Source organism: Silurus aristotelis (genome assembly GCF_946808225.1).
Source record: "Silurus aristotelis genome assembly, chromosome: 11".
Lineage (NCBI taxonomy): Eukaryota > Metazoa > Chordata > Actinopteri > Siluriformes > Siluridae > Silurus > Silurus aristotelis.
This window is the reverse complement of record NC_139584.1, coordinates 9,677,094-9,821,272: the sequence shown is the minus strand read 5'-3', so window position 1 is coordinate 9,821,272 and position 144,179 is coordinate 9,677,094. Positions and strand designations below refer to the sequence as shown.

Sequence of the window (144,179 nt, the reverse complement as noted above, 5' to 3'; positions counted from 1 at the left end):
AAACTGTGTTAATAAAAAATGACAAGCAATTTTGAATAATGATATGTATCAGAATATTCACAGGAGATTTCCACACTGCTTCCTTATGTTCCAGTAAAAGCACATTCAGCTTTGCTCTGCATTGTCACACATATCAGAAACATTTTTACTCAAAGTATAATTGTTAAACAAACATAAAAACTATACTATAAAATATTCTAAAGATGTTTATATATATATTTTCTGTATTTAATCAGACAAATAAAATGTTAAATATTAGACAACTCCTAAAAATATGTATGATTAAACATATTCTGTGATTACATGGCTTTGATGTTAATCAGCATTAATAAAATATTTAAATATAAATGTAATTAAATATTGGCAGTGTTTTTGCACATCACCAACCTTCTTTCCAAGCTCAAAACAGTGTGAGGGGAAAAAAATATATTTTTAGCTTGATTTTTCTGTATCTTTATTCAGAAAGGAATATACTGCCATCTTTCTAAAAAATCTAGGTATTACATTAATAAAACTAGAAATTCAGTTATAAATGTAATCTTCAACTGTTTTAGAATGCTTGAAAAACTTTCTTTGAATTATATGGTTGCATTTATCAAGACAAAATTTAATTCATTTGGTCTTTATGAGGTCTTCGCATATCAGGTCTTAGCAGAAAATATATCTACTTAACTCAGTTATCTACTTAACTCAATTGATTCCAAAATGTTGGTCTGTGCTTATTACTTCTATCAGGTAATTAATCAACGGTAGTTTCAGTCTCACTTGAGGTGTGAATTGTGGGCAGGGCTTACTCACTTTTATTGAAGGTGTAACCAGCTTCTGTTTGTTCATGAAGCGATTTTTGTGTATTTCATGTCATTGTTTGTCAAAAAAATATGAAGGCAAACAAAAAATCAAAGCACACTTTCTGGCTGTGTGTTCATCCCTGCCCCCACTATATCTCGGCTTGCCTGGAAACGGAGCACAATAAGTCGGTTCCCGAGGTAGACGACTGTGAGCACTTAGCTCACATGTCAACACACTAGAAAAGAGTATGGACTGAACAGACTACACCAATATATGTACCGTTATATATGCTGACAAATTAACCTCAAGAGAAACCTGGGAACAAGGAAGACAGACTTTGCCTGCTTTTAACAGGTGTTATTGGCCAGTGCATTGAACAGGTAAAAATATACATGGTGGAGGAGTTCAGATACTTGGGGGTCAACAGTGCAAAGTAATGGAGAGTGTGTTAGAGAAGTGTGCAGGCAGGGGGGAGTGGGTGGAGAAGAGTGGCAAGAGTGATTTGTGACAAGAGTGGCAAGAGTGATTTGTGATAGAAGTGTATCTGCAAGAGTGAAAGGGAAACTTTATAGGACTGTGGTGAGACCTGCGATGTTGTATGGTTTAGAGACAGTGGCATTGAGTAAAAGACAGGAGGTGGAGCTGGAGGTAGCAGAGCTGAAGATGCTGAGATTTTCATTGGGAGTGACGAGGATGGACAGGATTAGAAATTAGTTTATTTAGCGCATGTAAGACGTCTTGGAGACAAGGTGAGGGAGGCGCGATTGAGATGGTTTGAACATGTGCTGGAGTATATCGGTAGAAGAATGCTGAGGATGGAGCCGCCAGGAAGGAAGAAAAGATGAAAGCCAAGGAGGAGGTTTATGGATGTGGTAAGGGGAGACATGCAGGTAGTTGGTTTGAAAGAGGCAGATGTAGAGGACATAGTAGTGTGGAGACGGAGGATCTGCTGTGGTGACCACTAATGGGATCAGATGAAAGAAGAAGAAGACTACAGGAGTGTTGTAGTCATCAGTGGAGAATCAGTGATGTTAACACTACAAGAAGTACTACAGGAACAACCAATACAACTGTGTTCTGACTGACACATTTTACTTTTTGTTTGTTGGGACAAGTTTCTCTGAAAATGGTCATCTATTGTTTAAGGTTGCAATAAATATGTGGTCATTATATGTTGTGATCAGTCTACTGTGTCTTCTATTAACATAAATGTAATAATACAAGTAATAATAATTAGAATTTTATAACAAAACCTGTGGTTGCTTGCTTATACAGAAATAATATTCTTAATTCTTTGCAAGCAAATTAATGTACTGCCATCATTCTTTGAAACTCATAGTAAAAAACACTGTAAACACAGCAATGTTACAATTCTCCCTTCACTTATTTTTCACAGGTATTTTAATATAATAATGTGAACTTGTGGCCTTTAACTACTATCACACACACTTTTAACAATCTGTAGAGCAGACAACAGCAAGATATGTGCAATGTTACATAGGCTGGCAACTTGACCCTAACAGAAACTCCGGTACAAGAAGACAGTCCTGGCCTGCCTTAAACTGATGTCCCTAATACATTGAATACCGAAAGACTCTTTCATTAGACACTTTGCCAGATTGTCTGTAGGCACCCCTGCACCATGATTAGAAAGTTAAAACTTAGGTTGCATGTTTTTCAACATGCACATGACATGTTAATTACAAGATAAATCTGATAAGAAGTGAACCCCTAGGAGTTTAAAAGTCTTTATGTATATCATTGCATGTGGCTTAAACATTATTTTGCTAATATGTCTATATCACCTTGTATGTCAAGAATCTCGGACTTCCGGTTTTGACGATGTGAGAGAGAGCAGCGGGGACGTTCCCACGCAGTAAAGCATACTCCTATTTCTCGCAATTACACCGCTCCTATTCAAGAATCGATTACTTCTTTATAGATAAATCTCTCTTTCCTTCTGTTAAACAAATCGATTATTTACCTATTGTGGAATCAGATCATGCTCCTGTGCAATTAGATCTCATTTGCAATCTGAGGTACAATGAACAGCCTCTGTGGAGACTGAATACATCAATTGTTATCAGACCCTGAATTCTGTACATTCGTAACTACGGCTATAGATAACTTCTTACTGCATAACAGATCAGAATCTATATCAGCATCTACTTTGTGGGAAACACTTAAAGTAGTCATAAGGGGAGAAATAATCTCATATACTTCTACCCTAAACAAAAATTGGACAATTTAATTAACTCTATTAGAAGACTGGATTGCCTCTATTCTGTGTCCCCTTCACCAGAACTTTATAAGGAAAGGTTGAGCCTTCATGTTCATTATAACCTGCTCTTAACAAATAAAACTGAATGGTGCTTATTACGTGCTAGTATATATATGAACATGGGAAAAAGGCAGGTCGACTTTTAGCCTACCAATTAAAATCTAAAGCTGCCTCTCAAATTATACCTCAAATTCAAAACGGTGATGATTTATTTGTTAATCCCATTGAAATTAATACAACCTTTAGGAACTACTTTTTAGATTTATATGCTTCTGAAAGCCCTACATTAAACTCTGGAATGCTGGAATTTTTGGACAGTATAGATCTACCCACTCTTGAATCAGTGCAGAAAACCTATTTGGAGGAAAAAGTACAAATGGAGGAAATTCTAAATGCTATTACATCAATGCAGAACAAAAAAAAACCCTGGCCCAGATGGCTAATCAATAGATTTTTACTAAAAATTTGCAACTAAATTAGCCCCTATTCTCCTTGATATGTTTGATGACTCTTTTGTAAGGGGAAGCTTGCCGAAAACTTTGAACGAGGCAAACATAATTCTATTGTTAAAACCTTGGCAAAGATCCCCTAAAATGTAATTCTTACAGGCCAATATCATTCCTTAACGCTGATACTAAGATCTTTGCCTTACGTTTAGATACAGTAATAGGGAATTTAATTTCAAGTGACCAAACGGGTTTTGTCAGAGGTCGCCATTCTTTTAGTAATATTTGGAGACTGCTGGGGGTAATCAACTCATCTAAACTTGCTCAGGACCCTGTACCTCAGGTTGTTATTTCGCTAGATGCCGAAAAGCGTTTGACAGGGTTGAGTGGAAGTATTTATTCTCTGTGCTGGAAAGATTCGGCTTTGGAACATATTTTTTCTCACTGGTTACATGTATAATTGTATAATTACAAATGGGGTACATTCAAAGTATTTTCCTCTATCAAGGGGTACAAGACAAGGGTGCCCTCTTAGCCCTTTACTTTTTACATTAGCCATCGAACCCCTATCCATTGTGTTAAGATGCTCAAAACATTTTGCCAGCATTAGCAGTAGAAACATAGAACATAAGGTGTCTTTGTATGCTGATGATATGTTGTTGTACCTTTCGGACCCAATTGTAGGTATTCCACAAGTAGTTAAGATTTTGAATCTATTTGGAGAATTCTCAGGTTTATAGATCAAATTTCTCAAAAAGTATTTGTTTTCCCGTAAACAGTAGGGGCCTCCAAATTTCAGGGAATGATATACCGTTTCAGTTGTCTGTATCAGGTTTTAAATACTTAGGGATAATTATCTCACAGGGTTTTCCTAATCTTTACAAAGAAAACTTTGCTTCTTTAATTGACAAGTTAAAACTTGATCTCAAACAATGGAACCTGCTGTTTCAATCCCTTGCAGGAAGAATTAATTGTGTAAAAATAAACGTCTTACCGAGGCTCATACTTGTTTCAATGTGTCTTTTTACTCAAATCCTTTTTTCAGAACTTAGCCTAATCTCGTCATTTATATAGGGTGGAAAACACCTAGGATTCGGAAGGAATTTCTCCAAAGACAAAAAAATTCAAGGGGGATTAGCACTACCTAATTTCAGATACTATTATTGGGCTGCAAATATTTCAAAATTACTCTATTGGCTTCAGAACCCCAATGATGTGTGGTACATTTCAGAAGCGTGTTCTTGTACCTCTTCATCCCTCCCTGCTTTAGCTTTATCCAAAATGCCCCTTTGTATTTCATCATACACGCAATGCCCAGTTGTAGCAAATACCCTCAGGATCTGGTTTTAATTCAGACAGTGTTTTGGTTTTAGAGACTTCTACATAGCCGGCCCTATATGCAAGAACCACCTATTCCTTCTGGGTCAACTGGACTCAGTTTTCAGTTAGTGGCAACAGTCGGGTCTTGTCAGATTTAGTGATTTTTTTTATATATAATGTTTTTGCCTCATTCTCAACTCTCTCTTCAAAATACGGTCTGCCAGGATCACACTTGTTTAGATATTTTCAAGTTCGTCATCTAATCCAAAGCCACTGTCCCACATATCCCTCGGTTCCTTCTTGTGCAGGAATGGATGCGGTTTTAAATATTTCAATACACTTGAAGGGAGTAATTTCTTATGTTTATAACACTTTAATGTCAATAAAAAATATAGATTTGAACAAAATCCATGCGGAATGGACAAGAGATTTAGGAGTGGACATATCTCAGGAAACTTGAAAAAATGCATTATTCAGGGTGAATGGGACGACCTCCTACACTCGTTTAGGCTTGATTCAGTTCAAGGTCCTCCATAGACTCTACTACAGCAATGTTAAGCTGTCCAAGATTTACACCAATGTAAATGACGCGTGTTAGCGTTGTTGCTCTGCATAATGTTCATTTTAATATACAGTATGTCAAAATATTATACATTTTTGTTGAATCATTTCCTTGTAAAAAAATAAAGTTCATAAACAAATCCATATTCGTTTGTGCTTCCTGTATAAGTGAAACTAACTTAAGCACAATCTCTGGTACTTTCCAAAAAGTGAGGGACTTTATAGAGTTCATATAAACAGCCTCCACTGGCCAAAACTACTATCTTGAATTGTGGATACTCTGCCAGGTAAGTGTTTCTAAATTCACCTTTTTGTTATATTTCACATAAACATGAACAAAAATTTTGTTGCAGTTTGCAGGCTAATGTTCCAGGGCTGAGATTTTACACCAAATTATATATTTTGCTTTACGAATGGGCTAGTCAAAAAAAAAAAAAGAAAAAAGCATCTCGTGCTCTGCTGCATTTCCCATTCTGCTTGGTCTGATGCTGTAATTTTCAGCAAAAGGGGCAGCCAGACACAGTTTCAGATCAATGTTTGTAGGAATCTCATTTTTCATGATATCTTAATTCATTCATATATATATCTTAATTTCAAATATAAACTCATGTGGCATGTGTCTTTTAACCCATTACATTTCTGGATTGCTCCAGGATTTATTTCATGTATTTATATATGAAGAAATAAAAATTTCAATTCAGGAAAAAAACTATTTTCATGGTACTTCATCATCTATAACTTTTTATAACTAATTGACTTTTTGATCAATATCAACTTTAAATAATGAACAGTAAATGGACTTTTTTTAAAAAGATGTTTAAATTTTGTATGCAGCCCACTTCTATCAGGAACTGTTAACATTTAAATTTAGGAAGGGCATTTTTAGCTGTGAGTCCCAAAGTCTGTGGCAAACAGGTTTTAAATAATATATAAATATATAAACATTTTTAATTACATTAATAAAATTAAGGAAACAATTAAATTGGCACAAATTATATCTATTAAATAAAATTAAATAAATAGAAATTTTTTATTTTTTTTTAAACTGTTTCTCTCTTGTTTCTCTATCTATCTATCTATCTATCTATCTATCTATCTATCTATCTATCTATCTATCTATCTATCTATCTATCTATCTATCTATCTATCTATCGTGTGTGTGTGTGTGTGTGTATATATAGTCAAGTCAAATCAGGACTTTTAATTTTACAGGTATAAAAATAGATGCTTATTTAATGTTGCAGGCCAGTCCGGAGACCATAAATCAAGATGGCAGATAACAGTGTTCATGCGTGCATGGAACAGCGTGTGGTGATAAATTTTGTGGTGAACGAAGGCATAAAACCTGCAGATATCTACAGAAGACTTAATGCACAGTACGGTTATGAGACGCTCAGCCAAAGTAAGATATCTGAATGGTGCAGAAGTTTCAAAGGTGGCTGTACTTCTGTCAGTGATGATCCCAATCATGGTGGTTCCCAGCCTACAGCAGTCATTCCTGTCAACAATAAACGCATTGAAAGCCCGTTTCTGAATAATCAACGAGTTCCTTGGAGGTCAGTATTTCTGCACTGATGGTTCAAGGATCCTGACAAATCTTCCTATGCTAAATATTTCCAAGCATTAGTTAAATGCTTGGATAAGTGTATAGATATAGCAGGGGAATATGTCGAAATGCAGTTTCCACTCCTTGAATGTTCATGTTTTATTTTATAAACTTAAAAGTCCCGATTTTACTTGAACACCCCTTGTGTGTGTGTGTGTGTGTGTGTGTGTGTGTGTGTGTGTGTGTGTGTGTGTGTGTGTGTGTGTGTGTGTGTGTGTTTATTTATATAGGAAACCTGAAAACCAGAAGAAAGATCAAACAAACATTAAACCATTTCCACACACAGTAACCCAAGCTCAGGATGAAACCAAGAACCCTGAACGTGTGGTGCAGCCATTCCGTGCTCCTGGCATCTATAACAAGTACAATAGTCTTGTAATCATGTTTATGTATATGCCACATCACTATGTATATGTTTACTTGTATGTTTCTGCGACAGCACTGTTAATTTCAGAGTTTTACTTCAATAGGGATAATGCTGTGCAGAAGCTCTGACAGTGGTGCAGTTGCAAGCCAAATCACAAGTTTATTTAATCGCATATAGGAGTTTATAGGCACTTACAGTATAATCTGAGGCTTATAATTATTCCTAAGTGTATAATTATTGTGAATAATTTGCAAGGAGTTTTTTTTTTTATTTACAGAAAGAGTTTTGAGTTTCAGTGCTTTGTATCTATTAAATAATAAAGTATAAAGGCTTTAATAATTTTCCTTTTAATATAATTAATGTTTTTAATGTTTTATTGTTATTAATTATGCCCATCTGCATGTTTTGGACAGTAAAAAGAATCCAGTGGAACAGGAGAATGTTTGTTCAAGCATGAAAAAATCACCATGTACAGAACCCAAAGATCTAAATTAAACTGGGAAAATCGGAATTACCAAACAACCAGGTAAACATACCTTAAACATATTTAAAAACAGACTAAAACCTTTTTTTTCCCAGCATATATGAGGGCACAGCTTCAACAAAAAACAAACCTTTGGCTTGTTAACTAAATAGTGGAATTCAGAAATGAAAACAATAATAAATATGATAATGATAATAAAATGTTCAAATTATTTGTAAATGTCAGTTATAACACAGCATTATTGACTTCTCAAATCTAAAAGTTCAATAGACACATTTTAATGTATTTATTGTAAAACATTATAGATTCATTATAGATTGAATTTAAACACAGAGTAGTTTAAGAGGTTTGAACATTCTTAAACAAAAAAAGATAATTTACAACATCTTGACTTAAGCATAAAAGATTTTGCAACATATATATTTACTATGTTAATGTAAGCAAATGTGCAATATTTGTAAAAGTGGTCTAATTTTCTTATTTTTTTCACCATCAGCTAGTTTTTGGATAAGTTAAGGCATGCTGTTATATACAGTTATATATAATTTGTAATTTATATATATATATATATATATATATATATATATATATATATATATATATATATATATATATATATATATATATATATATAGAAATAGCTGCTTTGCATGGACTGGCATTGCAGACATGCCATATACACTATATTGCCAAAAGTATTGGGTCACCTGACCTTTCCTGCTATATGTGTTTCTTTTCCAAACTGTTACCACAAAGCTGGAGGCACTCAATTGTACAGGATGTCTATAATAAAATTCTGCATTCACCTGAAGTTAAACCTGTTCCAGCACGGCCCCTGTGCACAAATTGAGCTCCTTGAAGATATGGTTTACATGATTTGGAGAGAAAGATCTTGTGTGCCCTGCTATAGAGCTTTGATCTCATCCCTACTGAACACCTTTGGGATGAATGCACCCCAGGCCTCCTCACCTACATCACTACCTGCCTTTTGTAACACCCTTGTGGCTGATGAACAAATATCCATAAGCACACTGCAAAATCTAGTGAAACAGCTCCCCAGAAGAGTGGAGAGAATTATAAGACAAATTTGGACTAAATGTGGAATGCAATGCTCTAAAATCACATACCATACTTATGACCAGGTGACCCAATACTTTTGGCAAAACAATTTTTTACTTTAAACCTTTTTTTTCAGTTTTAAATTTTTTTTTTTTTTTTTTTTATTTATCAGATAACCACCAAAGCACAATGAGCAACAATATGGAAGACAAAATAAAAAATGATAACAACTACACTAAAATACGTACTGGCAATCCTTCACTTTACCAACTGAATCTGAAGGACACAGGAAAAGATGATCTTTGTAAAAAGGACTTTGGAAATACTTATTTACCTTGTTCAAACAAAACAATAATGCTCCTGGGTGCTACTGGCTCTGGAAAAAGCATTCTAATTAACGGCATGATCAACTATATAATGGGAGTAGAGTGGATTGATACATGCAGATTTAAACTGATAGATGAGCAAACCAATAAAACACAAGCTGAGAGCCAGACTTCAGAGGTCACAGCATATCAGATTCATCATCAAAACGGCTTCCAGGTTCCTTATTCAGTCACAATCATAGACACACCAGGGTTTCGAGACACAAGGGGAATTGCACAAGACAAGGAGATCACTGAGAAAATCAGAAAGTTTTTCTCTGATAAAGATGGTGTTGTTGCTCTTGATGCTGTTTGTTTTGTTGTACAGTCAGCATTAGCTCGACTAACCCAAACCCAGAAATACATATTTGAAGCTATTCTTTCAATCTTTGGAAAGGACATTGCAAACAATATCACCATTATGATCACCTTTGTTGATGGCCAGAAACCTCCTGTACTAGAGGCCATTGAAGCTGCTGATATACCGTGTGTAAAGAAGGAAGATGGAACATTGCTTCATTTCAAATTTAACAATTCTGCACTTTTTGCTCAGACTAAAGTGGTAGATGATGAAGACAATTTTGATTTAATGTTCTGGAAAATGGGAAAAGGAAGCATGAAACATTTTTTTAATCACCTGGAGACAATGGAGACCAAAAGTCTTCATCTCACAAAAGAAGTTCTTTCCGAACGCAAACAGCTGGAGACAGTTGTAGACGGAGTGCAGCCACTCATCCAAATGGGTCTGTCAAAACTTGAGGAAATAAGAATGACTTCATCAGCACTCGAACAAAACCAGAATGTCATAAAAGAAAATGAAAATTTTGAATATATGGTTGAAGTAGAAAAGAGTAAGAAGATTGACCTTAAAAAGGGAAAGTTTGTGACAAATTGCCATGGCTGCAACTTCACCTGCCATTATCCATGTGGCATTCCAAAAGATAGCGATAAATACTTTTGTTCAGCAATGAAAGATGGCAAATGTACAGTGTGTCCTGGTCACTGCATCTGGAATGTGCATCACAACATGCCATACAGATTTGAAACAGAAAATATAAGAGAGAAAAGGACATACGCAAATCTGAAAAAGCAATATGAAGAGGCTTTGGGTAAAAATATGACAATAGAGAAAATCATTCAGCAGCTGGAGGATGAATATAATGATGTTCAAGAACAAGTCATGCAGTTAAATGATAAACTTGCCAAAAGCCTGTCACGTCTGAAGGAAATTGCTCTTCGCCCAGATCCCTTGTCCACACCAGATTACATTGAATTACTGATTGAGTCTGAGAAGCTGACGGCCAAAGAAGGCTACTTAAAGCGCATTGCTGAGTTGGAAGAGATAAAAAAACGCGCTCTGATTGTGCAGAAAGTGGAGAAAGGCATACCACTTGCTGAACATGAGATGAAATACAGTGTAAAGAAAAACATTACACAGAGATTAATTGGAATGTTTAATGATATGACAAAGTGGTGTAGCATTGTAAAAAGTAGTAGAAAGTAGAAAATGTTTCCACTGTAGAACTAGACCTCTGTGGTACCAGAGTGAGCTACAACATAAATCAATGACATATTTCAAAGAAAGGTTTTTTTTTTTTTTTTCTTAAATGATGTTTAAACTCAGTCTATACATCAGGAGATTAGATTAGAATATTTTCTTCATTTCAGTCACATTACTTTTCATGGATTTTTTTTTTTTAGTATGTAGTATGCTAAATATAGTGTGTTGTACAGTATAGTGTGCAATATATGCAACAGGTTCTAGTGTAAGTATAATATCTTTGCTGTGATGTTCAATAAACTGTAACATTAATCAATACATTTATTCATCTTCATTTTACTTTTCAATTTATTTGTAAATATTACATATTAAATTATCAGAGGTGGGAAGTAATGAAGTACAAATACTTTGTTACTGTACTTAAGTAGATTTTTCTGGTATCAGTACATAATTCACTATTTATTTTTCGGACAACTTTTTAGTTTCACTCATTAAATTATGTACACATATCTACTTTCTACTTCTTACATTTTCTAAACAGGCCCATTACTTTAATTTCAATCTATTTGGTGAAATGTCAATATTTTTTTCTTCTCACTGTGCACCATTTCCAGCCCATCAACCTATTTCCTGTTATTGTGTGGCTTTTTCGATCTACCACCGGTGTTTCTTTTTTTCATTTCCTGGCTCTCACACACCACAGACGTAGGCTGGTTTACGAAGTTAAAAATGAGCAAAGCAGAAGGCAACATGACTGAGAACAGAGACATTCCTGATCATCATCATTCTTTTCTCTGATTGTGTTCTATATGGTGTATGTTTAGCCTGCATACATTCATTAGGTAACAAAATTTAAAATTTGTTTTGTATTAATATATTAATATTAATATATTGATGTGCTGTCACAATAACATGTCAGTACAGTCTTTACACAAATTCACTTTAAAGGCACAAATTTTATAAACGCAAGATTAATGTTCCTGTTTGACCATTTTTATTTAAAATATAACTAAATAAATATAAAAGAGGCGAAATTAAACCCTTCAAAACAATACATTTTATTCACGACCTCCTTTCTTTACTTAGATATTAAAAAATAAATAAACTTCACTTAAAATATTTTTTTAACCAGTAAAGATTTGTTTTACTTCTGCACCAAGTTTTAAACAACAAAATCCGCCATAATGCACACAATAAACCCTCTGGGGCTGACAAAGAGAGCAAAGGTTCCATTTGGTGTCCTGATAATTTACGTAATTTAAAACACCATAATTACTTTAAAACCTTTACAAGATTTTATTAAAAAATTTTTACTTTAACTCGACTAAAAATGTATAGTCAGAACTTCAACTTTTACCAGCCTTTTAAAACATGAGTATCTGTACTTCTACTTAAGTGAAGGATGTGTGTACTTTTGACATCTCTGATAATAAAACTGGATTCTCTAAAGACAAGTTTCACAATAGTTTGAAAGATTTGTGAGCAGTGTTGTGCTAGTTACAAAAAATTGTAACTAGTTACAGTTACTCGTTACTTCATTCAAAAAGTAACTTGTTGATTATTTACACCAAAAAGTAATGCGTTACTGTTAAAAGTAACTTTTTAGTTACTTTTTTAAAGAACGTTTTTCAATGTTTCCAATAATGCTCTTTTATGCGTTGTTCTATACAAACACAAATCTGACTTAAACACAAAGTAATTTTTAAACTATTTTATTTAAGTCAGACCAGCACAAACTGAATATATCACAGAGATTTCTGAAATAAATAACAAAACAAGCTGAATAATATATTCAGAATCAAAAATTAGAGTGGCTACTGCATCATAAAAGCTGTTGTGTTGAGCTCTTAAAAATGTTCCTTTCACAGCTTAAGTATGAAAACTATCAACTGTCTAGCTTTGTCGAGGCATGGAGTTTCTGGAGGTGTTGCTATCGCAGTAGATACGACCTTTGAACCAGAATGACACAGCTTACATTTGACTAAAAAGTTTTTGTCTTTATACTCAACTAAAGCGGGGAAGTGGTGGCTCCAGCGGTTAAGGCGCTGGGTTACCGATCGGAAGGTCAGGGGTTCAAGCCCCGGTATCGCCAAGCTGCCACTCTTGGGCCCTTGAGCAAGGCCTTTAACTCTCTATGCTCCAGGGGACCCTTACGAGAAAAATAAATCAAGGACCGTGACGTCGGAGCGACGTGGGGCCGCCTTCCCGTGGGCTCACCACCTGCAGGAGGGACCGTAAGGGACCGGTGCTGAGAGAATTGGGCAGCAGTCGAAGGCGGGGGCCTTGACAGCCCGATCCCTGGACACGGAGAAGTGTCTGGGGAATCTGCTTGCCTCGACTCACTATTACTGCCGCACAGACCTAAAAAAAACGGAGACACGCCCACAGTGTGTCTTCTTCGTGTTTTGCAGTGGTTCTTTATACATAAGACTAGCTGCATGTATTTTAGCTAACAAACTAACAAATAACTCTACAGTAACATAAGCCACTGCAATAATAACTTAATTACATGATTATATGAGACACCAATGTGTAGCTGATAGAGAACACATACTTCTTCTTCGTCTTCGTCTTCTTCTTCTTCTTCTTTCGGCTTCTACTATTAGGGGTCGCCACAGCGGATCATCCGTCTCCATACCCCCCCGTCCTCTACATCTGCCTCTCTCAAACCAACTACCCGCATGTCTTCCCTCACCACATCCATAAACCTCCTCCTTGGTCTTCCTCTTTTCCTCCTTCCTGGTGGCTCCATCCTCAGCATTCTCCTAATGATATACCCCATGTCCCTCCTCTGCACATGTCCAAACTATCTCAATCTCACCTCCCTCACCTTGTCTCCAACACGTCCTACATGCGCTGTCCCTCTAATAAACTCGTTTCTAATCCTGTCCATCCTCGTTACTCCCAATGAAAACCTCAACATCTTTAGCTCTGCTACATCCAGCTCCACCTCCTGTCTTTTACTTTGACTTTCATTCCTCTTCTTTCCAGCACGTACCTCCACCTCTCCAGGCTCTTCTCAACCTGCTCCCTACTCTCACCACAAATCACAATATTATCCGCAAACATCATAGTCCATAGAGACTCCTGTCTGACCTTGTCCGTCAACCTGTCCATCACAACTGCAAACAGGAAAGGGCTCAGTTGCTGTCACACTGTCCTCATACATGTCCTGCACCACCCTCACATTCTTCTCTGACACACCTGACTTCCTCATACAATACCACAACTCCTCTCTCTGCACCCTGTCGTACACTTTCTCTAAATCCACAAACACACATTGCAACTCTTTCTGACCTTCTCTATACTGCTCCATCAACATTCTCAAAGCAGGAGACCTGACTATTGGACACAAATTTCTGCAAAGAGCCAGAACCGTTAAAGGATCTGCAAAAACACCTAGCAAGCAATGCTTACTACTTGTTTCTGACAACATTTCTCTTGTATCCTTTGCATGTCTGGGCTATAGGTTAGGGTGGATAGATAAAAGCCTTTTCTCACAGAATTTTGCCAAAACACACATAAATTCGCCCCAAACAATGCAGCAGAATTGATATGGGCTGAACAGACTATGGTATAGGATTTTGGGCATAATACAGATGCTCCTCACCTTACAAATGAGTTATGAATTTGTTCATAAGTTGTTACTGTGTTTGTTATTGATTACACATATCTCCTAATGATGTAAGAGCTATACATATTTGATACGTACCAAGGCCGTAGTGGAAACTACACAAACCTGATGGAAGCGAAGTACTGTACTATTGTGGCCATGCATGTGGAATTTGGCTGCTAATTTTGGGAAATTGTCCAAATTTGAGGAAGGTTGTGCTAAGATAAAAGTATGTACCAGCATATTGTTTGCTTCTGCTGCTGACATTTCGGAAAAAACTCCATGTGACAAAAATTTTGGAAGTTATTTACAGATTTTGCTTTGTCGCATTTTTGATAATGCATAGTAAAAAAGGAATTTTAGAAATGTCAGTAAATTCATTAAAGAGAAAAATCACATAGTATCAGTAAAAACAAATGTTTACTAATTAAAATGTATTTTTTAGTGGAGTTTATTTAATTATTTTATCTGAGTAAAGAAAGGACGTTGTGAATAAACGTGCTACGCTGAAGGTTTTAATTTCGCCTCTTTAATATTTTTTACATATACAGTGGGGCAAAAAGTATTTAGTCAGCCACCAGTTGTGCAAGTTCTCCCATTTAAAAAGATGAGAAAGGCCTGTACTTTTCATCATAGGTACACTTCAACTTTCTTTCGGCTTCTCCTATTAGGGGTCGCCACAGCAGATCATCCGCAGGTTTGATTTGGCACATGTTTTTATGCTGGATGCCCTTCCTAACGCAACCCTCCCCATTTATCCGGGCTTGGAACTGGCACTAAGGCTTGTGCAACCCTAATGGCTGGGGTTGGTTCCCTGATCGGGGATCGAACCCGGGCCGCAGCGGTGAGAGCGCCGCATTCTAACCACTAGACTACCAGGGACCCTCATAGGTACACTTCAACTATGAGAGACAAAATGAGAAAAAATAATCACAAAAATCACATTGTCGTTTTTTGTAAAGAATTTATTTGCAAATTGCGTTCACAAAGCGTTACAAACTATATATATTATATAACAAACTATATAACTATATAACAAACTGTAGCCTAGTATATACAATACTGGAAAAGTTCGGACACATTATTATTTACATTTTTTTTTAAAGATGCCTCTTATAGTCATCAAGCCAGCATTTGAATCATCATCAGCAATTTGATCATATTTGTTTAGAAAATACAGAACAAAACAGTACTATTGTGAGATATTATTATTACAATGTTTTTCTGTTTTAATATATGTTAAAATATTATTTATTTCTGTTATGCAAAGCTACATTTTATGAAGCTATTCCACCAGTCTTCAGTATCACATAATCTTTCAGGAATCATTCTAATATGCTGATTTCTCATCAATTTTAAAACAGTTGTGCTGCTTAATATTTTTAGAACCTTTGATACCTGTGATTTAGGATTCTTTGATTAATACTATTATATACTATTGTGCTAAATACAGTACTTTATTCTGTATAACAACAGAAAACTGGCTAGCAGAAGGTCGAAGAAAGAGCATCAGAGCTTGAGTTAGCTACTTTCGTAAATTTCAATGAAATAGTGCCAGCTAACATTTAGCATATCTGATAAACTGGCTGGCTAGCAACTGTATAAACACATTTTGCTATTTGCTAGTTTAAATTTAATACCAAAGATAAAATATATTTCCCAAGTGATGTCAAAACTTATTTGAAATAATTTTGTCCCTGTGGTAGTTGCACCATCATGTGGGGTATGGTCTTTTTAGACAGTTTTTTTTAATTATATCCACATAAATGTCTGCTCAGTCAGTGTATTTGTTTTTACAGTGGTATAATTGTGTTGCACAATAGCTAACAAATGGCACAAGGAAGGACATTTTTTTGACGTGCAGGAATCAAGAAATGATCTGTGTTATTCCAAAAGGAATGCACAGTGCATGTAGGGTGTCTGGCCTCAATAACCATGCAGTAAGTGTGCTGTGTGCATGTGATTGATGAATGTGCAGAATAGAAATTCTACTGAAATTGCATTAACTATGGTTGTTTTAAACAACATTATCATGCAAGAATTATTTTAAACTTCATTTAATTTCTGTTACAGTGGTGTGAAAAAGTGTTTGCTGATTGTTTATTTTTTTGGCATGTTTGTCACACTTTAATATTTCATTAACATAAATGTAATAATACAATTAATAATAATTAAAATTTTAAAAGTCTAAACTGTGGTTGCTTGCTTATACAGAAATAATATTCCAAATTTTTTGCAAGCAAATTAATGTACTGCCATTATTCTTTTAAACTCATAGTAAAATATAATATTTTTGCCTTTTGTTTTGTTTTTCAATGTAAATGTACAAATTTACTATCAATTTCTGTAAATGCAATCATGGAACATCTGCTTTAAATAGGTAAACACCACAAACAAGGTCTTGTAGTCAAGATCAACACAGCATTGTTACCATTCTCCCTTCATTTATTTATCACAGGTATTTAATAATGTGAACTTGTGGTCTTTCACTACTATCACACATTTTTAACAATCTGTAGAGCAGACAACAGCAAGATGTGTCCCTTGTTACAGAGGCTGGCAACTTGACCCTAACAGAAACACCGGTACAAGGAAGATAGTCTTGGCCTGCCTTAAACTGATGTCCCTAATACATGCATTGAATACCTAAAGACTTTATTAGACACTTTGCCAGATTGTCTGTAGGCACCCCTGTACCATGATTATAAAGTTAAAACGTAGGTTGCATGTTTTTCAACATGCACATAATATGTTGATTCCAAAATAAATCTGATAAGAAGTGAACCCCTAGGAGTTTAAAAGTCTTTATGTTATCATTGCATGTGGCATGTTAACATTATTTTGCTAATATTTCTATATCATATAGTATGTCAAGAATCTCTGATGAAAATATAAGTGTAAAGGCATTAATCAGCTAAAAAAAACTAGCCCCTCACCGCACACATATTTACTGCTGTTTGTGGTGAGGCATTAAAAGAGAACATGAGCGGTAGTCATTATCTGCTGCTGGAGCAGGCATGTGAATGGTGCTGTAGGTTGCTAAAGAATCTCTTCTAGCTGGATAAACTTCACACCTCCAACACCTCATAATACACATAGGAAAGGTCCTCCTTGATAAAAAAGAGTGACATCAAAATGGCATTTATTTGCAGTACTGTACCAACAATATAAGGTCCCCTGGTGGTCTAGTGGTTAAGATGCAGCGCTCCCACTGCTGCGACCCGGGTTCGATTCCCGGTCAGGGAACCATCCCCAGCCACTCTTAGTGTCGGTCCCAAGCCCGGATTGGGGAGGGTTGCGTTAGGAAGGGCATCCAGCGTAAAACATGTGCCAAATCAAACGTGCGGATGATCCGCTGTGGCGACCCCTAACGGGAGAAGCCGAAAAGAAAGTTAAGTTTACTGTACCAACAATATGTGAAAAAATAATGTGAGAGATATTTGCACTGAACACTGTTTCAGTGCTTGTGCAAATATGAGCAAATGTGTTACATAGATCATAGGGCATCACACATGACTTCACATACTCATTCATACGTAGCTAAACCTAGGGCCCCACACAATTTTCAATCGTAAACATCTTTCTTGTTTGCTTTTACAATGTTTTATTTAAAATTGCTTTGTGCAATGTAAAACAACTTCCTGATGTTTCTTTACTAAAGAGCATTGACCCTATTCAGCTTAACAGATTCTTGTTCCTTTTATAAAGGTTCAGGACTTGACAGACCTGTTTGGGTGGTGAATATAGAATTTGGTTTTCTGGAGCAGGTGGTTTTAAAGCTGAATATCAGGTAAAGTAAAAAACTATGATAGGAATATGTTAAAAAAAAAAAACAAACAAACAATACTTTAAGCACAAAATAACAAAACCTTTTTAATTACAAGTGATGTGTGTACTGATTTTTTTTCTGTAGAGAATAAGAAGAACACAGCAGATCTTCATGCCCAGCACCCCTCCACAAACAGCAAGAAGCAACTGTTCTATTAGAAACATAATTATTGAAATATTAAATAGCTATATGAAAAAAATAATTTAAATAAAACATTAAATTAAACAATTAAATAATCAGAAGGTCATTTGAAATATTGAATATTGCAGCACAGAACTGTAAAACAATTGTTTACCATGTGGGTTTAAATCATGTTGAGTTTGAGGTGTGGATGATGTGTTTTCATTTGACGTTGAATTATCTAAAAGAAAACATACCCACATTGCAAAGGTTTTTACAAGAAATTCATGCATATTTCATTTTTCTGAGACAATGACCTAAATAAAACTAGAATAAAACAGCTAGCGGATGTCTTTATCGACATCTTCAACATCTCCCTGAGCAGCGGTGTTGTTCCTACGTGCCTCAAGATGGCGACCATCGTTCCCGTACTAAAGACTGTCTACTGTCTCCTGCCTCAATGAAGTGATGAAGTGCTTCGAGAGGCTCATCATGAAGCACATCAAGATACAGCTTCCACCCTCATTGGACCCCATGCAGTTTGCACGACTGTGTAGCAATGCACAGCTCGAATCACATCTTCAATTTCGCTGATAACACGACCGTGGTGGATCTCATCAGCAAGAATGATGAGTCAGCATACAGAGAGGAGGTGCAAAACAGCCTGGAGTGTAGCCAGCAACCTGTCTCTGAGCGTTGATAAAACGAAAGAGATGTTTGTTGCACCGAGCGACCATTTTCCACTGATCATCAATGGATCCTCTGTGGAGATCATCAAGAGCACCAAATTCCTTGGTGTTCATCTGATAGAGAACTTCACTTGGTCACTTAACACCAGCTCCATCACCAAGAAAACCCAGCAGCATCTCTACTTCCTGAGAAGGCTGAGGAAAGCCCATCTCCCTCCCCCCATCCTGACCACGTTCTACAAAGGGACCATTGAGAGCATACTGAGCAGCTGCACTGGAACTGCGCTGTCTCTGATCACAAGACCCTACAGAGGATAGTGAGGACAGCTGAGAAGATCATCGGAATCTCTCTCCCCTCTATCATGAACATTTACACGACACGCTGCATCCGCAAAGCCAACAGCATTGTGGACGACCCCACACACCCCTCACACACACTCTTCACCCTCTTGCCATCAGGGAAGCAATTCCGAAGCATTCGGGCCGTCCCATCCAGGCTGTGAAACAGTTTCTTGCCTCAAGCCATCAGGAACTAAAACTAATATACAGCAGGTTTACTGGTGGAGCTATTTTGTGTTTTGTGTATTTTTCTTGTGTTGTCTTGCACTGACTTGTGTTGTCTTTGCACTCTCTGGCTTGCACTGTTTGCACCAGGTTGCACACGATGCACTTTATGTGGCGAGGACACTTACTAGTCCTTAGCTTTGTGTTTCCTGTTATGTAGCTTTATGTTGTCTATGTAGCACCAGGGTTCTGTACTGCATCAGCTATATATGGTTGAAATGACAATAAAAACTTGACTTCTTGAAATAGTAGGTAAAATAACCAAATCTGTATAGTAATCTGACTTGATGCTTCTAAGTGTTTAATAGGAAGAAGGTATAAAGAGTTTTCTTAATTGAAACATGCTGAAAAGGCAATTATTTTCTGTACCTGCAGAACTTGGTATCTTTGTTGTTTCATGGGGAAGCTGTGTAACATTAGGGCTTTGATTCTCCCTGGTTTCTGGTGACACAGAAGGATCTGCTGTGTGTAAGAATCAGAAAGAGTCAAAAGTACACATAAAGCTGCAATAGAGTTTTAAAAAATCCTATATTTATGAGTTATTTATATATATATATATATATATATATATATATATATATATATATATATATATATATATATATGTATATATATATATATATATATATATATATATATATATATATATATATATATATATATATATATATATAAGTGCTTAAATTCTGTCAGGATTTGTGGGCCTCGTCTGCCCATTTTTTAAATTTTTTTTTACATTGAAATCCATGTAAAAAATTTCAGAGCCCCCCCCCTTCCAAATGTCTTCATTGTGTCCCTTATTAGTTTCCTGTTATTCCCACCTGTGTGTAATCACTCTAGTATGTTTTTAAGTTCTCGCTTTGTGTAAGTACTCGCTTTCTCGGCAGTTCTTTGCTTGATCCTTGGTGTTATGGTGTCCGTTTCTCACGTTTTGTTTTTCTGTGTCTGCAGTCCTATCTTGAGTAGCACTGGGTAAAAAAAAAAAAAGCCCTGTTTTGGGTGGGGTTCTTTTTGCTATTTTTGAAGACTTTTTCCTGTCGTGTTGAGGATTTACTTTTCCTCTGCTCTTGTGTTGGACTATTTCGGAAAGTGTGTCTCTGCAGTTGTGTTCACACACCTTTAGCAAATTGCTAAAGTTGCCAACTCTCAGGCAAGCCAACCTGGTTTGCTTCTCAACCCTGACAGAACTCAAACTATAAAATTTGAGGCAATTAAACATTTGTGACTAAGTTCTACAGTACATTCACACAGATTAGTTGAGATTTTCAGAAGTTGGAGATAAGTCATGTTTACCTTTGCTGACAGTAAGATTTATATTAATCAACTCATCAAACCCCCATTTATCCACTCCACAGTAATAAACTCCAGAGTCCTGTAATGTGAGGTGTTTGATGGTAACTGAGAAGCGACATGCAGAAACACTGTTTACTGCACTGTACCTTCCCTTTGAGAAGATCACATCAGCCTTCTCACATTTAATAAATACATCAGAAGAAGTGCATGGATCACGACAGAAGTACATGGGTAAATATTGATATCCATCACAGTATTTACAGGAGATTTCCACACTGCCTCCTTCTGTTCCAGTATAAACACTTTCAGCCATGCTCTTCATTGTCACACATAACAGAACTAAAAACACACATATACACGTCTGCTCAGTATAACTGTTCAACAGCAATAAAGATATGTAAAAGGTTACATAATTTTACTCTCTCTCTCCCCGCTTTAATGTTCCAAGACTACAATGATAAATAAATGTAATTAACCTACCTTGTAAAAAGGTTCTCAGAAATGTTTGCATCGTTTTCTGGATAGACCTTCTTCCTAACCGCAGTACAGTGTGCCATGTAATTCTTTTTTTTTTTTACATTTTTGGTCATTTCTAAAATGTATCTTGTTTTTCAAATGAGCTGCATGATGCAAGAGTCAACAGAGAAGGTGTTACACAGCATGTTCAACGCATGATCTAAAGGGGCTCACTAATTTAAACACATTTCCAGGAAGGCTGCAAAGAGACCATCAAAGGATCTGCAAAAGCATCTAGCATCTAGCAACTAATGCTCACTTCTTGCATCTGACAAAATTTCTCTTGTATTCTTTGCATGTCTGGGCTATGGGTTAGAGTGGATAGTTAGAAGCCTTTTCTTACAAATTCTGCCAAACACACATACAATCACTGCAAACCATGAAGCAGAATTGATATGAATTAAGAATAATATGGTAGAAGATTTGGGCATAATTTCAAATAATATTTATAACATTGATTTCAATTAAGGCAGTCTACCACCCAAAGTACACTATACAAACAGTAACGCATAGTGGTCACATGCCACAGGCATATATACACTGGCGATCAAAATTAGAAAGCAATTTATAAACAATTGAACAATTCTGAAATAATGTCATCTTCACTGTTTAACAGTTAAAGGAGTTTTTGTCCTGTTTATACCATGCTACCAGAACACCTTTTCCACAAATTAACTAAGGCAGGGGTCTCCAATCTTGTCCAGAAAGGGCCAGTGTGGGTGCAGGTTTTTATTCCAACTAAGCAAGTCCACACCAAATTCCTCCTGTTCAAATCTAATGATCTTCATTTTCAATGACTATCATGTGTGACCATTGATTGGTTGGAATGAAAACCTGCACCCACACTGGCCCTTTCTGGAAAAGATTGGAGACCCCTGAACTAAGGCATATATATATATATATATATATATATATATATATATATATATATATATATATATATATATATATATATATATATATATATATATATATATATATATATATACACAGTATATTACATTGTATCAATTTAATGATTTTCTTCATGTTTTGGACAGTGGGAGGAAACCAGAAAACCAGAAAAAAGTTCAAACAAGCATTAAACCATTCCCATACACAGCTCAGGATGAATACAGGAACCCTGAACGTGTGGTGCGGTCATTCCGTGCTCCTGGCATCTATAACAAGTACAATAGTCTTGTAATCATGTTTATGCATAAGGTGTAAAACCTGCAGATATCTACAGAAGACTTAATGCACAGTACAGTTATGTACAGTTATAGTAAAAGTTTCAAAGATGGCTGTACCTCTGTACTCTGTCAGTGATGATCCCGGTCATGGTGGTTCCCAGCCTACAGAAGTCATTCCTGTGAACATTAAACGTGACTATTGGACACAAATTTCTACAAAGAGACAGAACCATTAAAGGATCTGCAAAAACACCTAGCAAGCAATGCTTACTACTTGTATCAGACAAAATTTATCTTGTATCCTTTGCATTTCTGGGCTATAGGTTAGGGTGGATAGATAAAAGCCTTTTCTCACAGAATTCTTCCAAAACACACATACAGTCACCCCAAACAATGCAGCAGAATTGATTTGGGCTAAGAATACTATGGTATAGGATTTTGGGCATAATACAGATGCTCCTCACCTTACGAACTAGTTACAAATTTGATCATAAGGTCTCGGGCATGACCAATCCTGGAAGCATCAATTACACCAAGTCTGTCGGCTGACAGACCAATCACGACAGTGATGCCGGAGTCCCGCCCCCCTATATACACCGCTGCTAACGGTCCCTGCCTCATCATCGTTCTCTTCCCCGTGAAGATCCTTTTAGGAAGCTATCCTCAGCAGTTCCTCTAGGGATGGTTGCTTAACTGTTCACGGTCGAGCCGTTAAGGTACATCTTCGAGCGCGGCTGCTTATTGAGGGGCATATTCACTGTCATAGCGGATATTCACTTCTGCTGTTTCTTTCTTTATTTTCTTCCTTTTCACCTCGCGTTGAGCTTATAGTGAAATATCGTTCGAAACCCGTTTTTCGAGAAGCACGTTGTGGTGATCTCGTTTTTCTTTTCCGGTGTTTGCACCTCCATTATGGCAAATACGAGCTCATCCGGTTGCTCGGCAGCGGGGAAAGATCAATCCTGACCATGTGCATGCGGGTCTATGATCTCGGCTAAAGACTCTCATCCCCTGTGCATCGTGTGCTTAGGACAAAAGGCTGTGCTCGCTAACCCCAAGTGCTGCCCGCACTGCGGTCGCTTCCCGTTAAGGGTTCGGGAGCATCAGATGCGAGTCGCAGCCGCGAATAAAGAAGACCCATGTCTCTCTCCGCTGCCCGCTTGCGGCAGCCTCGAGCGACTCATGTGCCAGGAGATCTCTTGTCCAGGGGAAATCCCCTGTACGGGAAGTGGTCTCTCCACCCTCAGGTGGTGAACCTGTTATGGGAGAGATTCGGCCAGGCTGCCGTAGATCTCTTCGCCTCGCACGAAAACACTCATTGCCCTCTATTCTTTTCTCTGGCGAGAAACGGTGCACCTATGGGTGTGGATGTGTTAGCCCACCCATGGCCAAACGCTCAGCTTTATGCATTTCCTCCACTGAGTTTGATCGTGCCGACTCTAAAGAGAGTAAGAGAAGGCGGTCACTCGGTAATACTAATCGCTCCAAACTGGCCAGGGAAATTGTGGCTGACGGAGATATTCCAACTCCTGCACGATCGACCATGGCCTCTACCGTTGCGCAGAGATCTCCTCTCGCAAGCACGCAGATATTTTTCACCCAGCACCGGACAGAGTAGCTCTTTGGGCCTGGCCCGTGAGAGGATGAATCTCAGTGTCACTGGTTTGCCTCAGAGGGTGATTGAGACGATTCAGAATGCGAGAGCAGCTTCGACGCGCTCTGCATATGATAAGAAATGGAGTGTGTTTGAGCTATGGTGCGCTCAAAGACAGATTATCCCTTTTCACTGTTCTGTGGCAGAAGTGTTGGGCTTTTTGCAAGAACTTTTGGATAAGGGCATTTTTAACCGTTAAGGTTTATCTCGCTGCTGTTTCTGCATGCCACATAGGGATTGACGGTAATACTATTGGTCATCACCCGCTCGTGTGCAGGTTTATGAAGGGAGCGCGGCGCCTGAGCATGTTTTCAAAGCTGCTGGTTCCGCCGTGGGATCTGTCTGTGGTCCTGAGTGCGCTCTCTCAGCCTCCTTTTCAGCCAATAGAGAGTATTGATTTAAAGCTCCTGTCGCTGAAGGTTGCTTGTTGTTGGCTCTTTCTACCACGAAGCGGGTTAGTGAACTTTATGCTTTGTCGGTTCATAACTCCTGTATGCGTTTTGCTATAGATTTCGCACAAGTGACTCTCAAGACTAATCCGGCATTTATCCCTAAGGTGAGCGAGTCAGCTTTCACCTGCAGACAGGTGGATTTAATGGTTTTTCACCAGACTCCTTTTTCCTCAGCGGAGGAGGAGCAGCTTTACTGTCTGTGTCCTGTCCGTGCGCTGTGTTGACAGGATGAAGGTATTGAGAGGAAGTAATCAGCTGTTTGTTTCATGGGCTGATTCTCGTAAGGGAAGACCTGTTTCCTGGCAGCGCCTGTCCCATTGGCTCGTGGAGGCTATTATATTGTGTTATAATAGCGTGGGTCTTAGCCCTCCAGAAGGACTGAGGGCTCATAGTACCCGTGGCTTGGCCACTTCGTGGGCGCTTTTTAAGGGCATTTCGATTCAGGACATTTGTGCGGCAGCATGCTGGGCTTCGCCGCACACTTTTGTCCGTTTTTATAGGCTGGACGTCACAAAGCCTTCGCTGGCTCATTCCGTCCTGAGTGTGTAATATATATATATATATATATATATATATATATATATATATATATATATATATATATATATATATATATATATATATACTGTATATATATATATATATATATATATATATATATATATATACTGTATATATGTATGTTTGTGTATGTATATGTGTATATGAAAGGGAATGACAATGACAACTGTCGTGATTGGTCTGTCAGCCGACAGATGTGGTGTGATTGATGCTTCCAGGATTGGTTCACGCCCGAGGTGATTCCCATAGTGAGATACCTCACTCCTGTTTTCAGAGAACCGGGGTTACATAAGTAACCTAAAGTTCGTAAAGTAAATGTTCCTAAAGTGGGGAGCGTCTGTATCATGTAATATGTTTTCAATTATGCAGCTGTTATTTAGTTTTTTACTTGACTCTATGTTGATATCATAGACCCCTTGTAGACAATTGTCGCAGATTTGGCGTATGTATCCCTCCAATGCCAGTTGATGCATATTTGATCCGTACCAAGAATAGTACTGGAAGCACTGGTCACGCCATCTAGCAGACATAGTGGAAACTACACCCACCTGATGGAAGCAAAGTACTATTGTGGCCATGCATGTGGAATTTGGCTACAAATTTTGGGAAATTGTCCAAATTTGAGGAAAGTTGTGCTATTATAAAAAGTATGTACCATCTTATTGTTTGCTTCTGTTGCTGACATATCGGAATAAACTCCATGTGACTAAAAATTTGGAAGTTATTTACAGATTTTGCTTTGTCGCGTTTTTGCTATGTTAGGCAATATAGGAATAATATGAATATTATGCATATGACTAATACTGTATTGGTGCAATATAGTAGAAATTCAAATTATTGTGCAAAGATTTCAAATGCTTTGATAAATTTTGCTCTTAATATACTTCTATAGTTATTGTAAAAACAACAACAACAATGAAACTAAATGAAAAGTTGAAAAAGAAAGTGTCTGTTGTATTCCCAAGCATCATCAGCCTGTTCATGTGCGGCGTCGATGCTATTGACGCACTAATTGCATATTATTCATCCACATAAGGTCAAAAAAGTACCACCATAGGTTATTTTTTCATTTTGTTGATATGGTCTTTGTAAACAGCCTGCTGTTATATCGACGTGATTGTGGTTCACTGGATATTCAGGAACTCTGGATGCAAGGCAAGGATATTTCAAGGAAGAATGTGATGTTGAAAGGTTTAGAAAAATCTGGAGCATTTGGAGAATCTGGACTGGAGTAAATGATCAATACCAGCATCAATAAAATAATCTACATACCTGAAACTGGAAAATGTGTTTACTTACTATTATTCCCAATTATGCCTAATGTCGCTAATTTGCATAGTAGCTAAATTTATATTTTTATCAGGGACATCTAGGGGAAGTTCATTCCACCACCTCGGTGCCAGAACAGACCTGACAATATTATGAGCTAATCATTTAAATATGTTAAAAAATACTGTGGTTTACTGTCTTCCCAACCACAATAAACTGGCCAAAGAAGATTATAAGAAAGATTTTGAATGAGAATTGAATGAGACAGAAATCATAGAAAACTTTTCTTTAATTGGTCATACTGTATGGTTTAATGAATCAGACACCAACATAAAATGTTGCCCTTATAGAGCACCACCTCTGTTTTTTTGCTCAAAGTGAATGCAATATTTTACCAGGAATTTCTTAAATTTCAGTTAATTTATTTAGGTCTAGAACAGGGGTCACCAACGTGGTCGCCCGCAAGGACCACATGAGTCGCCTGTGAGCCTTTTCTAAAAAAAATAGCTGTTTCCTACCTTGTTAAATCATTGTTGATAAATATTGTGAGAAATCATTAACATGATCAGTGTCTTCACATAGATCAGGGGTGTCAAACTCAGTGTCAAATTCGACCCGACGTACAATTATATCCGACCCGCGAGATGATTTTATATAGGTCTATTATTATTAACAAAACTACAGATCCCATAATGCAGCACTTCAGCTGCCTTACCGAACGCTAGACTACCTGGGAACATTCCAGCGTCAATCAAGACGAGCTTCTGTTGATGTATTTAACCCAATTGTACAGTTATTATGAAACAGCGCCTCACAGTGGCGAAGAGAAAAGTGGATTCTGAGCTAAAGAATCCTCATATGTTTTCTTGACACTGCCGGTGTTGTGCGTAATTCAGACCCCCGGTCTGAAATCAACCCCTCTTCGCGTGCACGCGGACAGTACCGTCGAATTTCCTGTAGATGGCACTAAAAACACGAAAGGTTGGGTCAAATGTTTTCCTGGTCCTAAAGCCAAAAGATAAATTTGCAGAAAACTTATACAGCTTCATGTAAATGGCAGAATAAACTCAGGAATGTAATCATTTGCTTTTAAAACCACCTGCGTGAATTCTAACCGCGTATTTATTTTGCGTTAATACCTAGACTCACTAAAATTACTCGGATACAAGTAAAAAAAATATTTTTAAATAGTTAATTTTATTTTATTAACATGGACATAACCTGACCATAATACCCCCCTAAATAATACAGCTGTCCATGTTGTTAGATTAAATGTAGTATTTTACACATACATTATAACTTGTGTAGGTGTTCCACAGCAAATGGGGGGGGGGGGAGACAGGTTATGTCCATGTTAATAAAATGAAATTGCCTATTTAAATATTTTTTTAACTTGTGTATCCGAGTAATTTTAGTGAGTCTAGGTATTAACGCAAAATAAATACGCGGTTAGAATTCACGCAGGTGGTTTTAAAAGCAAATGATTACATTCCTGAGTTTATTCTGCCATTTACATGAAGCTGTATAAATTTTCTTCAAATTTATCTTTTTTGATTTGTTGTTATTTTAACGTTTACTTAAAAGCACAATTTTTATTGATGTTTTTCGCATGTTCATATTTCTAACTTGTATAATTTTGACAGGAGATATTTTTTATGGAGAGCTATTTATTTAAAGTTTAAGTTGATTTATTCTGGAATAATATTCCTGTCTGTTTTTATTCATATTTATGTTAAAAAAAAAAACAGTTTTAGTGTGTTCAATAAATGTTTATCCTGTTCGGCCCGTGACCTAAAGTGTGCTTTGAGTTTTGGCCTCTGTGCAATTGAGTTTGACACCCTGATATAGATGAATATCATTAATTATTAATATTAACATATAATTGAAGGTAAATTGAGCAAATTTGTTATTTCAGAAGTGTGTATCAAACTGGTAGCCCTTCACATTAGTCGGTACTCAAGAAGTAGCACTCGGTGTCAAAAAGGCTGGTGACACCTGGTCTAAAATATTTCTCACAATTTATAAAATGTTTAAAGCAAACACAGGTTTTAGATAAGACACAGTAATGTTAACCATTTCCATTTTTAGTAATTAAAGTTGCAATAAGCAGAAAAACGTGGTGATGATGGTGTTTATTTGAAGTACTATTAAAATATATGTTTGCATTGCATGTTTTAGATTTTAAAAATCTTGTGTACTCCTTTTTTTTTAAATAAAAAAATATATTTACTTAGTTATATATATTTAGTTAGTTATATTTTCAACTATATATAAATATTACTTTGCTTCTGTTGCTTGTTGGATAACAGAAAAATAGAGTCTACATGTTGGAGTGTAGCAAATGTGTTAATGTTCTACAAGCAGTACTTGGTATCACTTTGAGGTCTTTGATTCTGCCCCGACACTGGATCACGAGGAGACACAGCAGGAACTGCAAAATTAGAGAAATTTAAATGACAATAAAGCTACAGTGTAGTTGAAATGATAAGATTAGACTCAGTATCAAGTATCAAGCAAACAAACACATTTCTTGTTTCTTTTTAGCGCTTCATCATATATAGTGCATTCAGAAAGTATTCAGACCCCATTTAAATTATTTTTATTTTATGTTCAGCCTGGTACTACAATCTTTCAAATTGATTTGTCTTATAATCTACACTCATTACCAAATAATGGCATAGTAAAAAAAAATGTCAGTAAATTCATTTAAGAGAAAAATCACATAGTATCAATAAAATAAATGTTTACTAATTAAAATTTATTTTTTTAGTGGCGTTTATTAATTTTATGTGCTACACTGAAGGTTTTAATTTTGCCTCTTATATATTTTTTACATATATTTTTAATAAAAATAGTAAAACAGAAATGTGCGCTGCATTAATCGCGTTGATAAAGTTAGTGTCAAAATTTTGTTTCCTAATGAATGTATCTATACTGAACATCTACCAAACAGAACACTGCAGAGAAAAAATGATGACAATCAGGTGATCAGAAATGTCTCTGTACTCAGTCATGTTTACATCGCTGACTTCCTCTGTCTCATCCATGTTACCCCAAAACTTCAAGTTGTTTTCTGCCTTGCTCATTGTTTGCTTCGTAAACTAGTCTACGTTTGTGGGGTGGGATAGTCAGGAAATGATATACCAGTGGTAGATTGAAAAAGCCATGTAATGGTAAGAAATTGTTTGATGGGCTGAAAACAGTGTGTAGTAAAAAAGAAAAAAATATTGACATTTCACCAAATATATTAAAACTAATGTAACAAGCACATTTTGACTGTAAGAAGCAAAAAGTACAGATATTTGTGTGAAAATGTAATGGGAAAAGGTAAAAAGTTATAAAATAAATAGTGAAGTACTGATAACAGATAAATCTACTTAAGTACATTAACAAAGTATTTGTACTTCGTTACTTCTCGCCTCTGGCGTTCACATATGTCAAAATTAAGTGCCAATACAATTTGCAATTACTTTCGAATATTGTCCGAAATATCCTTCCAAACTTCAATTTCACAACATTTCAAAGTCAAATCTTACATTTTACTCACCTAAATTTTGCAAAATCAGTTGTTCCTTTTTATTTATGAGTGGATAAAAACTTAACTGGCCAATCAAAGTAGAAGGCAGGCTTTGTTTTGAACTTGTTTTGAGCACTTAGCAAGAACATACAGTTCAGCGTTAGTTCAACAGCAAGCAGAACATTTTGAGAGTAACAAATGACGGAAAAAACTTGCCACAACACTATTGGCCTTATTTGCATGTTGTTGTTTTTTTATTAGTTGAAAAAAAGGTAAAACTTTCTTTCGGCTTCTCCCGTTAGGGTTTGCCACAGCAGATCATCCGTATTCATGATCCGCATGTTTGATTCGGGCACATGTTTTACGCTGGATGCCCTTCCTAACGCAACCCTCCCCATTTATCCGGGCTTGGGACCGGCACTAAAAGTGCACTGGCTTCTGCAACCCTAATGGCTGGGGTTGGTTTCCTGACCGGGGATCGAACCCGGGCCGCAGCGGTGAGCGCGCCGAATCCTAACCACTAGACCACCAGGGAACCTCAAGCAGAATTTGACTCATTAATATCATTCTATTAATAGATTAGTGTGCTAAGCGTGACAGAGTCTTTTCACATAAACTGAGTTGATTAAGCAAAGAGTCTTGTGACAAAAATATTCATAGTACCATATAGCCATAATAAATAATAGTACTTTAGATACGTAAGTACATTTGAAGGCAAATACTTTTGTATTTTTACTGAAGTGAAAGTTTAAAGGGAGCACTTTTACTTTTACTGGAATAATATTTTACCGAGTGTAATCTCTTCTTTAACTAAAGTACATGCTTTTTGTACTTTGTCCATCATTGGTGCTTAGGGTCATTGACATGTACTAAGGTGAACCTTCGGGCCAGTATGAGGTCCTGAGCACTTTCCATTATTAATTTCCATTATTAATTATTAATTTATTAATTATTAATTAATAAATATAATATTATATTATATTATATATATATATATATATATATATATATATATATATATATATATATATATATATATATATATATAATTATTTTATTTTTTTATTTGCTTATATACTCTTGGTCTACTTTAAAATGTGATGTTGCTGGCTTCTTTGAATTTCATGATTTGTTACTGTGCATCACTGCAGGCCTCTGACTAATTTTAGGCAACAGACTGCACCGAGATTTGTCCTGTAATGAATGCTGAAACCTTCAAATAAAAAAAGATAGAAGAGTATACTAAACTAAAGTAATTTTACACTATTTTTTACTGATCTCCTGAAATATTAATAACTTTTTAGTAAAATAACTAAAAAAGTATAAGAAATAAATCTAAGTGTGCTTCCAGGCTGCATTTGCATTGTTTGCATGTGTTTGTGTGGGAAGTCACAGTCAGGATAATAAAATAAGCCTCACGGGTACAAGCTAAAAATACTAAAAGGCCAAGTGCCAGTTTGTCACAGGATGTCTCAGAAACAACAGGCTTCTGTTAAAATGTCTATTTCAAATAGCATGGTATGTCTCACTTATTGATACTGTAGCTGTTCAAATATGTAAAGAAGATGTAGATAACAGTTAATTATACTTCTTTTTTTCTATGTGCTATGTTCCTCCAAAAATATTTTCTAGAAATGCAGAGAATGATTTTTTCCATTTGTGTATTATGCACCTCACATATACAGAGTGCTGTAACCGTTATCAATGAGGAGCTACAAGAGAGTATGGACTGCAGTCATTATCTGCTGGAGCAGGGAGCTCAATGGTGCTGTAGATGGCTGAAGAATCTCCTCTAGCTGGACCAGCAAAGCTATATACATCCAACAGCGCATCATACACATGGTATAGGTCCTCCTTGATTGAAAGAGTGTGAGAGAAAAGGCATTTCCATTAGCTGCAGTACAGACAAAGGTGTAAATTACAATGTAAGAGACATTTGCACTGACATCACTGTTACAAATTTGAGCAAATAAGTATATTATTGATACATCATACACATGCACTCACATACTCATTACCACATAGGGGCAACTTAGCAATAATTAAATGGCACAACAACATTTTTAATTCCTATCACTTCTTTGGTTCTCAGATATACCCTTTTTATAAGGTCTGTTTCCAGACTGTGAATATCTTTTTAATGCATTAGTGCACAATACATTTTTTTTATTTTAAATTAGTCATGATTCTGTAATGGAAATCATTGCATGGGCTCATTTAAACATCCAGAAGTGTTTGTCTGTGAACATAGTTTGGCATGTCATCCACAAATACAAGTTAAATCTCTATCATGCAAAGAAGAAGGCATGCATGAATGTGATCCATTCATGCATGAAAAGCCACCATCCTGTCTGGGCCAAAGCTCATTTGAAATGTACTGAAATTGAAAACTTTTTTGTGCTCAGATGAATTGAAATTTTTATTTTTTTTGGAAACCATGGACTATGAACCACGTCCTTCAGACTAAAGAGGAACGGGACCATCTGACTTGTTATCCGCCCTCAGTTCCAAAAGCCACATCTCTCATGATGATATGGGAGTGTATTAATGCCTGTAAAATGTGAAATGTCTTTTTTTATGGAAGGCCTTGCATTCCGCAGCAAGACAATCCTAACTGCAAATTGCTTCTATTACAATAGCATGAATTTGTATTAGAAGAGTCTGGGTGCTAAACTGGCCTGCTTGCTGTCTAGACCTTTCACCATTTGAGAAAATGTGCCGCATCATATAACAGAAAATACCACTTACAGCACCCAGAAATGTTGAGCAGATAGAATCCTATATCAGAGAAATATGGAAATATGGGTCTCCTTAGTTCCCAGATCTATATGGATAGACGTAGTGATGCTACACAGTGATAAACATGGACCCATCCCAACCTTTTTGAGACCTGCTGCAGCCATCAAATTCAAAATGAATTATTTTGTATGTTTTTTCAGTTTAAATGTTTGATATGTTCTTTTATTGTGAATAGAATATGGATATATGAGATTTACATTTACATTTTGCACAGGATTTTTTTTTTTTTAATTGGGGTTGTAGTAGTTGTTCTGGTTCAGTGCTTGGTAATACAGACCTGTTCAGGTTGTGGACATGGAATTTGGTCTTCAGGGGCAGGTGGTTTCAAAGCTAAATATTAAAAAGAAACAGAAAAGAAAAAAAAAAAAAAAAGAAAATCATGCTGAGATTATGGTACCAAATAGAAACACTAAGCATTCTTATTTTTGGTTAAATTGTCAGTGTACATCCACACAGAATCCTCATAATTACATGTGATGTGTGTGCGTGATTTCTTTCTGTAAAAGATTGCAAGAGCTGCAAGGACACAGCACAATATTAGGCCCAGTATTGCTCCAGAAACAAGAAGCAGCTGTCCTGTTAGAAACATAATTAACAGTGGATGAAATAGCAAAGTAAGTTTGCATTAATCTGTGAAAATTAAAGATATCATTTAAATGAACCATTAATTCATTAATTCAGAAGCCCTGCATAATCACTAAGCAGGTAATCTAAACTGTAAAAATTGAACTGTTTACCGTGTGTGTCTAAAGCAGTTTCCAAGGTTTCAGGTGTGGATGATGCTTGTTTATTTAACATTAAATTATCTGAAAAATAAATATATCCACATTGCACCAGTTTTTCAAGACAATTAAGTTTATATATTCTTTTATAAAACAATGATCTAAATGGCAATAAAAACAACCAAAATCTGTACAGAATCTAAAACCAACATGATCGTTGACTTAATTCTTCTAGGATTTTATTAGTAAGATAGAAAAAGAGGTTTTAATAAGAGCATGTTGTGTTCTGTACCTGCAGTACTTAGTATCACTGTTGTAGCCCAAGTAATCTGCGTGGTTTCAAAAGTACTTGTAGACAGAGTAGATACTGTGTGTAAGAATCAACATGAATCATAAGTGTATAAAAAGCTGCAATAAAGCTCCATAAAAAGTATAAAAAGCTCCAACCAAATCAAATATCAAGGAGTCAAAGTTCAGCTTAATGCCACAAACTGGATTATTTTTTATTATTATTATTATTATTATTATTATTATTATTATTATTATTATTATTATTAATAACAGTTAACTTTATTATTGCATACAAATTATTTTATTTATTTACCTGCTGCATGCCACAAGTATTCATGCTTTATGGATATCACAAACTATACATTTATTTAGTGCTTGACTACTTACAATTGAGGCAATTAAACATCTGTAGCTAAGATCTACAATTCTTTCACAGAGATTAGCTGAGATATTTATAAAATGAATTTAAAGTCATGTTTACCTGTACTGACAGTCAGTTTTACTTTAGTCAACTTGTCAAAGCCCCATGTATCTACTCCACAGTAATAAACTCCAGAGTCCTGTAATGTGAGATGTTTGATGGTGACTGAGAAGCAACGTCTGGAGACAGTGTTTACTGCACTGTATCTTCCATTAGAGACGAACGTATCAGCCTTCTTACATTTAATAAATACATCAGAATAAGTGCATGGAGCACGACAGAAGTACATGGGTGTATATTGATATCCTTCAGGGTATTTACAGGAGATTTCCACACTGCCTCCTTCTGTTCCAGTATAAACACTTTCAGCTTTGCTCTTCAATGTCACACATATCAGAACTAAAAACACACAGAGACACATTGTACATGGTTGTTAAATGCTAATTGTAAGATATTTACAAAAAAACAGCATTATGTTTGGGAAGTCACACAAGTATTATTTTGTTATTAATACTAACTCTTAAAAAGACAATATCTGTTAAATGGTTATCTGCATTGATTCAACACAACAGGTTGATATTCTTAAAATTAAAGAAAGTAAAAAAAATAAATAATTATTTTACCTTGAAAAAAGGACAGAGTCCTTAAAAATCTTTGCATGGTTTTCTGTACATCACCCGCCGTTCTTACAAACTCAGCACATTATGCTACATAACTATTTCTACAATCTTTTTTTTTTTTTCAGTGAGCTGCATGATGTAGAAGTCAACTGAGGAGTTCTGAGAGTTCACATCTGGTGCATAACAATTTAGCAGGAAGTAGAAGCAGTGATGTAAAGATTGCAGGAAGGAAACAGGAACCTTTTGATATATCAGAGCTCTGACTAAACATATTTTTCAGTGGTTTGAGCAGAATTTTTTTATCAAAATTGTATAATTGTATAAAATATGTGAAGAATAGATAAGCCTGATGCTACAAACAACATTTTGTCTTTAAACGATATAGGAAAGCTTAAACTTGGTAAAAAAAAATAAAAATAAAAACAGTTTTTGCTACTTTCAATGAGGAAAGGATTATGCTGCCATCTTTCTGTGAAATGAAAGTATTACATTCTCAGAGAAACCCAGAGATGAACTTTAATACAACCCTAAATCCAAAAATAACTAAATAAATTATCATTTGGACGCATTGTAAAATGTAGATAAAAACAGAAATGTTTAAGCTGAGTAATTGTACTTTTTTTTAGAAAAACAATTATATATTAAAATTTAATGGCTGCAATGTGTTTGATAAAAGTCTGAAACAGTGGCAAAAACACTGTAAAATTACGATTGAATAAAAAAGAGACATTTAGCAACTAATTTGATTAATTACCAACAGGTCAGTAACATGATTGAGTAAAAGAAGAGTATCTTAGACTATCTGAGAAGTAAAGATGGGCAAAAGGTCACCCATCTGCAAAAAAAAAATTTAATTTCTGGAATAATTTAAGAATAATGTTCCTCAGCATACAATTGTGAAGACTTTGAGTAATTCATCATCTACAATACATAATATCATTAAAATAAATCTATGTGCACATGGTACAAGGGCGAACATTAATATTGGTTGACATATTTCAGCAAGACAATCACATACAAAAACCACTGCAAACACTAACTGAAAACATTCAGTGCATCAAGAAGTATATGTTAAAGAAGACCCAGGACTGTTGAGCAGCTAGAATCTTGTACCAGACAGCAATGTGTCTTTCCTTCCCAAAACTCCAGTAACTGGTCCCCTCAGTTCCCAGACATATACAGACTGTTGTTAATAGAAAATGAATTGAGGTTGTATTTGTCCTTAAGTGTCCTTAACGTCTTTTAACATAACAGAACATACCTTTGTTTATTTATTTCTTCATTTATTGGTATGTATAGGCATATGAGAGTTGGACACTAAGGAAGGAGAAAATGGTTTATACCGATTGGCCAGGCAGAGGGACCGAGCTGGGAATGATGTGCTGCAAGTTAGAGCAATAAAGGATGGAGATGGAAATGTGTTGACTAGTGAGGAGAGTGTGTTAGAAGATGGAGGGAATATTTTGAGCAGCTGATAACCGAGGAAAATGAGAGAGAGAGAAGGTTGGATGGTGTGGAGTTGGTGAAGCAGGAAGTGGATAGGATTAGTAAGGAGGAAGTAAGAGCAGCAATTAAGAGGATGAAGAGTAGGAAGTCAGTTGGACCAGATGACATACCGGTGGAAGCATGGAGATGTTTAGGAGAGATGGAAGTGGAGTTTTTAACCAGGTTGCCCAACAAGATTTTGGAAGGTGAGAGGATGCCTGGGGAATGGAAAAGGAGTGTGCTGGTACCAATCTTTAAGAATAAGGGAGATGTGCAGACCTGCAGTAATTACAGGGGAATAAAGTTGATCAGTCACACCATGAAGTTATGGGAAAGAGTAGTGGAAGCCAGGCTGAGAGAAGAGGTGACCATCTGTGAGCAACAGTATGGTTTCATGCCGAGGAAGTGCACTACAGATGCAATTTTTGTTTTGAGAATGTTGATGGAGAAGTATAGAGAAGGGCAGAAGGAGTTGCATTGTGTGTTTGTGGATTTAGAGAAAGTGTAGAACAGGGTGCCGAGAGAGGAGTTGTGGTATTGTATGAGGAAGTCAGGTGTGTCAAAGAAGTATGTGAGGGTGGTGCAGAACATGTATGAGGACAGTGTGACAGCGTTGAAGTGTGCAGTAGAAGCAACAGACTGGTTCAAAATGTAGGTTGGACTGCATCAAGGATTGGCTCTGAGCCCTTTCCTGTTTGCAGTGGTGATAGACAGGTTGATGGACGAGGTCAGACAGGAGTCTCCATGGACTATGATTTTTGCAGATGATATTGTGATTTGTGGTGAGAGTAGGGAGCAGGTTGAGAAGAGCCTGGAGAGGTGGAAGTATGCGCTGGAGAGAAGGGGAATGAAAGTCAGTAGGAGTAAGACAGAGTACATGTGTGTGAATGAGAGGGAGGGCAGTGGAGTGGTGCGGTTGCATGGCGATCAGTGAAACAAATCTTCTTCATCTTCTTTCAGCTGCTCCCATCAGGGGTTGTCACAGCGGATCATCCATCTCCATACCCCCTGTGCTCTACATCTGCCTCTTTCAAACTAACTACCTGCATTTTCTCCCTCACCACAATTATAAACTTAAGATAAATTAAGATAGTCGTTGATAAAGTATTAGGCAGAAAAAAAACCCTGAAAACTAAAAGAATAGATTTGTCTTGAGACTAATGCCTATAATTGATAAACTGAAGAAATATAAGTATATATTTATATCTTTGAGTGATTGACTAAGCTTGGACTAAAATTATAAACTGTAAATAATGTAAAAAGATAATTACAAATAATTATAATAATAATAATAATACTAATACTAATAACAATTAGCATCTGAGCATTTTAACACCAGCTTAATGTAGTACAGGGATCCTCCAGTAGTGGGAGTACTTAGTGATTAATAGTTTATTCGTTCTGGATAAGGGCGTCTTCTAAATGCCACAAATGTTTACAAAAGAAATATCTTGTGAGTCCAGAGAAAAAAATACTGGAATGCATTGTTAATGTGCTTATATCTCGACATATATTGATGTTTTGCATACTTTCTATATCTTTAGCTGACAGTGACAATCCTCTTTAAGCATCAGTATGACTACGATTTTGTCAGAATCATCTTTGTTTATGTTTACCCACAAAACACACACACACACACACACACACACACACACACACACACACACACACACACAGAGACTGGAATCTACATTCAGACTATACAAATTACTCTATTTATGCTACTAATTATTTTACATTTCTTGCTATATCCAATAATGTGTGACAACATGTACTGATAACATGTCAGTTACAATAAACAATGCCTAATATTTTAATATCATAGATGTTGGCTCGACCTTAAATTATACACACCTCCTACAAAAACAAAAAACAGTAACTCTAAACTGTGAATCACTTTTCCAAACAAACATTCATGCTGCATTTCACACAAATTGATCTCCAAATGTAGTGTTAATATAGTGTAGCAAACCTACAGAAACAAAAATGCATCTTAACAAAGTGTAGTAATGGCGGTGGTGAGCTTTTATTTTTCATTATTACAGTTGAAACAAAACTGCTTGAGAGACATTGTTGGCCATTTGGAAAAAACTAAATGTGACAGATATAATTGTCTTCCCAAGGAGTTAACGTAACTGTATGAGTAGGTTGAACTACAAACTCAGCTTTATGCAAGTGAAAAAAGCAGCTCAAAAATTTGAACAGTTGTCTACATTTGAATTTTTTCCTTTTTTGTCAATATCCACAATTCATTGATTTTCATGCCCCAAAAATAAATTATATGCAAGATATAGAGGCATTAATCAAAAATATCATTTACAAAGTATGTGTGCTCTTTATAAGTCATTTATGAAACATACTTAATTGAATTTAAAAAGTCAAATTCGGCACTAAGGATCCAACTGATTTTAGTATATAATGCGCTGTGAGCATTGCTCTAATATACCTCCAGTAGTATTATAATATTTTTTGGAATTCAAATCCATCATTATCACCATGGACATCCACTAAAGCTGACTCAGCTCTTCTGGTTTTTCAGTCATCTGTTACTTCAGCAGCTTAGGAACCTCGACCTTGCAGAGAGAGATAGTAATAGTTGGGGTAAAGAGAAGAGGAGGGGAGAGATGGTGGATAGAGAACACAATTGTTTATCCAGAGTAGTCAAGATGTAAATGATCATCAGTGCCAGAAATATACACTGCCAGATATTTCTAAAAAAAGGTGTTGTTATGTTTAGTAACTATTCGAATAAACTACTGTTCGATAACTGCTGAAATTATCCAGTTAAAAAAAACTTTTTAAAAGCTTCTTTAAACTAAACAAATTTGACATAGAAACTTAGTTTTCTTTTGTTTATTTGAATACAGACATAGTCAGTATTTAAAAAGGGCTTACTGGATGGCATGTTGTGAGCCCATTACTTGAACCCCATAAGGTCAAACTATCAACTGGACCTAGTGGGCACCTGCCTGAGGCCATGACCACTAAGAGGTCATTGACAAACACAGATTAGTCCAGTACGATACACAAAACACTAGCTACTGAATGGAAAGTTAGTGAATCTAAAATAATTTTGGAAATGCTAATGGTAGGTGGGTTTATATTTGTAGCATTCTATTACATTGAATTACAGCTTGTTAAAAAGCTGGAAATTGAAGTTTATTTTCTTTTTACAGGAGAGATTAAGATTCCCTTCTCTATATCATAAAGGCTACTTGAAATCTAATAATGTTTAATGTAGTCATGAATGTTCTTTTGTGCATATCTTTGCATTGTGGAAAGTAGCAGTAAAACCCTGTAAAGGTTCCCAAACAAGAGAAACAGGATTTACCAGGATGTATATATCATATTCCTCAAAAAGACACTGTTACACACAGTATGGTCATTATACAAAGAAACATTTGGCAGCAAGATGTCTTATGTAGTCATTTTGGGCTGCTTACTTTTTTTAGTGTGTTCATGCTGCAGTTCCTAATAGAGTCCAGTAACTGATCTCTGGAGCTCTTTTGTGTTCCACGTCCTGAGACACTGCTGCTGTCTTGTTTGCGCTGTGAGACTGAGGTCAATGACCTCCGAAGTGCCTGAATATCTAGCACTGGTGCAGAAGGTGGAGGAGCTGGAGGTCCTGCTTTTGACTCTGTTGTGAGCCCATCTTTTTTAGCTGTAGGTTTGGATGATGAGGGGGCACCTGTGGACTTGGGGGACTGAGTGGTTTTGGAGGGTAAAGAGGGATTGTTAAATTTGGAATCTTTTGCTAGTATAGGTTCCTTTTTTTTAAAAGGGTTTGACTGTGGAGTTTGCTTAGGTTTGGGCTTGTCAGGTGTAAGCTTTTTTTTCTCTTCACTAGGGGGCACTAAGCTTGCCTGAGCAAGGCGTTGTGCTTCCAGTCGTTTCTGCCGCTGACGGTCCATATTACGACTAAGGATGTTGGTCATGGTCATCCTTGGCCCAGCTAGCTCAAAGTGATAACCCAACTTGAGTAACGAAGTATTATCCCGTAGTTTCTTAGTCATTTCCATTTCAGTCTTCCCTCCACAGATGTGTCTCTGGTTGTGAAAGCGGAGCTCTTTAAGGGTGGCATTGTACTGCAAAGACTCAATGATAGCCAGAATGCCTTTGCCGGTGAGAAGGTTGGAGTCCAAGTTGATTCCTGTTAATGTAGAGTTGTTCCGTAAAGTCCCAGCAATGGCAAAAGCTACGTGATCGTCGGCTCTTGTGTTGGCGAGAGCAAACGTTTTAATGTGAGTGTTACTGCGAAGTCCTTCAGCAAAATGGATCAGTGTATCTGTCTTGATAACATCAGAGTTGTTGATGTTTAGCTCAGTGAGTTCAGGATCATCACTACGCACCTGCTCCAAGAGGTCATCAAACATGCTGGAGCCAGTGTCACTGTCTATACAGTCATCCTCATTATCCTGATCTTCCTCATCCTCGGTTTTGACAGACTGGTCTTCCCCACTACTGAAGGTCTCAGTCACATTATTTTGAGTTTTAGCATTCTTTACTACACCCTTCCCTTCCTCTTTACCTCTCTCTCTCTTTTTCTCTACCTCTTTCTGCCTTTCTTGCTCCATCTCGAATTCATCCACCTTCTCCCACCGTTTCAGTCTGTCCTTCCGTTTCTCTGTTCCAGTTACATCTCTTTCAGAGTAGGGTCTATTTTTCTCACAGTACTTTTCCTCTTCTTTTTCCTTCTTTTTCTCTTTCACATCATCTTCTAGATTTCTCTGTCTGTTTCTTCTCTCCAACACTCTGCTATGTTCTGTTTCGCTCTTTGGCTCTTCCAGTTTGGAGGCTAGTCCTTTTGTTCTACTCTCTCTTTTTGCCTCTACCTCCTTCTCTTGTACTTCTTTCTCTTTGTTGCCTTGTAACTTGGACATCAACCCTTTTGTTCTCAAGTTTTCTCCATTCTTACTGTTATCCTTTCTCTCCTTCTCTTTGTTATCCTCCTTCTTCTGTAGCTTGGATATGAGTTCCGATGTCTTGCTGCTACCTCGCTCTGTCTTAGATGCATCTTTTTTATTTTCTACCTCTCTTTCGGAATTCTTCTTTACTAACATATCATTCCCTTTGCTTTTCATTGTTCCTCCGCACTCTGTTTTGATGTCAGAGGTCGCTTTGACTTCATCCTTTAGTTTTATTTTTCCATCATTGTCATTTTTGCATGTACTTTTTTCCTCGTTGACATGCGCTTTTTCATTTTTAGTTTCATCTTTGTCAGACGCTTCACGGCTGTGTGATCTAGAAAAGCTCCGCTCTTCTTTGCTACCTTTTCTCCTAAGCCGTTCCCTTCTACGACATTCACCTTTGGCCTCGCCCTGAGGAACAAATACAGCAAAATTAAAATGATCAGTACAAAACATGAATACATTAAGAGATTATTCATCATGATAAATATCATTCATTCTTTCAAAAACATTTATTGAATTTAATGAATGCATTCAGTTAGATCTTTATTAGGAACGACTGCACATTTATCCAATCCAGCGCATAAAAATCTTGGAGATCTACGTCAGGAGAATCACTTACAGTCTAACATGAGAATAAGGACTTTGACCATGGCTGTTGTTCAGAAATAGGTTGCTTTGGTTATTTTAGAATAATTGGATTGTCATTCTCAACAGTGGCTGGAGTTTATACAGAATGGTATTGAAAGAAAATCCATTGAGTGGCAGTTTTCCAAGCAGAAACAGCTTGTTGCTGAGAGTGTCAGAGCAGAAAAGAAACTCAAAGAATAAAATAGCAACAACATTAGCAACAACAGCAGCATACCACACTGGGTTCCTGTTAGCAAAGAACATCATAATTAAAAGCTACATTGTTACAATATAAGCAATAACCAATGACGTTCTTGTATAAAACCCAATATGTTCTTCTGCTATTGTAGCATATCCACCTTAAGACACAATATATTGTGAATTCCTTGATGTTTTCCTGCTTACCACATGGGTGATTATTTGTGTTGCCATAGCCTTCAGCTTAAACCTGCCTGGCTATTCTGCTCTGATCTCTCTAATCAACATAGTGTTTTCACTCACATAAAGAAAGTAGGAATAATAACTTAGAGAATATCCTGCAACTATCCCGGACAATTTGTTTCAAGTCCAACCACCCTGTAAATTCCTTTTCCATCAGCCATATAAAAATAGAACTACTCACCATGATGATGCCTGAACCACTGTGCTAAAGCACTAATATTTTTACTAGATGTGTATATCAGGAGCACAATCAAACAGAAAAGTAGTATCTTCAATTTCTGTGGCTGAAATAAATCAGTTGATATATGTATAAATATCTCCAATTCAGATTTTACATGGGATTAACCAGATTCAACTAGCCAAAAGATACCAGTAAGAAAAAACGCATTGATTTCTGTGTCACTCAACACTGAATTTCTCCCAGAAACTACAGAAACATCCAGAAATGCACATAAGTGGACAAGGGCTTTAAATTATATATCATTTTTTTTGTTCATCTTCATCTTCATGTCATGTCCCATGTGTTGTTATTATGTATTCCATTTACTTTAGTCAAATACCAATCTTTAGTTAAAATGCTCTTTTAAGCATTTTACAGTACAGATTGGTTGTAGTTAAATGCATAGAGCTATTTTTAGTCTCCATTATAAAAAGAAGGCTCCATGCTAGATTGGTGTGCAATTGTTTGAAGAAATCTTGGAAGCCTCAGACGTGCCCTTATAAGGCTGAAAATGAAGGAGCAACACTCGTGCTTGGAATTCCACCTAGCTCAGTTCAGACATCTGAGTACTAATCATTTCCACATGCAAAGAGTGAGTATTCCGACCAGTGGTTTATTCCCAAAGAATGACAAAAATGACTGCAAATCTTCTAAAATCAGAGTTAAATTTAGAAACATTCCATTAAATAAATAGATAGAAGAAAACCTACAAACATAACAGTACAGGGAATCTTAGCCTTAGAAAGGGACATTACTGTACTTTTATATCTACCAAGAAAAAATATTTTATGCAAAACTCTGCTCAGATACTAAGGAATTTTAGCTATTTGCTTGTTCATTTGATATTATTTGATAGAATGATGATTGTTGTGACTCATTTGCTTTTTATTCTCTACTTATAAAGAATATAAATAGATACAGAATTGCTTAGTAATGTTGCAAAAACAGGAGACCCCACAGTGAACACAAGTGTGTTTGTATGTGTTGAGCCAGGGTTTCCTTACTTTGCTTGATGTATTTAAAGCAAACAACAAGTCTCAATAGATTTTGAACAGAGCCCTCGGCCCTTTTACTGTGTATCACCTTACTAAGCTTTCTGCAGCACCTGTTAAGGCCTGTACACTCAACACTTACACTCACCTCATTTAGACAAGAGATCAGTGAATATTTAAGGCAGTGATGTGCTACTGAAGCTGCACTTTATGCAACATTTTTGGGTAGATCAAGTTTATGTCAAACTTGACGTAACATAATGTGTCAGTACTTCATTATATCCCTGTGGGTCAGTACTTCTTCATATCCATCAAGGGTAATAAACTGCCCGTTTGGGTGAGGGTGGATACATGACTCTGAGCCAGGCTTGTGTTTATAGTATTGAACACACAACAGAGTTACAGAGAGACATCTGGGTCATGTACAGACATCTGATGGCATTTTTATATGATTCTCAATAAGGACTGTTCTAAAAGCTTCTTAAAGCAATTTGTAAGAATAAGGATGTTTCAGGGGATTCATACTATTTCAATGCTAACAGTATATTTATTCAGTCACAAATGCTTCTTTCATGCAATTGTTTGACAAAAGTCAATAGCTGATCATGGTTCAGGAACAGAGTGAAGGTTTACGCTTCAACAATGCTTGGGTTAGGGTAAGGGGTCAGGGTTAGAGTTAGGGTTGGGGGTTAGGGGTTAGGTTTAGGCTTAGGGGTTAGGGATCAAATCACAGAAAATGTACACTAAAGTATTTGGCTAACATCACTGGAAAAAAGAAATAGTAGCTCAGGGGAAGTGCTAGTCAGTGGTTAAAATTTTGAACCTCTGATCAAAAGGTCATAAGTTCAAATCCCAGCACCACCAAGCTGCCACTGCTGGGCCCTTAAACAAAGCCTTTAACCCTCAACTGCTCAGTTGTATAAATGAGATAACTGTAAGTTGCTTGGGATAAATGCTGTAAATGTACATATATTGCTATGATGGGCAGAAACCAAACAATCCATTATTTGAAGGTTTACTTTAGCAAGATTTTACATCTCATTGCTATGTTGTTCTCACCAGGACATTCTCACCAGGACAACATAAACACAAACAGACACACAATTGCAAATGCATTTTTCAAATGTTGGTTGGAGTTCAAAATGTCAACACTGCCCCCACCCCACTTCCAACCTCAGCATAATTATTAATTAGCTGGTTGTGCTCGCTGTCCTGGTGGTGACCATCTGTCCACTGTAAGTGTGCTGTTGACAAGAAGCTTCAGTGGTGCATACCAGCCATATCTGTCTGACCAATCTACTCACAAACTACACTTCATTACCTGTGTCTCCTTAGCAGCTTTGTAAATCCTCTACAAACACTTGAGCTACTTGCCGTAGTTACAGGCTTTAACACCACACACATACAAACATTTACACCTGAACGAATGTAAGTGCAGAAAGCAAGGCAGGTATGAAAAGTACAGCTGGAGTTGGATATCAGTAATATGCACATATAGAAAAAGGTGACCGAGAACAGAAATCTTTACATTCTAACAGCTAAATGTTCTATACATTTAACAACAGAAACTAGGAATGATTTAATAGCTAAGGAGGGCTTGGCAAAAACAAGTGTTATAGACACTTTAAGAGGCTAAATGCATGCAACTTAATATAGGTTTTATGTGTTAAAGCAAGTTTTTATATTTCTCGACAATTTTATACAGCCCTATATATATATATATATATATATATATATATATATATATATATATATATATATATATATATATATATATATATATATATATATATATATATGAATGTTTTTTATTATTATTATTATTATTGACTGTTTGCTAAATGATATTTGTTTTCCTTACAAATATGATCACCCAGGATCTGAGAGCACATATTTCTTATTATGAGTGATCTTGCATATGTGGCTTGTTAGAATCAATAAGGTCAAGTGCACACTTTACTGTGTGTATGCACCACATCGAGGTATATAAATCATGCCTAAGTGTGCACTATGCATTGACACATCACCTCGAAAGAAAGCTCCCTCTCTATGAGCTTCTTGGTCTCTCGCTCGCAGTAGACCAGCATGGCTTCACGGTCGTAGCCACGTGTCGGCTCCTTCTCGGTTTGGTTCCTCTGCCTGAGCCCCACCGGCACACTGGGATCCGGGTCGATGATGACCAGTTCCCTCTCCAGCTCCTCCACCTCATCGGGAGAGAGGCTCGCGAGCAGGCTGTCTATATCCGAGTCCTCGCTCGCTGTGCGCTCAGAGCGCGCGAGACGAACTTTCCTTCTCGACATGATGGAAATAACGCTTTACATCAGGCGTTCTAAATATTAATAATACAAATAAAAATAAGGATAATTTTAAAAACGTGTCAGAGAAACGCCAAACCTGTTCTAGACATAAGAGCTGACATGCACGCGCATTAGGGCATCACGAGCTCGCGCGCAACGAGCGTCCAAAACGCGTCTATATAATTTAGCATGCTATTAAAATGGTTATTGGCCGTTTATAAAGCAACACTACGAGATAAAATTCCTTCAAGTTATTATAAATCTCTACAACTGAGGATCTGAGTAAAGCAACGTCTCCAGTGTCGCCTATAAACTGATTACAGTAACAGTATCTGCCAAGGAGGCGGGCAGCGCCTCCCAAAACATTCAAGCAACCCGAAATTGTTCACCAAAAACTGCTTAGCTTGCTTCCATAACAATTTTTATTTATTAAAACGTTCTCTGAAGTACAAGGGACTGGAGACAACCTCATTTTGCACGATCGCATAAGCAACTCATATGCATTGCTGGTATAATTTTCTCATAGTTATGGTGTGTTTTGATTGTATTATATTCCAACACTCAATCAACAGTCTTTTCATGACATGGCAATCAAATAAACACAAAAGATGTAGAAGTTCATGCGATAGACAACTTCCTGGGAGATGATAATACTTTTAAAGACAGTTATTTGCAGAAAATTAGCATTAAAATGAACCTACATTGTAACCCAACATTAGATTACAAACCTATAACATTTAGTAATCTATTCTGTTAAAAAAAATTTTTTTATTCAGAATTGTTGGCAACAACAAAAAACGAAAAATAATAGTTCATAGTTTAGTTAATAATAGTTTTAATAATAGTTAACAGAAAAATATTTCGATAGATTGGCTGATTTTAGAGTCTGATCAATGAGCATGACCCCTATCACCCTTTATTAATTTTTTTATTTACATTTTTATTTATTTATTTATTTTTTATTTTACAAAAAATGGAAACATTTTAAAACATTGTTTTTAAAGACACATGCATTTTTCTTTTGTTTATATGCAACAAACTAGGTAATTAAATGGTATGAAGAATTTCTTTGACCAAATATATGAATGTACAGATGTTACATTATCTTCATTTAAAAATCATCCCTTAGCATGAATAATGAGCTTTATACACTTTTAACATTCAGACAGTTAGTCATCTAAAACTACTTTGTCATGACTGTTGTAACAAGTCCAGTAGTAGTCCTCCAGTTCGCTTTCAGGAACTCAATCTGCGTCGAAGAGCATTGGGAACGCGCCGGAGCGTTCACGCTCTGAAATAATGTGTGTAATGAGTCAAAATTTGGACGCTGGCCGTCACCGGTGAGGTTGACATCACGACCAGGAGTATAAAACACATGTGAGTGAAGGCAGCGGCAGCTTCTGTCTGTACACAAAGCGCTTTGTGTTTTTGTGTTGTCTGTCAGATCGTTTGACAAGAAAAAAAAAGGGAAAAAAAAAAAGAAATGAAAGTAAGCAAAAAATTTAAGCACTGCTCTGTGCACTCCTCCCTGCCCCTTCTACATTTCGGGGGCGCTTTGCGGTACGGAAGCCGAGGAGCTTATGGAGGTTGTAACTTGGCTGGCTCATGAGAGAAAGTGCTTTCATCTAGTAAATTAGATGAGCACTTTCTGACACCCATGTCACAACCTCCGCGTCAGGGTCTTTCCTTTTTTCCTGACCTGCACATCGAGGTGTCCAGTTTATGGGTTAAGCCTTTTTCAGCCCATCCCTTCACCCCCAGTTCTACTGTGTATTTCCACATTGTGGGGCGGAAAGAACATGGTTATGAGGCGATGCCGCGGGTTGAAGAGACACTTGCCACCTATCTCTCTCCCGGAATCGCCTCCTTCCTTAAGACCCCAACATTGCCCATGAAGCCCCTACGCAATACATCAGTGCTCATGGATAAAGCTTATGCTTTGGCAGGTCAAGCCTCTGTGTCCCCGCACACCATAGTGGTATTGAAAGCATATCAGGCTGACCTGCTGCATGAGTTGGATGTGGGAGGTGCAGCCATTTTGATGAGCTTGGCCATATGGCAGATCTGGCTCTCTGGCCACTAAAGAGACCGCTAGGGCATTGGCCGGTCTATAGCTGCCCTGGTGTCCACAGAAAGCCACCTGTGGCTCACTCTGTTAGAGATGTCTGATAGAGACCAGGCCCTCCCGCTGGAGGCCCCGCTGACCCCTTCTGGCCTCTTCAGCAACCCCGTAAGCTCGGTGGTCCAAAGGTTTCAGGAGAATAAGAAACAGGCTGTGGCGTTTCAGTGGTACCTCCCACGCCGCTCACATGGGGCTGCTCAGTGGGTGCTCAGTGGGCGCAGCCCTAACTGCAACCCTCCACCTTCCACCGGCATAAACACAGCGCCGAGACTCACTCTCACTCTCTCTGTGATCTGGTGTGTACTTTCATGTATGCATCCTACCTTCTCACAGGAAGTTCCTGAGGTTAACGTTCAGGGCCGAAGCTTACCAATACCGGGTTCCTTTCACCCCGTACCTTCACAAAATGTGTTAACTACATCAAAGATTGGTTATCCTAGCTCTATCAGAGCAGTTGGCAGTCCGGCATCGAGATGTCGTTCTCGCCCACATGAAGGCGTTTGGGTTTCGGCTAAATGGAAGAGTGTGCTTTCTCCACCTATCTCTGTGTCAAATGGGATTTGACTTCTTTGCGCATGCAGCTTTCCTCTGTCCATATTGTGGCCATCCTTACGGCCGTCAGGAAGGTCGGAGAAGGGCAGCCTCTCACTGTCAAGCAGTCCCAGAAACTGCTAGGGCTTATGGCAGCTGCGTCCAGTGTTATAACTAACATTAACAAGGGATGCGTCCTTCACGGTGTGGGTCAGGAGTGGTCACTCTGCCCATGGTCTGTGGGAAGAGCCCGCCATTTTGACTTATCACGCCCCTGTGGCCGGGCAGTCTCTGGGCAGAGACCCAATTGTAACGCGTTTTCTCTGCGCCACCCGGAGGCTGAGGCCCCCGGTACAACCTACAGTGCCTGGGTGGGAACTGGCCATTGTTTTCGGGGCTCTCTCTGAGCCTCCCCTTCGAGCCTCTAGCCGAGGCATCTTTGAGGCACCTTTCAATCAAGACTGCATTCTTGTTGGCCATCTGCTTTATCAAGAGGGTAGGGGGCCTGCAGACCCTTTCGGTGGCCCCCTTGTTTCTGGAGTTTACCCCATGTATGGCCAGTGCCTTTCTGTACCCCAGTACGGGTTACATCCCCAAGGTGCACTCGGCCGTCCCACAACCCGTAAGATTACAGGCATATGTACTTCAAGACATATGTAATGCTGCAGGTTGGTCCACCCTGCTGACCTAGACCGCAGTGCAACTCCTGCCCCCTTAGTCCTTCTCTTGCTGTGTTGACAGACACACACAGGGCAGGCACTGGTCAGTCTGGCGTGATTAAACACTCATTCCCAAAGCGTTTCGACGCACCTTGAGTTCCTGAAAGGGGAACGTCTCTAGGTTATATATGTAACCCTAGTTCCATGAGGGAAAGAGACACTGCGTCTCAATGCCACATCTCTTCAGCGCTTCCTTCTCCCTTACAGAAGCTGCCGCTGCCCTCACTCATATGCAGTCCAATTGTCATTGCATGATATTGAAGTATGGAATGATAGCCATGGTGGTTTAGTATCCCATTCACAATTAAACCTGTATTTAACCTACAGGTATAAAAAGAGTTAGGATTTCCTGCAAATATAAACAGTAATTTGTAAATTGAAAGGTGACAAGGCTACACCATCCATAACTGTTATAACTACTGTTCTTGCTAAAAGTGACAGTTTGATAACTATTAATACTGTTAAATTACCTAGCTTGTTGCATATAACCGAGCATGCGTGTCTCTCTCAGAGATAATAAAAGACGGTGTTTTGACTTTGACAGGCATTGCACATCTGATAGTACAAGTCGCGAGCTACTTAATGTGGTTAACTAACTTTTGGATCAAACCAAACCTGTTGAAGGATTTTTTTCCCCCAAAAGAGAAGACATGATTAAGGAAAACAATAATTTTCCCATTTTCTTTCTAATTATTAGGCAGTGGTGGCTCAGTGGTCAAGGTTGAACATATTCTATGGCCAAAAACATGTTGAGGTCTGACCAACTGCTGATACAGAATTAAAAGCACAATTACATACACTACCTTTACATGTTGTAGCTAGAACATTTCTCTTCACTTGAACTAAGCACAGGCACAAACTATTCCACTACGACAGTGATTCTGTGCACAAAACAAGCTCTATTAAGACAATGTGCCAAGATTGTTAAGGAACTATAAGAACTCGTGGCCTGCACAGACATCTGGCCACAAGCCAATCAAATCTGTAAAAAAAAACTAGAAGAGTGAAACTTATAACAAAAAAAACGACACTAAATCTGGAATAGGGTATTCAAAAAACATTATATATAGATCAACCTTATCTATCTTCTCTAGATATCTTAGCTATCCCATCTGGATAATCCAGCTATCCCATCTAGCTCTCTCATCTAGCGCTCTCATCTAGATCGCTTATCTAGCTGACTTTCCAAACTTTAAACATGTTTTGTGTTTAGGTAGTAAGGTATAAAATCTGTTAACATCCTTTCATTGTAATGACCGAAAAATAATGTAAGGTTTGAAAAGACAAAGAAGAGACAAGGGTTATTGTAAGATATTAAACAAAAGGGCTTTTATTCCACACTATAAACTGGGACATTTTAAACAAGCTTAAACCCGGCTGCCGACTCCCATCCTCCCACCCCACAAAATGGCCTAAATGAGTTGTGTGGCAGTTTCTTTTATACACGTCTCTCTGGCTGCTACATCACTAATCACCAACCCAAACTTTACCATCTATGCTTTACACTTCATGTACAATTAAACCATCACCTCTAAAGCGCAGCACACAGTTCACACAGTTTATACACACTCCAAGTCCTCAGATGCTTACGGACATTATTGCTCAGATAAATTAAACTAATCTACAAAATGAAAACGGAAATAAAGAAATTATATTACCCCAGATGCATGTGTACATAACAGTGGGTTTTCCAAAAACAAGATTTTTTTTGTTGTTTATTGTAGATATTTGGTAAAAAAAAAAAAAAAATTCTGTTCTGCGTTCTTGTGTTCAGCATGCAGAAGTCCCCGAGAAACAAGAAACCCTTCTGTACTGTTTTTCACATGCGTTTAACAAAATGACCTCGCTCTCATCGTCAACAACGCAACGGATCAGAAACCCATGCTGTATGCCCCATCGCTCTACTATGTAACGTTTTTGTTTAGCATATCTGTATTTTTAAACAACCACACACAGTTCAAATAGAAGGAGAAAAGTTGTAAAAATACAAAAAAAGACCAAATAGCTTCATTCAGAACAACAAAACCCAAATCCAAAAAAAGAGGAAATAGCACCGTTGTTACAAAGGTCAGAGGTCAGAGGGTGTTGGGAACAATCAGTTACACAACCGGGAATAGAATAGTACAAAAGGGATAAAAGAGGAGATGAACTGGTAGTTCTTCTCCTAGGTATCGGCTCTGCTCCTACACACTGTCTCGTTTCTGTTTTTGGGCCTGTGTTAACGTGCGCTGCAGGTGACGCACATGTAGTCCTCGTCGGCTGCTATCTTTTCAGAAACTCCTACACAGATCATGTGAAACCACTGGTTACAGCAGTCGCACTGCACCCAGAACACCTGCAATACACAAACACAACATACACAGATTGTTACAGCAATTACAAATCCTTAAATTGTCAAGACAGACAAATGAACAAACAGCTGCAGATCGCACACAAAATTTTTTTTTTTAAATAAATAAATAAAACACCACCTCTTCTCCTGCTGGCTGAAGGCAGCTCTCAGCTGGGCAAAGGATCATGTCCTCCTCTGAGTCATCAGACTGTGACACATCAGAAAGGTAAGAGGGGGATGCCGACACCGACGCTGCTTTCCTCTCGCTCCTATTTTCCCTTCTCATCCGCTGCTTCTTCCTTTTCGGAACCCCTCGCTCTCGTACGTCGACCTTCATTCCCATCTCCTCTCTTTCCAACCTCCGCTTCGCCTTCTTTTCTGCTGGTGTCCCTTGGTCCTTCTGAACAACAGACAAAGAAGACAGACACAAAATGTCAAGCCGGATACTGTAGTAATGTGGAATAACAGTTCTGCTTATATGCAAGAACACAACCAGCTCTGATATACACTCTTACCTCCTTGTGTTGTGAAGTGTGTTCCTGAGAGTGGTAAGGTGTGTGCTGTGGGCTGTCGGATGCTGGTTGTGTATGCCTAGGACTGCACTGAGCCAGAGGGCCTTTTAGTAGCAATGTGTACAGCTGTTGAGTCTCAGGCAGTGACACCTGAAGCAATAATCCTTCCACCAACAGCTTTTCCAGCTCTGGAGTCAGACCTAACAATGCACAGATTCACAAAAACCAATACACACTTATGTTATGCTAAATGTCTCAAATTTACAAATGTCATGGAAGACATAACAGTATGAGACTAAAGGTGGGCTACAGATATACTACACACACACACACACACACACACCTTTACCATCACATGTATTTTACATGCATTACTCGAACACGAGTGTAAACTGCAATAAAACAATACTGTACTCAAGTTCATTCTTATGCTTTTGTCATTTATTAGAATGCTTGCATACCACTTTCATTCTCAAACCCCTTAATATCAAAAGCAGAGGAGGTCAGCATTAAAATCAGAGGGAACAGTGCCCTCTGCAACCCAACGACTGTAACTGCAGGCAAAAGTACTGGCTAACAAGTAAGGCAAGAAATCTTCTGCCTTAGCAGCTGTGGTAAAACAAAATCTCTACTGGTTGACAAATTTCTCATGTATATCAGTACACCTCCCACTAAAATTTAGTAGATTTAATTATAACCTAAATAGGAAATGGAGATGTGACTGATGTCTACTCACCCTGCAGAGGGATGCAGTGCTGTTCTATGTAAAAGACAGACTGCTCCTGACTGCATTTGCTCCAGTCCTGACCCTGATGAACAAAAACACATAACAGCCTTACTGGTGAGAAACAGTGTGTCTCCATTTTCTAGTCATGCCTAATATATATTTATACTTGTATAAAATTTTTTCAAGTCAGTGTACATTTTAAATCAACACTGGTATGTGAATATATATTTGGCAGAGATTTTGCTTTCTAATGCAACACCAGCCATAATCATTATCCTCTTCAAAAGTGTGTTGTAGAGCCTCATTTATATAAATATTTCGAATGAAAAACAAAAAAAGAAATAAAAAAAACGGGAGGACCCCATTCATGCCCCATACCAACACCCACCTTTGGACTGCTGTCCCCTGCCAAGCGTTTTTCCTGCTGCTCCTGTGTAGGAAGGTTATGCGAGGCAATGACATCCCGTGCTCGCCGCTGCCAGTCCACTGTGAGTTCAATCATGTAACGCAGTGCGTCTCCCTCTGGTAACCGCACACGGATTCTCTGCAAAGACGCCATCAGCTGAACAATCCTGTCTAAAGCCGGTTTCGCCGAACGCCGACACAAAGGACACAACCACGACTCGGACTCGCAAGGGTCCCCCTGCCCACGTACACACACACTGTGGAAAACACCTCGACACAGCTCGCACTGACGCATGGCCCCCATGGGAGGCTTTTGACACACGCAAACTTTGAGTGTGCTGCAGTCGGCTGCCTGGAGGAGTTTTGACTCGTTAGCTGCACGGAGAGACACCAAGGACTCTAGCTCCTTCAAATGGACTTCAGCAAGAGTAGCCATCTGAGAAAGAAATGAATATGTAAAACAGACTTGTTAATATGAAGTTTTAATCTGATGTTAAATATGCAATTATCAGAGACCCCCAAAATTATTATTTTTATATATTATTTTTTTATGCATATACATACATATTCATGTGTCCATTTATCACGTTTTTTTTGTTAATCGCGGGCGGTTTTGGAATTTAACCACCGCGATAAACCGTGGATTACTGTGTATATAATATAATATAATATAATATAATATAATATAATATAATATAATATAATATAATACAATACATATTTCTAATGCTCTGTTATAAGATAAACAAAAAAAAGAGAATAGGTTTGTGCATTTTAATTTTCTCACCCAGATTACCTGTGATTGGATGTTTAAATGTAAAAACAATAGTAAATTATTGGAATAGTTTCAATCAATTGAAGGTGGCTGTCAAATTTGGACTGTGTCTGTTAACTCACAGCAGAAGTCGAGTCTTTACTTTCAGTCAGGGCTTTTTCAACATCACTCAGATTATCCAGTCTCCCTGTTCTCTTTTTCCCACATGACACTGCATCTCCCTTTGTCTTCTTCATCTTTCTTTTGAAAGGACTTCCCACCTCACACCGTGGACACAACACCTGCAGAGAATAGGACACCAAAAGACTGAAGGAAACACTGTTCCACTGAGCTACAATATAGGAAAGTAAAAAGAATTTAAAAAAATTAAAAAAATAAAATAAAATAAATAGATGCAGTAAAAATGTGAGATTTGTTTACCTCCAGCAGCGTGAAAGAGGAGTGTTTAAGGAGAAAGGTTTTGGCTGCAGACTCCTTCCATGCCTGCACCTCAGAGACGAGCGCCTCCAACCTTTCCAGTGGTTCCAGCTGCACAGGAATTGCCCTGGCCCTCTGCACCAAGTCCGACAGTGTGTCTAACACAGGGACACGCCCTCCCAACTAATACATACATACATACATACACAGAGCTCAATTTTCACCATCACAGGAACTGTACTGCATTATTGTTCAAGCAATTTTTCATACACACCCAATATTTGCACAATAGGAGTAAAAATCCTGCATCTATGCAGCTTGTAAAATCTTTAGTGTGTTTTACCTGCACAGCTTCAGCCTCCTTCAGCCACTCCGTTGCTCTATCAATAGAGTCTCGCAACAACCGACAATTGGGCAGATACGTAGGCACGGCCTCAACCTCTTTCAGAATGGCAGAAAGCGATTCCACACTCTCTGGAGATCTATGGGAGATAAAGAGTAGTAAAGCTGCCATCAGCAAAAGTACGTTTAAGGCTGTTGGAGAAATAACAAAAGATCCAGAACCTTTATTGAGATTTATCTGAATTGACCCTTGACCAACAAAAGTCAAAGGATGAGGCAATATGCAAATGAGGTTGCAAATACAACACTCAAGTTGCATCCCGACTGGCCTCAGAGCTTGTAATGTGTTTAAGTGACCCGATGCTGCCCCCACCTGGCTTTCAGCAGTGCTTGTGCTTTGTCCTCCCACTGCTCAGACAAGGTGAGCAGCTCCTGCAGACGAGCCATGGCACGCTCTATTGCAGGGTCAGAAGTTAACCCCACAGCACGGTCAATCAGCTGCCGCATAGCGTCCAGAGTGAGGCCACGAACACTGCTGCCTGACTCCTCAGCCTGATACACTGATGCCAACCAGCGAGCGATCTCCAGACGTTCCCGTAACCTCGGAACCTCCGGCAGATGCACGTCAAACTCCGCGCTCTCATCCAGAAGAGCCTGAATCTCCACCACAGATTCTGCACTCACGGCGTCAGACAGAACTTTCTCGCTGTGTGCCTGGAAATCCTCGATACGGTTCAGCAGATCCTGAGACAAAAAGAGCAAGAACAAAGAAAATAGAAAATGTTAAATTTTTTTTTACCTTTATATAAATATATACATTACCTAGAGGAATCTAATGAATAACCCTTTTGTAAGAACTTAAATTTAATTAATAAAGTGAACAGTCAATTGGTAAATAAATAAAAAAAAAGGCGATTTCGTTTTTGACAATCGAATGTCTGCATTTTGAGCAGGTGTGCTTATAAGTTAAATTTAACTAAACTTTAACATTAATTATAGATATTTTTTATATTTTAGGTTTTAAAGTATTATCTAGAATAGAATAATTTAGATCGACTAAACCACTGGCCTGTACATAGTTTTATTTATATATCATACATTATTTATTAAACTCAAGTTGCTGATGCTAGCTTTACTCATTAGTGGTCAAAGAGTCTGTGTTTCCGTACTAGAAATAGCTGCAGTGATCTTTGATTGATTTACTGTTACAGGACAAAACAAGTAAATGGCAAGTGTGTGTGTGTGTTACCTTCAGTAATGGTGCTTGTATTAAGCTGCAGGGCAGGTTGTATAGCTGACGCACAAATGACCTCAGTTCCTCTACATTCAACTGGTTATGAGTTTTTCCTCCACCAGCACGATACCTAAAGATACACAAACACATTGCTGACCACAATTTTTTCCACTTACAATGCAGAATGCAATGGCACTTCAACAGCCTGAGCCTTAGCTCATTCAACCCATATATATATATATATATATATGTGCATGTGTGCGTGTACCTGGTCTGTCTCTTGCCATTGAGTAGCTGCTGTGCCACAGACGAACATCTGTCTGCATCTTGAGTGACCACTCTAAGGTGACGTAACAAATCATTATCTGGAAAACTGTTCTTATCGGACTCCTCAATCAGAGAATGGAACATAGATAAGTCTGAAACAAAGCACAGAGAGTGTGTGTGAGAGCGAGGGCAAGAGAGAGACCAACTCAAACACTTTATATATATATGCACTCTGAACAAAGAACAAACAAAATCTGGAACAATCTCATTACAGATTTCACTACAAACGAAAAAAAAAAATTAGTTCTGAGTCTGCAAAACTATTTAAGTCTCTCTTTTGGTTTGGAACTCAGACACTTATAGTAAAGAAGTTTTTAGACCACGTTTAAAAAAAAAAGGAGAGATATCATAGCTGTATCTTTCATAGTACATTACAATCCTGCATCATGTGACATAGTTTAATTCCTAAACATTGACAGTGGCTTTAGAACAGGCACCAACACATATGATGTACAAGCTCAATTCTTTCACTTAAGTAACACTTACTGCGCTTTTTGTCCAGTTTGGCCTCAAGCACCTCAGTTACGCGTGATGCCCACTCGTCATACAAATGAGCCCTTTGCTTCACTGCGTTCATCATGGGGTAGAGGTCATCCAATGTGAATCGATACCTGCGATCAGATAAAAGGTGTAAAAAATTTGATTTTTACTATCTACATTGCAACTAATAGAAATAAAATATATTTCTAAACCGTCTGACAATCATGCATCCATGAGACTGGTTTAATTAAAATATCCATGTCTAATTTATATGTTGTAGACTAAGTTAATGAGTAGTAAAAGGCTGGAGCACTCACTTGAATGTGTATTTGGAGGTAGGACAGGAGCAGAGGTGGAGAGCATGGTGTAGACACACCTGCTCTCCTGGCCGACATGGACAGGTGAGAGCAGACAGGTAACAGGTGGTACGACAATTAACACACTGTCTCTCATCATCCTGCAGCAAATCATATTTAAACAACTCGCACTGCACCACTCCCTAGAGGCAAAATGAGAAGAGGAAGAGGCTCATATGAATAAAATATCAAGAGTCACATATTGCACACATTGTAAAGTGAGAACGACTGTAATTTTATCAGTTTTTAAAAAAAGTGTATTTAAAAATAGAGAATATAACCTTATTCTTATGTTATTGGTTAGGAAACTGAATTGATGTATTTTCAGAATACCAAACAGAATGCACATGGAAAAACAGAAGAACAGCCCTAGAATGTGATGAGACCTAAATGCAAAGAATTTGACTTTCTAAACCACATTAAGCCTGTACAAATAATGTCTAGCATTACACAGCTGTGCCCAGGTTATACCAAAGAGCTACAATAATACATTTTTATACAAAGTAGCTCATTAGTAAATTGTTTTTGGGGGAAAAAAATAAAAAAATTCACATTTTACTTTTTAAAATAAAAATAGCCATTATTGTTTCTTGCTCTCACCAATTTGCGGATTTGCTCTCGGAGGTCCCTCTCTTCGTTGATCATTAGCACCAGGTCTTTGTGTACGGCTGAAGCTAGGACCACGCTCAATTTTTCAGCTTTGGCAGCCATGTTACATATCATCTCATCGTGCGAAAACACACAGTAGCGATGCAGCAAGCGGTAGTGTTCCACACACTGACGGCCCAAAGGCATCTACAGATACGGAAGGGTGAACCATTTTCTAATCAATATCAAGGTGTGACCCAAGCTGCTTAAGATTTACTGATATTAATGATCACCTCACCCTAAATGACAAAGATGAGATATACTCCAGTATCACTAATGTGATATCTTTCTTACCCAGTCCACAGTGCAGAAGTTCACAGCTTCTGCAAAGTTGAAGCCCTGATTAAAGCCACTGTGATAGGCTCTTGGGAATGTGATGACAAATTCTCCTGCACACTGATTGGTCCTGTAAATCTAAGAAACAAGAACAAGTTCAGAAACAGAGTGCAAGATTAGTTTATCATTTTTTATTTTGAGAAAGTGCAATTACTGAACTATAAGCACAGGATTAATCGAATTCAACATTAAGGGCAGTGTGTGCGCATGTGCACGAGTGCATTACGAAAAGAAAAAGAAAGAATTGTCGTGTGTGTGCGCGCACGAGTGAGATGGTTCAGCGTATATGTGTGAAGTCTTAGCGCAAACATGAAATGAAGAGAGAGGATGTGGCATTAATAATTTGTATGTGTTCGTGTGTGTGTGTATAGGTGTGAAGAAATGTGGTGTGTAAGACAGTTAGCTGTGTCTGTGTTAAAGTTTGTGTGATGCGGTGTGTAAATGAGAGAAAAGATACAACGGTAAGACACAGAAGGACAAAGAAAGACAAAAGAAGGAAAAGAACATAAAAAGACAGTGTGTGACTCACTGGTACTCCATGGGCCATGAGTGTGTTTGGGTTCATGATGGTAACAAGCTGGTGTAGAAGATCTGGCTGAGACTCAAAAAGCTCAGGTGCCAGCTTCTTCATCACTGCCTCCAGCTGCTCAGCAGCAAATCCTGGAGCTCCATACCATGTCTTAGGCTCTCCCCTAAAAATAAACCAAGCGACCTTAAAACCACACTTTTATAAAGTTCCATCTGTCTTTGAGAGAAAATGAGTGACTATATCACCAGAGCATGTGGAAAATATATTTAGCAATAGTCTTTGTCACATAGTAAACTTCAGCCAAGTTCATAAAGGTAGCTCACATATATTCTTGTCGATTCTATTTCTAGTCAGAAAGACTTTCTGCAGTCTAATATGACAAAATACGTTGAAAATGTTCTATTTTCCTAAACACACCAGAAAAACAAAAAAGAACAACTGGTGTGGAAAAAAAACATCATAAAGGCTCATACATCAGAAACCTAAAATAGTCTCCCCTCAATTCTGTGTTCAAGGAAAGGGTCCTAAATCATATCGCAGATTCAGCGGCATCATCAAAATCGACTCGCCACAAAAAATAAAATAAAATCATGCCCCATTATGAAAGAGTTCAGCGCCGACATCAAATATACTGCTGCATAAATACTGCATATAGATCATATAGAAGCCTAAGGTTTTCACATCTTTTAGCAATGTCAAGCACTTAACTGTAGACAACAACAAAGCAGCAATAAAGACAAAATATAGCACCGTCTTGAGTTTCCTGAATATATTCAAAAGACAATCACTAGACTTAAACCAAAGCTAAGTCTACATACTTAGATAAATGACTAGCTGAATATTTTACATCGTATGTAATATACTGCAGGCAAAACATCACTTGATTTTTTGGTGGATTTATATTGAAAGTCTGATGGTTTTTTATTTATTTATATATATATATATATATATATATATATATATATATATATATATATATATATATATATTACATTACACACACATTTTTTTCCTTGCTGAGTAAATCGACTAAAATTCAGAAGATATATAAATATATAAGCATGATAAAGTGGTACTTACCAGTGTAGGTAGTTAATGGAGTAGCTCCAGTGGTCCTCGATATGCCAGCAGAAAGAAGAAAAACACATGCCCACATACAGCCAGGGCAGGGTCATGCCACAAATATCAGCTGTCACATGGGTCAACACAGATGGATCCATCATTGCCATGTTATTCAGATTCCACCCACAGCTCAAGTACTTCTACAATGCACAAACAGAACAAAGCAGCCATGCCAAAAGTGTAAGAAAACAGCTGGTATTTTAGGAGACATCAAGAGATCAAGCACTGTGGCTTGGTAGTCTGTGCTCTAGACGTTCTCATCACACACATTTCCAAAATACATCACAGTGTTGCAGTCTTTGTATCAATGGTTTAATTTACCTCGTCTTGAGGGGCGACCTTGAACTTGCCGCCCTTAATCGGAAAGCCACTGCCGAACTCCTTGGAAGCGATATCGGCTCCATACTCTACGGTCACATCCTCTGTGATAGTGCCCACCAACCGCCAGAACTCTTTCTCAACCAGCTCAGTGGGCACCATCTATACATATACAGAAAGGAAATACAAACCCACAGAAACACAAGGTAACTAAATATGTACAAAAACTAATTCTAAAGGTCAATTCTAAGAGACCACAGACGATCGAGCTTACATGAACAGGCATGTTGAAGTAGTCAGACTTAAAAGAGTCAGCCATTTCCCCAAATGTTTTGAGGGAGTATTCTCTGCGCGCCTGCTCGAAGCCAAATGCCTGCAGTGGCTTACTGCATTCCTGCAGAGAAACAGACTGCAAATCAGTAAATCAAAGTCTTTTTTTTTTATTGATCTCGGTTCATTTACTTATTGAAAAGGGATTATTTCTTATTTTCTTGATTTAGGAAAGTTTTATTCAGACAGCAGTGGTTCCAACAATCCTCATGCACTGTTCTAAGGATTCATGTGCAGTGTATAAGCTTGTGATTTTTTTGTTTTTACTATGCAGTCAGGTATATAAGTACTTGGAAGTAATACAGTTTTTATAAAGATGAGGAAAATCATCTCAAGCGACGAAACTGATGTCCATCCAATGACCGCAAAGGATCTTTAGATTTAGGAAACATTCTTAGTAATTGGAGATATCTATCTATCTATCTATCTATCTATCTATCTATCTATCTATCTATCTATCTATCTATCTATCTATCTATCTATCTATCTATCTATCTATCTATCTATCTATCTATCTATCTATCTATCTATGATTACGGCAAATTTTTTTCATTCCTTTAAACGTCTGAAAGCTGAAAGTCTACACTTTTATATCTTGATTCCTTCATTTCAAATATATTTCAGTGGTATGCAGAGGCAAAATAAAACCTTGAAATACTTATAAATAAAACGTGTTAAAAGAACGTTATAAAGTGACAATGTCTTACCAATAACCCAATTTTTTTATTCATAATACATGAATGCCATAATTTGGTGGCAATCTGCCTCTGTTTTGATAAAATGACAATAATGTTAGTATTAGACATGCATTGTCTTGGCTTAGCAACTAAAATATTAGGGTGTGGCAGACAAGTCCCTGCTTCCCACACCTGCGCCAGACACTTGGGGCACCTCCAGTCACCCTTGGGAACATCATGAAGAGGTGGGATCAAGCAGAAAGTGTGGTAGCTGTCATCACAGCCGTCGCATAGCAACAGCCTATCCTCATCACTACCACTCCCACATACCAAACACACATACAGGTCCACCTAGAGCAAGAAGCAAATCACACAAGACAAGGGGGTGGGGGTGGGGGGGAATCAGAGACGGTGGAATATAAGGTATTAGTGTTGTAATAATGTAACCATGCAAGAGAAAGAAGAATCAAACAGATGCCCGTAAGAGGAGACCTACTACACTGACAGGTGCTTGTGGAGCGCTTTTCTTATAGCGCGGTTTGGTTTTCTCTGGCTCAGTTTGCAGGTCTCGCTCCACAGGCTCCTGCTTAATCTGAATGGGTATTTCCTTTACTGTAGACACAAGAAGAAAGAGCTTATTGTTTTAAGATTGTCCTTTAAACCAGCTCTTGATTGATGCAACTCCGTCTTTTCATTTGTTTTGACACACACAAAAATTATTAAAAACGTCATTGATGTTTTGTCCAATTTTTCAAAACAGGGTATCCCCCCCCAAAAAAAATTGAGATAAAGATAATCAAAGGAAAAACTAATTTAACCATTGTAGCTGTATAATTATTTAACATTTAAAATTTGAACGTTGAACGTGGCTATAAATTAGAGGCATTAGAATTAAATCTTGAAGTGGGATTTTATTCATGGAAGTTTGGAAAAATGTATAATATTTGTATATATTTTTTTTCTGTAAAATCTAATCTTATAGTTCTTATACTTATTTATTCATCCATCTTATTGCTGTTTGTATGTCTAACTGATTCACATTATCTTTTCAACGCCTCCTCATTAAGCACTTTCACTCGCATTTTATGTCTAACGGTTGCTATAAAATGATACTGTATAGAAAATTTTTACTATGTAGACAAGCATAAAGACCATGATAGTGACATGTGATATGCCTGTCTGATATACAAAAACAGCTGCTCACCTGGTTCAGGTTTTGCTACAAAAGAGCCCATCCGTCTCCTGAGATTGGGCCTGTTCTCACACACCTCTCCTCCTGCAACCCCCTCCGACTTCCCACTGCCAGACTAGAAAGGAAACAAAACAGGAAAGATGTTTAGTTGTAATAGCAATTAACTACAGAAGATCAACAGTAGTAAGCAAATGGTAAATGCGTCTTGAGGTATTCATGCGCTTGCTCTACCTCCGCTTTCATCCGCTTGGCTCTCCTGGCAGGCGTGCATGTATCGCTGGGCTGCACCTGCACCTTCTGCCTCTGCACCAGATCGTGAGGTTTATATTCTTTATCATCATCATTGTCTGGAAGGGAGGGCTTCTGAACAAACTGCTGATAAAATGATAAAGAAAAAAAGAAAAAAAAAGGTTACTTTCCCTGTCACTTCCAGCACCTGCAAAGGAGGCTTGTGGCAGTCCCATAAATGTCACTAGTAAAAACACACCTTGCCAGCACTGTACAACTGTATGCACCGAAACATTTTCAGAATTTGCAAATTTGTGCAACAAGCAGTTCATTACCGGTTAAAATGTGACTCCAAAATACAGTACACATATGGGTAAAGCACATACACGCAGACCAGTACCAAAAAAACTAGAGTTGTAAGTAGTACAATTCCGATATAAAATGCTATTTTGGCATCTGCACCATGACTTATCTCACAGTCAAAAAGAGGATTAGCACAAATTTCAAGAATAAGCTTGGCATCTATAAGAAAAGCGCATGCAGCAACAAAAGGAGGCAAAGAGAACAGAGCTTATTAATGTTTAATATTCTGTTATAGTTTAAAAGATTCATTTAGTCATTCTTCTACATTAACCGCTTTATCCTCAGCAGATTGGCAGCAGATCCAGAGATCTCAGGAACACTGGAAGCAAGGTACTCAGTCCATCTCTCTATATCACACACACACGAAATTTAGAACTGTCAGTCCACACATTAGCATATTACCGAGGGTGAGGGAAAACCGGAGAAACCAGAGAAAAGCCACAGGAACATGGGAAGAATATTAGAAATTCCACACAGCCCAACAGATAGAAGACTAACACTCACTACGTGACCGTTATGCAGGCATGATGTGGAATTACATGTAAATAAATCTACCACTCATCCACCAAGATGAATTTTGTTAGATTCAGAGTACGGGAGAACAGAAAAGTGCCAAGCTCGGTTCTAGCATCTCTTAGTGAGTGCACATTCTGTATCTGTCTCTCCCCAAAATCTAGCCCAGCCAAATTAGTTTAAAACCAAATAAGATTGGTAGGAGTGTTTCTAGCTATTATCAGATTATCAGTTGGGATTCACTGAAGGGAGGAAACCGGGGGAGACCGTGCTTCTGCTGTGCGGAACCCAGAGGGATCTCTTTCACACAAAAAAAGAGGGGGTAAGAGAAAGAGGTAACAGCTGTCTGTTTTTAAAGCATATTCCCTTCTGTACCTTACAAAGCTCCAAGGGCAGTGAAAGCAAGCAAAGAGGGTGAGGGGTGGCATAAAGGATAAACATGATAAAGAGAACAGTCATAGCCAATTCTATTTTTATTATGGCTATGGTTATGTTTTTGATCAACATAAACATTCTATTGGTACTTGGATGCTTACAAAACAATGGTGCCTCAGTCTTTATAAAAGTAAACCTGGTTCAGTATATTACTGCTAAAAACAGTATTATGATGGTCTGCACCATAATGTTAAATAAAAAGTGACTAACTGGTTTCAATTTTAATATCTGCATCACTATCACAGTAAGGAATATAGAAAATACTGAACAATACAGACTCACTCCAGATTGGCGGATCTATTTTGTTACCTTTTAAAGGGTGATATTCATTTGAAGGAACGTTGCATCTCAAACAATAGAAACGACCCTATAAGTAGCCTACATGTAGAAATTTGAACAATTGCTATTAAAAGTTATTGCTTTTAGCATTTTAATTATATACCTATTAAATCAAGTAGAACTATTTAATTATATGATCATCATCATATACACCGGAAGCCAGGAGCTATAGTTTTCTATCTTTTCTCTGCTGAGGAAAATTGAGAAGAAATAAGCAGCTCACCATAAATTCCTGACCAATCAAACTGTTACACTACTCTGGTGCTTCTCGAAAGCGGAGCAATGTGAAACCAACCGGACGACATGAAAAAATATACAGTGTACACAAACAAACAGAAAAAAAGAAGAAGTGGGAGACACAGACCAGATAAAACATGCAAGCAAACAAAAAAGTAAAAGATCATTCAAAATAAAACAGGAAGGTGATATCTATTTAAAAAAAAAAAAAAAAAAAAAAAAAAGGTTAAAAGATTTACTGGCGTATTTCTGTATTGGCGGCTTAAAAATACAAGAACTGAAACATTGTTAGAATGTAACAATTTGTTTGAAATGAAGACTATGTTAACATTGTTTTTGTTTCAATTCCCCCAGTTTGTAAAAGATGAGCCAGGATTAGAATAACTTGGCCCTGAAGCAGAAATGTAGACATACCTTCTCCTGCTCAGGAGCTGCCCCAAAACTCATCAGTTTGGCTGCAAGCTCTGATTCCTGGGCGAGAGAAAGTGCCAAAAGTTATACACCAATTTAGGTGACCTCAATCTGAGAGGTCACAAACATCCAATTAAATGTCTCTTCTTGTGGAGACAACAAATATTTGAAGGGTAGGTGTCAGAATACATTTTCTTCTTTTATTAACAGTAAAAAAAAAAAAAAGTTAAGATATTTCGATTCCAGAACAACACACACCAGTCACTCCACGCGAATCTTTTTTGTTTAAGGACGATCCTCCACTGTAAGAACAAACTGGCCATGTTTACTCAATCAGGCTAAACAAAAAAAAAAATTGTCCCGAATACATATCGGCTAGTAACCAGTAGCATTTCCTTCGGTCCTAAAACCCTGCTTTATAACTGAAAGGTTCCTGTTGCATTGTTTTAAAAAAGCTTCAAGTTACAATAAACTCACAATCAACCCATCGCAAAAACACTACAACACCAAAAACTGGAACATTGTTCCAGAAACCTGATCCATAAAATATTAAAGCATGATGTGATGGTCAAATGCTTTGAACACTCAAGCTCAATAGTTACAATTATGTGCTAGTGACCAAAAGGTTGTGAGTTCAATCCCAGGATTCTGCTCTTTGGCCTTTAACTGCCCTGCACTATGTTAGGATTGGTTTCCACCATAGCTATATACGTCATTACATAATTATGCAATTGGCATATGGATGCATATAAACATATGATGCAATCAAATTAAAAACATCTGCTATTTATTTACTCAGCAAATGCGTTCCATCCGTCATGAATCCAGTCTAACCCACCTCCAACAACCTGCAACAGCCTTTCACTAGAGCTTGTGTTCTGTTTTTTTTAATGGCATGGAATAACTTTGAAAACGGACTTTCACATTCCTACCTCATACCGAGCTGAGCTAATGGAAAATAAACCAAAAGTATGTTGTATGACATGGATAATATATAGCAGGTTGTATGATGTGAGACCGCTAGATGCCAGAACTCCTGAATGACCATGAATTATGCATCACTGGATCATCTTAGAAGATCTGTAAATAAATCCAAGTCACGCTGAATATTAAGAATTCCAGGATAATAAAGAGTGTACGTACCAGCAAATTGGCCCCAGAAAGGAAGAGGTTGTAAGGGTAGAGGACTCGTTCGTAGTGAGCACGCAGATGTGAACCTATCGCCTTGCCGGGCGCAAATCCCATGGATATGGCAATCTTTGTCCATTTGCGCTCCTTACATACGATATCGAAACCACCTTCATCTGAAACCAGCTAAGCAACGACAGAACGGACATGTGAGTGTACACACACACCTACATACACACACACTGTTGTTTCTGACTAGAACATGATAACTGACGGACAGTATTTCCTCAACAGCACATGACTTACAATACTTTTCTTAGCTGTGGGTTTAATTGCCTTACCTTGTTTAGCTGGTATAGATCTAATATCTTTCGCTCTACATGTGGAATCTTAAGAGTGCATCCCTGAAGCTCCCAGAACTTAGCAATCTGGTCCAAAAAATTTAGTTTGACCCTCGTTTGTGCCTGTGAGACAGAAGACAGGGGGGGGGGGGGGGGAGAGAGACAGAAAAGAGTGAGAAAGAAAAACAAAGGGGGGAAAAAACAAATTATATTGAAAATAAATGCAAAATGATAATGATTAACTTGTTTTTTCTTTGCTGAACTGTGCTTCCTTTGACATGGAAAAGAAGGGGAGGTTTAAAAATACAGATTCTGCTGACTGGGGTTTTCTAATTGAAAGTTTAATGCCTAATGCCTCCCAGAGATTCCTTTAAGCATCTTTGGTGAAAAGACAAAAACAATTCAAAACACCACCACCCCCTCTCTCCCACACACACACACACACACACACACACACACACACACACACACACACACACACACACACAGGGTGTGAACTAACCTCTAATTCGTTGAGTCTTTGGATCCGAGGAGTAAAATGAAGTCTGTCAACGTCACATGCAAATGGAGGCTGCCAGTCCTGAGCACACCCAAACAGAAACATACATGAATTTAACTAAACAAACAAGTCAAATGTAACAATCATTGTCCTTACCAAAAGCATTTTGCTATCTTAAACAGCAAATTCACATCTCAAAAGCAACTGCGCCAAAATGGCCAGAATAAACCCAGGAAATAGGATCCACTGCGTATCCATAGCAGTACAAACATTTACTATGGAAAAACACGGACTTTAAATTTTATTTTGGTACATAAGCATACTAAATAGTACGGCACAGGGTTTATTGCTTGTGTGACGATACAATTTTTACTTTTTAGAAAGTAACCACTCTTCCTAAGAGGTGTTTCATTCCATCATCGGTCGTTCAGAGAATCACAGCAGGCTTTCCTTGAGCACAAAGAGAAAAAAAAGGCTTCAAGTTTGCTATCGCACAAGTCACTTTCTCTGCCTGTCTACTCTGAGGAATTAACAGTTCCTTTGGTGCCCCCCGTGCCAAATCCAAATGTGGGGCTGTTGATTAGAAAACAGCAGTTGCTCTTTTTACAGAAAAAAAATGAAACAATGGGGGAGGTTTTCATTAGAGCACAATCCAGTCATAAATATTGTCAAATTTAACCACTTTTGTAAATGGAAATTTTTTTTTTTTTCGTATTTCATAGGATCTTATGTATAATGGTTATAAATGGCTAAAAATAACTTGTGAAATTGTGTTACAATACATGATCTAATGTTAGTAGTTTTTTTGCCACGCAGAAATAAAACAGTTCCAGCTCTTAAAAAAAAAATCATTATTTATTTATTATTCTTGGGGGTAGAAAAAAATTTATAAAAAAAACCCAACCAAATTCAAATTCTCAGTAAGATCCTATTATTCATGCATTAAAGATTTTTCAGCCAATTTCTCAAGTCAACCACTTCCTTAGAGGAGGATTGCTAGTAAACACACCTCATTATGTTAAGAAAGGACTAACTGATGTCAGAATTACAGCTAAAGCATTCTTTCATTGCACCTTTGTATAGAATATAGAATAGATTAGATTAATAAACAGGATCAATTCTGCAGTTCAATTCTTTTTTCCTAAAATGGTCATAACATGGCAGTAAAATCTACATTAGTCTGCATGTGAAAAGGCATATTGATATGCAACATGAGGGGAGGGCTCAGTAGTGATCACACCAAACAAATGGCCCTTTAGGGTTGGTAAATGCAATAAACGACAGCAGGAGACTGATTAAGGGTGGACATTTTTTAAAACATAACTGACAATTGATACGCAAAGAAATGTTAATTAAAAATGGATAGGCAGCATGCTCTTCCACATAATGAAAGCATAATGAGCTATGCAGCTATGCAGATACACCAACTGAACTTGATTCTTGTTATTCAAACCACCATCCAGAACTGGAATTACTGGAATAGCACATCATTAACTCTTCATTTTCATCCATCTGAGTGACAGCATTCACTTCCTATAAAATCTTCCAGGCACTCACTGGCCACACCTACAGACATACTATTTGCTATAAAACAAACAAAAGACTTTCTGGTTATACAAGCGCTTGAGAAATTGGAACTACAGAAATGGCAGCAATATACTTAAATATATCAAATCCAGGCATTACAACATGAAATATAAAGTATAGATTTGAGAATTTTTTTGAATCAGCCAAATCTCCTCACTTACAATTTTGTAAAAGACTAATTTAAATGAAAGCCTTAATTTTCACTTCTTTGGAAGAAGTATGAAAGACCTCTTCACCCCCTGTTTCCCCTACACCAGCCCACATCCCAATTCGACCCTTATTTTTCAAAAACCAAGCCACAAAGAAACAATACTCAGCTTCATTCTGTCTATAGAGACACACAAATATAAACAAAAAAATATAAAGAACAGAAAACATGCTCTATATATAGGAAATGTGTGTGGAAAACCACACCACTCTCTATAGAAAGCCTTACAGATGACAATGCATATCAGAGCAAAAACCAAGAACAAGAAGGCAACAAAAAATTGCTGCTGCACTGAAGATTACCAAAAAGCACACGAGAGCCTCCATATTTTTTAAATTTAAGAATTTTGGCACAACCAGGACTCTTGCCAGAGCTATTGGCCAGACTGAGCCATTGGGGAGAAGGACCTTAGTAGCCCTTCACTGATCTGGGTTTTATGACAGAAGACTCATAAAACACATGAAAGCCCAGTTAGAATTAAAAAAAAAAAAAAAGCACCTGAAGTACTCTTAGACTTTGAGGGAAAAGATTCTTTGTCTGATGAGACAAATATTAAACTCTCTGGCCTCAATTCTAAACATCGTGTCTAGAGAAAATGAGGCGCCATCCCAACACTGAAGCATGGTGGTTGCAGACAATGACAATGACCCCAAGCACACAGCAAAGACCACAGTGGCTTATGGACAATTCTGTAAATGTCCAAAGTGTGGCTCAGCCAATACCCTGATTAAATATCTCTAGAGAGAGTAAAAGTTCTGAGTACTTATGTATGTGATACTTCAGTTTATTTTGTTTTACAGACATTTCTAGTATTGTTTTCACGTTGTCTTTAAAGAATTCAAAGAATTTTAAAGATTGCAGTATCAGGCTGCAACATTTTTTTTTAAGGGGATCTCAATACTTCCTGAATATGTTTGTGTGCGCATGCGCATATTGTTAATAATATATTATATATAAAAACACACACACAGCGTTATTATTGGTCATTTAATTTTGGATAGGGAAAAGTTTTTTTTTTCTTTCTTTTTTTAAGATAATACATCACAGATTGGAAAGTAACATGAAAACCAAGAATGCTCACGACGTTTAAACATTGCATATGATTACAACATCCACGCGAGGAAAGAAAGAAATATAACTGTTCAATTGACTTCCCATCAAATCAACAGCAAACTTACGTACTCGCCATAATAAACTTTTAATCAAACAAGGGGATAAATAACGTGCAAAGAAAAAAATTCAATACTTCAAAAACCCTATTTTTTTTATCCGTATTTGGTTCACACCAGTTGTGGTACAGACCCACAAAATGGCCAGATGGTACACACACTTCACAAAGGCAACATGGAGGACGGCTGAAGTGAACACGGCCTGCACGGTATCCATAAATTCACCTCAGAAACACAGCAACACTCCCATGCAACTATAACCTCCAAAGCTTATCATTGGAGATCACACACAACTCAAAGGTGTAGAGAAGATGCCAAAGTCGCCTTTACGCCATTTTGTGTAGTCTGTTTGCGTGTGTCTGCGCGTTTAACTTATATAAACCCATACAAGCAACGAGCGATGGAAAATCGGAAGACTTTCCCCCCACACGTCTATGAAAGGCTGAATGAACGAAAAAAAAAAAAAAAAGAAAAAAAAACGAAACACGTTTACGACTTGTATCATTGGACTCAAATGTGGAAAAAAATCAGTTGGCCAGAACGCGTTGTGTTTTTCATGAAGCAGTTTACATTCGATTTGTGTGCCTTCAGTTCACAATACCGACCAAAAAAAAATTTCCTCACATCGGATCCTTTATCATTTTCACTTTCTTGTGGCGTGAGACACGTCACGTAGCTCCCATATTGTGTAACCCGACCTACGAGTATTATTTTATTCCCTCACACACGCCTGCAATATTTCACCTTAAAGCTTCCTTTATACGAAATTCATATCGTGAAATGGCGAACAACAAAAAACCGAGTTGTTCTCTATCTTCCAGTCCTCCAAACCAACCAACCCACCGTGTATTTTCCATTTCACAAGAAGTTTTCGTCAAGACGCTATAGATCACACACACCTCCAGTGGATGTGGTTTGTGCACTGCCATTTTACAGCGCATCCACTTCTACCCAAGAGTGTGTGTGTGTGTGTGTGTGTGTGAACAACAACACGTCTATATGGAAATAAACTTCCTAAAAACACTCACATCCGAGTGCTTGTTTACTCTTGAGTCGTGTTTATACGTGTCTTCAGAGCACTGCTAAAACTCTCATCCTTGAGGCCACATTCAATGTCACAGTGATGCGGTAATGCAGCTCGCCATGTGGCCCTGTTCAACAACCGAGTAGGAAATGTGTGTGTGTGGGACCAGTTACAGGCAAGAAATAACAATGAGGAGGTGAGAAACTAGTCCAAAGTGTAACCTTCGTTTTGGAATATTGTTGATTTCCATGTCGAAATTATTTATTTATCATGAAATAAAAATGTGTCCATGAGCTGAGTACAGAAGGTGAGGGTAGTAGACCACTTCTCATCTTCCGCTCTCAGGGTGATTCCTCCACCCTGTACACCTCAAACTGGGGACTTATCTCACGGACTTCTAAGCAAAACATCGATCCCCCCCCCCCAAAAAAAAAATAAAAATCTTAAAACTTGGTGTCGTTTGGACAATTTTATCTGGTTTCTATCATCTAACTTATTTCTCCAGTTCCCCTCAGCATTACTACAAGGCGTTCATCTCATTCTAATTGTGTAACAAAACAATATAACGCAACAAATCATCATCACCTGATACAATCCTGGTTAAACATCTAACACTGCACAATATCGCGAATCTGCCGTGCCTGAAACTTCCTTTACATTTCCTTGATGAAGATAGCTAGCCAAGGCAAGGTAGTTGTTTTCTCTAAGCCCATAACTAGCAGGCAAACAATCCAGCTAGCCAGTCACATCATCTTACATTCATCCGTACGATTCTCCCATGCAACTTTTTATTATTATTTTTTACTACTACTTTGATACATGAATGGTTTTAGGTTATGGATCAGTTTAATCAGTGATATATTTGTGCTGAATCGATTCGCAACTAGCACAAGCAAGCAGATCTCTATAGATTAGGCACACAAAGCAATACAGCTGGTTTAGCTAGGTGCTGTCACTGCGCCGCCATGTTGAAAATTTTCCCTTTAAATTGAGCACCCGAGCTTTGCTAACTACTACCGGAGCCGATGGTAAGATACCGAGACCGGTACAGAGCAGTCGGTGTACTAGATTCCAGACACTCACCGGCGGCGGTCGGATTTTACAGATGCCCGTTTTCTCCGCGATTGGACGAATCTTATTAATAAACGCGAACGGATCGGTGAATTCCTCCCAGCTGGGCTCGAAGACCGGGCACTCCGGAGGCGGCTTAAACTCGTCCGGCCGAGGCTGGCTCATGGTCCAGATCCAGAGAGACACGGGTCACTCGGTCGGGACACACACACTCGTTAGACTCGGACAGTGTGATCGATGTCGCTCCTGGTCCTCCGTTGCCGGATTCCTACTTACGCGAACAATCAGTATCAACACAGGCTGGCTCAGTCATACACACACTGAGAAGATTGCACTTAGGCACTTACCACATCCGCCTAAAAAACTAGACACCCAGCAATCCTACAAGTCAAACAAATAAACTCAAAAGCTTTACAGAGCTGTGGCATTTTCATTTATTCATTTCATATATATATATATATATATATATATATATATATATATATATATATATATATATATATATATATATATATAATTACACACGTGTTTTTCAAATTCAGGATGCCAAATGCTTTGTATTACATATTACAGTCTTATTTATTACATCCCATTTTAACAAATTTCAGTATGTGCGTTACTTACACTAGAATTGTGCAATATAAAATTTATTTTATTGTATATTTATTTGTATTTGTTAAAGTAAACTGATTGATGTTAAACATTATGCTATTTCACAACAAACTATTTCTCTAAGATCTATCTATCTATCTATCTATCTATCTATCTATCTATCTATCTATCTATCTATCTATCTATCTATCTATCTATCTATCTATCTATCTATCTATCTAGTTTTTTTACATGCATATAATAAGTCAGCCGAATACACAGGTAAATTGGTGTGAATTTATTCCGTAAAAGCGCTAAAATGAATGAATTGTTTTGTAAAGTGACAGTCGCAGTTTGAGGAGTTTTTTTCATTAATCCGAGCCAATCAGCTCCACACACTATAATAGTGTTTACTCGCGCGGATGAATACGTCCAGGTGACCGGGACTAGATCTTTAAATAGACTCCTGGAAGCGTGTGATTGGATGCAGTTCTACTATGAGGCTGATGTAGAAGACTGGGAGGGTCCTGTAGACTGCACTGAGGAGAAGATCAAGAGTAGAGCAGAAGCTAAAGAAACCTGCAGACATCGGCGGGAAACCAGAACCTACTGAATAAAATACACTTTGGATACTACGTGTTTTTTTGTAGTACGACGGGGATGTGCTTGGAAATATTACAGTTTTTAGGAAATGTAATAGATGGGCGTCTAGGAGATGAATCGCCGTTTCGCATCACGAACCCGGAAGTGGCTGTAGTGAAAGAAGGCATTTTTAAAGTTTGAAAACGTTATACATGATAAAGCACTGAAAGATCCCAATATTACATTAAAGCGTCCTTCCTTCACACCAAGTGGATGAACAAATTCAGGTCATTTCTGTTTTAATGGAAACATTTCATCGTTTGAAGCTCCACAGAACCCATGTTGCAGATTCTCGTCTCCACTTCTAGGGAACTTGAAGGAAGCACTGCTAGACCTAACCTGTTTGTGGGCCAAGTTAATCATTTAAAATATTCAGTAGTTTCTGTGTTTTCATGTCAATATTCTAAAAGTTTAATTTCCTATTACAAAAAAAACCAGCCATTGATGGATTGGCATTTCTATCTGCAAATGACCACATACAAAGCATGTCGAATGCAGTATAAATAGTCCTTGGGTATGATGGTTTATCTTTTTACCAAATGTTCCCCGGTAAGGTTCTGCCACCCTGGCCAGGATGAAATGATAGAGATGGTATAGCCATTCTTCTCTGCAATGGGTTGGTGTGGCTGCAGGTTTATAATAAATTAAGCAGAATTCACCCGTGTCAATAAAACCCAGATTAACTGTTTAAAAGGTGGAATCGGGTGTGGCTACATTCTGCTTGGAATGAAACCCTGCACCCACATGGTCCATCTGCAAACAATATTAGACACTCCTGTTATATACCATGAAGTCTTGTATTTTCTATGTAGAATATTTCCTAATTATCAGTTAAGAGTATTTAAAAGGTATAGGTCACATGTCCAAATATTGTAGGTTGTGGTCTGTGATTGAGCTTTTTAATTCAGAGGATCACCCAGTCATACTAACCCTTTATCATCAAAGAAACTATTTTAACTACACTAAGGGCAGGGCACATTTTTGTACATGCATCTGACAGTTATTCAAACTAACCCTTTTTGTAACTTCACATTTGATAGGCAGTTTAGCCAAATTCACTCAATTGAATTACACAACAGTGTCCATGCTCTAATTATTGAAAATAAACCTGGATTAAATAAAGCAGTAGATGGATGTACTATATAATATAACATTTTGGACATTTCGACTGTTAAAGGCATTTGTCCTGAAAGTGACTGTCTGGTCTTGTTCTAAAGTAGCAAGAAACTTTCCATATTTAAAAAAAAAAAAAAAAAGGAAAAACCCAAACATCATTTCAAGGGGATTTATTCAGAAACATTGCACAGTTGATGGAAGAATACCCATGTAGACAGGTAGCAGTGTTAAGTAAAATGCCAAATAAACCAAAACAACTTGGGTAAATTCAGCACTTAATTGAACTCTGGAAAAACAGCAAGTGGAATGAACAATGTACTGTAGGACAGAAAAACACACAGAAAAGACAGACATTAGTTCCCTTCCCTTTGGGACAAACTGTGGCAGCCTGGCAGTGGGAGGTAAGTGCTTCTAGCCTCCTGGAGATCAATACTCTTCTCCTTCCTCTTCATCTTCAACAGAGTCTGTGCCAACCTCTTCATAATCTTTCTCAAGTGCTGCAAGATCCTCTCTCGCCTCAGAGAACTCTCCCTCCTCCATACCTTCACCCACGTACCAGTGCACAAATGCACGCTTGGCATACATCAGGTCAAACTTATGGTCCAGACGTGCCCAGGCCTCAGCAATGGCAGTGGTGTTGCTCAGCATGCACACAGCTCTCTGCACCTTTGCCAGGTCTCCTCCAGGAACCACAGTTGGTGGCTGGTAGTTAATGCCAACCTGGTAAAAAAAAAAAAAAAAAAAGGAATAGAGAATGATTTAAACTGGAACTCATGGAATTTATTGCTGAATCAAAAAAAAAAAAGTTATTTTCCAATAATTTTTTTTTTTTTTTTAATGTTGAAAATTGGTTATGTTTTCATTGTTCCTCACCTTGAATCCAGTTGGGCACCAGTCCACAAACTGGATTGAACGTTTGGTTTTGATGTTGGCAATGGCAGCATTCACATCTTTAGGCACAACATCTCCACGGTACAGCATACAGCAGGCCATGTATTTGCCATGGCGTGGGTCACATTTCACCATCTGATTGGATGGCTCAAAGCACGCACTTGTGATCTCAGCAACAGAAAGTTGCTCATGGTATGCCTTCTCAGCAGAGATAATTGGTGAATAGGTTACCAGGGGGAAATGGATTCTAGGATATGGCACAAGGTTGGTCTGGAACTCAGTCAGGTCGACATTGAGAGCACCATCAAAGCGCAGAGACGCAGTAATCGAGGAGACGATCTGGCCGATGAGCCTGTTCAGGTTGGTGTATGTTGGCCTCTCGATGTCAAGGTTGCGGCGGCAGATGTCATAGATGGCCTCGTTGTCCACCATGAAGGCACAGTCTGAGTGCTCCAGTGTGGTGTGTGTGGTGAGGATAGAGTTGTATGGCTCCACAACAGCAGTGGAGACCTGAGGTGCCGGATAGATGGCAAACTCCAGCTTTGACTTCTTGCCATAGTCAACAGACAGGCGCTCCATCAGCAAGGACGTGAATCCTGATCCAGTGCCTCCACCAAAACTATGGAAGATCAGGAATCCTTGGAGCCCAGTACACTGGTCAGTCTGAATAAAATTAGAGAGGTTAAAAAAACCTTTACATTCCAAGAACAGTGACCATATGTGAAAACCCCCATGTAGTATAATTTTTCTTTTATTTTTGCACTTACCAGTTTACGGACACGCTCTAGAACCATGTCAATGATTTCCTTGCCAACAGTGTAGTGGCCACGGGCATAGTTGTTTGCGGCATCTTCCTTTCCAGAGATCAGCTGCTCTGGGTGAAAGAGCTGCCTGTAGGTGCCAGACCTCACCTCATCTGTAGCAATACAGATTGCAAGTTTAGTCAAAAAACATTCTACCTACTCACTCTCCTTAAGTTCACTTCTAATTTTTAAATGTGGAAAAAATAGATTTCTGCTATACCACTTACATTTTGATACTACATTTTATATATAGTTATAAAGTCTTCATTGCCGTACCACTGCTTATACCAACTTACCAATAACTGCCGGCTCCAGATCCACAAACACAGCTCGTGGCACATGTTTTCCAGAGCCAGTCTCGCTGAAGAAAGTGTTAAAGGAGTCGTCCCCACCACCAACGGTCTTATCGCTTGGCATATTACCATCAGGCTGGATACCATGCTCTAAGCAGTACAATTCCCAGCATGCATTGCCAATCTGAACACCAGCCTGGCCGACGTGGATGGAGATACACTCACGCTGCGCACACACAATGCAAGAGAGGGAGGAGTGTTAAAATGGTTTCTTACCCACTACAGTGGGCTCCAGGTCCACAAATATGGCCCTGGGTACATGATGGTCTGAGCTGCTTGTATTGAAGAAAGTGTTGAAAGTGTCCTGACGGGAATTAGACAGCGACTTGGATTCCTGCAGCACACCATCAGCTCCCACACCATGCTCCAGACAGAAGAGCTCCCAGCATGCATTACCTATCTGAACCCCAGCTTGGCCCACATGGATAGAGATGCACTCTCGCTGTAGGCCAATAACAGCAGCAATCAAACTATGATGTAATTCAATCTTATTTCATGTCTAAATAACTTATACAATTATCACTTTTCTCCATAAAAAAAAAAAACGTCATTTTAGAGAAAGTTTGCACAGATACACCGTATTCAATGCAAACACAAACACATAGTTGGCTTTTGGAAACTCCACAGCCCTGCCTCGATAAAGATATGCTAGGAACAAAAGGTCATGTGTCCCGCTCCCAGCTTTATTTTAAACCAGGATGCAGAATCTTACCTCAAGACACACAGTCGAACGTCAAAGAAGCTACAACTCAAATGTTTCAGAATAAGGAGATACAAGTCACGCATTTATTGCAGGATACAACCCCGCTTACTGTTCTGGGTATATTCCAGATGAGTACAACTTGTAATTTGTTTTTTTTAAAGGACTTGCGCAAATTATCATTTCCAATTCAACCCAGAACGCTATTTTCCGTAGAGAAGTGCTAACAATTTATGAAAATTAGCACAGGACAAACTCAATTTATGGTTATTATAAGTGGCTATGTCTATGTACAAACTAAGATGGGAATGAGACATTAGAAGAGTATTTGGGGAATGAGAGCGCGAGGAGACCAAAGGTATTGAAAGCATGCGCGTGAACCGAAGCGGACAAAATGAAGGACGGCGATGAGGAAGCGCGTGGCGCGCGCGCGCACGCATATCTCGTGCATTAAAGTCCAACTTCCTCCTCTTTTTTATAACCGTGAATCATTATACCGAAAAAAGGGCCATTGACAAATTAGTACAAAATCGTTTGTCCACGACAACTTTTCCTCTCTATATACACAGCTAATTTATGTTTCAACTGTTGTAAAGCTTTATAGATTTGCGAGTGAAAATGACGGAGAAATGGCCCGAGGCAAAGATTTCACAAGTACTCTCAAGAACAAGGAAATGACTGACGTTCAGCTAAAAAGGGCGACAGGAAAGAGAGCCGGCAAAAAGACACACCCGAAACTTTAACAAAACAAACAAAAAAAAAAAGTAAAAGTTCAACTTTCGACAGTCTGACTTGAAATTCGGGTCTTCACTGCAAGTTTTTTTTCTCCTCTCCCATCCCCCCCTCATTCCCCTTATTGAAGGGCCTCAAACATTCCGCCAATCCCTCCTGAGCACAATTACAGCTCGGTTACACAACCCACTGAAAAAAATCAATAAATATAAAGTGGAAAAAAAACAACAAAAAACCTTCCACACTCGCATTGTGTTAATGTCGCGGTTAAAATCTAATATATTGCGTATTTAAAAAATTTGAATTGCACAGAATATAAATGAGGCGTGTTGAAGCGTGATGTGTATGTGTAACGGCTCGCGCTCGGGCCTCACCTAAACGCTCTTTTTGGCGCCTTTTCTGCCCCAACTAACCGTCATCAGATTTAAACCAAAAGATTAGGGATACACAGGAAAAAATACTTACCATTTTGGTGAAGTTTTTTCGAAAAGGCGAGCGAAAAGATTCGAGTTTAAACGCGAAACGCGCGTAAAATGAAAGAATAAAGACTGACTCGTGGCTCCGTTGACTACAGACGCGCTACGTGTCTCCGCCAACACAGCAATAGGAGAAGTGGCGCGCGCATCCCGCCTTTATGCTTGTGCGCGCGGAGAAGGCGCCTCCTTCTCAGCCGCGGTATTGGCAGAAGCGCGCGACCGCGCCGGCCTGTCCGCCATGCTATTGGTGCAGAACACAATGACTCTTTCAAACATAAAAATGTAGAATATTGCGTAATATTTTTCGTTAAACCCGACCATAATATACACTAATATATATTATTACCCCGAACAAGCATCGTTTTACCGTTTATATTAGTTATTTTATACATATTTACGCCCTTTATGTAGAAAAGAGGGCGTTTCTCTCTGAATTTCAAATTTCGACAGGTAGCTACTGTTCCTGTCGCTATATCTTTTAAACGAACCTATCAGAAGCACTTCCAACACTGGATAGTACCTTCTCAGACCTGCCTGATTCATCTGGATGGAGATCTCTTTAACTAAAGCCCACTCAATGCAGTTGAGGATTGTTGCACATGAACTGCCTGAGGATCCTGAGAATTGAGAATTTATAGTAAATTGTAATTTACTATACCAGTCTGCTACAATGGCTCAGGACTGCAAATTGCATAAACAGTTCTTAAATTGCATTTAAGGACCAATTATGAACAGCACACCTCAACAATAAACAAACTATAATGAACAGACATTGGGTGCCACTCAGATGAGGATGGGATCCATTCAGATTCTGGTTCCCTTTCAAGGTTTCTTCCTTATAGCATCTCACTGTCGCCACAGGTTTGCCCATCAGGGATAAACTTTTAAGGGTTAATCTTATAGGCCCTAACAAATAAATTCATAAATTATAATCTATTTATCTCTGTAAAGCTAATTTGGGACAATGTCTATTGTAAATGCACTATACAAATGAAACGGAATTGAATTAGAGTTGGAAAGATATGCCCATGAAAACGTAGTGTGCCATGATTGGACTGGAGGATCCTGAGAGTTTGAGGTATATCCCTAAAACCCACTAAACACCTTTGGGATAAAACTGGAACCCTGAGTGCAACCAGACCACCTCATTAAAAAGCAATACTCGTTTGCTTTAATACCTGATTGCTTTTGTATCTTAAATGACCAAATCCACCCAGCTGTATTAAAAAATCTAGTGAAATAGAAGAGCAAAGTGGCCATGACACCTGGAATAGAAAAGTTTAGAAAAATTTTTTTTAGTCACTTGTGGGAAAGCATTTAACACCTTTTGAGTATTCGTCCTGTAATGATGTGTTTGTACAATTATAAGCTTCTTCAGTATCTTCCATCACTGCATCAGCATACATGGCATCTTCCCACATACTATTCCATTTTCACATATACATTTTTTGAGGGAAAAAAAAAAAATCAGGTCCTTTATTTTCAGTGAGGTTGGAATTTGTGCAGGTTGACAATCATGTGATGTCACTATTCGCAAAAACTTTTTTACCAAAATGAATCTAGAATGTCTTAGCTTTAATCGAGACCACAATTCCATCTTTTTACTTTATGAATTAGTAATACAGTTTGATCTATCATTCAGACATGTTAGCTGCCTCTGGATGTTGGTGATGGAGAGCCAACCGATGAGATGAAAGACATTTATTACACTTGGTAGTAAACTATTCAACTTACAATAATGTCAGTCCTGGCACCATACATAATGCAAAACATCACAACAGCAAATGCTATTGGCCACTCATAAAAATGAGCATACTTTATAATGCAAATAATTAACGGATAGTCAAGATTCTGGGTTAAACGAACATTTAAGTAAATCCATACATTCTTTCAGATTCACATTTAAAAGCACTGGAAATGGAAAAAAAAAACTGCTTAATACATACATAACTGTGTTCACTGTATTGCAATCCTGATGATTTAAAGGTACACCAAGTAACTCCTCCTTCCCACCCCATATTTTTTTATTATTATTAATTTCAGGCATCTTAGCTCACGAAAAGGCTGGTTACATAACTGTAAAAAGGCTTGAAACATCCTTCATTAAAGAAAAAAACCCAAACACTTTTACTAGTGTTAATGTCATTTTCTTAACATTTATTACTACTTACTGTACCTTTAAACATGAGGCAATAAATAGGGTTCTTACTCTTAGTACAAGCTAGGAGACTTAGAAAGCAGGAAAGGACATTAAAGACATTGGTGCCAACATGGAAATCTTGTACATGTTCCAGTCACAAAATCAGAGACCTCTTTCTTTACAATCCTAACATGACCACATTTTCAATCAAACCTTGTACTCCTATGTAGCAAAGCCAGGAGGCATGTGGTGTAACGCTGAAATATTTGGCCACAAGGGCAATAAGGTATAAAAGCAGCAACCGCTGAAGCACACATTATAGTAGTGTTCTGCATTTGTAGTCTTTTAACACATCAGTAGTTTAAAATATTGCACTTTTTTCGACTTCATCCACATGAGCCTCAAAGGATAACCTCAGACAGAGAACAGGACCACAGGGTAATCGCTGAAGAGTGCAGACATTTTGGCAGACAAGACAGTGTGCCCATTATAAACACGGCGACACAACGAAAGTCTGAATTTAAAATGACAGCATAACAAGGAAAAGTGGTGTTCATGTGATCTGTGTTTCCAGGTTGCTTCCTCTTCCATGCTAATACACGTGGCACATAGTCATAGCAAAAAAAAAAAAAAAAAAAAAGGTAAACCAGTCACAGGCGTTAGCTGCCAATCAGTACTCAAAAAACCAATCCAGTCTTTGCATGTTTAGTGTCTGGCAGATCATTTTTCTCTGAGCACACAAACTCCTGCATCACAGCGCTGTGTAGCCATGGAGGTCACTACCTCCCAGCTGTCCAGTACAGGATCGTAACACTCAATACTGCTGAGCAGGGAGTTGCCATCATATCTGTCAATGAGGTAGAGGAAAAAATCATGCAAGCGATGTTTATTTAGACTGTATTTGTCCTATATGTACAAAAACGATACCCGTACATAAATTCATTAATAAAACCCTGCAATGTAAATTATATATATATAGTTGTAATTACAGTCTAAGCTGCATTTGTACTATTGTGTGCATTATGTGTGGAGTGTTTGTCTACTAAAACTCTATTACTGTGCATTATATCCTACACATTCAGATTTTTTTGGGATGTCAGGCATATAAACAAATATAATCATATATAAGGAAATAATCATAGACCTTACCCAGCAATTGCATACAGTCGTCCCCGAAGTACGGTGGCTCCAACGTAGCACCGCGGAGTAGTCATGGGTGCCACAGTTGTCCAATAGTCTGTCCGGATATTGTATACTTCTACAGAGGACAGGTGAGCCGTACCATCAAAGCCTCCAACTACGTAAATGTGGTCATTTAGCAGAGCTACCCCGGCACCTGCAACACAGGAAACAAGCAATACAATGATCTAGTAAGTGTTGTAACAAATGAAATGTAAAAAAAAAAAAAAAAAATCCATAATTGCAAACCTGAACGTTTGTTGGCCATTGGAGTGACGCTGGTCCAGTGACCAGTGTGTGGGTCATAGCGTTCCACTGAATTAAGGATGTTCAAACCATCGTAACCTCCTGTTATTACATAACAGCAATAGCATTCATAAATACATTTTTGTCTTGTATGTGCCCAGTAATCATGTAAAAATGTAATCCTTTCAATATACTACTTTTGAATGCTTCTGTTACTGAAGACTTTAGTTAATGTAAGTGATGAGCTTTTACTTTTCCCATTTTATCTCTAATGATATGCTAGGTGAATTATTGTGCAGATTGAGCTGTGAACACAAACCCAAGCAATAGATGAGTCCACTGGCCACTACAAGCCCAGCTCCTTCTCTAGCTGTCTGCATATCACCCAGCATGCTCCACTGGTCAATGTTTGGGTCGTATCTCTCCATGCTGGTGTGCCGCCGACTGCCGTCAAAACCCCCAGCCACATAAATCATGTCTGAAAAGGAAACATGGTTAGGTTATATAATTTGATTATGAATTACAAAAGCAGTAACATTTTCTCTATATGTTTAAGAGTCTCTAAACCGAAGCAAATGTTATCGCTTTAAGTTATAAGGAATATTACACACACACACACTTATGCGATTAACTGGAATCAGGCAGCTCTAGACATCATTGTGTGTGTTTCTTTATTTGTGCAAATAACAAAAGATGGTTCTATGGTGGATACACCACATAAAACGCTTTGCGCAATCCACAGACTAACATTTCATGTGGCAATTAGAAACTCATAAAACGTGCTTTGTAGGCAGGTCTAACGACTCGATTTACCAAACGAATTTGAACTTGTTTCACTTCTACACTCCAGTGTAACTGTATGTATTTAAACATATTGCCTGAACGTAAAATGGTTTATCAAGCATGAAAATGAATGCACCTCCTAACGTAGTTGCTCCTGCCAGACCTCGTCGAACGTTCATTGTGGCGACGGTGTACCAAACTCCGTCTTCATCTGCTGTGTAGTCCAAACACTCGACTGAACTGAGACGTGAGCGACCATCATAGCCTCCGATCACATATACGCGGTCATTGAGGGCAACAGTGGCGACGTAGCGACGTTTTCGTGCAATGTTCTGGAAAAACGAAAAAGTCTAATGATTGGCTGTTGTAATTGTAAAATTTTTTTTGTCCTGACTAATCACTGGGGCAGTCTATATAACATGAGAGAAATAAAACATGGCTTAACAACAATTTTCAAATTATACACAAGTCCATTTTTCAATTTTCCTAAATCCTAAATCAGACATCCAATGTTAGAACATTTTTTGCTTTTATGGATGGAAGACATTGTGTTTGTTTTATAAACAGCACATTAAAGCCTTTTTGACTCCGCTATCACACCTGCCTTGTGGGTTTGTGTTCATAAGATTACTCGTAATTCAAGGATATCAATATTCCAATCATAAAAGGTCCTCAATACTTTTCAACTGTGTACAATTCCAGCCTATTTAATGTGAAGCTGATGCAATCCCATCATTTAAAATCATTCTGTTCCCTAATGTGAAATTGTATTGTAAAACATGGACGGTTTCTCAGACAAATAAACATTTTTTTTAACCTCTCCCATCCCCCAGACCTTGAACCTCCAGATACTCAGGAAATGCAGCACACATAGCAATGAAAAGATAATAGTGGATCATATGACCACGGCTCCGCCCTCCGGCATGCACTTCCCATGTGAGAAAACACAGTGTGGAATGTTTTAAACTAGCCTAAGGTTTTATGACAACTGTAATGCTTTAACTATACATCTGGGCATGTTTTGAATCCTCTAATATATTTATGTTGATTCTACATTAAAAACCCTGGAACAAATTCTTTTTTTTTTTTTTTTTTTTTTTTTTTTTTTTAACTATCTATTGCATGATGTAATGGATATAAGCAGTAAACAGTCCTAACTAATCACTTACTGGTAGAAAACTCCACTCTTGGGTTTTGGGATCATATTTCTCTACGACATCAATGGGTGACTGCTGACTGCCAAATCCACCGATCACCAACAGCACTTCTTTGGCACCTGAAACCAATTAATTTGATTTAGTTTCAGGAAAACTATTTGAATCTGAAAATATCAGGGTTGATAATGCATTTTACCTTACATATTACATGACTACAAAAATACATTATATGGCCATAAGTATGTGGACACCCGAGTGCTTGTGAAACATTCCATTTTAGATCTCTTATGAGTCTCTTATGAAGTCATTACAACCTATGGATATTTTTATGCTCATTCAGCCTTAAACAGAGTTATTGAGGACAGGCACTGATGTTGGAAGAGAAGGCCGGGAACACAGTCGGATTCACAGTGTTCACTGTGGATGAGGTGCAAGTCATTCAAACTTCTCTATGCTGGAACATGTTTGAACCACGTCAATTAGATCTAGTGAAGGACAATCTTAATATTACAGCATGACAAAAATATCTATTGAATGATGCAGAACTGAGTAAAGAAGCAGACCTAGTCTGGGTTGTGTTCGAGGCCCCTGCATCTCACTGCGTAACTCAGGCCTCAGGTGAAACTTCTTGGCTTCATCCACAAGGTCCCGACAGGCTAGGCTACAACGTATAAGTGGCTTTGGGGGAGAAAAGAGAAAAAAAAAAAAAGTTTAATTGCCATTTAAACAAACAAACAAACAAACAAACATTTAACTATTCACACAACTAGTCACATGTCATTGCAGGTGTATGTCTGGGTGTAATCATTGAATGTAATTGTAATTAGACCTGAAACAATTTCTTGAGTAACTTGAGTAATTCGAATAAAAAAAAGAAAAGAAAAAAGCACTTAGGCAAATAATTTGCTTTGATGCTTCATTTAGTACATTTAACTACACACAAAGCAGTGTTTCCCCCCGGACCATTATTACTGACGCACCACCAGCTTTTCCATAGTTTGGGATCATTTCAAACTTAAACATCATACAGTGTGTTTGCCTTTTATTCTTAAAGTAATTTGAAATCTCTTTTGATTGTTTTATATATTATATTTGCATTTTAATGTAATATGGCAATGAAATGTACTAAATGGGTTTTTCACAGATATTCTTGTATGCAATTTCAACAATACAAATATAAATTTATTCAATAAGGGAAACTGAATACTTTTTTTTTTTTTTTTTTATAAAGAGACCCGTCTTATTTTATTTTGTATATTTAGTATTGCTCTTAAATCTCTCTTTAGTATTGCTCTTCTTATCCGATTACGCCATTATTCAAAGGAATAATCGGATAAATACTCGGTTACTAAAAAAATCCATAGCTGCAGCCCTAAATGTAATTACAACTACTAGGCATTTACTAAAATATTAAATAAAACGGTATATGTGTATATATATATATATGTGCCAGCGGTGAGCGAGTGGAGGGCGGAGCTGGACGGAACGAGCGGTAGGAAACACCTGCAGCTGATAAAACTAACCAGTGCGCTCGGTTTCAGTCCGGTGATGCCAATAAAGAGGAGAAAGACACCAGCCTCGGAGAGAGAGAGAGACACTAAGCAGAGAAGAGCAGAGGGTCGCCGAATGGTGAATAAGCGGGTGCACTCGAGTGGGTGCTAATGAGGGAAAGTGTGCTGATCCGCGAGTGGGAGCTAGTGGACTTCACGTGGAAAGGCGTACCAAACCGCGAAACTGTAAATGATCCCCGGCGTGAAAATAAAAGCGAATAAAGAAAACTCTGCTTGGTGAACTTTTCCCTGTTGCAATTGATTAGGACTTGATGTAGGCATGAGGTGATTAGGAGGGGAGAGCAATATCAGATCTTTATATCAAACAATATTCACTTTAGGAATGTATAATGTGTACTCTCTATAGACTTTCACCAGGAACCACTAGACACTAACATAAAACAGCAGGAACTAGCGGAGTCGAAAACCACATGCAGAGAATCTGACCTCGGAGTCAATAACGTCAGTGATGTAGCGTGGCGTGAGTAGAGGCATGCGCACAAACTCCAGCATGTCCGCCAGATATGGCTCTCGTTCCTTCCTATTGTGCTTTACCCAATTTAAGACCGCCTCAAACACTGGCTCCTCAGAGTCCACCTAACACACACACACACACACACACACACACACACACACACCAAATTAAAGTAAATGTACCAACAAAGCTGAGAGGAACATTCTTTTATTATTTAAAAAAAAAAAAAAAAAAAAAAAAAAAAAACTCTGTCTAATATTACTGCCTAGCCCTCAAAGTTACCTGAGGAATGTGGAACACGTGAAACCGATAAAGGGTCAGACCTTAATACAAGGCAGTACAGAGCATTAGAAACCCACAAGTCAAATGCGCTTTGGCTGTAAAATATATGCTTTAGAAATGCTATGAAAAACAAAAGATTTTGAAGTAAAAAGTTATAAATCTTGTACAGGTGGTTATATTGATGCTTTCATCTGAGAGTAAGACAATGTGTTAAGTAAAATAAATTAGCAGTTAAATGTGTTAGCACTTTGTGACAGAGAAATTGGTTAAACAACACAGGGGGTATTCAATAAATATAAAACAGGCTCACGCTTAATTTTCATGTTTGAATTTTTATAACAAGACAAATTTAAACTTGTGGACCTCCTCCACCACCCAACACTGTTAAACTGGCCTGAACTGGCTTCACGTGTGCGGTTCGTAATGAAGCAAGTGCGTGCCAGATCAAATGATGTCTCAACCTTCATAACTGACTTACAGCCTCTGAACAGATAATGAAAAATCCTGCCTCCAAACAAACAGTTCCACTATGCCTAACCACTATTCTTCTCTATGATGAAAAGCTCAGAGCTGTGCATAATTAAATAAACTGAACAGTAAGCCACTGAGCAGGAAGTTCTATTTTCCCCAACAATATTAGCAGAGTTTATCCATATGTAGGCCAAACACAAGTACTGCATATTGAATGGATGCAAAACAGTTTTTACAAAGTTTGTGACAGATTAGCTTGTTGTGGCTAATTCTAAGGGTGGGAAAATAAGTATGATTAACATTAACACAGAAGGTGTAGCTGGGGTCTGCCATACTTGCTTATCTTGAATTTGCCCTACCTGAATCTCATCACATTTGATAAGCTTTTCCACTTCACTTTGACTGAGAAGCATGAACTCTTCATGTTGCACCACCTCGGAAAAGTGCTTCTGTGAAAAAAGCTCTGCCGCCTGCATCAGGTCCACACAGTTGTGCGTATCTGCAAAGTCTCGGATGCCCAGACAGTTGGATGGGTCTAGCTGACTGTTGAGAAAATCGCAACATGCCCTCTTCACCCCTGAAGAGGGAGAAAGAAAAAATATATATGCAGTATTTAAAAATAAGATAGTAAGAATGAAAAAGCCAAGACTTTAATCATTTATATAGTGTTCAATTACTATTAGGCACATGTACTTAAATCCAAATAACCATGAGTAACTGAAGCCCTATTCTGGGCAGAGCAGGCAAACCAATAGAAACTTAGCGTCAATAAGAAAGTCCATAACACAATATACCCAGGCTGGGAGTATATAAAAATAAAACAAATGCATCATTCATTGTGTGTAGTATTTACACAAGTAAACTAGAGGTGGTCGCTCAGTGTTTAAGGCATTGGAATTTGGATCGGAAGGTCACAGGTTTAAATCCCACCACCACCGAGCGGTCACTGCTGGGCCCTTGAGCAATGCCCTTAACCCTCCCTTGCTGTAAGTCGCTCTGAATAAGAGCGTCTGCCAAATGCCCTAAATGCAAATGTAATGTAATATAAACTTGGGAGGACTTTCCAAGGAAAAACTAAATCAACAGAAGATAAGTGCAAGTGCCAAATTACTCTTAACTAACCAAGGCTGCTTGTAGCAGCCATTATGTACTTGTACAAATGTAGAAATAAAAATAATAATACTTTGTGCATTTCAAATGGTGTTCAAATGATAAGTGATACTGTGTACGACTTCACTGTGACTAAACTTAATCAAATATAATTATTCCATGTGAAATTAACAGAATAATTCCACAAAAAAGGCAAACTATTTTGACACACACAAACTGCACTTAAACAGTAATGAAAGCTTGCAGTAGGTCATTTCCTGTTGTTTGCTTACAAGCACAGGCTTGTGCTTTTCTCCATCATGCAGAATCCCCCTGTGCTTCAGAACAACAAAAAGCTTTGTGCAAACAGATCACCTCCAGCGAGCAGATGAGGACCATGTGTCTGCCCTTTTCCCTTTAACATGGCAGAACCTCATCAAAAACGTCCCTGAAAATCTTATATAGCCAATAGCACACAAAAATGTAAAAGTCTTTATTGGAACGTTGTCTCATTTCACTGTGTACTGGGTCAGCTATATATATATATATATATATATATATATATATATATATATATATATATATATATATATATATATATATATATATATATATATAGTAGAAATGAGAATTAATGGCTTCTTGGCTTGTTTTAGTTGTTACACATCCATTTTTGGAGTATTCAGATAAAAATGAAAAAACTCAAATATACACATTCACTAAAACTAGACAGGACCTGCTGCTCTTATCATGCTTAAAGACTCAGTTTCAGTGAGCATTTGTTTTTCATCCTGGCTGGAACTCAGTGTGGTCTTATGCATGTGCAGCCCATCTGCCTCAAAGTTTGGTATGTTGTGTGAGCTGCTTCTCTGCTTGTAAACTAAAAAACCTTCCTGTCATCTCAGTCATAAATAATGTTGCTTGATGCAAACCTACAGTTTGAAGGCTCTTGATCTGCATGGTGTCTAATTTTATGCATTGAGCTACTGCCACATGATAAGCTGTTTAGATAACTTCATTAATGAGTAAGATATTTCAATTAAGGCAGACAGGGAGTACACATTCTGATTAGTGTACAATATACCCAGAACAAAAACAACAAAATTAATTTGATTCCTTTTCAACACTGCCAAGTGTTGAAGATGCTGGGATTAACAGTACAAAACACAGAGGACTGTACACACAAAACGCACCTTTAAGCACTCGGCTTTGTATTGTCAAGTCAAGTTTATTTCTATAGCGCTTTTCACAACAGACATTGTCCCAAAGCAGCTTTACAGAATTTTTTATATTGTGTTCATTAGTAGTGATAAATCTACTATACAAATTACAATTAGCAAACAGATGTCATTTTTCAGACAATTTTTTTTTCCAATTTTTCAGATAAAATTGTATCAAAATGGTTTGCTAATACATAGAATTGTGGCTACCACTGCTAATCTGTTCCAAAACATAGCAGTAGTTGGCAGATTATAATAAAACGTGACAAAGTCACTGTCAGTTCTCCTTTAACCTTTATACCAGGGTTTTCCAAAGTAGGGGTCACAACCTCATATAGGACCAGTTGATTTACAAAAGAGGTCCGGAAAGAATTAAATACAATAAATTTTAGAAATATTGACGATGGATTATGAGTGCTAATACTTTTGGATGTTACTCGGAATTACATTCAGGCAACTACATGCAAATGAACAAATGCTATTTTAGTCTTATTTTCCATCGCAACAAGCTGCACTAGTGTAGTTTAGCCAAAAAAACTGGACACATGTAATACTCTAGACAATTACTAAGTACTAACACCAACCGGTTTTCCTGTTATAGTTACTGTTTGTACTACATTTTAAAACCTCTCATGTCGCCTTCAAACCCACTGGTCTGCTCATGTAAATATAACTAAAGTAAGAGGAACTGAGTGTTTAAACTTGCTGTCTATAAAATCATGAAACATTTTACATTTCCTGTTGGAAACCTGACAAACAGGAATGCTTTGGCTTTAATGTGCTGTATAGAGAAAATGATTATTTTCCAGGTGTAAATAAGGACATAAGAGGCTTCAAAGACAAGAAAGCTTTAAATGCATGTGCACTGCTGCTGCATTTAAACCAGGCTGCATTGCGCTTGGTCGTGTAGTTGCAAAAAGTTATTATTAGTATTTGTTAGTATTTTTTTTTTTTCATTTTTATGACGATAGTGATGCAAAAAAAACGTAAATTTCTCGCCAGCGGTCGAAAGAGTTCAGTTTTTCCCGGTGTTAGAGCACATATTTTTTTTCTGTGTTTTTGATGTTTCAAAGCCCAGTTTTAGCTTTTGTCTTTCTCCTTTTTTTTAATCCGAGTCGCTGGTCGTGGGACACTGAAACAAGGCGCTTCCTGCTCCGCCCTTAAACCGAGCACATATGTATGTTGCCAAATACATACATTTTAGTAATTTAAAAAGTGAAACAAGTATATTATATAGATGCATCACACACAGACTGATGTGTTTCACGTGTTTATTTCTTTTAATTTTGATGATTATGGCTTATAGCTAATGAAAACCCAAAATTCAGCATCTCAGAAAATGAGAATATTGTGAAAAAGTTCAATATTGGAGTCTCGTGGTGTCAAACTCTAATCAGCTAATTAACTCAAAACACCTGCAATGGATTTCTGAGCCTTTAAATGCTGTCTCAGTCTGGTTCAGGCTACACAATCATGGGGGAAGACTGCTGACTTGACAGTTGTCCAGAAGACGATCGACACCCTGAACATGGAGGGTAAGACATAAAAGGTCATGTATACAAGCACATTATTGGAAAGTTGAATGGAAGGAAAAAATGTGGTAGAAAAAGTTGAAACAAAGCCCAATTCAAGAATTTGGGGAGATTTACAAAGAGTGGACTGCAGCTGGAGTCAGTGCTTCAAAAGCCACCACACACAGCCGTATCCATGGGCTACAACTGACGCATTCCTTGTGTCAAGCCACTCCTGAACCAGAGACAACGTCAGAGGTGTCTTACCAGGGCAGAGAACAAAAAATTTGGATATCAAGGTCCCAGAGTCTGAAGGAAGAGAGGAGATTCACAGAATCCAAGTAGCTTGAGGTCCAGTGTAAGGTTTGCTGTCAGTGGTGGTTTGGGGAGTCGGGTCATCTGCTGGTGTTGGTCTACTGCGTTTTATCAAGTCCAAGGTCATCACAGCTATCTACCAGGAAGTTTTAGAGCACTTCATGCTTCCCTCTGCTGACCAGCTTTATGGAGATGCTGAATTCATTTTCCAGCAGGATTTGGCCCCTGCCCACACTGCTAAAAGCACCAAAGGTTGGTTAAATGACCATAGTGTTGGTGTGCTTGACTGGTCAGAAAATTCACCAGACCTGAACCCCATAGAGAATCTATGAGGCATTGTCCAGATGAACTGAAGGCCACTGTCAAAGAAACCTGGGCTTCCATTCCACCTCAGCAGTGCCACAGACTGATCACCTCCAAGCCACGCCGAACTGAGGCAGTAATTAAAGCAAAAGGAGCCACTACCAAGTATTGAGTACATATACAGTAAATATACACACTCTTCAGAAGGCCAACAATTCACTAAAAAAATCATTTTCTTGGTCTTATGAAGTATTTAGATTTTTTGAGATAGTAAATTAGTGGGTTTTTGTTCATTGTAATCAAAATGAAAGGAAATAAACACTTGAAATATAACAGTCTTTTAAATGATTTTCTAATTTATTGAGATGCATCTGGATATTTTGTAACGTTTTTATTAATTAGGGTACTGTAAATTGCTGGTGCGCAAAATTATGTACTGTAACAATATTTTTAAGTTATGATGGTAAAGCATCTCCATCGTAAGTCTGGGACTACTTGTATTATTATGGGTCTGTACATATGAAACATTAATCTTCATAACTGTACTCTACTATATGTTGCTTAGGAGATCAGTCCGCTGCACAATCTGACATTTTCATAGATTACATTCTGCATTAAATCAAATCTAAAACAGACAATAAAAAAATTCAACAGATTACAATACAAATTACTTCTTCTGTGGATGGAAAAAGCCTTGTCTATATCTCCAGTCTAATGTTGCCATTCCCCTCAGTGCATGTTTAGATTGCTATAAAACCTGTTTATATTTCTACATCTGGTGCATGCAGTTAGGCAGAAAAGGCGATTATAAGTTCTGCCTAACATGGTTTTAACTGAACCGAGTAGTCTTGTACCGACAGGTAGAAGCATCAGCAGCATAACCAAAGGTATGTGTGGTGGGCAATGTTCCTGTCACATTCTCTCAGGAAGCCATTTTGTGAGTGTTTACCTTTAAGCTGGAGCAGGCAGGCAGCAGGAAGCAGCTCCTGCACATTTTCTACCGTAACCAACACCGTCTCTGTGTAAACAAAGTCCAGTAGGATCTCCATGGTGGAGGCTGTAAGACCCTGAATGTCCACAAAGGACTTCCCTTTCTCTGCCAGCTAGAAGTGAAAAAGAAGAGAGGGCGGTTGTTAGAATTTACAGTACAACAACTTATACCGAAGAACAGATGCATTATTCGTTTTGATTGGTCAAAGAATTTTGTGTTTGAAGGGGTATTATTTTTGTGTAATTCCAGCTGTAACAAACAATACGTTTATCATCATGGGCTGGTTATTGTTTCTATACTAATACAAGTCCCTGCATACGATCTATGACTGCTAATAAAAATATTGTTTAAATATTATTTTACAAATAATCAGTGGTAACACTGTTAGAAGACAATTATTGTATTTTTGTGTAAAGACTCTTGACTGTAGCCCTCTGTACACTGCAGGTCACACTGCTTTTGAACCCAAGTTACCCAGCACAGAAAAGACATCATGATAGAAGATTGTGCTTTCCAGGGAGAGAGCGAGAGCGAGAGCGAGAGAGAGAGAGAGAGAATAGGGGGGATTGGGGGATTATCACAGACATAGCATGAATGAGAACAGGAACTGTATTATCACTCGGATATTCCGCAACATAAAACATAACATCATAACAGCCACACTACAACTAAAAAGAAAGGAATAATCTGAGGTTGTCCACTTTTAAGTGGGTGAGTGGGGCATGATGTCGACACGTTTGAAACCTTTGGTATAATGCCTTACTAATATCCCTTACAAACTCCTTAATCCGCGGCTGCATTGTTTCTGAAATTAATGAGAAATTATTAAAACGTGGGTCAACTAGACAAAGTATAAAACTATGCCCCACAAATTAGCTTGAACCACTATTCTACAGGCTTCCTGCATTTAATCATACTACAAAGTCCCTCAGACATCTGTGTTCATATTGTTTTAATGACTCACCTGTGGTTTTCTATATTTGTTGCCCCATGCACTTTGCATGTCATTTGATAAACAAACACTATGGACGCTAAAGCGTCCATATGCAAATGTTTTAGCAAGATATTTCATTTCAATAACTTGATCATATAATAAATAACTAGCAAGCTCTTTATGCTGTTACACCTGCGTAGAATGTTACTCTGAATCAGGATCTAAATCTACCAGATGGGTGCATTCGATGTAAAGGACAATGAAACCAAACACTGCAGTCTGTGCAGGAGATGTCTGAACCAGACCCTGTATCTTAGCAAGCGCATTATGTGTCTTCAGGTTCTTAGGGGTGCCATGAAGGTCTAAAATGTTTCCCATTAAACACTAGTAAAATATAAAAAATTTATAAATAATACAATCACCACCCAAAAGAGAGATCATAAAAATCTACCTTTTGTTATGGAAGACAGAATACCTTTAGCTCTGACTATATTTAAAGGTACTAGGCAGCTTAAAGGGGTGCAAATGAACTCGGACATGATTGATATGAGAATATAACATTGCAAATACAGTGTCCTGCATCTATTTTATGATGCCCAAGTGATTTGGTACCTGGGCCTTCAGTGGGGACTTACCCGACTTAGTTCACCTCTTAATACCACCATCACGTCGCAATTATAAAAACCAGCAATACAAAAATGGCATTACAGAGAGAGAGAGGCATTTTACATATTGAGGGTGAATATAATTTTACTAAAGCAAGCTCCAAACCTCTACATTACAACCGCAACTGTGCCACCTACATCATCTGGAGCAGGTCAGAATCAATATTTGTCTAATAACATGCCAAAACAAATTTTTTTTTATAAATTACAACCTACTCACTAGAGATGCATAGTCATAATTTGCTTCACTACTCAGAGGCTGTAAGCCAGTAGTACCGCTCATATTCACTGGCCTGAAAGCGGCGAACAAACCCTTTCCCGGGCTGAGACAAGCTAGCTAGATTTGGGGTAGGCCGACCTCTCCTCTCCTCACAATGTCTAGCTTTTCTTCAAAATGTATTTTAAAGTATTTCCGAGACCAAATTAATTTCTCTTTCTCCGTCAGCCATTGTGGGCATAAAAAAGTCCAACTCAGATGTATTCATGTGTGCAGAGCGCTACAGACGTGTTTTGCCAGTCGAATTTGGGCAGATTAGATTGACCTGGCAGCACATAAAGGCTGAAATCTGATTGGACAAAAAACTAACATCCACATGCACGCACTGGAAGCACTGCAGCCAAGAGAAACGCTACAAAATGAAGAGGATAAACTGTTGGGAATAAATTAATACAATTTAATTGAACAAATATTAGAATTTCGGTAGTAAATGTAGGTAAGTGCTTCTGGCCAGCAGAGAAAGCTGAAAGAGATTGGAGAAGGTATGGTGTTGGCAGGGGACAGTGTAGCTATACAGCATCAGATGGTGGTCTGTAAATGGCTTTGGAGGTAAAGAAGAAGAGGAGGAGAGTGAAGACTAAAAGAAGAATAAGATGGTAGAAACTGAAGGAGGAAAATTGTAGTGTGAGGTTCAAGGAAGAGGTCAGACAGGGGCTCGGTGGTGGTGAAGAGGTGCTGATTGATTGGGCAACTACTGCAGAAGTGATAAGGGAGACATCTAGAAATGTACTTGGTGTGACATTTGGAAAGAGAAAGGAAGACAAAGAGACGTGGTGGTAAAATATGGAAGTGCAGGAGAGCAAAAAGAGAAAGAGGTTGGCAAAACAGAATTGGGATCGACAGAGTGATAAGAAAAGTAGGCAGGAGTACAAGGAGATGCGGCAGCAAGTAAAGAGGGATGTGGCGAAAGCCAAGGAAAAGGCATATGAGGAGCTGCATGTGAAGTTGGACACTAAGGAGGGAGAAAAGGATTTATACAGATTGGCCAGGCAGAGTGACTGAGCTGGGAAGGATGTGATGCAATAAAGGTTAGAGCAATAAAGGATGGAGATGCAAATGTGTTGACTGGTGGAAAGTCGGTTGGACCAGATGACATACCGGTAGAAGAATGGAGATGTTTAGGAGAGATGGCAGTGGAGTTTTTAACCAAGTTGTTCAACAAGATTTTTGAAGGTGAAATGATGCCTGAGAAATGCAGATGGAGTGTGCTGGTACCGATCTTTAAGCATAAGGGAGATGCGCAGACATGCAGTAACTAAAGGGGAATTAAGTTGATCAGTCACACCATGAAGTTATGGAAAAGAGTAGTGGAAGCCAGGCTGAGAGAAGAGGTGACCGTCTGTGAGCAACAGTATGGTTTCATGCTGAGGAAGAGCACCACAGACACATTATTTGCTTTGAGAATGTTGATGGAGAAGTATAAAGTCAGAAGGAGTTGCATTGTGTGTTTGTGGATTTAGAGAGAGGGTAGGACAGGGTGCAGAGAGAGGAGTTGTGGTATTGTATGAAGAAGTCAGGTGTGTTAGAGAAGTATGTGAGGGTGGTGCAGGACATGTATGAGGACAGTGTGACAGCAGTGATGTTTGCAGTAGGAACGACAGACTGGTTCACAGTGGAGGTTGGACTGCATCAAGGATCAGCTCTGAGCCCTTTCCTGTTTGCAGTGGTGATGGACAGGTTGACGGACGAGGAGTCTCCATGGACTATGATGTTTGCGGATGATATTGTGATTTGTGGTGAGAGTAGGGAGCAGGTGGAAAAAACCTGAAAAGCAGGAGGTACGCACTGAAGAGAAGGGGAATGAAAGTCAGTAGGAGTAAGACAGAGTACATGTGTGAATGAGCGGGAGGTGGGTTGCAGTGGAGTGATGCGGTTGCAGGAAGAAGATGTGAAAAAGGTGGAGGAGTTCAGGTACCTGGGATCAACAGTGCAAAGTAATGGAGAGTGTGTTAGAGAAGTAAAGAAAAGAGTGCAGGCAGGGTGGAGTGGGTGGAGAATAGTAGCAGGAGTGATTCCTGATAGAAGGGTATCTGTGAGAGTGAAAGGGAAAGTTTATAGGACTGTGGTGAGACCTGCGATGTTGTATGATTTAGAGACAGTGGCATTGAGTAAAAGACAGGAGGTGGAGCTGGAGGTAGCAGAGCTGAAGATGTTGAGGTTTTCGTTGGGAGTGACGAGGATGGACAGGATTAGAAATGTTTATTAGAGGGACAGCGCATGTAGGACGTGTTGAAGATAAAGTAAGAGAGGCCCGATTGAGATGGTTTGGACATGTGCAGAGGACCCCTAATAGCGACCCCTAATGGGAGAAGCTGAAAGAAGAAGAAGAAGAAGAAGAAGAAGCAGCTTCATCAACACAGTTTATGTGAAAAGACTCTAATGTTACTTTCAGCACACTGATCTATTAATAGAATGATATTAAGGAGAAACACTGATTGATATCTAATTAATTATCATGAGCCCAAAACATAATCAACAGATTTTTTTTTTCAACAGAATCACGCAAATAAGGCCATAGGTGTTGTGGGGAGATCGAGTCAGGAGTTTTTCCCCATCATCTATTACTCTCAAAATGTTCTGCTTGCTGTTGAACTGATGCTGAACTGTATGTTCGTGCTAAGTAGATACCACCAACCAGCTATGGCTTAAATGAAGCTCTGGGCATGCCTTCACCCAACGTCTCCACCATTGATTAGTATCAGCTTTGAAAGGCTCTTCTCTGCTTCAGCTACCATCATTGTATGAGTAAGATATTCTCAGAGCAGTACATTTCTGAGCTCCATTTCATGTATAAATATCACTCTAAATGCATATATTGCACAATTAAATACACACCATTGTGCACAATTTATCAAACTCTCAGAACCAAGAACCAAACAACTCCTTGGCTATTTGTAGCCACAAGATACATACAATGTTTATATCCTTATAATATATGTCTTGTAAATGAGCCTTTTAAGCTGCACTGGAGATTCCCCATTACTGACCTCAGTTCAGGACCTAATTAGTACAATCACAAAAATCCTTTATCACATCAACTCAATTAAAGGGAACCAAATCAATAAGTGCTGTTTAACTACAATCCAAGTAAACTAGTGAGGCTGTAAATGTTTTGTTGCTGCACACATTATGATAAACTACATACTATAAATTAGCAGGCAACAAAGTATAACCCAAGTGATATACATTTCATTAAATGCATTAACCTATACTATAGATATAGAGTTGCATACACACCCTTATTTTCCCCCATACTTCTTTTCTACCCCCTTCGGGCTCCTTAGGGTTTAGACCTTTTTTAATCCATCATTTTTATATAAAATGAAATTTTTTTTTCACGTGGGCGCCTCGTGACAGCCAACCCCACACACCCGCCTCGGCAAGATGCCGCCCTGTGTGGCTGCCCAAGTCGCCTCTGTTCAAATTCACCACTGCCAATCAGCAATCAAAACAAGTTTAAAACAGAACGCGTGCTCTACCCTGATTGGTAATTTACTGCGTGTTTGACCAGTTAAGTTTTTATCCACTCATAAATAAAAAAAGAACGACTGATTTTTGCAAAATGTAGCTGAGTAAAACGTTAAATATTGGACTTTGAGATTAAAGTAAAAGTCTCCCCCAATGTAAATACTTAAGTACAGATACACAAACAAAAAAAACAGTACAGTAACTACTTACATTTACTTCGTCACTGTCCACCACTATATATATATATAGTTACACTTTTATTATACTTTTTGTAGGCGGTTTGACTTCCCCTAGTGGTTTGAACGAGTGAAACAGAAAAACAAAATGTGGCATGAAACCTACACTACAATGCAGCACAACATAACAGGCGTGTTTGTCCTTTATATTTACCTCACTAGTGAACATGGCACAGAAGTAATCACTACAGGCAGCCAGCACAATGCGGTGGGCAGGAAAGTCTGTATTCTCCACTCTCAGGGTGATGTCACACAGAGTGTTGCTCTTTCTTAAGGCGTTCATGGCATTCAGGATGGACTTGGCGTGCGAATTGGTCATGATGTCCTTGGGCGCCATGACAACAGGCGACGGAGGGGAGTGACACTTCCACAGGCAGTGCAGGGTGATGGAGTATGATGTGGATCTGTGTTCATAAAACAAAACATCTCAGGCTGATTGCGTTCTCACTACACATGTGGACAAATGGCAAGCAACAAATAATTTATATTAGCACAGATTTATATTTACATAAAAAATTTTTTTTATAATAGAACATAAAATTTAACTATAAACATGCATTGTGAAGACGGTTCTATGTAAAACAGCCCTAATCCAGTTAATCCCTTGTTAATTCGATACCAATATCATTGATCAGAGTATTAGAGGTGTGCATGACCGGACTACTAGTGAAGATATTTCCTATATTCAGACATGATCTATGCTAAATCCATCCTATGCTGATCAACAAGATCATCAGGGACACACTTTGCACCCGGATGGGTTTTCCTAGTGCACCATTTACACACACTTTACATCTACATTTAGTATCCAACCAGGGATCCTGTGGTGAGGGAAGACATGCAGGTAGTTGGGTTAAAAGAAGCAGATGTAGAGGACAGGGGGGGATGGAGAAGGATGATCCCTAATGGTAGAAACCGAAAGAAGAAGTAAAAGAAGAAGAAGAAGAAGCTTAATCAACTCAGTTTATGTGAAAAGACACTAATGACTCTAATGTCACTTTCAGCACACTGATCTATTAATAGAATGGACTCAGGGATCCTGTGGATGCCAGACAGATTACATGCATCTATGTGAAGACAAATCTGCCCCGAAAAAGAGCTGAACAGACAATAGCAAGTGTTAAAACATTACATCTACAGTGTTTTTCATGACTTCATCATTCTGGTTCTAAATAATCAAATACAGTAGTGAAGCAGTGCATCACAGAAAATGACAACACTCAAAGAACAATAGTTCCTGACAGTTCGTGAAGCATAACTATCATCTCCAAAACCACATTTTTGTACCAAATAGATCAATTGAGCTTAAGTTTACTAGACTTACTGTTCACCAGGTCGTGTATGGACTTAGCTAGTTAGCTCCTCAGAAGACATTTCATGGTGCACTGTTTTATATTTTGACATTAAGCTCGTGACTGTGGTCAGGTTCAAGGTCTGAACTCTCGTTATGGTACAGATGATATAATTAGAAAACATTTAGCAGTTAACTGGAAACTTAGCCAGTGCAGACAGGAAGCATTTTGGATAGCAGTTAGCCACATCTGTTAGCCTGTTAGCTTAAACTACCTACCTAACATGTTAGCCAGTTAGCCACCTAGCCTACTTAAAACCCCGGATAAATGTACAGCTTTACAGCTATGACTGTGTGGTCGTCATGTCATGTCATGGGAATGAAAAAAATACACACTAGTTATACACACTAGTAAGAGTAAGCGAGCGCGCGCGCGCTCGCGCGCACATACATACATACATATACACACACACACCAGCTCCGTGTCGGGTGGAAATGGACCGTAAGTGCTACACCATCCGCCCTAGGAGCTTCACATTCCCGTAGCACGACTCAAATCCTCAGCTGAGAGAATGGACTGGAGAAAAAGCAGCCCCCAAACGCAACCATGAAAAGAAATCCTCAATCAAGCATCTTTGTCCAAACAAGTAATCCTGCAAATCTGGGAAAAGTTGGCTCATGTGACAGTGCGCGGAGCTGCAACTTCTTCTCAGCCACAACACTGCGCGTCTCTACGTAACGGGATCAAAGCAAAGACCGAGGACAGTCGGGAGAACCGCGCCGCCATCTTTGTGAGGGCAACTTTCTGCCGCTGACTTGGAAAAAGTTATCATTTCTACCACTGACTTGAAGAAAGTTCAACTTTCTACCTGTAAAGGCACGTTTCTACTGCAATGATAGTCTACTGTTATGTTAATAAGGGCAACTTTTTACATTATTTAAAGGGGGCAGTTTTATACCACCGTTATTAAGAGTGCAACTTTCTATTGCCATCTTTAATAGGGCAATTTCATACTGTTACCTTAGTATGGGCAATTTTCTACCGCCATCTTAGAAAGGGCAAATTTCTTCTCCATTCTCTTCCTCTGTGATACCCGATTGTTATATTAGTGCCCCCTTTAGGGCAGTTCCTAATGATGTTTATTTGGTCATGCATATTCTAAAAGTATGGTGAATATTTTGTTTATCATATACTATAGTATAATCATTTGTTCTTGAAAAGTCAAACAACATTATTTTTAACTTCTTTTGTTGCACTGCTTTATGACAATTGCTTCTTTCCTCTACAGGGAATGTTAAGAGTTTTGAACGATTTATACATTACCAGAACATTACGAGAACGTTAATAATTATATTAATATTTATAAAAAAAACAAATAAATAAATAATGTGCAACCAAATGCAGATGATCTACTGTATAAAGAAATGCAAACTATATAAATACACTCCTGAAAAAAAAAATCTAAAAATGTCATCATTAATATCTAATTAGCTAATGTTGACTTCCATTACATTTTTTATTATTATTTTATTTTTTATTTTAAATAGAAATGTTTGGAAAATAGAAATAGCTACATTAGCAAAATATATAAAGATTGTGGAAATGTGAAAGAGTAAGAAGTTAGAAATGAACGCTTTCTGAGGCACCCCTTATTAATAAATAAATATCACCACCACAAATTGATGTGCAAACCTTAAATCAGGAAGTGAAATTCACAAACATGGATAATGTGAATGCAAACACTATCTCTTATCAAGAATATCGAAGTCAGACATTGACAGAGGAAACATTTAAAAATTTATCTAGGAAAAGCCTGTTTTTCACAAACTCTACAGATTATTACATGAAGTCATTTACAGCAGATGAAAGACGTTAATATTTTATACCTGTTTTCGTAGTTTTAGATACCTGCACCACCCAAAAGTCATAGCTACTGCCTTCAGCTCTGGAGCATGTTTTTCCAACAGTGTGTATAGACTGAACAAGACAGGAAGAGGTAGCACTGTTCACACAACTCTCAGTGGTCTATGACTAAATGCCGCTCAAGATATACTTTTTTTTTTTTTTTTTTACCTCCAGGAGTGTAACAGTGCCTTGAAAACTGAACTGTGAACAAATGCCTAAACAAATAATCCATGATTTTTTTTTTTCAACCAAACGTTCATCTACGATACATGTAGTGTTAGTGTAATAACCAGGACCAAGAATTTACACTTCCCTGTATTGAAAAAAATCAATCAAACCGTTTTGCTTTAAACTCTGATATAATGGAAGTCTTGGCAGTTGTTGGGTATTAACTAAACACAACTAAATGCAAAAAACGTAATTCTGCAGAACAGAGGGGGAAAATTTGTGGTATTTACCAAGATAACACAAGTACCCCAGTTCTCCGTTGCCATAAATACCACAAAACCATGAAAGTAAAACTGTAAGTCTAAGCAAGTTGATAAGTCATTCTTGCACATCAGTTTCACCCGAAAATTTTCATTATAAAGAACGAAACAGCTGTAGTTTTTCTGATATTGAATATAAGTGTCATATAATGTATACTATTGAAATGATTCATGCAATTTAACCTTTTATTATTGCTCTATTACTGCGCCAAGACTTCGAATGCGTTCTGGTTTGAGAGCGTCTTTCTAATACGCCAGGTCGCTGTAACATGATGACAAAGTTCGGCGTAAACAGGTTTTTCTCACTACAGGGAAAACATGTCGCAATTCTTGCCTGTGGTAATCACATCTACACTACAGATGTCACTCAATGGAGATTAGGTTGAAACCTGCTGGACTATTCTTTTAACCAAGTAGTAAGATTTACTTATGCTTTCAAGTATTACAACAATAAAACACATCGATGATTGTATAAACCTTTTAAAATATAGATAATAATCCCTTAAAGTCAATAACAGTCTTAGGACAGGTTAGTCCTAAGATCTAATCTTGATCAGTAAGTGCAGGGTAGGCAGTGGAGTAGAATAGCTCTTTCCAACCACAACTGATCCGTAAAATGTTCAAAATGCTCATCGTTTCAGTGCTAAAGTGATGAGAGGAAAGCAAGCGGAAAAGAAGGATGGGAGGTGTTTAGAGGAGAGAGTCGTCTGTGCAGCCTCCCCCCAGGCCGTAGCGGAACTCCTGCAGGTTGGAGATGCCGTAGAAGTGAATAAACGCTGCAGCCACCACCAGCACGTGGAATATTTGATGAGACTGAAACTGAGAGAGATTTAGACACGATTATTAGTACTAGAGACTAAATCTCAAATCCAGCAACTATTAAAAGTTCTCTACTTGTGCTCATAAATTTGGTTACAAACTACAACAAGAATTGGTTTTGTGGCTTGATGTGAGAATGCGGAAATGTACTATGACTAACTGTTTAACACCGGTGTACTAAAACTTAATGTCAACTGATCCATCCTCAGAATGGTGTCTTACCCAGATGTCGCATTTCCCAGGGAAGAAGCGTTCAGGGATGCGTGCTGCATACAGACCGGCTCCGGTGATGTACATGGCGCCCATTAGAATAAACCAGCCCATTTGACCCACTGTAGTTGCTTTCACAAAGCCCTCAGCGATGGTGAAATGCATTGTGGGAATGATGCCACTGAGTCCCAGGCCAAGGAACACACCTGAGCATGTTAACAATTACGCAACTGATTAGAAAATGAATTCAGAGAAATGTGGAAATGACTTACTGGATGCATGTACATAAACTATCAGGATAATCTCCATCAGGAAAAAGAACGCGGCCCGTTTTCTGCTGTGCTCACATGAATAGAATCTGCAGGTACTTATACATTGGAAAACTGGTACTCACATTTACATTATAAATATATATGAATGATCTGATGATCTGATTTGCACAGTATAATGAGTGTCCTCTTCTCACATATCCACCAACACTATTGCTTTTCATTCTTGTTTGATAGGTATGGCAGGTGCTCACTGCTGAAACATGCACGCAAGACTATTCTAGTTTTTCCCTAATCCAAATCCAACCAGCACTGTGATGGCTCGGTCCTGATAACGTTCATACACAGCGTAAAATAATAAACGCACTGGGGTTAAAATTACGTATTTGTGTAGCCTGGTTTTATTCATATGTTATGAGTGCCATGTGAAAAATGGTCATTCAAGATCACACCCATCGTGAAGGAACACTTGCTTCTCGAGTGTTTGTACTTGCTTGCTATAACACAACTATTGCCTGAAGCGACGATTATTAATATTCAACACTTAAGACATGAACAAATCAAGCACTGCAGGATCTAGCATTGTTTCATCGTTTCTTCCACACACCTAATAAACAGATAGTAATTACCTGTAATTATAGGTGTGAGTATGAATGGAGAAAAAAAAATCAAATCCGTGCTGGACTTCTGGCCTTGAGCTATAGACTACTTGGTATAGTGATCTACACTGATGAGGCATAACCTTATATTGTAATATAAATTATTATATATATTGGGTTAGTGGCGCTTCTGCTGCCAAAACAGTTCTGACCCATCGAGCATTAACAGTTGCATCAGACCACACAGGCCAGCCTTCGCTCCCCATGTGCATCAATGAGCCTTGGCAGCCCAGGACCCTGTCGCTGGTTTACCACTGTTCCATCCGTGGACCATTTTTGATAGATACGGACCACTGCAGACCAGGACCCCACAAGAGCTGCAGTTATGGAGATGCTCCGACCCAGTCGTCTAGACATCACAATTTGACCCTTGTCAAACTCGCTCAAATCCTTACACTTGCCCATCTTTTCTGCTTCTAACACATCAAAAATGTTCACAAAATGTTCACTTGCTGCCTAATATATCCACACATTAACAGGTGCCATGATGAAGAGATAATCAGGGTTATTCACTCACTGTTCATAACGTTATAATGTCATAATATCATGCCTGTTCAAAGCATATTGCAATTCTCAAAAAATAAATAAATTAATTAAATTTTTTTAATTCATGAATACTTATACCCTTTGATCTTTTAAATTTCTCAATACATATGGACTATGTGTGCATGCAGTTAAGACAAGGCAGAAGTGAGCGTTATGTCCTTGTGTGGTGTGTATATGCATATAATACAGTGTACTGAATCTGTACAGTGATTTACCTGCGCGAGTAGGTCTGTGGCGCGGAGTGGCAAAGCGATCCCACTGGGCCACGATGATGGCTGCAATGCCCAGCACACACACCACAGAGAGGTATATGAGGCGTGGCTGTGGAGAGCAGTAAAACGAGTAGTAGAGCCACGGAACGAATGAGCCCATGATCAGCAACGCTATGCCCGAGTAATCCAACCTAAACGCAGAAAAAAACCTGTTACACAAAAATACTAAAAAATAAAAATTACTATGTTCAATGTTACCCTAAAACTTCACCTCAGCAGAGAAGGTTGCTAATGAAGAAATGCCTAAATAAAAAAATCCAATGTGTCATCACACACACACACACACACACACACACACACACACACACACACACACACACACACACACACACACACACACACACACACTAAGACTCACTTGGAGAATGTTCGGGACACTTTCTCTGAGTGACAGTAGACTGTGTGGAAGAGCCAGGAGAAGCAGAGGCAGAGCACAGCACCCAGGAAAAACATCCCAAACACCACTTTCTCCTGCAGAGGAGCCATGAATGACACGTTTGGCCGCAGCATGGTCAGAGTACCCAAAAAGATGAACAGGATGAGACCTGGGGAAAGACAATATCATAATATTTACAGCATGAATCATGTCATTACACATTTGAAGATTTCACTCCTGAGGCATCATGTCAGATGTTCTCCAACTTCATGTGGGGGATAAAAAAAACATTTTAATAAAAGGTAAAATTTACAGGCTTTTGAAGCATAATAAATATCCCAAGAATTTGTATTTATCTAACAATGGCTATAAATTAATAACTGATAAGAAACATCCATAATCATTGGAACAGACCCAGTAAATGTGTCCAGATGTTCCCCGTTTCTGTATGGATCCTAAAGATGCTTCCAAAGCAGGCTCGGAAAGATGGCATGGGTGGCCGGTGACCTTGGAGTAGGTAGTCATTATCCTTTAACCAATCAGGAAGCAAGTGGAAGGGAATCACTCGCCAGCGTCCCTCCCACACCTACAGTAAGGATCAAGCGCAGGCCAATGATGTTTAGATAACTAGCAAATGATAACTTTCACCTGTATACATCCAAAATAACATTTGAGGTCTGTGCAAAGTTAAAGGACTACATCTGGTCCAAAACAGTCCACTTCCACCAGAGGTTTCATCAGTGAAACTCTCCGTATGGGCTGAATGGCATTCTTGGGTAAATTAAGAGCAATATAAAGCAAATCATATGACAAAGTTGTTTACCTTGTGTACAAACTCCTCCATTTTCTCCATGGCATGATGAGCCTGCAAAGGCAGTGTGACCATCTGCAAATCATCATCCTCATCATCATTGTCCTCCTCCTCCTCCTCCTCTTCCTCCTCACTCGGGTAAGCTGCTGCACCCTGTCAGTGTAAATGCAGATAAATTTAGAGAGCCATCTACAGCGATGAAAATGCTTCTGAATCTGCTTGTGAGAGCATCATGTGAATAAATTATGATAATTAAAAACATTATCAAAAATAAAACAAAATAGGAACTTCTGGATTTGACACAGCTCATTTTCTTATGCACTACAACCACAAAAAACCCCTCTAACTTCATTTACATAACTACAAGCATGACCACTGTCCTTCTTTCAAGTGGTGTCTCTGCTTAAAGCAGAACAGCACTCACTCTGGGTTTGGCCAAAGCTTCTGCACTTGTCAGCAGCGGCCCGAGCTCAGTGAGTTCCATGTCTTCCATGTTCCTCTCGTCCTCCGAGACCCGGCATTCGGCATCGCTGCTGGAGCCGTTGTTGCCATGGTGTCGCGTTGTCATGGGAAGACAAACCTAAAGCTCCCCAGAGACCCCGCCTTACCCCTCAGCCAGCGATCAACGTCCTGTGATCCTGTACACAGCAAAGTTAATGGAAAAATGTGTCAGCAAATTTTTCTCAAACATACAAAAATGAAGAGTAATATTTTGTTTCAAACTAAATAGATCGCAGCTGTCAGCTAAGTGTTCCTACAAGCTGCATTATTATAATTATATAACATATGCATATGATGGAAATTTCACTCTAATCTTTTGATGATAAACACAGTCTAAGGCGAAAGCCAGAATAGGGTTTGTGATGTCACACACTATAAATGTTGAAGGTGTTGGTGATGTCATACACCTTCAAGGGTAAAGGAGTTGCTTTCTTCACATAGTGTCAAGTCAATGGTTATTCTACTTACTAGAATTCCATTGTACATGACCACTATTTTGTATGGAAGGGAGGAGGGGGTAGCTAAGTGGTTAATGCTTTGAACACTGGATTGGAATTTCATATCCCAGCACCACTTCTTTTTCTTTCGGCTTCTCCCATTAGGGGTCGCCACAGCGAATCATCTGTCTCTATACCCCTCTGTCCTCTACATCTGCCTCTTTCAAACCAACTACCTACATGTCTTCCCTCACCACATCCATAAACCTCCTCCTTGGCCTTCTTCTTTTTCTCCTTCCTGGTGGCTCCATCCTCAGCATTCTCCTACCGATATACCCCATGTCCCTCCTATGTCCAAAACATCTCAATCGGGCCTCTCTTACTTTGTCTCCAAAATGACCTACATGCGCTGTCCCTCTAATAAACTAATTTCTAATCCTGTCCATCCTCGTCACTCCCAACAAAAACCTCAACATCTTCAACTCTGCTACCTCCAGCTCCACCTCCTGTCTTTTACTTAATGCCACTTTCTCTAAACCATACAACATCGCAGGTCTCACCACAGTCATATAAACGTTCCCTTTCACTCTCACAGATACTCTTCTATCACAAATCACTCCTGCTACACTTCTCCACCCACTCCACCCTGCCTGCACTCTTTTCTTTACTTCTCTACATACTCTCCATTACTTTGCACTGTTGACCGCAGGTACCAGAAATCCTCCACCTTCTCCACCTCTTCTCCCTGCAACCGCACCACTCCACTGCCCTCCCTCTAATTCACACACATGTACTCTGTCTTACTCCTACTGACTTTCATTCCCTTTCTCTCCAGCGCATACCTCCACCTCTCCAGGCTCTTCTCCACCTGCTCACTACTCTCACCACAAATTACAATATCATCTGCAAACATCATAGTCCATGGAGACTCCTGTCTGACCTCGTCCGTCAACCTGTCATTCACCACTGCAAACAGAAAAGGGCTCAGAACCGATCCCATGATGCAGTCCAACCTCTACCTTGAACCAGTCTGTTGTTCCTACTGCACACTTCACTGCTGTCACACTGTCCTCATACATGTCCTGCACCACCCTCACATACTTCTCTGACACACCTGACTTCCTCATACAATACCACAACTCCTCTCTCGGCACCCTGTCCTACGCTCTCTCTAAATCCACAAACACACAATGCAGCTCCTTCTGACCTTCTCTTTACTTCTCCATCAACATTCTCAAAGCAAATAATGCATCTGTGGTGCTCTTCCTCGGCATGAAACCATACTGCTGCTCACAGATGGTCACCTCTTCTTTCAGCCTGGCTTCCACTACTCTTTCCCATAACTTCATGGTGTGACTGATCAAATTTATTCCCCTGTAGTTACTGCACGTCTGCACATCTCCCTTACTTTTAAAAATCTGTACCAGCACACTCCTTCTCAGGCATCCTGTCACCTTCCAAAATCTTGTTAAGCAATCTGGTAAAAAACTCCACTGCCATCTCTCCTAAACATCTCCACGATTCTACCGGTATGTCATCTCGTCCAACTAACTTTCCACTCTTCATCCTCTTAATCGCTGCTCACTTCCTCCTTACTAATCCTATTCACTTCCTGCTTCACCAACTCCACATCATCCAACCTTCTCTCTCTCTCATTTTCCTCACTCATCAGCTGCTCAAAATACTCCCTCCATCTTCTCAACACACTCTCCTCACTAGTCAACACATTTCCATCTCCATCCTTTATTGCTCTAACTTGCAGCTCGGTCCCTCTGCCTGGCCAATCGGTACAAATCTTTTCTCCTTCCTTGGTGTTCAACTTCTCATAGGGCCCTTAAGGAAGGCCCCTCAACCCTTAGTTGTAAGTTTCTACATAAGGAAGTCTGCCAAATGGCATTTCAGTTTTTCTTAGTTGCTTTGGAGCATTTCTTAAAACATCCTAAATATTTGCAAAGTGCATTCTCAAAACAATTTGTATGAAAAGCACAACGCATTGAATTGCTTGCAAAAGCCTGTACATTTCTCAAAACCTTTAGGTTCATCTTTCAAAAGTATTTGTGTCAATGAAAATATCATTGGCATCAGAATGGCAAGTCCTTTTGTCATTCTTTACAGACAAGATAGTCAAAGTGTTTAGTCATGTTGTCAGTATGATTGAAAATGCACGAGGCTGAATATCGTCTGTACGGCTCCTGTGAATTTCAGCAGCACAAATGTATTTATTTGGTTGCATTATTTGATTTATATTGATTGCATGAAACTGGACAGGATTCACACCTTTACTGTACTGTACTAGTGTCTGTTCTTGGTTGCTTATACATGTTCAGAAATTGTAATGGTTGTTTTGTTCTGTCTGTATATGCTCGCGAGTGGATGGTTCACGGAATTTCATCTGCACATTTCATCAGTTCACAAAAAAAATGTATAGAAGATTAAGCTGGACAAAATATGACAACCGGTTTAACTTTTTTTTCAGTCAATGACTTGCGCAATGGACTGATGCTGAGATGTTTTGGGGGTTAAGACTATTTAGATGAAACTAGTATGATATATTTTGATCAACATGACAAAACCACTGATAATATACGAAACAGCAGACAATTGTACACAATCAATTACAGGAACGTACCAAAGCATCCACAATTTGATCAGAGCAACAAGAAATGCTTTTAAGACGTGCACAAGTGACGACATGATGTGGAGGTTGAACAAGTAGTTTTGAGAATTTCTGATCTGAGAAACGCTCCAAAGCAACAGAGGAAAAACTGTAATGTAAAATGTTGAAGTGCTTGTCGAATACTTCGAATATAATCGGATGATTGAATCGAATTTCACCTGCTGATCTTACCTGATTGATGGTACATGCTTTTATTGAACACATTCTAAAATTATGAGGAAACCTGCGACCTCAGACACTGTTTTTTAAGGCAATCCATCATCATAGTCAGTATTGTGTATGACGACACAAGACAGTAAACCTTGATATTTACAATCAGGTGCATCAATGTAAGGGATTTTTCAGCTAATATATTACACAAGAAGAGCTTTATTTTCCCATTTCACTGAATTAGTCATCAATAATATTCACAATTGAACTGCTGAAGGACATTTCTCCAGAACACGGATTTTGCTGCTGGTGTATCTGATCCTCGGCGTGTTTACGTGGCACAACTCGTTCGTCCAGTTGTTTAAATTGATGGCGAAGGTAAAAAAATAAATAAAATAAAAATAAAATAAATAAATAAATAAATAAAATGACCCAACTACAGCATGCAAGTTATAGTTCACACACAGTCAATGTAGAAAATAAATGATGATAATATTAATATTGAAGTTATTACTGGTAAAATCGCTTCCAAGCGCAGTAAACAGCAGAGGATATAATTATCGCACGCGCTGCATGAACCCGGTCGGTTTGCTAAGACTGCAAACGAACCACTCTCATGACGTACATAAAAAACAAACGCAGATCACAGAAGGTCATGAGGACATCGTTCCCAGTCTCTTTCCATACCTGTTCGGGTTTTCCTGACAGACACGGTACAACTTACTGAAGCTTTAAATCAGCCTGGGTCATCAAGAAGACAAAATGGCCAGAGAGCTAGCGGCACTGTTAACGCGAAAATAGCTAAGAATCGCTAAAGCAGATGATCACTAAATGCTCCGATTAAACGCCACTGATGAGGTTATTTCTACAGATATAAAACAAGAATATCTTCTGTTAAATCTGCTGCATGTGGCGTTTAACGGGTCCGAAGTGGTTTGTTTTAGATCTGACTATAAGGATGTAATGATTAACTAGCCTAGCTGGCCTACAGAGAAACGCTCTTCCGGGGAAGAGGCAGACTGCGGGGTTGCCAAATCCTCGGGTCTAAATCCTCTGAATGGGAAACCAATAAATGGGCTCTGTTCCGAAAATCTATTATAATGCCACTTCAGTAAACACTGCATTAATGTATTAATAGACAGACAGACAGACAGACGGAAGGATAGATAGATAGATAGATAGATAGATAGATAGATAGATAGATAGATAGATAGATAGATAGATAGATAGATAGATAGATAGATAGATAGATAGATCACTTTAATCACTGATCAATCAGATTAGAAAATTTGTCATTGCTGTAAATATAGTCTGTTCGAAAAATATTTTTATTTTCGTAAACCAAAATCAACCTGAATCAGCTTCTTCTTCTTCTATTTCTTCTTCTTCTTCTTCTTTTTTTCTTTTTTTTAAAGCAGACAAACTTCGCGGTAAAACAGCGGACTTGGCAACAGAGAGTCTGTCACATAGAGTCACGTGCAATGAAGTAGATGCTAGTAAACAGGAGATCAGAGAAACCTACTCGTCAATTATAAAGAAAAGTGTGTGCAATTACATCATTTAGATGTTTTTTTTATTATTTATATAATTGTAATACTCTATCTATCTATCTATCTATCTATCTATCTATCTATCTATCTATCTATCTATCTATCTATCTATCTATCTATCTATCTATCTATTAATTAATTTATGTACGAAACCAACGTGTGTATTCTAACAAAATGTGTGTGTGGGTGGGTTGGTGTTTGGGTGTTTGGGTGGGGGGAAATCTCCCCCCGCCCGGCAGTGTGGCTGCGTCCCAAACCGCATACTAGCGCACTAGATAGAATGTGAGAGCAGCATGCCACCATTACAGCAGGGTAGTGAGCGATTTTGGACATTATCTGTGCTGTGATTGGCTCCTGGTTGGGGATTTCGGGTGCGCGCGCTTTCTGATTGGCTATTGGGGCGAGCACAGGGGCGATGCGCAGAGTCAGCGCTGTGCTGCGGCGGTGCGGGAGAAGCGCGCGGCGTGTTTCCGGTAAGAGCAGGCCGAGAGACAACAGCAACGCGTTCAAATAAGCCCGAATTCGGGAGCGAACTAACGGCCCGAGCGGAGTTACGGTCCGGGTGGATCTATCGCCGACTCGCTAACAGATCCTGCGTCTTATTCCACAGGGAGCGACGGATCGGCGGTAGGGGAGCGGGCGGGTAAGAGAGAGAGAGCGCGAGAGAGTGAAAAAAAGCACGGCGATGGAAGCCGAGTTTCGGGAAATTGATGAATCCGGGAACTGGAACGCCATTTACCAGGTATTAGCCCTAGTTGATAAATATGAGATTGTGTGTTTAGGTATGGAAACACACTCGGACCGCGGTGTGTAATGTTCCGGTGATGACACTTAGCTAGCTCGCGCGCTACGGAACATAACATAACGTAACGTACCGTAACGCAGCCCGGCAGCGCTGATAGCGTGAACTGATAGACCGCTGACACGCTAACGACTAGCTGCTCTGCTAGCGGCCACACTCCGCTTAGTGAGAACTCCTCATGCCCAAACCACTGCTCCGAGCTCCCCTCATAAAAACAAAAGTTTTATTTCTTTCTGGATTCCAGATAACTTTTACTTGTTTTTACTTTGTCACTTACATATCATATCGTATTATTTCATACTTTGGTAAATAGCTGGGCTGTTAATTCACTGACCCTGTTCTAGGGTTGTCACGATACGATCATTCTGACTGAGATACTGATAACTAGTATCGCAATGTTCGATACAGACAATATTCAATATTCTCAATATGGAAAATATTGGTATAATAAGAACCACAGAGAATGGAGAATGTTCAATTCTTGTGTGTGTGTGTGTGTGTGTGTGTGTATGTGGCTTTCAAAATTAACACTGAAATAGCACATTAATGCAAATGAATTGTAATGCCACCAATTCTAACACGCGATCATTTCTTTTTGACTATTTTTAGTACAAATTAGGTGAAATTATAACCTTCAACGCAACACACATTTATTCACAACGTCCTTTTGTTTCATAAACTCGCCCAAAAAAATCATTTTCGATCACTAAACTTTTGTTTTACTGATGCCAAGTCTCATATCAGGCACCAAACTCCGCCATGATGCACACATTCGGCAATTAAAGCCGTCTGGGTGGAAACATATCAAAAAGTCGGTTTGGTGTCCTGATGATTTACATAATTTGAAACACCATAATAAACTTTAGAACATTTACAAGATCATTTTGTCCTCATGCTTTATGTGGAGTTCGGTTTCACTGATGATAAACCTACGTTTGCATAAAGCATCCATATTTGTCCGTGCCCATGTTGATTAGAGTATTAAAAACTTGAAGTATTTATTGAATGTACTTTTAGAACAAGTAAAAATGATTTAACTCACAACAATCTAATACACACACACACACACACACACACACATACATACATACATACATAAATGCATATTAGTTTATTTTTAATTACCACCACTCAAACCTGGTAGCATGCATTTAAATAATATTAATAGCCAATATGTTAACATACTGTTTTTAGAGTGTAAAAAGTTAGACCAACTTTTTTGTTTTTACACTATGAAATAGTATTAAACTTTTATTATTTTCTGCAGCATGACCCATTCCCTCACTTATACCCTCATAGATTCACTCTAAAAGTTTATTTCATTTCCCATATAAGTTTAAATGAGATTAGATTAATGATCTAAAATATATTTCTGTCCTACTTTCATGCAGAACCGACCACTGACACTTCACTCAAGTACATAAGTGTCTAACTGTTTGTTTTTTTTTTTCCTGCGAAGATGTTGCTCATGCAAATCTCCTTAACAAATTCATGGTCTATTAGTAAAGCTTCACCCGTCATCGCTCTGTGATCTGCCATCTGTTTTTTCTCCAGCTCGCTATTCTCTATCATTGAACGCACGTAAACAGAAAGCAGGTGCTTTTTTGCGAGCGCCTAATCCAGTTAAACCCGAACGAAGCCCAGAACACGGCATCCCAGCCGACCCATTTCTCATTCATGTACAGTGGGTCAATGAAAATGCTCCTGGCGTCGTTTCCTTACTTAACTGACCTACTAATACGGCCCATTATAGAGTGATAGTGAAGAAGTAAAAACAATACATGTCTGTGTGCATGCATGTGGACATCGATGTTCTCTACCGCAACAGGAACAAAGCATATGCAAAAGAAATCTAAGTACGCTTTTGTAATGCTTATTGCAGCCACTGAGAATCTTGCCTTTATCGTATGGAAGAGATGTAACAGATATTTGTTTCTGTCTCCAGGAAATCAAACAACAGTCAAGTGAACTGCCATGCAAGTTTGCCAAACTTCCAGAGAACAGAATCCGCAATCGCTACAGAGATGTCAGCCCATGTATGTACTTTTTCTTTAAGATTGGTCTTTTATTGGGTTTTTTACTTTATACTTTAATTTATAATCCACAAAACATGCTTTTCAAGCTGTTTCTGATTAAATGGAGTGCTGTGTAATAGCCACAAGACAAGCCCCTGTTATCACTTGCAGTGTAACAACTATAAATGTTGTACTTCACCTCAAAGTGAATTCTGTCCTAAAGACTGTACTGCAGCTGACCAATTACGGTGACCTTTACAAACCTCTGATACTTGCGGCTTTTCTCTAAAATGCTAAATCAACATGTTATGGCAAGAAGATTCACTGTAATAATTCATTCATTTTCTCCCGCTTATCCGTAATTCGGGTCGCGGGGGCAGCAGTCTAAGCAGGCCCCCGCCTTCGACTGCTGCCCAATCCTCACAGCACCGTCCCTTACGGTCCCTCCTGCAGGTGGTGAGCCCACGGGAAGGCGGCCCCACGTCACTCCGACGTCACGGACCTTGATATTTCCCTTGTAAGGGAGATTCACTGTATCAACAGTTTTATTTATTTTTATATATTTGTTAGAACAAGTGCATTTTTAAAGAAAATTAACACGTTCTGACCAATCAGATTGGAGAATTCAGCAGCAGTGTGGGTCTGTTTGTGCATTTTTATAGAGAGAAAGTTTACCCCAAAATGTAAACTAGAGCCCAGAATGAAACGTGATCATGGAGAGAAAATTGGTGTTACAAAATATGTCATATTAAAAGTGTTTAAAATATTTGTTTCATTAAACCTCTTGAAAACTTTCATGAGCTCTCCAGCATACTACAGAATACAATCTTGTTAGCTTGCTTTATAATATAAGGTATACAATCACTACGAATCGTTTCTTTATATTAATTAGGATTTCGGATCTCAACCAAAAGTCTAGAACAGGCCCAATTGCTGCTTTTGTAATAATCTGTATACGAATTTTGCTGTATTGATGTCATACCACCTCCACCCTCTGCTTTTTTTTTTCTCTTTTTTTCTCTTCCGCCTTAGTGTCTTCAGAGAGCAGCGCTGCTGTGGTTTCCTCTTGTTTTCTCTTGTGATTTTCACTCGGGCCTAAAAACAGCGTCAAGTTTTTCATGTAAAAATCACCTCGTGTAGTCTTCGGCCATTTTGGAGAAAGATAACCCATTGTATTATGCAGCTTTTTTGTGTTTTGTTTTACCAAACAAATATCAGGATGATGCTTGCATTAACTAGGTGGAACTGAGAATAGGACCTGAAAGAGATCTGTGGTGTTTGTGCCACCACAGGGGCCTCTGGGAAGTCCTCCTCAGCTGCACCTGTGTGTCTGCATCAATGTTTGGCACTCGGTCATGTGATTTTAGTTTTAAGTATGTAAAACACTTACTGTTTGTGTCTCTATATCTCCCTCCTCCAGTCGACCACAGTCGAATTCACCTTCAGCTCGGCACCAACGACTACATCAATGCCAGTCTGATCTCCGTGGAGGAGGCGGAGAGAAGCTACATTCTCACTCAGGTTAGAAGACAAGGGAGAGCCAGTGGCCTCCAACGTGTCGGTCGTGATATGGGAATAACCGTATCTCCAACATAACACTGTCCCTTCAGATTGTTAATTTCTAACTCATAATAAAGACTTCTGTACATTCACACGTGCCTAGGGAGAACTGAAACCCCATGGGAACATAGCATTATACATGGCTGCTTCTTTAGATTCCAGTTCCAGGGTTTCTTATCTATCAGTGTTCTGTGGATTGGAACGGTCCACACTGTTTTTTTCCCCCTCTCTAAAGCGCTGTTAAACGTGTCGTGACAGCTCGGCGTTCAGCTGTGCTCTCGCTATATAAAGGTTATAAGTGTACAGTGGAATGGATTTCCTCTTTAATAAGGCTACACACTGCATCTGCCCCTAAATAAGAACAAAAATCCATTTATATTGAAATGATTTGAAGGTCCTGCAAATGATTTATGAAGTCAGGAAACTTTTCACCATTTCATGTTAAGGAGTTTCCCTCACATTTGCTTAGCTGTCAGTGAAATATTTGCTTAGAGGAAAAGTCCAGTTCCAGTGCTTGTTCCAGGCTGTAAATTGGAGATGTATGTTAAGAGCCGCTCGGAATCGTAAATCATTTCCTATAAATGGACATCCCGAAGTGTTCTTTCGTTTTATACAATAACAATTTTGCCCGTAACTGCAGATTTTGATTAATTAAAGACCAAGACACAGTGTATAGTTACGTGTAAGGTTGTGGAATGTCCACAAGACAAGCTCGTTCCTGTTCCGTCTCATGATATAACAGCTGTAACCAGTCATTCCTTGACCACCCTCTATATTCTCTCTCTTGAATTTTTTACTCCGACAAAATATGTAACTTGTAATATTGTGTGGGAAACCCCAAGGCACAAAGAAACTCCAGTGGAACCATTGCAGCGGTACTGTTTCAACGCTCTGGTGCTGGAGATCCTAAATAAACATCTTTTTGCAAAAAAAATGAATCGTCAACAATTACCAAAATTTCTTTGCAGTCAGAGTGTAAGTTGTTACTACAGAAATGAAAAGTGTACGCAAACAAGCACATAAAGATAAACCTGGGATTTGCTGTACAGCCAAAACTGCTTTTGCAGAAATGTAATCAGAGCCCTCTGACCAATCAGATTGAAGAATCCAGCAGCACAATCCTTCACTATAATCGAGTTCGGTGCACTGTAACATGACTCAGACTTTCACTGGAACTAAAGCTCTTATAATAGATCATAAATCAGCCAAAAATCTTTATTTATCCACATTCTTAGTAGATTCAGTGCCAGCATTAAAGAGATTGTTTATGACTGTATTCAAAGTGAAAAACCGCTTCATAAGATGCAACACATTTCGGCAATTTGTTTGCAAATAATGGCTCTGCAATGAAACGTTTCATATGCACCGATCTTCTTTCAACCGCACCAGAGGCGTATATGCAGATATTCCTGGCCGTCAGCGCTTTTACTTCACCTAAAATATTTTGGAATTACCATGTAAGGTCGTACCATGCGCATCTGTAGATCAAAAAATGCGGGAGGCAACGCGGCCGTCTGTTGCGCAAGCACGAACATGCTCAGGTCTGTCTCGTGTTTACCGTCAACCTATTCTTCTTATTAGTGTACTTCAGTGTATCGAGGCATTTCTTCACACACATCCGCTAAGCATACGCAGTTTGCATTAATCGGATGTATTTGAAGTGGTAAAAAGTTTAAATCCAGGAAAAGACGTGAAGTTCGACATTAACTAGGAAACTGTAGATGATACGAGGGAGAGAAGTTTTAAAGGAGCTTCGTTTATTCATTGTGAAATTGAATACTACTATACATGTCGCTTGTGTATGTATATAAAGTATGTTTTTTTAATTATTTATAGGTTCATACCCAAATCATATCGCTCCAGCTATGAAAACAGTATTACAGTATCCTAGTATTATTCTTACCTTAAATACAATAGCAGTTAACATCGTGAGAATATTGTGTCATTCCGATTGAACATCTTGTAAGATCCTGTGAGCGATGACGTAAAAACTAGTATTTTCCTAGTATTTACAAACTTGAAGTGGAACATTATTGGCAATTATGACATTGAGTTTTAATGGGTAGTGACTGATTCCGAGAAAACGCAGGAAATGCCAGCTGCTTATTTAATGCCGCTGACGTTTCCCGGCCCATTTGTAATATGTTGTGAAATACCAGAGAATGTGTCAGAATTAAGAGGTACAGACTCGTCTGAACGTGCTATTCCCTTCTGATTTGTGGCCTCTGGTCCAAAAACAGGAGAGTACAAATCTCCATTAAAAGCCTTACACCGCAATGAACACAACTCTGGTAACCCTGGTTTGCATGTTGAACCCATTTGATTCCATTAGAATGTATTAAATGCGGTCACTCACTCGCGCATGTGCAAATACTGACCTAAACTAATTAGAAACATGCCAGAAGTATGTGGACACCAGACCTTCACATCCATAAGTGGATGGTCCTAAAAGTATTACCTCGAATTAGAAGGCACACAATCCTACAGGATGTGTTTTGTATGCGATAGCATTAATTTCCCTTCATTTGAACTAGGAGACCCAAACCAGTTCTAGCATGACGATGAGCCTTGCAGAAACAGAGCTCCATGATTATAGGATTTGCAGCGTTTGGAGTGAAAGATCTTGAGTGGCCTGCTATAAAGCTCTGACCTCAACACTATTGATATTTATTTACGGGTTGGAATTTACTGGGATGATTTGGATTGCTGATTGGACCACAAGACTCTTCACCCTACATCAGTACCTGACTTTACTAATTGCCAAAATCTGGTGGAGCATCTTAGTAAAGTGCTGGTTATTATAACAGCGAATGGGGACTAAATGGGATATTTAAAAAGCACGTGCGAATCTTATGACCAGGTGTCCGCAGACTTTTGACTGTATGGTGTGTGAGACTCTAAAGCTAGTTATGAAATGTTAAGGTCATAAAATGTTCCCAAAACAAGAAAAGTCTTGAATAATATGTGATCAATTTTTGCAGTTTCCCCCCTGATTTCACAGAAATAAATGTAATAATTGAATCTGTCACTCTAGCTTATCTCTTAACTTTCTCTTCTCTTCTCTTTCTAGGGTCCTTTACCTAACACATGTGGGCATTTCTGGGAGATGGTGTGGGAGCAGAAGACTCGTGGAGTAGTCATGCTGAACCGTGTTATAGAGAAAGGCTCGGTGAGAATCACCGACTTCATCCTTCACTTCACTCCCCCAGTTCAGCTGTACATGCTGATCATTAGCAGCAGATCTTTTAGAAAAAAAAAGTGCTGTAAATACCTTTTAATAAGTATGTCCTAAGAGAATAGAGCAGCTTTTATTTGTCACTTGTACATTACACAGGGGGTTAAGGGTCTTGCTCATGACCTAAGAGTGGTCCTTAACCCCCTGTGCTTCAGGGGCGCCGTATCATGGCTGACCCTGCGCTCTGACACCAGCTTCTGAACAAGTTGGGATATGCGAAGAAAAGAATTTCACCGCGCTGTAATGTATGCTGAATATGTGTCGGAAGCTTTTATGACACTGTAGGAACATTGTTTCCCAAGTAAAGAATAAAAGATGATTGGCATTCTGTTATAGGACAATAATCACCACCACCAGTACCCCTGTGAATATTTTCTTTAAAATGCAGAAAGCTGTATTTCTTCGAAACAAATGACTAATTTGAATAAGCCACATCATATTTTTTTGTCATATTTATTCCATTTAATGTTGTGGAATGTCCATGAGACAAGTTAGTTCCTGTTATTACTCACAATGTATTCCAGCTTTAAACAGTCATTCCGTGACCAGCCACTATTTTCTCTCTTAGTCTTTTTGAGATGAAAATTCTAGCTTGTAACATTACCCGAGAAACCGCAAAGAAACTCCTGAAGACTTTCCCGTGTCGTAAAGGAAAATTTCAAATTGAGGCTGTACCTCTGACTGATTCGAGGAGACGACATAAATAAAAAAAAAAAAATGTAAAAAAAAATCGTAAACACATCCTTGTAGAAAATTGTTGATTTATCAGATCAGCAATTGCACTCTCATTTTAAAACTGTCTTCACCTTTAGCCTAGAAACGATTCCGTACCAAAACATGTGATTTGCTTTAAAATATACTGTCAGATCTGCAGATGAATAGCGATGACCACCGCTAATTACAACAGTATCATAAATACTCGTGGGTGGGTTTTTTTTTTTATCTTTAGAAAAAGAAAAAAGATATTTTCCAGGAGCTCAAAAGCAAACTTGTCCATGCTTTGTGTTTGGGAGGGACTGCAATATTGTAAGCTCATGTATGTGGAAGAGGGAAGCTAGCATGTATTGGCTGTCTTGGAAGGAGCATGTGTTTGCCTCACCCTCTACATCTGATGGCTATCGTGTAATACAGGAAATATGGGTGGTAAATGATCAAATAAGGGAGAAATGGGTATGGCTATGTTTGGAGAATGGTAGGACGGAATACATTGCTGCTTGTTTTGCTGGATCAGGTGAAATGTGCACAGTACTGGCCACCGAGGGAGGAACGGGAAGCCATTTTCAAAGACACAAACTTCAAGCTGACTTTCGTTTCGGAGGATGTGAAATCATACTACACAGTGCGGCAGCTGGAGCTGGAGAATCTTTCAGTAAGAAACTTGGCTGTCCTTTTAAAAAAAATAAAAATTTTTTATGAAACATTTCTTAAAACCAGATGGTTGATGTTTTTTATTATCCAGGTCAGTTACACATTTGTATTTTAGACATTTGTATCCGTGTGTAATAGTTACTCTGTGTGTGCACTTGTATACAGACTCAGGAAACCAGGGAGATTCTTCATTTTCACTACACCACCTGGCCTGACTTTGGTGTGCCCGAGTCTCCTGCCTCTTTTCTCAACTTCCTGTTCAAGGTGCGAGAGTCAGGCTGTCTAAACTCGGATCAAGGACCCGTCGTGGTCCACTGCAGCGCCGGCATCGGTCGCTCCGGAACCTTCTGCCTTGTAGACACCTGCCTCCTGTTGGTGAGGGAGTCATTCATAATTACTTTAGGTTCTGAATTCCATCTGTGCTGTTTTTCACTCAAATGAATATGGCAATAATATGAATTATAGGGACAACTTATCTACACTGGGAGTCATTCTGTCTTCTAATTCTGAAGAGTTTTATTTTTCAGATGGATCTATTGCTCTTATAGACTGAGATGGGAAGAATGTCATTTTTTCATTGGCTGTGACATTTCAGCATAGTTACTGTGTTTAAAGAGGACAAAATTTAGGAGGACATTTTTTTGCTTAGCTTTTAGACTCTTTTTATGCAGTTTGCCTTTGACACGAACTGAAATAATTCAGTTTCAATGAGTACTGCCTTCTCTTTCCCCAACCACAAAGCTGAACTCCTTTTATGGCCAGGAAATGTCCAATCCAAAGCCATTGCAATATTGTGAAACACATTTTCTTTCGAAGGTATCCTTGAGATTGAACAATTGGTGTAAGTTTAGAAACATTTTGAAAAAATTTACAAATTTATCCCTGAATAGTCGGGTTTAAAAACTGACGATGTACTTTGATAACCTCTTTATAAACTGTTTGCTTGTGTTTTTAAATATGTTTCTTGTCTACATGTAGATGTCACTGCGGAAAGACCCGTCCTCGGTTCAGATCAAGGATGTCCTCCTGGAGATGAGGCGGTACCGGATGGGTCTGATCCAAACAGCAGACCAGCTCCGATTCTCCTACCTCGCGGTTATAGAGGGTGCTAAGTGCATCATGGGAGACTCCTCTATCCAGGTAAGAGAATATCCTTGCAACACATGTGGCATGGTTGAATTTCTGGCATAGTAGAAATACCTGGTAGCACCTGCATTTATTGGTCATCATGTTTGTGTCCTTAGGAGTCATGGAAGGAGTTGTCAAATGAGGAAGACCCTCCCCCAGAGTTCACTCCTCCTCCTAGGCCACGCCCACCAAAGCCCCCTTACAATGGACCCCATTCCCCACCGCAGTTTTTTCCTGAACATGAGGTTATCCAGGCTAACAACTTCATCCAAACACACAGGTGAGAACATAATACAGCTGCACATCAATGCCGGCTCCACATAGCGTTTAATCCAGGCAGCATCTCGGGTCACAAGAGTTTTGTATATGTGACAAAAAAATTTTTTCCAACCCAGCAAACTATATTAGATTAGATTCCTAGACCACTGCAAGAACCAGATTTTGTATTTGTTAATCATTTTGGATCATTTAATATGAGCTATGCTTTTACCGCCAGTTTATCTAAACATAGTCTAATCTAAAAATAAAATTTGATCTCTATGACTAAGGTTTTCTCTTTCTAGAATTGCATATAAATAAATAAAAATGCAAATTATTTGCTTATTTCTTCTCTGCCCCTCCTTCAGAACCGCTCCTTCAGAACCGCAGCTTCGCAAACGGACAGTGGCGACGGTGGAGGCCTCGGCAACAGCGTCTCAGAATACGGAATTCGAGACGCCGACAATGCCTGCGGACGAGCCTGGCGGTGCCGACGCTCCGAAGCCAAGCGACCAAGTCACAGCTACGACAGAAGCTCCGCCCAAACCATCACGGTCACCACCAGAGAAAAGGCCCGAGGGACAGTGGAGCCCCCTGCTGGCTAGCATGTGTGTGTGCACCGCGCTGGTTCTGGGAGCATACATCTGTTACCGTGTTTGCTTTCACTGAGTTTCGCTCCCTCTCTCTTTGTCTCTCTTTCTTTCTCTCGCTTTCTCTCTCTCTCTCTTTCTCTCTATCTATCTATCTGTCTATCTATCTTTATCTGTCTTCCTGCATCTCTAGCTCTCTCTCTCTGTCCCTCCCTCTGTCTGTTGTTAATTTGAGGGTGGGCAAATAAGTTCTGCTGGCCAGCCAGCTCTCTCTACCTCCTTTGAGAGAGAAGGATTTAGGGGAAAAAAAGAGAGTAAGAGATGATGGAGAGGGACAGACACCTGCTGTCGAGCCCTTTTTCTGTTTGTTTCAAATTTATTCCCACTTTCTTTCTCTATGCAGTTTTGAGAAAGGGTGTAGAGAAAAGACTTTCTTAGCCAAACTGCTGTTATACCCTTTTACACGACACCCACCCACACACTCAGTCTGTCTGTTCAACAGCTCAGGGCCTCGCATTTCAGGTGTCCCCCACAATATGACATCCAGGTTTTACTTATCCAAAAAAAAAAAAAAAAAAAAAAAAACTTTTATTATTGCTGCAATAAGCAAGGGAATGTTTGTGTGTCGCGTGTGTGTGTGTATGTATATAGAGGATGTCTGTTTTTGTGTCCAAATAATAGGTTGTGTGAATACACATTTGTGTCACAGTTAAAGTCAGCATTTTTGAAAATCAGTGCAGTTTGCATACACCATAACTGCCACACATAGACTTCTGTGGCTTTGGCAGTCTGATTAGTTTTGCCAAATATACAGTGTTTGTTTCCCTTTTGTAAGCTTCAATGATGCCTCATGCAGAGCTCTGAATTGTGTGTGTGTGTGTTTGAGTGAGCGAGGAGAGGAGGGACTGCTTTTGAGTCCACTCCGAAAGAAATCTTGCCAGTCATGAAATAAAGGTTTATGTTCTTCCTGCCCATCTGCAAGGGCTCACGTTTGCACTTAGGCTTTTTTGAAAAAAGGAAACATTGTGATTTAAATATCTTGATCAAAGATAAGATACCAGCGTGTCCATCTTAATCGTTGGCCTGGTTTTGCTTTAGCTCATACAGAAACTCAGAATTTTGGGGGGGTTTCTCAACATTGGTTTTGCTGCATCTTTTTTTTTTTTTTTTAAACATCTAGTCCATTCGTCTTGTAAGCATTTGATCAACATATTCAGGGACCCTGACCTCATTTGTATGCTGTAGTCCAGCTCTCTGAAAGCTTTTCTGGCTCTGATCCATGTAATGTTTTGAAAAGGGGCATGAGGGATGTTAATAAAATGTTATTTCAAGGTTATGACTCCGTAACCTTTGCAGGCCGCGTTTACGCACAACACCACCAGGTCCTTTAATGAGTACTTGTCCCGGGCCAAATCCCAGTTCGGCATTTGCAATCATAGCATATTTGAGTTGGTTTAAAACTTTTTCTAACGCATCGACTTCAATGCAACTTATAGCCACCAGAAGGCAGCATTGATGCAGGCTCTTCTGTAAAAGCGTTTTTATAGGTGTTTGGCCGTCATTTGCTCTTCATGCTCCTTTACTAGCAATACACAAATCCATCTAAATGTCAGTGTGTCTTTAGAAATGGCTGTTCTTGGGATGCAGCTTGTAGTTTGCAATGGCAGCTGTGACGTTTTGTTTCCGTCACAAAACATCATCAAGGACAAACAATTTCTTTTCTTCTTCTGCTTCAGAACGTATGATTTCCAATTCTGATTTTTTTTTTTTTTTTTTGGGGACAAACTATAGATTTTATCAAAGGAATTTTTTCATTTGTATGCTTCAGCCTAAAATGAACGAATGAATGAATAAAACAAATTTGATGAAACATAGGGGGGGGGGGGGGCTGAGAAATGCTGGGAATAACATGCTTTAGTCATCTCTGCAGTTATTTGCTCATCTGTGTGAATTAAAAAAAAAAAAATAAATCACTGATTATAATGGTCATGGAACGGAAAATATTAAAGCGGACAATAATGACAATGGAAATTGCATGTATTAAAGCGTTGGTTTAGACTTTCAATTTTTTATTTGTATTTTTTTTTATATATATATATATATATATATATAAATATATTTCTCTCAATATACTCAGTCTTTTGTAACTCTGCTGCCTCTTTCTAATCAGACCAATAAGACTTTTGATTGTATTTCACCTCTTTACTGGGAAAAAAACAATTGTGCTCATCCACTGCAGCTCTACCTTCGGTTTCGTGGTTTGAGTACTGAGGTCCAGTTTTAATCTAGTCACCATTACACACTGCCCAGTTCTTGTATCATGTCCTGAATGTAATACCTTCCTTCATCAACATCCTTTTGTCTTTACCTGTTATAATGGGTTGCTTTTGTACTAGGTATATCACTTGTCTGTGAGTGTCTATGCCAATGTGTGATTTATTTTTGGAATGGCAAATTGGCAGAATCTTAAAACAAAAAAGTTCATATTGAAGGCCTTGCTGTTCTTGTTTGTATTTGTTCCTCACCATCTTTTTTTTTTTTTTTGCTAGTTTTTTTTAAAAATCATATGTCTTACTATTTTTTGTTTTTGTTTGTTTGTTGGGTTTTTTTTGTTGTTTTTTTTTTGTAAAAAAAAAAAAAAAAGGACTACTGCTTTGTTGTGGTTGGATCTGATTCGTGTTGGCGATTTCTGTTTTTTTTTTTTTTTTTTTTTATGTTCAGACTGAAAGCCAAACAAATGCTGTGGTAATAAAATCATGCGTCTTACAGCTGTGTTCTTTTGGTTTTGTTTTCAGCAAACTGGTTATTCCAATATCACATAAAAAAAAACACAACAACCCGGGACTGAGAGTATAGAAAACCAGGCGTGCTTGATCATTGATGCACATCTGGTTTTGAGGTTAATTGCTAAATTCTTTCATGGATATTCGAGCGCACTAATTCACTTATACGTTGTTTCTTCAGTTTACATTTTGGCATTTTTACCATGCCTCTGATGACCAGTGGTTTATTTCGCAATGCTGGAATCTCCATTTAATTATAATAGAACTTTCATTTTTTATTAGCATTACATGGGGAAGAGGAAGTGGAAGTGTAGTAGTGTACACGGTTTATTTAACTGTAGCTACAGTTGCCTTCTTTCCTGTGAAAGTATTAAATCTGTTTTACACAATACCTCAAATATGATAAATACCCCAGTGGCTTAACAAAAGCCCACCCTTCATTACAATCTTAATTTGTGTTTATCATAAAGCAGCCACAAGGGGGAACTTCAGGATAAGAAAGGTTTCATTACAGATATTGACGCTTGTCTTTTCTTCTGTTGATCACCAAAATACACTCATGATAACGAAGATAAACACACATGCATCAGCAGACAGGAATGAGCTCTCTTGAACAACAAATAAAAGAACATGGGGGGAAAAAAGTACATTTGTTCGTTAATAAGCTCATCGGGAAAATATTTAAGTGCTAAAATCAGCCCAATTCCATTTGATAAACACTTGTTCTTACAAGACTTGCCTCAGATAGCTTACTATGCTCAAGTTTGTCATTCAAGACCAAGATATTAGGTTTATTAGTGTGTTATGATGTGTTCAGTCATACTAACCATTTGTGTGTATGTTGTCCATCATTATCTGTTCATGTTTAAAGAATTGTGGAAATAAGAAAACATGGCAGAACTTCTGATCGTACAAAGTGCTGACTGACACTAGAGATTCACTCCATATATTCTAAACATCCACACTCTAAAAACTTTTAAATTAAGGAGCAATTACATACTCAAATGAGCACAATAATATCAATCATGATGCTGGAACTACTTTCTGACTTTCTGACAGAAATTAAAGCGAATTAAGCGTTCATCTGCACTGGGGTGTAAATACAAATATACAATTTTTTGTGGTATATTTTGACACAGATAGAATAATGTTTTAGAAGCCATGCATTAATACAAACCTCGCAGTCTGGACCACCATCAACATCTTTTTACCAATCAGAATCAAGCATCATACGATTTCACTGGTTTTATATGTGCTTTGTTTTTCATTATTAGTGAAAACCTTCACAAGAAACATTTAGTGTATGGCCAAAAGTATTCGGCCACCACTTTCATATGCACCCATTATAAAACCATGGCCATTACCTTGATATTGGAGGGCAGCTATAATGATTTGCGATCACGGAGCTACGAAAGCGAGGTTAAACAGTGCTGCGTTTTGAGAGGACCTGGTGTGTAGACCAGTTCATTTAAGACAACTGTGTGTTTTTGCTAAATAGTGGCAACATTTTTTTGGAAGGCCAACAGTTAAGGTGTACTTTTAGTCATACTGTGTACTATTCTTGAATATATATATAATTTATTAACCATGAGATTTGCTTAAATGTGTAGTATAAACTTAGTTTTGAAGTTCCTCAAGTTCCTGCTAGCTCTACTGAGTTCTACCTGAAACCAGAAAGAGTCCCAGAGGAACAAACAGAAAAATAAAAATCCTTCTGGAGTTCAAAAGTTAGCCTATGCTTTTAAATATTGCAATATTAACACTTGTGTGCTTTATGTACTTATTTGTAGTTGACCTAATAAGTTATACTGCATGAGCTGCATGAAATATTTAGTTTGTTTTATTTGGGGCAGTTATGAGGGGAGGAATTCCAGCTTGGCGTGCACCTCTGGCACTCCTCCACTCCATTTCCTGTAGCATTACTCAGCCCTTTTTTCTGGAAGTGTTCTCATTTTTCTGATAAAAATGACCAAACAGAAAACCCAAAGGTGGGTTTAAAATAGTTGTTGAGGTTTTATCTGAGATGGTCCTTAATGAGAGCCGACCGAATCTTCTCAATGGCTTTCAAGTGTCATTCAGCAGAAGAGGAAGATGTTCTGCTCTTAGTATGAAGCCTGTTGTTTCCCAACGTGTCGCTCTTGTTGTCTCGGTCTCAGTCATAACTGGTTTGTCCTGTCTAGTCTGTAAAGCACCAACTCACTGCTATTGTAGCTGGGATTGCAGCCAGCCTTAAGAAGTCTTTTTAAGCTTCTCATGTACAATTTTCATCCTTTTTGTTTGTCTGCAGCTGTATTCTTTATTAAAAATGAGAGATAATTGCATAGTATAGTGAATAGTGCTGCATAATACTATATTGTAGTTATGAGAGTGCTACATATTAGCATATAAAGATTAGAACGTTTATATAAAGGTGTGTGGAGTTTTACATATGGAATCAAATGGAAAAAGTAGCTTCAGGTGTCCGGGTGGATTTCATTGTGTAAATGATCAATAAGGTTGATGGGGGTATAAGACATTTAGTATAAGATATAAACTTTTTTTTCTAGCTTATTTTTTGTGTGTCAAATCATAGGGACCTTTTGCAAAGCTGTATCATTTATTTTAGAAGACCTGAAGAAACCATAGCTTTCTGTTTGGCTACTGAGTAATAATTAATATTACTGAGTAATAATTCACATAATTAATAAGTGAATGGAAGGAGGGCAATGACAATGTGTTTGTTCATAGATATATACAGTATGTTTGCATATTTATATAATACAATACAGTGTTGTGTTAACAGTATGTTTGAGAGCTCAAGGAGGTTCATGATGTTTTTGAATGCTGGTTGTGTGTGTGTGTGTGTGTGTATGTGTTAGTGCATAAGTGCATGAGTGCGCGTGTGTGTGTGTGTGTGAGTGTGTGCATGAGTCAGGGCACTCCCTGAGCCACGCAGTAGTGACGTGAGCAAGACAGGTCTGAACAGACCAGGAAAAATACTGAAGGGTTGGGACCCGGCACCGGAACTCTTAAAAAAGGAGTGTACACATTTATCTAACTGGAGCTTCATTTTAGAGTTGTGTGACTGGGACGTGTACACAGCCTGATGGAAAAAAACACAAGTTTTGATTTCTGGCATCAGCATTTCACTTTATCTCGCTTTTTTTTCTCTCTCTCTATCTCTCTGCTTTAGGCCAAAAGATTCACTCTTTTTCCATACTCCAGACGTGATTGAGATTTACGTTAGTGCACTGCACTAACGTAAACCCAGAGCCTATTAAAACAGTAAATACAAGACAAGTTGAACTTGAACATTGAATGTTTGACAGCAGCCAATTGCATTTCCTGTTGTATTACTCATCACTTTTAATATCGTCTGTCACACCTCTCTCTCTCTCTCTCTCTCTCTCTCTCTCTCTCTCTCTCTCTCTCTCTCTCTCTCTCTCTCTCTCTCTCTCTCTCTCTCTCTCTCTCTTCCAAGTCACACAATGACCAGTCCAGCACCAAAATTGCAGTGTGGTTGACTTAATTACTTTAGTTTTACTTATATACTTTGCTTTATCCAATGAGAATCAATCAATCAGACCATCAATCAGACCATTAAGAAACATTTTTCTGTAATTGTGAGCATTATGAGTGATTTAAGATTTTTCATTTCTCAATTCTATTTTTGTTTCTCAAATCTCTTTCAGTCAACTAGTCCCCAATACATTTGCATTTGTTACTGATTTAATTACATTCAACAAGACAAAATGCAAGTTAGCATCTTACCATAAGTGCATTGGTAGCAGTGTAAATATGTACATATATACAGGTTGTTAATGGTATGATATATGACACATATAAATAATGACAGATGAATGAACAATATTAAATGAGCAATATGAATCTGAATAAACAGTACACAGAGAGGTGAGTATATACAATGTATAGCAGAAAACATGTTGATTTCCATTACATTTTATCCTTTTTTTTTTTTTGCTATTTATGCCTTATATCAAATACCATGTTGTGCTAAATAGCCAAGTTTCAGTTGAATTAGAACACGAAATACTTGTCCAAGAAAAGCTAAAGGTGAAATTGTCGACAATTTGATAAACACTGCTGGGGCAAAGTGTGTTAGCTTTTACTGTGGTCAGATAGGGCCAACAGATATGTGTGCATGTGCCTGTGTGCTTGTGTATGTGTGAGAGGGTGTCACTTTGGTCTGTCGCACAGCCACAGATCGTATTATGAGAATCCAAGTTAGTCCCCATCCCCCAATGACTTAGGTTATTTATTAATCTGGAATTTCCAAACTTTTACGAGGACACGATAATCTAAATTTATTATTTGAAACAATCTTTGTGTCTGTCTCTTGTACCACCATCAACCTACACCCACCATCCCCCCCACCCCCTATCTAGGCAGGCTCGTGTCTGCCAGTATGCTTTCATTATCGCTCTCCTTTTCCACACTTCACCCTACTGCCCTCCTCCTCCTGCTCTCCTTTATTTCATCTGGAAGACTTCCTGGGAAGAAATGATTGTGGAAACTCCTGGAAAATGAAACCCATTGCAAAACAGAAAGCATTGCTGTCTCAGCATGTACACACACACACACACACACACACACACACACACACACACACACACACACACACATACACACACATACGACTCACTGTTTTCCTCTGAGACAAGGAACATTTGCAGTCATGTAGCTCTACTTGCTCAGCAACAGGACATCTTTTAACAAAGTCAATCACAATGGAATCTCCCAAAGGAATTTTGAAGGCTTCATTAAACTTTTATAAGTAATTGTCTCCCAACTTAAATATTGTGATGCGCATATATGCTACTTCGGAGTGTTTTGGGCTGGTGTGCTTGCGTGTCTTTGAAAAGGGTTGGGAATTTGGAGCAGTGTATGCACTGAACAACACAGGATGCAAAGTGAGAAACCATCCTGGGCATCATCACACACAATAACACCTAGGGCCAATAGTTACGCCAGTTGGTAGTGGCATGTTTCTGGGATGCAACCAGAGGAATATGGCGGAACGCCACAAGGGCCCAAGGAGAACATGAGTCAGTAACCCAAGCTTAGGACCTAAGCTTAGGATGGATATTAGAGCTTGATGTGTCTATTGTGCTGCCCTGGTATGAATATTGCCCTCACAATATAGAAATCTCCACTCATGCCCTAATAAACGGCATCATTCTCTAAGCTAAACTAAATAAAGGCTGAATAAATTTGTGCTAAATAAAGGTCTAATTACAATTAGAACAGCTTGTACTCAAGAAAAATGCAAATGCATTCAAAAGCACTGTATTTAATATAAATGAGTCCTGTTGCACAGACTCTTCTAAAAGGCCATTGTGGTGTACAAGTCTAACCTAGATCTGACACCTATTTATCAACATAAACAAATAGAACAGGCATGAGGTAAGTTCATGCTGTTCCCCTAACCACATCTTATTATTTTTGAGAGAGGCTTCCATAGCGACAGGTCTCCTCCGTCATACGCTCATGACTTGCCTACAAGGCCTTCGTCACTGAAATGTAATTGGTTGTTCAGTTCGGTGCTTCCCCGACGTAACACTTCCTTCCTTTTTACACTGACGTGTTTTGTATAAGCGCCTACAAATGCGTAATGTTTATGTTCGCTCGAGATTGTAAACAAAAAAAAGTACTACAGTGGTTCATTTTGCTGACACAAAAGACCACTACAATCATTATGATGAACTCTTAACCAGTTCTAACCAGTTTTATTGGATTAAGTAGATAGAACATGTTGGGGTTTTTTTTGTCAGATTGAACCCTCGACCTTATGTTTGCGATTGCATGTTGCTCTTTCACAGACTTACTGTGAATTCAACCGACGCTTTTTCTAAAGGCTGCAGGTGATTGTCTGGAAACTACAAAGGCTACAAAAAACATATACATCTTTACATTCAACAGTCAAAGTTTCACACAAATACTATGACAGGTCTAACACTTGGTTTGTGCTATCATTTGTGACAAAAAACAAGCAAATAAAGATTAATATTGTCTTTAAGATAAAGTAAAGTTTCATAAAGAAAGCAGACTTTTTATTACCTCTAGATTAATATTGTCTTTAAGATAAAGTAAAGTTTCATAAAGAAAGCAGACTCTTTATTACATCTAGTAACCCAAAAATGTGGCTTCAACATTTGCAGAAGCAAAGTAATACAAACAGAAATGCATGTTCTTTGCTTTTCCTGTCTGTTGCTGACACATCAAGTCCATGTACATTTCAGATTTTGAATTGCTCACATTTTAAATATATACAATTTTTATATGGTGACACATTAAATGTGCAAGCTGTAGGTTTTTATGTCACATTTAAGGGACAAGAAAAACAGAAATTCTAACAGGCAAATGTGTCTTTCCTGTTATTTTGAATACACTAGAAACCATTAAATGCTTCTCAATTAGCTGCTTCCCAAATACCTAATGAATAGAGGTTTAGACATGTGGGCAGCCATGACTGAATAGCGCATAGCACATTTGCTGACTAAGGGATTGATAGAATATTCTGAAAAGGTGTGAAGATTAGTGAAAATGTTTTTCTTGGTCTATATGTTTGTAGAAGACTTTAAACAGGCTCATACCTATGTATGTATGTATGTATGTATGTATGTATGTATGTATGCATGTATGTATGTATGTATGTATGCATGTATCTATCTATCTATCTATCTATCTATCTATCTATCTATCTATCTATCTATCTATCTATCTATCTATCTATCTATCTATCTATCTGTCTATCTGTATATATATATATATATATATATATATATATATATATATATATATATATATATATATGTATGTATATATATATATATATATATATATATATATATATATATATATATATATATATATACATATATATATATATATATATATATATATATATATATATATATATATATATATATATATATATATATATATATATATACATATATATATAATCCTCAGGGAATTTCAGCTATGCATCCAACTGAGGTCAGCTATTACTGTTAATCTTACATGTTTTAGACCTTATGAGTTTTTGCCCATTTTAGGCAATAGATAGAAAAAATTAAATGTGCTTGATTGCATTACTATGGTCAATACTATTTAACTCCTTCTGAGTAGTGTGTGGGAGCAACCACAATAAATCTCAGGTAAGCTATGTAAAGATGCACAGTGCAAATGGGCAGGTGAGGAATGTAGGAAGGTGGGTGTGTAACAAGTTCTTTCAAAAGCTTCACACCCACCCACATACACATACAGAGTCAACTTCCTGTTGGTTGTACCGCAGTGTACCTACTGTGTGTGTCTGTGTGTGTGCATAAAGTCACGTAAATGTGTGCGTGTGTGTGTCTATATGTGTTGTGGCTTTAAAAAAGTTCTGAAGCTACATACCACATGCTTTACTGGATCATTTACCAGATTGAATGGGTCAAGGGCTTTTTTACTACCAAAGGAGAAATAATAAGTTTGTATTCTGTCTTTCAAATTTGTTCTTTACTCATTATCTCCGTGATCTGTCAAAGGTTGACCTTTGCCTTAAATCTCAATCAGATGAACATGACTCAGTTGAAAATCTTCCTTAGGTTGTGGCACTTAGGAAGAAGCAGGGAGAGAAGACAGAGCAGCCACAGCAAAAGACTTCTTCCTTTTCTGAAGTGGACCTGAATTACAGGAGATCTTTCTCAGATTGCATCAGTCTGGCTGGCATTAACTGTAGGGGGTGCAGGAATCAAAACTCTAGCTCCCAGCATCACTGAATGAGACATTTTCCAAATCCCCCAATGAGTATTCTATCTGTAGTATGGGTGGGAGGGTTATTTTTAAATTGAGCTAAACATATTCAGTACAGACCAAAAGTTTGGACACACCTTCTCATTCAAAGAATTTTCTTTATTTTCATGACTATGAAAATTGTAGATTCACACTGAAGGCATCAAAACTATGAATTAACACATGTGAAATTATATATGGAATTATATACATAACAAAAAAGTGTAAAACAACTGAAAAATGTCATATTGTAGGTTCTTCAAAGTAGCCACCTTTTGCTTTGATTACTGCTTTGCACACTCTTGGCGTTCTCTTGATGAGCTTCAAGAGGTAGTCACCTGAAATGGTCTTCCAACAGTCTTGAAGGAGTTCCCCGAGAGATGCTTGGCACTTGTTGGCCCTTTTGCCTTCACTCTGCGGTCCAGCTCACCCCTAAACCATCTCGATTGGGTTCAGGTCCGGTGACTGTGGAGGCCAGGTCATCTGGCGCAGCACCCCATCACTCTCCTTCTTGGTCAAATAGCCCTTGATGCCTTCAGTGTGACTCTACAATTTTCATAGTCATGAAAATAAAGAAAACTCTTTGAATGAGAAGGTGTGTCCAAACATTTGGTCTGTACTGTATATTTCCCTCTTGTGAATTACTATTGCTAAAGGAAAACTGCTTCACTCCTGCTACAGAAAGACATCCCAGAAAATGACCTGAGTGATTAACCTTTTATGGCGGCTTTATTAAATCATAGCTAAAAAAAAAAGCTCTCAAAAAAAACATGAGACAGTGATATTATTGTGTACACAAATAATGTCATTCATTCATTCATTCATTCATTCATTGTCAACAACTTTTTTCCAGGGAGACACCAGATAAGATGCCAATTCATACATTTAGCATAGTCACTTCACCTAGCAGTCCAACTAGCAGTGGAAAGCTAAGACTTGGAGAAAACACAGACACACAAAGAACATGCTAAATGAACACAGACAGAAACCACAATTCAGAATCAAACTGGGGATCCTGGAAGTGTAAAGTAGCACCCTACTCATTGTGCCATCCAATATGTAAATGTAATAAATTTTTCTATTTCTACGTATTTTATTCAGACATGAGAAAAATGCAAAAGGGTGGATAAAGTTTTGCTTTAACGGACATGAGTCACAGGCCTTTCGTAGTTGGTGTGGACTGAAATCCTCACTAAAAGAGAAGTGTGTCTGTTTTTTAGGAAAGAGAACAGAAAATTCTTCAGCATCACCTCCTGTGTGAATTGCCGTTAAAGATTACAGTCCATTAACTTAATGAAAAACAATACAAAACGATTAAGCTAATGTGATGTTATAAGTGAGTAGTAATAAACGTAAGCTAAGTTAAGCTCATAAATGCTAATTTCATTTAAAGGAAATGTGTAAATATGTAAAAGTCGCAAGCTTTTCAGGTAAACAGATTGTGATTTGGATAAAACAGCAAATCTACAGAACACTGCTCAATAATCTCATTTTAGAATAAGGCTTATGTGGTGTGAAAGGAGAAACTTAAAAAAAAGATGGCTGTGTAAGAGTTCACTTCCTTACCAGGCTCAGCACCCAAAGGGAAGCTAAACCTATGGGCTGAACTCTGGTAATCCTGGAATTTTTTTATACTAAATCCAAAATGCAACGATGGGCAGGTTCAGTTTTTTTTTTAAAGGGAATCAATACTGAAAGTGCTTTAGCCATATACTTTTATTTTTTAACTCCTAAATTCCATTATGTATATAATTCCCCTTTGGATCTACATACTTGCTTTTTTTTGCCAATGCAACATATACAATACTGTTAAAGGTTTTGGAGTCAGAGCTGACCATCATATGTGTGTTTTCTTCAAACTGTAAAATACTGATCAATTATAATTTCCCCTTAGTGACACTAAGGGCCTCAACATGCTCCAGAATGACAATGCCCCTGTGCACAAAGCAAAAACCATGAAGAAATGACTTGCCGAAGCTGATGTGGAAATATACATATACAAAGAGTCTTGGCCCTAGTAAACACCTTTGGGATAAACTGGAATGCCGATTGCACATCAGGCCTCCTTGCCCTGCATTAGTGCCTGACCCCACTAATGCTCTTGTGGCTCAATGAGCAAATACCCAAAGTAATGCTCCAAAGTCTAGAGGAAAAGCATCAACATAACATTGAATGTTATTATAACTGCAAAGCATGGACCAAATCTGGAATGGGATATTCGGAAAACATATTTAATTGTCAAGGGTTCAGAAGTTCTTAGTCATATAGTATAATGACTAATATACGTAAGTGCTTATAAGTGCTAATTTAGAAATGTATTACAAATTTAGACTACAAACATTTATACTTGTACTCTAACTAATACCTGATCAGCTGGATCGAGATCACATTACAGTACTGCTCTTGATCAACAAAAACTCTTTACACTTCACAGCCAACATGTTGTTGCTTATTTGGACTTGTTAATAAATTCCATTAGGATAAACTCATGCAGAAGTTGAGCATATGAAGTAAATGAAAGGTGTTTACTTCAGGTTAATTCGAGAGCATGGGGTAGTAATCATAGTAATTCCTTTATTTCTTTTAATCATTTAGTTAAAATATATTGGCCTTTTACATATTTACTATTGTACATGCATCTACAAATCTACTAAATATTTTAAACAGAATATGTTTACTTTTAAACAATGGGCCTCGGAAGATTATTGTACTTTTAGAGCACTTTTATTTTTATCTAGGTAGTTACATGTTCAACCCAGTCAGGGAACCAACCCCAGCCATTACGGTTGCACAAGCCAGTGCACTCTTAGTGCCGGTCCCAAGCCTGGATAAATGGGAAGGGTTGCGTTAGGAAGGGCATCCAGCGTAAAAACATGTGCCAGATCGAACATGCGGATCATGAATACGGATGATCTGCTGTGGCAAACCCTAATTGGAGAAGCCGAAAGAAAGTTTTAGTTACATGTTCAACAGTGCTTATTTGAACCTGAGATAGTTACCAGGCTTGGTAAGAATCAGCTGTTAACCTTTTTATGTTGTGCTAGAGAGAGCCTGAAGTGTAGGAATTTGAATTCCCATTTATTTGGAAGGCAGACCTTAACATCGTCTATGTTCTGGAGTGATATCAAGCGGTGTGATGTCTCGTCAAGTGGTTGCATTTGACAACCAGAAGAAGAATGAGAGCGGAATGTGGTGCTGAACAAACAATGAGATCTGTTTTACAGTGTTTACAGTACACTACCTCAGTCCAATGGGATGCTGTAGAATTATATTGAATCCTGAAATGTAGGGAGTGTAAAAGGAAGTCAGGACATAAGAAAAGATGACTGGAAATCGGTTGAGTCAACTTTGGAGGAAAATGTAACCATAGCTCTAAGCTGTTAATCAAATAGTTTTATATGCACTGCATGAATAACAAGAACAAGGGAAAGCTTGCTGTGTGATAGCATATTTATTAAAAATGATATGTTATGCATTACTTTGTGTTTTTGTCAGAAGTTCTTAGCATAATGAAATAATGAGATACCTGATAATTATGAAGCGGGCAAATAGGCCAAAAAGTACATAATCTATCAGTCTTGCTTTTTATTTAACCTGTCATTGCTTTGTATACCAGTTTTTCTTTAGTTTTTCTTTCTGAATAAAAAAAAGCTATGTATAAACAAGAAAAGGATAAATCCTAACTTGTCAGCACACTGCTTTTCACAATACAAAAAGCCTTTGTCTTTTGATAAAAAAAATAATAAAAACCCAGAGACTAATTCCAGGAAATGTCTGTGATTTCAGACGTCAGATTTATCTAAACCAAACCATTGCACCTGTTGAAAAGGGGACCTATCGAAATGATTATGACTCATTTGATCAGGTTTGTGTTGCAACACAAAGCCACTACTTTTCTTTTTTTTTCCTGTTTATTTCTTTCACCCTTTTAAATTATCTACACAGGAAGGAAGAGATCCAATATCACAATGTGGGCAGACGGTTGAGATTCCACCACGTGAGTTTTTAAGACGTGTTTTTTTTCATACCTGCATGCATTCTTACACACAAAGCCAATATCAGCCTGATCTGATTGTGAAAGTGGCCTATTTTGAGCGACCTGCACTGTTTTCCTATCATAGTGCGAGGGACGATGACATCAGACACAAACCTTTTTCGTTAGTGCTGTGGCAAAGAGCAGCGTAGATCTTAGCCAGAAACACAGATCAGTGCTTCAAATGCATGTGTGCCCCTACCTAATGGAACACTTTGAGGTGCCACTCATGTGCCTCAGCTAACAGTTAAGGTGCCTGTCTTAAGGCTACAGATTAAGGCTGATTTTAATGAATTCTGCACATTAAGAATTACTTCCTTGATTTCTGTCAAAATCATAGTTCCTGGAACTCTGGAACTATGACAGAATACAGGTGAAGGTGTTCATTATTTGAGACGGCTGCTCAGAAGTGATTTACAGGTCATTGCCACAAGGCTTGTGTGATGCCATACAGTCATACAGTTAATGAAGTATTATTCTGAAATATGAATCACTTAATCTCCTGTCACGGTTGTCAAATACATCCTCTCATCTAAGCTACATCTTCACAACAAATGTCATTTCCCCCGCTAATTTGCCCTGAGCGTTATAACCATTTTTACAATGGCATTAACACTCACTGTTGTGGGCTCTTTCTAGCTACTGATACTTGATGCATGTCAGACTCAGACAATTCCAGCAGTCAATCACAGAGCAAGCACATGTACACTCCATAATCTGCAAACAAAGATGCGTGTGCAAGTGACACATTCGTATTTGGTGGATCATTTAGAGCAGGGGTTATCAATCTTGTCCACAAAGGGCCATTATGGCACCAGGATTTCCAACCAGGCAGGAGTCACAAATGTTCACCACAACTGGCATTTGCAAATAATACTTAAGACCTCTAATTTACACCCATGACACTCTTGTTGAGGTCTCCATGGGGTTGCAGCTCTGCTCCCTAGTGTTGTAAGAACAGGAAAGCATGCTGTTGCTCAACCCTGGGCCTTATGATGTGAATCTTGCGGCCTCACGACACGTCAAGCAAACACTGGTGCTACGTGGCCACTATGGCCAGAATAAGAGAAGTACAATGTGTGTTGAAATCTGGGCCTACATGAGGGAGGGTCAGAGCTCCTCCTTTTACGGACAGTGAAGACGCCTGAGTTCCCGACAATGGCACCGCCAAAAATCGGACTTCCGCCTATCGTGGACATGCGTTTTTTTTAACATCATCTGAGCAAGCTTGCTCGAAGGTCCATGGATTGTTTAGTTCTCCTTGGTAGTACCACACAGCGACAAAAGTTAGAAGGAAACAGGGAAGGATATCACCAGTGCTCACTTTCTAGGCAAAACTTCCGCATTGCGTTGCGCTGCCGTATTCTGACTTCTGGCCTAACTTATTTTGACATACACTGATCAGGCATAACATTATGCTGTTTTAACATTATGAAAAGTAAAGTGAATATCACTGATTATCTCTTCATCATGGCACCTGTTAGTGTGTGCATATATTAGGCAGCAAGTGAACATTTTGTCCTTAAAGTTGATGTGTTAGAAGCAGGAAAAATGGGCAAGCGTAAGGATTTGAGTAAGTCTGACAAGGGTCAAATTGTGATGTCTAGACGACTGGGCCAGAGCATCTCCAAAACAGGGTCATAGGCAGCCAAGGCTCATTTTTTTGAGGTGGGTAGCGAAGGCCGGCCAGTGTGGTCTGATCCAACAGACGAGCAACTGCAGCTGAAATTGCTGAAGAAGTTAATGCTGTTAATGTTCGATGGGTCAGGACCGCTTTGGCAGCAAAGGGGGACCAACACAATATTAGGCAGGTGGTCATAATGTTATGCCTCATCACTGTATAGACCATAAATGTCTATGTACAGTGTAGTAATAGTGACACAATCATTTAATATTGCAGCAAGCAGTAAAATAGGGTAGACTTTCCAAAAGTGCATATATGAGGACACAGAAATATGGTATACACTAGCCCAGTTTAGTCCTTGTATGCTCTGATAGTGCTTCTCTTAGCTTTTCAGATTCAGTTGTTGAAATATCTGTTTAATGATCTCTATTTTGCATGGCATGACTGCTGCATATTTAGCAACAATTCTGTTATCTCTTTATTGCATGACCAAGAGTTTTGAGTACTTTCTGCAACTAAACCTTGCAATGGTATAGTTAATTATAATACAAGTGTTATAATAATACAAGGTATGTTAGAATAATACAAGTGCAGGACACATAGTTTTGCACTTTGTTTGATCAAACTTACACATTGTAACAATATGTTTTGGTGTTGGTGGTGAAAGAAAAAAAATGACCTGTATATAAATAAATTGTTTGGCTGTAAATGTACATTGTAATGCACTTTAATAAAAAACTACTCACACCCTTAAAGATCAATATAAAACTAATAATACATGGAAGGGAATTTTATATTTTAAAACGTTGAATTAAATGTACACGTTCTTCTTTAAAAAGCAACATTCAAAAAGCAACAGTCAAATTTCTAAGGAATGAGAGCGAATTTTTTAATGGAATATTTTCTAAGAATTCTTTTCTAGGTGTCAATCATTTTGCCACATATGTTGTTGACAGAAAATATTAAAGAAAGTTCATATAAGAATGATTTTTCTGACAGGAAAAAAAAGCTTCCCTAGCTCTTTTAATGGAATTTTTAACCAGGTTATGCAATATTTATTTTACATGCACTCTTGAAGGGTGCCAATACTTTTGAGTTGAGGATTGTTCATATTACAATAACTACCTATAACTATAACTACCTTTATATCATATTTTGTTTTTCTGTTGGTTCGTTGGTTTTATTGCAATTTTGTCTTTTCCATCGGCTGGAAATGTGAATGATGAAATGATGATTGAATGGTAAATATGAATCATAGCAAAGACCTCATGAGATATGATGCAGAAAGTTGAGTTCTTTAATCATTTATGTATGAAGCAGTTATTGTCAGTGCATCACCAGTGTGTGTGTATATTCATACATAAAGGAGAAACCATTTGTTATTTGAAATTTATCACCCACAGATAAGTTTTCTTACATAAAATATATACATATTTACATAATATATAATATATTCATATTTAATGTGTATAGATGCTTGTGTCACTATTTAATTGTATACACGCGACAATGAGACGTGCCCCAATGTTATCTGAGGTAGAAAAAAAGGGGTAGGTTCTCTACAAAGTTTATAAAGAGTTTTACATAGAAACTTTAATGGTTCCTCAAGATGGACAGTTAAAGAAGGATGCTTAATGAAACCTTTTTTGTGTCTTAGGGTCTAGGGCAATGGTTAGCACACCTAACTACTGTAATTTGAGGGGAAATTATATTATTTGGTAATTATTGATTTTTTGTATTTAATAATTGTGTTAATTGTCATATGAACCAATTGCCATGCCAATCTATCTAGATCTTTAGAGTATTTACATGTAAAGAATACAACTCTAAATAGCACTGAGGCTGACCTCGCTGATTCAAAAAGGATTTTTCCCCTATTTATTTCCAGCTAAATAAAAAAAAAATATATATAGTTTTCTGGTCATATAGTGACAGAATGTAGCAAACTACTTGGAAAAATACTTGCATTCCAAAAATATTCAGTCAGCAGTGATAATTGTTTGCAGCTAACCACCAGTCAGCTAAGGAGGATGCTTACGGTTTAGCTGTACTTCTTGATGAGAGCTGTGCTACACACATATCATTATCTGAAATAGCTTTGATATACGTGGTGTGGAAAAGTGTTTTTTTTTCTCCTGTTTTTTTCTTTTTTTACATGTTTGTCACACTTTAATGTTTCAGATCATCGAACTACTTTAAATATTAGTTAAATATAACACAAGTGAACACAACATCCGGTTTTTAAATAAAGGTTTTTATTATTAAGGGAAAACAAAATGAGAACTTTGGAGTGGCCTAGTCAAAGTCCTGACCCGAATCCTATTGAGATGCTGTGGCGTGACCTTTAAAAGGCGGTTCATGCTCGAAAACCCTCCAATGTGGCTGAATTACGACAATTCTGCACAGATGAGTGGACCAAAATTCCTCCACAGCGCTGTAACAGACTCATCGCAAGTTATTGCAGATGCTCAAATGCAGTTGTTGCTGCTTATATATATATATATATATATATATATATATATATATATATATATATATATATATATATATATATATATATATATATATAAAATTTATTTATATATTTGGATTTTGTTTTCCCTCAATAATAAAAACCTTCATTTAAAAACTGCATGTTGTGTTCACTTGCGTTATCTTTTACTAATATCGAAATTAGTGGGATGATCTGAAACAAGTGTGAAAAACATGCAAAAAAAAAAAAAAGAAATCAGAAACACTTTTTCACACCCCTGTATATGTGTGATACATATGATTGTGACAGTCAAGCGAGGACACTGTTAGTTATCCAGCTGGATGCAGAAATGTAGTTTAGACTCAGACCCTTATCTGGTTATAAACAAATGCTAAGTTAATGCTAGTTTACTTTTAAATTGATGCACTGTATAACATTGCTCATTAATAACATTCTACAAGCATGAAAATGTTCATTATGTGTTATTTTATTGATAACACACTATGAGGAGGTGGTAGCTCTGTGGTCTATGGATCAGAAGGTTACAAGTTTAAATCTCGGCACAACCAGGATGCCACTGCTGGGCTCTTGAGGAAGGTCCCTACCCCTCAACTTCTCAGTTGAAATTTGCTCTAAATAAGGGCACTTGCCAAAATGGTGTGAATGTAAATATCCTAAATGTAATTCATGTTCTTTCTACAGACCAAAATATTTAGTCTGATGGTTTGAATGAATGAATGAATGAATGAATGAATGAATGAATGAATGAAACGAACAAAAGTATAACATAATACTGATGTAAACAAAAAGAAAGTGCAGTAAACATTTGGCAATGTGATATAAAGTGATGAAACAAGTGTTGACCCTGGTTGCAGTTTAGGGCCTGTGTCCGAATGTGTGTGAGGTGCTGAAATATATGACAGTTGCTAGCTGTTAATACTGATTGCATACATTACATAATAAAAGAAGAACCTCTAGTTAGTTCAAGAACCGCAGTTTACCAAATCACACAGCCACACAGAGTTATAATAAACAGTTCGGATCTGAATAGCTTCAATCTCACCTAAATTGCCTATGGGTTCTTTTCGGTTGGGTTTGAGTGTTTAAATACACAAACCTGTCTGATAATACTGGCAGCAAACATCAAATAAAGGAACATGTTGAACTGCTGTGCACTGCACGAACATGCGTCATAACTGTCTGGCATGCTGTTTTCTACATGGTTGTATTATGGCTGTTCTGTTTTGGGGGGAGAGGAAATAAATATGGTTTTCAATAGTGACGGAACTGAACATTAAAAAGGTCTTAAAATAGAGAAGCGAGTCTAACCACCCACTATAATTCTGTTGGAGACGGGGCTGTAGAGGAACTGATGTGTTGTGCTCTCTTAAATGCTTTGAATGTCACTCAGATTTAAGTGATCAAACCCAACCACGCCATTCCTAGAGAGATAACTTCCTGGAATACCTCTCATAGAAGTCAGGAGACAGGATGTGTTTTTATTTCCTTTAATACAGCATTCTCGTTCCAGTGTGTGGGATGAAATGCAGGAGAGCATGGATGTTTTTTGTTTTTTTTTTTAGGAGTAATTTCGCAACACGAGCTCCGACACTGCCGGTAAACTCCGGTCGGGAACAAAAGTGGGCGTGGCTTTCCCTTCAGGAGGAGACGCTCTAGTAGAACTGAGCATGTGGGAAAATCCAGTGCGCGCGCGCAAATCGGAGACCCGCGTACAAGCGTGACTCCAGAGGTGGGCGGAGCTCAATCCACCGCTTCCGGTGATTGACCCATAGTGTGCCAGAGGGCCGGAAAGTCCAAGATGTCGTGTGCTTCGTGTACCCATGTGCTCACAGGATACAAAGGTCTTATTAAATCTGGACGTGTTTAAAATCAGCATTTTGCATGCTGGAGAAGAAGTAATTCAGGATGGAAAAAAACCGTTCTGCTCAGTTCTGCCTCTGTGAGCATGACTCGCTGATTCAGAAGACAAGTTTCCCAGCTTCCCATTTTGTTGAAAAGTGAAAATGGATGTAACTACAGGGCAGCTCTGGGATAGATTATTACTTTCCCCCTTTTTCCCCCTTTTTCTTTTAGATCTAGTTTTATTGAATTGAAAGGGTATTTGCATGGTTCACATAATGTGGCCTAAGTAATAAGGTATTCTACCCATAGTGAAGCAGACTTTCAAGGATTTTATCATATCACAAGGATCATATACATTATTGACGTTTAAGGTATTATTTCTGGGTCCTATGTGATATGTCATATATCAGATACAGACAGTATCTCAAAGCTGGTCCATATATTGCTAGTGTTTTTTTACCACTTGCAAATTTATTGACCAGGAAATCAGGGATCCAACAAGATAAAATGAAAACATAGCCTGATGTACAGGAAAAATACATGAAATAAATAAATATATATATATATATATATATATATATATATATATATATATATATATATATATATATATATATATATATATATATAAGTCTAATCCAGTACCTACCCAGGCCACTAAAAGCGTCACTATAGATAACTAGTGTAATAGTTTTAATATTACACCCAGTATAATAGTTTTACCTTATTGGCTGGTTGAATAAAATCATACAGGAATGAATATCAACGTTAATTAGAAACTGATATATATATATATATATATATATATAGTGAGTGGTAACATCCGTGCTCAAATAAAAACCTTGTGTAAACACAAGAAATGATCATAACCAAGTATTTTGTACATTCTGTTTTAGTCTTGCTACATTGACTTTTTCCTGAGGATTTTTGTTCCTGAGGATTTTTGTTCCTGAGGATTATTGCATCTGCCACTTTTTTTTTATGTAAAAATGTAAATAAAGTCACCAATAGCACTATAATCACAATTAATGGCTTAAACAATATTAGTGTGACCATTCTGCATGTGAGATTCACTTTGGTGGAACAAAATCTTGTATGTTTTTGTGTCTTTTATGGTTTTATGGTTTGAAAACATACTACTAAAGTAAGCATTAATATTTAGCCAAAAATTATTGTTTTTTTTTATTTTTACTGTTAGTAAACATTCTTATTTTTTATTCTGGTAGAACCATTTAGGTCTATAAATATAATATCAAACAATATAAGGTTTGGTAAAATGTCTATTGACATATATGGCCTGGGAAAATGTCTGTGTCTATTGTTCTTTTGGTGTAGGTTTATGTTTTGCATCAGCATAGTAGTTATTCTTGAGTAGTGCTTAAGATGGTTGGGAAACAGAACTAGCCACTTGAAGGAGAAGGAAGTGACATTGAGTAACGCACAGCTACCCTGCTTGTGCTCCTCCAGAATGGGAAGTGTTGTGAAATGGCCCTCATGCAAAAAAAAGGTCACTAGGCCTATTAGTTTTCTTCCACCAAATTTTTGCTTTTTGGCATGTTTTAATACAGTACAGAGGTGCTAAACATAGACCCCTAGATGGTACACAATTATCATTCTGAAATTCATGTAATCTTCAGCAACCACTGTTAAATCTGTCCCAGGAACACTGAACATGAGGCAGGAATACACACTCGATGAGAACTCAGTCCATTGCAGAGCACCCTACAAACAAATACTCACACCTTCAAGCATTTTACAGTTGTCAATACACCTAATGGTTTTTGGGAGGGTGGGAGGAAACCGGAAGAAACACATGTGAAACTTCTCACAGATATAAACAAGCATTCAGAATGAAACAAGAATAATAATTTCTGCCCAATTGACTATTATCAACATTATACCAGATACTTGAATGCCTTTATGTAGTAGAGTGATGTAATATCAACTAGAATTAAAATTCTCTATCATGTGATTAAGTTTTTTGAGGTGGGTGAGGATTTTTTATTTTGTGTTACAAGGGTGAGGGGAATATTTCGGCAAAAAAAGATGGTAGTTGATATAAGATTTGTTTTATGATAATAGCATTAGAGTAATAAAATATCTATTATCAATTATACATGATATATTATCATTAAAATTCTGTATCATGTGAACTTAGTTTTTTGTGATGAAGTGGGCGTTGATTTTATTTTTGTCTTCTAACGGTGAGGGGAATTGTTCGACAAAAAAAAAAGAGGGTAGTTGATATAAGATTTGTAATATGAGAAGATAAT

General features: G+C 38.2%; 7 protein-coding genes and 3 long non-coding RNA genes across 41 annotated transcripts in view; 3 read left to right on the top strand and 7 right to left on the bottom strand.

Moving 5' to 3' along the window:
* Positions 1-18,597, bottom strand: part of LOC310733955 — a 24,538-nt gene extending 5,941 nt beyond the window's left edge. For both annotated transcript variants that reach the window (XR_014535919.1, XR_014535920.1), the window contains exons 1-2: positions 18,517-18,597; positions 18,274-18,372 (exon numbers count right to left, since the gene is read on the bottom strand). This is a non-coding gene — a long non-coding RNA (uncharacterized lncRNA). The remainder of the gene's footprint in view (positions 1-18,273; positions 18,373-18,516) is intronic.
* Positions 5,589-22,768, top strand: LOC310733951. Its single transcript, XR_014535913.1, has 4 exons — positions 5,589-5,684; positions 6,642-6,953; positions 22,444-22,572; positions 22,709-22,768. It is a non-coding gene; the product is annotated as an uncharacterized lncRNA (long non-coding RNA).
* On the top strand, positions 7,232-11,110 carry LOC310733958. The gene is made up of 3 exons (XR_014535925.1): positions 7,232-7,365; positions 7,784-7,896; positions 9,086-11,110. It is a non-coding gene; the product is annotated as an uncharacterized lncRNA (long non-coding RNA).
* An 8,309-nt stretch (positions 22,769-31,077) lies between the features above and the next one.
* LOC310732822 (CMRF35-like molecule 5) lies at positions 31,078-35,039 on the bottom strand. 2 transcript variants are annotated; one of them, XM_083553504.1, is made up of 8 exons: positions 34,885-35,039; positions 34,502-34,660; positions 34,322-34,400; positions 33,842-33,916; positions 33,565-33,633; positions 33,299-33,403; positions 33,105-33,157; positions 31,078-31,882 (listed from the first exon to the last, which is right to left on the bottom strand). In XM_083553504.1, the coding sequence occupies exons 2-8, from the start codon at positions 34,514-34,516 to the stop codon at positions 31,730-31,732; spliced, it is 549 nt and encodes a 182-aa protein (XP_083409630.1). In that variant the 5' UTR covers positions 34,517-34,660; positions 34,885-35,039; the 3' UTR covers positions 31,078-31,729. The 2 variants fall into 2 exon arrangements, with proteins under 2 accessions (XP_083409630.1, XP_083409629.1); XM_083553503.1 differs by having other exon boundaries at positions 34,322-34,660.
* Positions 35,040-38,373: 3,334 nt separating this feature from the next.
* On the bottom strand, positions 38,374-46,168 carry lmod1a (leiomodin 1a (smooth muscle)). The gene is made up of 3 exons (XM_083553365.1): positions 45,584-46,168; positions 39,810-41,684; positions 38,374-38,939 (listed from the first exon to the last, which is right to left on the bottom strand). The coding sequence occupies exons 1-3, from the start codon at positions 45,854-45,856 to the stop codon at positions 38,913-38,915; spliced, it is 2,175 nt and encodes a 724-aa protein (XP_083409491.1). The 5' UTR covers positions 45,857-46,168; the 3' UTR covers positions 38,374-38,912.
* Positions 46,169-50,532: 4,364 nt separating this feature from the next.
* kdm5bb (lysine demethylase 5Bb) lies at positions 50,533-72,177 on the bottom strand. Of its 22 annotated transcripts, none has more exons than XM_083555299.1 (29): positions 71,850-72,174; positions 66,782-66,859; positions 66,280-66,402; positions 65,954-66,124; positions 64,814-64,870; positions 62,516-62,659; positions 62,297-62,399; positions 61,589-61,704; positions 61,285-61,443; positions 61,123-61,182; positions 60,360-60,494; positions 60,089-60,247; positions 59,726-59,907; positions 58,646-58,808; positions 58,075-58,194; positions 57,733-57,927; positions 57,094-57,275; positions 56,783-56,907; positions 56,238-56,388; positions 55,985-56,099; positions 55,109-55,479; positions 54,737-54,875; positions 54,397-54,576; positions 54,099-54,257; positions 53,185-53,637; positions 52,806-52,878; positions 52,073-52,269; positions 51,697-51,957; positions 50,533-51,560 (listed from the first exon to the last, which is right to left on the bottom strand). In XM_083555299.1, exons 1-29 carry the CDS (start codon positions 72,000-72,002, stop codon positions 51,444-51,446), a joined length of 4,641 nt encoding a protein of 1,546 aa, XP_083411425.1. In that variant the 5' UTR covers positions 72,003-72,174; the 3' UTR covers positions 50,533-51,443. The 22 variants fall into 22 exon arrangements, with proteins under 22 accessions (XP_083411425.1, XP_083411442.1, XP_083411440.1 ...); XM_083555316.1 differs by having other exon boundaries at positions 60,360-60,479; XM_083555314.1 differs by having other exon boundaries at positions 61,598-61,704.
* Positions 72,178-74,341: 2,164 nt separating this feature from the next.
* tuba5 (tubulin alpha 5) lies at positions 74,342-78,309 on the bottom strand. 3 transcript variants are annotated; one of them, XM_083553597.1, is made up of 5 exons: positions 78,131-78,309; positions 76,177-76,399; positions 75,845-75,993; positions 75,060-75,740; positions 74,342-74,906 (listed from the first exon to the last, which is right to left on the bottom strand). In XM_083553597.1, the coding sequence occupies exons 1-5, from the start codon at positions 78,131-78,133 to the stop codon at positions 74,613-74,615; spliced, it is 1,350 nt and encodes a 449-aa protein (XP_083409723.1). In that variant the 5' UTR covers positions 78,134-78,309; the 3' UTR covers positions 74,342-74,612. The 3 variants fall into 3 exon arrangements, with proteins under 3 accessions (XP_083409723.1, XP_083409722.1, XP_083409724.1); XM_083553596.1 differs by lacking the exon at positions 76,177-76,399 and adding an exon at positions 76,450-76,675 and having other exon boundaries at positions 78,131-78,274; XM_083553598.1 differs by having other exon boundaries at positions 76,177-76,675; positions 78,131-78,270.
* A 1,527-nt stretch (positions 78,310-79,836) lies between these two features.
* On the bottom strand, positions 79,837-99,938 carry klhl12 (kelch-like family member 12). Of its 5 annotated transcripts, none has more exons than XM_083555382.1 (12): positions 99,746-99,938; positions 97,588-97,837; positions 91,812-91,965; positions 86,784-87,001; positions 85,644-85,793; positions 84,210-84,324; positions 83,659-83,765; positions 82,626-82,821; positions 82,026-82,184; positions 81,710-81,808; positions 81,431-81,617; positions 79,837-81,128 (listed from the first exon to the last, which is right to left on the bottom strand). In XM_083555382.1, exons 2-12 carry the CDS (start codon positions 97,768-97,770, stop codon positions 81,002-81,004), a joined length of 1,695 nt encoding a protein of 564 aa, XP_083411508.1. In that variant the 5' UTR covers positions 97,771-97,837; positions 99,746-99,938; the 3' UTR covers positions 79,837-81,001. The 5 variants fall into 5 exon arrangements, with proteins under 5 accessions (XP_083411508.1, XP_083411510.1, XP_083411506.1 ...); XM_083555384.1 differs by lacking the exon at positions 99,746-99,938 and adding an exon at positions 99,200-99,692 and having other exon boundaries at positions 86,859-87,001; XM_083555380.1 differs by lacking the exon at positions 99,746-99,938 and adding an exon at positions 99,200-99,689.
* A 572-nt stretch (positions 99,939-100,510) lies between these two features.
* adipor1b (adiponectin receptor 1b) lies at positions 100,511-109,899 on the bottom strand. Of its 3 annotated transcripts, none has more exons than XM_083555423.1 (8): positions 109,533-109,899; positions 105,505-105,718; positions 105,093-105,233; positions 104,684-104,855; positions 104,252-104,438; positions 103,837-104,024; positions 102,160-102,353; positions 100,511-101,937 (listed from the first exon to the last, which is right to left on the bottom strand). In XM_083555423.1, exons 2-8 carry the CDS (start codon positions 105,646-105,648, stop codon positions 101,809-101,811), a joined length of 1,155 nt encoding a protein of 384 aa, XP_083411549.1. In that variant the 5' UTR covers positions 105,649-105,718; positions 109,533-109,899; the 3' UTR covers positions 100,511-101,808. The 3 variants fall into 3 exon arrangements, with proteins under 3 accessions (XP_083411549.1, XP_083411551.1, XP_083411550.1); XM_083555425.1 differs by having other exon boundaries at positions 109,570-109,886; XM_083555424.1 differs by having other exon boundaries at positions 109,360-109,871.
* Positions 109,900-110,770: 871 nt separating this feature from the next.
* On the top strand, positions 110,771-124,117 carry ptpn1 (protein tyrosine phosphatase non-receptor type 1). The gene is made up of 10 exons (XM_083555409.1): positions 110,771-110,868; positions 111,006-111,137; positions 113,143-113,233; positions 114,633-114,733; positions 117,843-117,941; positions 119,239-119,376; positions 119,541-119,750; positions 120,354-120,515; positions 120,620-120,783; positions 121,130-124,117. The coding sequence occupies exons 2-10, from the start codon at positions 111,081-111,083 to the stop codon at positions 121,428-121,430; spliced, it is 1,323 nt and encodes a 440-aa protein (XP_083411535.1). The 5' UTR covers positions 110,771-110,868; positions 111,006-111,080; the 3' UTR covers positions 121,431-124,117.
* Positions 124,118-144,179: the final 20,062 nt, after the last annotated feature.

Bases quoted from the DNA above. Each gene is read 5' to 3' on its own strand.
- LOC310732822 (XM_083553503.1), bottom strand. From the start codon at position 34,921: ATGCAAAGATTTTTAAGGACTCTGTCCTTTTTTCAAG. The intron at 33,634-33,841 runs GTACAGAACACA...TTTATTTTTCAG, and splicing joins AGTGATACTAAGTACTGCAG to ATAATTTAATGTTAAATAAA. The intron at 33,404-33,564 runs GTAAACAGTTCA...TGTTTCTAACAG, and splicing joins AACTGCTTTAGACACACACG to GACAGCTGCTTCTTGTTTCT.
- lmod1a (XM_083553365.1), bottom strand. From the start codon at position 45,856: ATGTCGAGAAGGAAAGTTCGTCTCGCGCGCTCTGAGCGCACAGCGAGC. The intron at 41,685-45,583 runs GTGATGTGTCAA...TTTGTTCCTCAG, and splicing joins AGAGGGAGCTTTCTTTCGAG to GGCGAGGCCAAAGGTGAATG. The intron at 38,940-39,809 runs GTAAGCAGCCCA...TCTCTCTGCAAG, and splicing joins GCATGAACACACTAAAAAAA to GTCGAGGTTCCTAAGCTGCT.
- kdm5bb (XM_083555299.1), bottom strand. From the start codon at position 72,002: ATGAGCCAGCCTCGGCCGGACGAGTTTAAGCCGCCTCCGGAGTGCCCG. The intron at 54,577-54,736 runs GTAAAACACACT...TGTATGTATTAG, and splicing joins AGGAGGCTGAAGCTGTGCAG to TTGGGAGGGCGTGTCCCTGT. The intron at 54,258-54,396 runs GTAAACAAATCT...TATTCTCTGCAG, and splicing joins CCTCTTTCACGCTGCTGGAG to GTGTTGTGTCCACGGTGTGA.
- tuba5 (XM_083553596.1), bottom strand. The intron at 75,741-75,844 runs GTAAGTGCAAAA...AATTTTATTCAG, and splicing joins TAGAGCGTGTCCGTAAACTG to ACTGACCAGTGTACTGGGCT. The intron at 74,907-75,059 runs GTGAGGAACAAT...TTTTTTTACCAG, and splicing joins GGTGCCCAACTGGATTCAAG to GTTGGCATTAACTACCAGCC.
- klhl12 (XM_083555382.1), bottom strand. From the start codon at position 97,770: ATGGCGCCCAAGGACATCATGACCAATTCGCACGCCAAGTCCATCCTG. The intron at 82,185-82,625 runs GTGCATTCATTT...TTTCCTTTTCAG, and splicing joins AGGAGCAACTACGTTAGGAG to ACATGATTTATGTGGCTGGG. The intron at 81,129-81,430 runs GTAAGGTCTATG...CCTCATTGACAG, and splicing joins CGACTGTATGCAATTGCTGG to ATATGATGGCAACTCCCTGC.
- adipor1b (XM_083555423.1), bottom strand. From the start codon at position 105,648: ATGACAACGCGACACCATGGCAACAACGGCTCCAGCAGCGATGCCGAA. The intron at 104,439-104,683 runs GTCTGTTCCAAT...GTCTTTCCCCAG, and splicing joins CATCTGGACACATTTACTGG to GTCTCATCCTGTTCATCTTT. The intron at 104,025-104,251 runs GTGAGTCTTAGT...TTCTGCGTTTAG, and splicing joins GTGTCCCGAACATTCTCCAA to GTTGGATTACTCGGGCATAG.
- ptpn1 (XM_083555409.1), top strand. From the start codon at position 111,081: ATGGAAGCCGAGTTTCGGGAAATTGATGAATCCGGGAACTGGAACGCC. The intron at 119,751-120,353 runs GTGAGGGAGTCA...GTCTACATGTAG, and splicing joins TAGACACCTGCCTCCTGTTG to ATGTCACTGCGGAAAGACCC. The intron at 120,516-120,619 runs GTAAGAGAATAT...TTGTGTCCTTAG, and splicing joins TGGGAGACTCCTCTATCCAG to GAGTCATGGAAGGAGTTGTC.